Source organism: Rhipicephalus microplus, chromosome X (assembly GCF_043290135.1).
Source record: "Rhipicephalus microplus isolate Deutch F79 chromosome X, USDA_Rmic, whole genome shotgun sequence".
NCBI classification, from domain to species: domain Eukaryota; kingdom Metazoa; phylum Arthropoda; class Arachnida; order Ixodida; family Ixodidae; genus Rhipicephalus; species Rhipicephalus microplus.
Window position 1 is genome coordinate 316,049,268 of NC_134710.1, and position 144,179 is coordinate 316,193,446.

General features: G+C 45.2%; 3 protein-coding genes across 3 annotated transcripts; 1 reads left to right on the forward strand and 2 right to left on the reverse strand.

Annotated features, from left to right (window-relative positions):
* Positions 1-23,864: 23,864 nt before the first annotated feature.
* On the reverse strand, positions 23,865-24,566 carry LOC119162102 (uncharacterized). Its single transcript, XM_075876662.1, has one exon. The coding sequence runs from the start codon at positions 24,564-24,566 to the stop codon at positions 23,865-23,867; it is 702 nt and encodes a 233-aa protein (XP_075732777.1).
* A 791-nt stretch (positions 24,567-25,357) lies between these two features.
* Positions 25,358-101,682, reverse strand: LOC119161308 (cocaine esterase). The gene is made up of 10 exons (XM_037413715.2): positions 101,153-101,682; positions 64,036-64,176; positions 63,551-63,695; positions 59,681-59,866; positions 49,877-50,070; positions 48,329-48,494; positions 46,260-46,453; positions 31,079-31,235; positions 30,242-30,371; positions 25,358-28,761 (listed from the first exon to the last, which is right to left on the reverse strand). The coding sequence occupies exons 1-10, from the start codon at positions 101,516-101,518 to the stop codon at positions 28,365-28,367; spliced, it is 2,076 nt and encodes a 691-aa protein (XP_037269612.2). The 5' UTR covers positions 101,519-101,682; the 3' UTR covers positions 25,358-28,364.
* LOC142776235 (uncharacterized) lies at positions 33,158-36,160 on the forward strand. The gene is made up of 3 exons (XM_075879525.1): positions 33,158-34,895; positions 35,625-35,753; positions 36,038-36,160. Exons 1-3 carry the CDS (start codon positions 33,902-33,904, stop codon positions 36,085-36,087), a joined length of 1,173 nt encoding a protein of 390 aa, XP_075735640.1. The 5' UTR covers positions 33,158-33,901; the 3' UTR covers positions 36,088-36,160.
* Positions 101,683-144,179: the final 42,497 nt, after the last annotated feature.

Consider the following 144,179-nt stretch of genomic DNA (forward strand, 5'->3'; position numbering starts at 1 on the left):
TCCTTGGCTCGGGGACTGCGACGACTAGTTTTCCCGCTCATGAGTAGCCGAACTTGGCCTCATGGGGGACAGGGAACGACGTCGTGGAGACGGCGACCTTCGAGGAGATGGACCTGGGCGAGACGGCGGTGGCATAGACGGTGGTTCGTCGTGATAGGGACGGCTGAGGTGGCCAGCAATAGGCGAAGAAATTGGAGCCGGCTGTACACAATGGCAATAACGAGCTACGTGACCGGCGTAACCACAAGCAAAGCAGATGGGCCGGTTGTCGGGTGTGCGCCATCGGTTCGCTGGGGTAGGTCTTGTCCATGACGCAAGAGCCGATGGACGGAACGGTGGCTGAAAAGGCTGCAGGGGGTGCTGGAGCTGAGTCTGAGAGGTCACGTCAGCATACGTAGCCGAAAGCCGCTGGAAAGGATGGAGGTCGTGCGGCAGCTTCGGCGTAAGTCAGTGGGGCGGGCGGTTGAACGACTGGAGGCGGCCTGGCGACCACTTGGGCGTAACTTGGGGGCGCAGGGGCCGTAAGCTGTTGTGGTTGGTATGCAGGCATGACCTCTGCTATATCCTGCTCAATTTCTCGGCGGATGGGTGGAAGAATGGTAGTGGCTGATTGCTGAGCAGCCGGTGGGTGGGCAAAGGGCAGGAGAGAGAACTGCCGCGCGATTTCCTCACGTATGAAGGACTTGAGGTCTGCCAGCAGTGCCACCTGATCACAGCTCGCCTCCAAGCCTGCAAGCCCTGCATCTCGTGGTGTGGAGTGACGGGTCATCGAACGCTGCCGGCGGAGCTCCTCGTAGCTCTGGCACAGCGTGATGACCTCAGCTACTGTGCCTGGGTTTTTGGCAAGCAGCATCGTGAAGGCATCGTCGTCAATGCCCTTCATGACGTTCCGGATCTTGTCTGATTCGGACATGCTGTCGTTGGATTTCTTGCACAGGTCCAGGACATCTTCTATGTAACTGGTGAATGATTCACCGGCCTGCTGAGCACGTTCGCGTAAGCGCTGCTCCGCTTGCAGCTTACGAACGGCAGGGCGGCCAAAAACGTTGGTAATAGCGGTCTTGAAACTGGACCAGGTTGCGAAATTGGACGCGTGGTTGTTGTACCACAAGCTTGCAACGCCCGCAAGGTAGAACACTAAGTTTGTCAACTTGCCGTCCTCGTCCCATTTGTTGGGGACACTCACGCGCTCGTAAATAGCGAACCACTCCTCCACGTCAGTGCCATCGGCGCCCGTGAAGATGGGTGGATCTCGGATCCTGGGGACACCGGGACAAGGGGGTGGCATGGGAGGAGGCGTTTGCTGAGAGGCGTCGTGGGACATGGTAGATTGCAGGGTACGTGAACGCAGTTCCCAGGGCATCAAAGGGGATCGTAGCACTCTCCACCAATTTGTTATGGCGTTTATTAGCAGGCACACAGCGAGTATACACAATGGCGACAGTAACGGCCGAGCACGGACGCTCAGCGCGAGCGGCGTCCTTTTTTGGGTAGACCCACTAGAGAACACTTGAGAGTTTGACCCACTTCAGTGTTCGGCGGCTTCTCTACAATGTATATATATATATATATATATATATATATATATATATATATATATATATATATATATATATTCGTATAGGAAAGAAGACGCACGTACGAAGTTATTTTATTGACGTTTCGGCCGTGGGTCCGGCCTTCATCAGAATGATTCTGATGAAGGCCGGACCCACGGCCGAAACGTCAATAAAATAACTTCGTACGTGCGTCTTCTTTCCTATACGAATAATATTTCCCGGACCCAGCATCACTATTGTTTTTGGTATATATATATATATATATATATATATATATATATATATATATATATATATATATATATATATATATATATATATAGTCCCCGAAGGGAACCCTTATGGGATGCGAAGAGGTGCGCACGTCGTTGACCCGGTTGAAACGGGCGTCAACGCCGGTGCTGCAAGAACGGTTTGAAGCGAAACTCGGTGCAGCGTTTACTCGAGTAAACGTTTGTTTGAAACGCAAAGACACGGGGGAGGCGGAACTCGTTGAAGATGCTTGTGCTCGGTTTTTTTGGCTCGCGTCTCGTCGGTGTTATCAACGCGCCTTATGTATTTTCGAACGCGTTCGGTGTTCTTGACTCGCACTTCATTAGTGTCACTGGTCTTCGACTGCGGACACTTGCGTTCGGCTTTCCTGGCTAGAGCCTCGTCGGTGTTGACGTCACCATTCGCGAATGCGATCGGCTTCGCTAACCCTTGCAACGCCGGCGACAGCCAGAAAAAGTACGCGCACACAAGCGAGAAGCATGCCGTGACGGCGCGCTATTGCATGGCAAGCAGCGGTGCGCTGTACATATTGTCGGCGCCGCGAGATTCTCGAGGCGCGCACAGTGTGCGCACCCGCCAGCTTGCGGCTTTTTCTCACCGACAGATGGAGAGAAGTGATGCGGGTGAAATTATGGAGTGGGCTTGAGCGGTGCGAACGGTGGAGAGGGTGAAGCGAGAGAGAGCTGACACGCGGCGGGAGCGCGGCAGGTGAGGGAGAGACTTCACCACATCCTGCCACTAGGGCGTTAGCCACATGGCACTGCTCCAACACCTGCGGCGAGTGGAGTGGTGTGGACGGAGGGACAGTGTTACTCAGGCTAGTCACAGAGCTGCTTTGTATCTAAAACAGAAAGGACAAAAACGAATCGGACGTTACTTCATCACTGCAAGTTCAAACATCTCGGTACAGGAGCCAAAGTAACGTTCTGCCTGCCGTCACTGCCATGAGGATTGTACGCACGTCTAATTTATGGGTGAAATTCCGGTGTGTGCGTGAACTAGTCTTACAATTCAAAGAGGCGTATACGCAAAGCTAGCGTCTTTCAACTTCAACATTTCACTTGGCTCCAACTGACACCAATGGTTTCCCTTCGATCATCTACTTCGTGCACCATTGATATGTGACACATGCAACGCCATCGAGGCGCTCCGCAGCACGCTACCGCTGAAGAAAGAGAGAGAGAGAAAGAGAGGTAAAGGAAAAACAGGGAGGTTAACCAAAAAAGGTCCGGTTTGCTACTCTTTGCTTGGAGAAGGGATAAGGGGGGGCGGTGAAGATTGAAACTGAAGAATAATGGTTTGTGGCAGTAGAAGAGAAAAATTACACCATATTCACAGGTTGAATAATGAAAAGTTCGTGGCGAAGCTCGTGAAGCAAGCATGATTACAGCGTGAAGTCTTCAGTGGTTTCGCCTAGCAGTTCTCAAAGCGATAGTGTGTGGGAAATTTTATTCATATTTCAACAACTGGTTGTCTTTTCACCTTCATGATTACCGTCTTATGGTCGGCGACTGGATCGATAAGAGTTCTTTTAGGGGCGTAGCTTTAAAATTTACAAAGACAACGTTTATGCACGGTTTCCTTTCCATGGTGTGGTTCGGCCGATGAGCATGTGCCACAGCCGGCCTTCGCACCCGGCGCTACTCGTCGTCCATGGTCCACAAAGAAACACGACCCGGCAAGCACATTTGTACGGTGACATTCCGGGTCATAAAATCTCGCCAACCGGCGCAATCGCGCGCAGCCCACGCAAGAGCCGATTGGAGAGCAGCTGCACCGCTTACGCCATCTATTGACCTTCACCAAACCACGATAGTGTACGCATGTCTATGGACCAGAGCCGTCTCAGAGGCGAGATAAAAAAGGAAGACGATGACAGAGAATGCGTTCAGTGTGCTAGAGTATATCGCCACCCAACTGCAGTTTGCATGGATCTCTATGAGACAGCGCGTTCTATTGTACGTTAAGGAGATACTACGTGACACGCTGTATGGATCGACGATCGACAACCGACCAGGTCTCGCTATAAAGATATCAGCCCCTAAGAACTGTGAAGACATGCGCTGAGAGTGCAACAAATTTTTTTTAATTATATGGACACATTCGGTTGGATTTCATCGCCTGCGTCGGTGACCACCGTCATTAACCGTATGTGTATACGTCCCTAATTATATATAAACGCCACGAAAAATAATTGAAAAGAACACTCCGGCGTGCGGAATTGAACATGTGACCTTTTGCTTGTGAGCGTGTGGCATTAGCTACGGAGCCATGAAGGAGTGCCTCCGTCAACCTTGAAACGGCAAGCTACTTATATCTATCACATACCGCTGGTGATTCCAATCTCGGAGAAAATATTGTGTTTTCGACATCACCAGAGAGATGGCGCAATGAGCGCGCGTCGCCAGATTGTCATGACACGGCGACGCGCGCTCCTATGGAACCGAAGCTCAAGTTTGCGGAGCGATGACCCGCGCCGGGCCCTGGCGGTGAGCTCCGGAACACTTGGGGAGAGACGCGGGGGAGGTTGCAGGTGAGTGGATGTGTTTAGCCGAAACTGGAGCACGTGTGGCACGTGCACAACGCGTTCTGAAGTTGGTGCGGCGAACTTGGGCGCCATGCAGTCAGCTTGGCGCGCTAAAACGAGATGCTCGCTTTAAAACAGGGCACTGTGGAATTACAATAGGTATGATGTTGTGAGAGGAATATGGAAAGGGGTCATGGTTCCTGGCCTGACGTTCAACAATGCGGTCTTGGGCATAAGATCAGAAGTTCAAGCAAGATTAGAAATTAAGCAACGTGGAATAGGTAGGCTTGCCTTAGGAGCTCAAGGGAATACACCAAATCAGGGAGTACAAGGTGATATGGGATGGACATCATTTGAGGGCAGGGAAGCTGGCAGCAAGATAAAATTTGAGAAGCGATTGAGAGAAATGGGGGAGGAGCGTTGGGCTAGGAACGTACTTATCTACTTGTACATGAAGAATGTCGATACAAAATGGCGGAAGCGAACCAGAAAATTGACTGGTAAATACTTGGAAAACGGCAGGGGGCCAAACCAAAAAGAATTATCGGTTAGGAAGAAGGTGAAGGAAGCAGAAACTGATATGTGGAGAATCGGCATGATTAAGAAGTCCGAACTAGAGATCTATTGAACTTTGAGGCAGGAAATTGCCAAGAAAAGGATCTATGATAATACTCGGGGTAGTTCTCTACTGTGCGAGGCCAGGACGGGAGTATTGCGAACCAAGACATATCAGGCCAAATACGAAAGGGTAGACACGGTGTGCAGTGCGTGTGGAGAGGAAGAAGAAACTGCCGAACATTTCATAATGTTCTGTAAAGGGCTTAGCCCGACAGTTCAGGATGATGACGCAGAGTTTTTCAAAGCACGGTGGTTTAGGGACAGTGAGGACAAAATAGACTTTAAGCGGGTAGAATTAACTAGAAGGAGGTTATCTGATTGGTGGCTAAAGTCAAGGCACGAGTGAAAATTAAACCCTTCACTGCAAAGTACCAATCCTCAACCTCACTATTTAAGAGAAAAAAATAATAAGTCTAGTATTTGGTTCATTAAGTATTACGGCTTGGTGGCGCTAGCCACGGCCCGATCTAATGGGTACAGCCATATCCATCCATCCAACCATCCATCCATCACTGTGCGAAGTTGCCTTTCTGCGATGGAAGAAGCGGCCCCACGGTAGCGTCGCTGAGGTCCGAACTATTGTGTTGTGGACTGCCACAACAAGGCAGGCAACACCAAGGGACGCTCTCCACGTGTAAAACTGTATTTGTTTCCCAGCAAGTTACAGCTGGCGAACACAGCCGCGTTCGTGAAAGATAGAGCAAGCATCACACGAAAGCCGAAAAAAAGGTGAGTACTTCAACATAACTCGCTGTGATTACACTTAGTTCGCTGCTTCGCAGCGACGTCAGCGGGTCATGTGCGGCACCGAGGACATGACTATAAAACTTCTCAGACATTTTATTGCCATGACCCTATAACTTTAGTTTTTATTTATTTTTGTACACGCTGCAAACGTTTGCACATGGCAGTAAACGGATGCTACTGCTAGATACCACATCAAAAGAACAATTATGTGCTTTCCATGAACGTCAACGCAGCACATCGATAGAGTACATGGCTTCATGTCCGCAGAGTGAGGCTTACCTCGAGGCATACGTCATACATAGTTTTATCACGGAGGACCCAAAAATGCATTTTGCAGTGACTCGGGCATCCTCGTCTCCCGTCGTCTACTGCACATCATAACCTTTACTAACGAGCTTTACTACTTCGATTTGCTTCGATTTGCTTCTAGGAAGTGCTTGTCCAGCTGAGAGATCTTTGTGAAGCCGCACTGCCGGCGGTACATTGTGAGGTGACTCAAACGCAGCGCGCACTTTCTGCACGAGTACGTAAGCGAGCGGCAGCGCATTGGAGCGAAGGAAAAACGCACCATCTACTTCCCCGATATCTACTTTTCTACCAAAGGTAAAATACGTTCATCTGTCATCTATACGTTCATCATCTATCATCTATACGTTCATCTCCCACGTGTACCTTACCCTGTGAGCGGGGGAGGGGGTGCTAGACGCTCACGTGTGCTTATTTTGCGCTGTGGAGAGTCCTATGCCTTGGGCTTTCACCGGAATGAATCTGTTGTAGCTACCGGGCACACAAAGGTCGCAGCACAAGCTGTACAGCCTTCGTTTGCGAAAAAGGCGCGTTTTTATATACAGCCAAGTAACAACTAAGATACTAATTGGCGTTCATCTGTGGCCGTGAGTACGTTTCGTGCGTCATTTGTGCGTGAAAAACGCGGGGAATGTTTCGATCTGCTTGCCATTCTTCGTGTGACGTTCCAGTTTGTTGCTACCGAATTCATTGATTCCTTTTGCGGCAAAGCTGTGACTTTTTACAAGGATAGTTTTGTTTGTGCGTGTGTTTGTGGTGGTTCCTATATGGCACGACTTTCAAATTCAAATGATAAAAGCTCACATGCAATGCAGTGACAGAATGTTAGTTATTGTAGGGTGTGACTCCAGGCGAATTCTATCCCCTTTGCTACAAACAAGCGTGCTGAAGAATATGCAGAAGGGGGGATGACAAGGCGGTCAAGAATTTACTTCCACTTGGCAGTGCATGTCGTGGCCTTGAGATATTTATTTATTTTATTTCTGGGAACTTATGATCACGAGTGTATGCGCGGGTACGTGTGCGCTTCCCGCGGCTGCCCCGGCAACTATGCAGCTCATGGTGCTCAAATCAGCTAATGGCAGCAGACTTCGAGTTTATGAAATAATTTGTAAAAAAAGAGTAAGCTCGATCTAGTTGAGTTGTAAATTCATGGCGTTGTGCTTTGCTTCAGTGTTTGGCTTTTGTGTTCTGAGGAGCTGTGACTACCAATGAGTCGCGTTTTCTGACCATCTAAAAACGTGTTAGAAGGCCTCCTCAATTCAACTGCTCGAAAGTAAGGGACATCTCTGTATATACTACGACCTTAAGTCTGCAAGGTCACATCACATATATCCTATTCATATTTCGTATTCGTTGAACGGGAGTTTTTGACGCGCGAGGTACATAACTTTATAGCATAAGTCACACAAATCACATAATTGAGTGCAAAACTGCTTCGGGTAAATTGTTTTTGCAATTGTTTGTTGTGAGTCTCTTTTCGAAGCCTCGAGGGGTGGTGGGTAGAGCTCTCACACCGCCTTTTATTGGGAGAAAGATCACTGATATTTTGTGTAGTTACCACACTAGGGGACACAATTTTTGAACCAGTATTGTTCAATATTTGCAGGTAGTATTATCTTTGGCGAACTCCTTTGTCAACATTTTTGTCTGCTGTCTTTGATAAGTTGCTCAATACCGATGACTACCTCCTACCGGCGCATTTTGCCCCTCTACGCCAATATGTTGAGCACAGCGACGTGCGGAGGTTGTTGCCGTCGGCGGGTATTCGCAACGCGAGCACCGTGATAAATTGTCCGGCCCAATGAATAATTCGCTACTTTTGTGAAAGACATAATCTGACAGCAAACATAACAGCGAGTGGTCTGTGCATTTTTTATGCAGTGCATCTTAGGTGAGCTTATTTTTGTTCACAGAAATCAATAGATACGATTCAGTAAGTAAGTTCAAGAGACATGTTTTATATATCAATGTTGATCGATATCTTTCTTCTTTGTTTTGAGAATGTAGGAAAATTCGAAAGAACATGTAGCAACAATGATTTGTGGCGTGTCAGTGTGAACATTAGTCATGTCATATGTACAAACACAAGTATGCATAGGGAAACAGCGGCTGGAGCGTATGTTGGGGGTTTCCGAGCATTTTGTGTGGCTGAGTCGTATGTAGAGCGCTGTTGATGCGCACAGCGCAATACTGGTGATGCGGGCTGTAGTCAAAAGAAAGAAGCTAGTAAATACTCGTGACCCATAAATGCAGCACGCGCTGTTGGTGTTTGTTCTACAGTGCAAGTATACACTGAATTTGAGATGTCACGCATAATGAAGCTGTAGTTTTTTAATGCAACAACGTGTAAGATCATTACTTCTTTTCTACAAAAAACACTCATGTAGTGGGACACAACTTGCATGTCAGTACACCTGTATACTGCCCAGCATTGTGTCAGGTGGCAATTGACATTTATATTTATACCTATTAAAATTCACGCAAAAAATTAAAATGTAACAAAATTCTGTCGACAATGGCCTTCTCGATGAACCGGCTCGCATAAAACCAAGCACGCAAATTTCACACTCACATTTCCACTGTATTTACAACAAAAAAAAAGGCGTCTATGCAGCATGCCGTGTGATTTGGTTGTGCGAGAACGGGTTCCCTTCAACTGCAGTATCAAGTGCAATTAAAGGGAAAATGTGCGAGGAAGGACAAACGCATCGTTCCGCTCTAAAATGCTATGAAAGGCGACAAAATTCTATGAATAGTGCATGTCGTAAAATCGGTAGCTCAGTGGAAGCTGGTGGCTTGATAGATGGGCGTTTAGGAGGTGGCCTGCTGGACGTTGTGGGGAGAAATAGAATATGAGGGGCTGTCAAAATTACATGCTACTTAATCACATAAAACAAAAATCCCAGATACAGAACGCTGGCTAAATTAAACGTTAAATATAATGACTGCTGCACATGAAATTGATAAACGTATGATGCAAGTTGCTGGACCATGTCGAGAAAATCAAACCGTAAAGCTGTTTAATTATATGCACAATGAAGTGCATACGCTGCTTTTTTACTGCAGAGAATGGCCTATAAGTGGTTTAAACTTCAGTCGCCATGCAGGGGAGCACAATCGGCAAAAAAGTGAGCTACCGTATAATACCACTGAACTTATCCGGAAGTAAGGATAGCGCTATTTTCTACTTCGATAATCTAGTACTGTGGTTCGATGAACCACGCGGTTATTAGACTAAACCAGCAACAGCGCAGACTAACAAGTTCGCAGTCACTGAAATGTCTTTTGTGTTTAAGTAAACGAGGGGGCGATCACGATCATTATAACTCCAATATTAGGAACGAAGCTCCTTAGGGCATAAGCTAGTTCCTCGCCGTTGTAGTAGCCACAAATAGTATGCGGAGTGCTCACTAGATGGCACTGCGTCGCTCTCTCCACTCGTACTCGAATCGCTCATTCATTAGATACCGCTGAGGGCGCTCGCTTCACTCCGATGCGTTGGAGACGCGTGCTTGGCGCGCTTCCTCTTTCGTCGGCAGTCAAAACGCTAGTGCGCCTCGCAATGAGCGACGAAGGCAAGGTGATGGAGTGGAGGGTTCCGAAAACGTCGGCATCGCGCGCTTGCGGTCAAGACCCGGATGTAAGAGCCCGCGAAACACACGGAAGCACCTACAAGAGAATCCAGAGACGGCGAGTGCTCTCGCATTGGCTGCGAAACATGCACAAAGTCAAGCAGATCCCGAGCTGAGAGCCCGCGATGCTTCACCCCACTCATCAATCACTCTATGGATATGCTCAGAACTTTTGTTTATGCCCACAGGGGAACCACTATGTCAGCATCGACTCCAGTTCGTTATTCATCTCTGATGGTCACCATGCGGCTGTGGAGGCGAGATCGGAGGCGTCTATGACGACGCGGTTTCCTCCAGCGGGGGTTCCACGTCGATCGTCCCGGTGTTGCGAGCGGAGCAATGGTGCGTCATGACGTTGTCTGAGACGGGCATCCGTGGAACATCAAGGACATCGTCTACGCACTGGCGCTAGTAGCCGGAGTTGAAAGCACCCATTTCTCCCAGCTAGGTGGGGTAGAACGAACCAGAAGTCATGGCAGCTGGTTGGTATAGCAAATGCTTTTTGGGCGTCGATCTCCCCAAACAAGTGGAACATGATGGCAAGTCGAAGAGGTGGTCCAACCACACTTTTGCGCAGTAGAGAAGCTGTACGTCATTGCATCGCACTTCTTTCGCGCTTGGCCAAGTGCAAGCAGTGAGTGACTTGGACCAACACGAGGAAGTCACTCGCCGAAACCATGACGATTATGCTGGCTTGTGCAGAGTTGCCCGAGTGAGAGCGCGTGCAAAGCGAACGGCTTCTCCTGCTTCTTTGCTGTTTCCAGAGGTGAGAAAAAGCAAACCAATATGACCAAACAAGAATAATTTATATGTTGTGTGTTAACTTTTTTACGCACTTTTACGGTGTTTTCATATGTTTATTTATTTAAAATTTCCCACAGGCCCGCTAGGCATTGTGACAGGGGGCTCTAAAATAGCATCAATGAGCAAAAGAATTTAAACGAATTAAACACTATTAGAAAGGACAAAGAAAAACTTAACACTTGAAACATAACATGTTCATAATACATAATACATAGGTAATAAATGCATGATGCGTACATGATGGTGATATGATACACTTTATACATGTATACATATACATGGACGTGTATACAAAGATTGTGCTTTTCATTATTGGACAATGAAGGACTTCAGTGAAAATTAGCAATTAGTTGGGGGCGGGATGTGTCAAAGTTGTACAATAAAGTTATGTTCTCTGGTAGATTATTCCATATTGTAATGACGCGTGGGAGCGCTGATGAGTTGAATGATAATGTATGACCATATGTGCGCGTAGAACTCAAATTAATATGCAATTTTCGGGATTTTCGGAATGGCACATCAATATGTAGTGAACATGACCTATCAGAGCGCACATGTAGAATAATGTTAGTTTGGCTATGTCACGGTGCTATGGTGAGGACTGTAGCCAAAGAACGGTTTTAATTCGCATGACACTGCTGCAGTAACAATAGTTTCGTGATACTGCCACAGGAAATAACCATTGCTCTGCGCAACGTGGACGTTGGGAACCAGAAAAACGCTAACGGCACGATTACGAGCGACGAAGCCAGCCGCAATGCACGAGCCGGCCCTGCATGCGCCCGGTACTCCGCCGAACAGCCAACGCACATGAAGAAGAACAAAACAAGGGTGCTCGAGGCAGAGGCTCACGAGGACTACCGCCATTGGATCTTCTTGATTGCTGTGCGTCGTTCACTTTGGGCACAAGTTCGCCCTTAATAAACCGTGTAAATAGAACATCGTTGTTGTGAGGCTGCAACATTCGTTACATTTTCTGGTGAAGGTGCTGGGTAGATGATTCCAACCCCCCCGAAAGAGCGAAGTCCAAGCCCTGACCATCCGCAAGCCGTGAAGCTTATGCCGGTGCACCAACAGATCAGTCGCCGTATTCGAGGGGATTCACCAGAATTCGGACCACTTCCCCCTGTGCCAAGGGCATCAGCGACGGAAACATGAAACGCCACCACCATGACTAGCCAAGTTGCACCATCACAGCTCATTGTCAGCCAGCCCGTCATACCGAAGGTGTTCCATGGTGACCCGTTCGAGGACGCCGAAGACTGGCTGGATCATTTCGAGAGGGCGGCGAACATAAACCAAATGAACGAAGCTGGCAAGTTGCGCAACGTATACGTCTCTTTGGAAGACGCAGCGCGAGTGTGGTACGAAAACCACGACGCATCTTTGACGTCCTGGGAAGAGTTCCGGCGGCAGCTACTGTGTACGTTTGGCAACAATGATCGCCGGGAAAAGGCAGAAGCAGCTCTTCGGGCACGTAATCAACGCACAAATGAGACTGTCGCTATGTGCATAGAAGAGATGTCCCGCCTGTTCAAGCGAGCTGATCCCAACATCACTGAAGACAAGAAGGTGCGTCATCTCATGCATGGGGTAAAACAAAAGCTGTTCGCGGGACTCATTCGTAATCCGCCGCGCACTGTTGCTGAGTTTCGGTCGGAAGCAACAACAATAGAAACGACGCTGCAGCAGAGAGCCCGGCAATACAATCGTGACGTAGGCTTTACATCAGCAGGGGTCTTCTCGGTAAACGTTGCCGATAATCTTGACACTCTGCGGGAGCTCGTCCGGTCAGTTGTGAGGGAGGAACTACGCAAGCTGCAGCCACCCGCTTCACCGGAACTGTCTATTGCGGATGTTGTCCGAGAAGAAATTCGGCAGGCCATACGGGAGCCGCAAAGGGATGCCCCACCGACACGACGCGCGGTAACTTATTCTGAGGTGCTCAGGTGGCCTGCTGTCCGCTGTGCGCCTATAGAGACACCTGGTACTTACGCACCGACAACACGTAGCCCGCGCCATATCGTAGAGGCAACTCGCAGCGCACCTCTTCCTACAGAGACAAGACCTCGGAAAAGCGATGTATGGCGAGATGCGGAACGTAGGCCCCTGTGCTTTCACTGTGGAGAGGCTGACCATCTTTACCGGTTTTGCCGATATCGTCAAGCTGGTCTTCGAGGATTTGCGGTCGACGCACCGTGTCCGCGAAATGGCGAAAGGCCGTCCGACATCGAGGAATACCTGTGCTCACGTCAGAGCTTCGACCTGCATCGTCGTCCCCAACCACGGTCACCATCCCCTCTACGTCAGCGCTCGCCAAGCCCACGTTCCTTTCCAAATGCACCTAGGCATCGTTCGCCTAGTCCAAACCCGGGAAACTGAAGTGGGCGACCTGTGGAAGCGAGGCCGCTGGTGATTCGAAATACGAAGATCCTCCACTGCGACTCCAGCGTGACGACGATGACGACTGTCTCCAGGTAAAGAAGTGCAGTAATGAGAAGATAACTTCAGACTTGCCATTGGTAATTGACGGGCTAGAGCTCATGGCTTTAATCGATACCGGTGCGGATTACTCTGTGATAAGCTACAATTTAGGGAAGTGCCTCAGGAAAGTTCTGACCGAATGGAGTGGACCTCAAGTACGTACGACAGGCGGTCACCTTATTACGCCTTTCGGTAGATGCGCCGCAAGAGTTGAGATACGAGGTTTCACTTACGTTGGTGACTTTGTTGATTGATTGATTTGTGGGGTTTAACGTCCCAAAACCACCATTTGATTATGAGAGACGCCGTAGTGAAGGACTCCAGAAATTTTGACCACCTGGTGTTCTTTAACGTGCACCCAAATTTGAGTACACGGGCCTACAACATTTCCGCCTCCATCAGAAATACAGCCACCACAGCCGGGATTTTATCCCGCGACCTGCGGGTCAGCAGCCGAGTACCTTAGCCACTAGACCACAGTGGCGGGGCACTTTTTTGGTGACTTTGTTGTCCTGCCCGTATGTTCGAGAGAAGTTATACTCGGAATGGATTTTCTGCAAGCAAATGGTGCCATTATTAATTGGCAGAGGTCCAGCGTATCATTTTCGACGGAACAAGCTATAAAGGTAGTCCGAGCAGACAAGCAATACACCACTCCACTGCGCATCGTCGATGATGATGTGGCTACCGCCGCAGAGCAGTATAATGGTTCTAGTCAGAAATGATACGCTTGGTGACTATGAAGGTGTGGCAGTCAGCAACATGGATGTTTTCCTGAAAAGAGGTGTTTGTGTGGCACGAGGGATTATCCAGCTACGAGACGGGTACGCAGACGTCCTCCTGACAAATTTTGGGAACGAATTCCAGCACATCGCAAAGAGGACAGCCGTAGCCTTTCTTCATGAGGTTTGTGAAGTGACAGAAATATGTAGCCTTGAAACAACGTCAACGGATATGAAACCAACATCTGATGTCTGCAACATAATATCCGTAAATACCAATCTTTCAGTGATCCAACGTCAACAGCTATACGACCTTGTACGGGAATTTGGCAGCCGTTTCTCTAATAGTTCAAAGGTACGACGCACAACCATTGCAAAACACAGGATCGTAACGGACGAGACAACCAGGCCAGTACGCCAGCACCCGTACCGCGTTTCACCAAAAGAAAGGGAAGTCATCAAGAATCAAGTGCAGGAGATGCTTGAAGATGATGTTATTCAGCCTTCTAGCAGTCCGTGGGCATCTCCTGTAGTACTTGTCAAGAAGAAGTATAACACGCTAAGGTTTTGCGTCGACTACCAGAAATTAAATGCTGTAACTAAACGGGATGTATATCCCCTCCCGCGTATTGACGACACATTAGACAGAGTTCGGTGTGCCAAGTTCTTTTCATCACTAGATCTGAAAAGTGGATACTGGCAGATCGAAGTGGATGAACGTGATCGCGAGAAGACTGCTTTTGTTACCCCGGACGGACTCTATGAATTCAAGGCTCTCCCTTTTGGTCTCTGTTGTGCGCCGGCAACGTTCCAACGCATGATGGACACTGTACTTTCCGGATTGAAGTGGCAGTGTTGCTTATAGTGTACCTTGACGACGTGGTCATCTTCGCCGCTACATTCGAGGAGCATATCAAGCGCCTGCGAACAGTGTTACAAGCAATCCGTTCGGCATATTTAACCATCAAGCCAGAGAAGTGCCAGTTTGGTTTCGAAGAGCTTCGATTCCTTGGGCACGTTGTCAGCGCCCATGGTATGCACCCTGATTCCGAAAAGACAGCCGCCGTTGCAAGGTTCCCGGTGCCAGCAGACAAAAAGTCAGTACGGCGATTCCTAGGTCTCTGTGCTTACTACCGACGATTTGTCAGAAATTTCTCGCAGATTGCAGAACTCTTGACGAAACTTACGAGAGAAGATGTAACTTTCCAGTGGGAAACAGAGCAACAAAGCGCCTTCAACGAATTAAGAAAACGGTTGCAAGAGCCCCCAATCCTTTCTCATTTCGATGAAACAGCTGACACGGAAATACACACAGACGCCAGCAACATCGGCTAGGATGCATCCTAATACAGTGGCAGAATGGCGAAGAAAAGGTGATAGCATACGCCAGCCGGACTCTAACAAAGGCAGAGACCAATTATTTGGCCACAGAGAAAGAATGCCTTGCCGTCATCTGGGCCATCAGTAAGTTTCGGCCTTACTTGTATGGTAGACCATTCAAGACAGTCAGCGATCACCATGCCCTTTGCTGGCTCGCCAACCTCAAGGACCCGTCTGGACGACTAGGAAGGTGGAGCCTCAGACTGCAAGAATTTGACATTACTGTGGTATACCAATCTGGCAGGAAGCATACCGACGCTGACTGTTTGTCACGGGCACCTGCAGACACAGCACTATCAGATGAAGAGGACTTTCCATTCGTGGCTGTTGTCGAGACTTCTTAGATAGCTGAAATTCAACATGCGGACGAAGAATTGCTCCCGCTCATCAAACACACTAAAGGAGCTCGCGTGCAAGTACCTCGTATATTTTCTCGAAGCCTCGCATCGTTCTGCCTCCGAGGAAATGTCCTCTACAAGAGAAACTTTAAGCCCAACCGTGAAAAGTTTATTCTTGTCGTTCCCGCAACTATGCGGCAAGAAATATTACAAGCGTGCCACGATTAGCCTACGTCTGGACATTTGGGGGTCACTCGAACGCTTGCACGAATCAGTCAGCACTATTATTGGCCCAAGCTATTGTCTTCAGTACAGCGCTATGTCAGAACATGCCGCGAGTGCCAAAGACGGAAAGCGCCTTGTGATAAGCCAGCGGGCCTTCTACACCCGATAGACCCACCGAAAGCACCCTTCCAACAAGTTGAAATGGACCTCCTTGGACCATTCCCGACATCTTTACTTGGCAAGAAGTGGATCGTTGTAGCGACTGATTATTTAACGATATACGCGAAAACAGACTCCTTGCATCGAGGAACAGCAGCTGAGGTCGCCAAATTCTTTGTACAGAGCATAGTGCTACAGACTCCTTGCATCGAGGAACGGCAGCTGAGGTCGCCGGCGATGTACAGAGCATAGTGCTACGGCATGGCGCTCCAACTGTTGTAATTACCGATCGTGGACCGGCTTTCACAGCGGAACTCAAGGAATGCCTGCTGAACATGACCCACACTGTTCACAGGAAAACTACCGCATATCACCCTCAAAGCAACGGCCTGACTGAACGCCTTAACAGAACTCTAGCTGACATAATATCTATGTATGTGGACGTCGAACACAAAAAGTGGTACGAAATTTTACCATACGTCACCTTCGCCTATAACACCGCCGTACAAGAGACTACCAAGATTACCCCGTTTCAACTAGTTTACGGTCGTGTAGTTACCACAACACTGGACGCTATGTTACCTATAGATAAAGATGACTACCCTTCTGATCTCGATTACTATATAGAGAGAGTGGAGGAGGCCCGCCAATTAGCAAGGTACCGAATATGTCACCAACAACGAATCGATGCCGACCGCTACAACCGAGGAAGACGTGAAACACGGTGTGAAGTTGGTGACAAAGTGTGGATATGGACCCCAGTACGACGACGAGGCCTGTCTGAAAACTCATTTGTCGATATTTCGGTCCTTACGAGGTAGTACAGCGACTCAGCGACCTCGTTTATGAAGTCAAGCCAACAAGACATGGGCATTCTAAACGACGCGATCCCACCGAGCGTGTACACATTGTGCGCATGAAACCGTACTACGACCAGTACCAAGACTAGCCACCCCACTTGCTTGCTGTACAACCATTTCCCTCTCACAAACCTTCCGAGACGGAAACGGTGCATGCATTATCATCGAAAGCATCGGGGCGATGCATCTGGAGAGGGGGATAATGCCACAGGAAATAACCATTGCTCCGCGCAACGCGGACATTGAGAACCAGAGAAACGCTAACGGCACGACTACGAGCGACGAAGCCAGCCGCAATGCACGAGCCGGCCCTGCATGCCCGGTACTCCGCCGAACAGCCAACGCGCGTGAAGAAAAAGAGAACGAGGGTGCTTGAGGCAGAGGCTCACGAGGACTACTGCCCTTGGATCTTCTTGATTCCTGTGCGTCGTTCACTTTGGGCACGAGTTCGCCCTTAATAACCCGTGTAAATAGAACATCGTTGTTGTGAAGCTGCTACATTTGTTACAATATGAACCATGGTGCCCTATTTTTGATAGATTCTAGTGCATAGACCATGTTAATAGGATATGGAGACCAAATAAAGAATGCGAACTCAAGTATACGACGATTACCTTGCGGCTTCATATAGTTATACTTATTCAAGTCAGCCAAAGCCGACGGAATCCAAGCGGCTCCACCAGTTTGTCTCGAGACTTCAGAAGGGCAGGGGTTTGTCCTGCTCGCGGCAAGTTATCTTTTCACCCACTTTTCTTCATATTTACATTACAATTTGATCCAATATCTTCCCCTATACTTTCCTTGGCAGTATTGTCTGTTATATCTCATTATTATTGTGTAAAACACGGAAAAACAAGCCCTTAGGTATACACTTCTTTCCATATATATATATATATATATATATATATATATATTAAAACGCAAGAAAGAAAAAAATCCTATAAAAAACTACAGCTGGTGGAATCGAACGTGAGACCTCCGCGTTGTGAATGCGATGCGTTAACCACTGAGCCACTAACAGGCACCTTACCCACTATTCAAACGGCAAGCTATTGATATCTTCCACTTAAGTGCAAGACTGCCATTTTCCTTGCGATGCGGCGTGCGGCGTGACAATGCGGCAGCCGGAGTGGTGACGTTTCGTGACGTTTCATGACGTTTCATGACGTTTCATCGCATCGCACCGCCGCGTAGCCGGTGCGGCGAGCATCAAACCAGCCACATATTTTCGTCGCCGCATCGCACTGCCGCATGGCAGCAGCCGATCACAGCACGAGCCACGAGCACACGAGTGGCGTCACGCCGCTAGTGGAACCATCTCTCTATCGCCGCTCCCACCACCCGTGGTCCAGGCCAGTGCGAGCGTGGATTTGCTGACATCGCCGAGTGCGGTGGTGTGACAAACAACCAGTACATTTCCTTAATGACGTGATATTATTACGGATTGAATAAAGTGGTGTTTGAATTGTACCTTTTCTACACGACAACGCCCGTTTTAAAATCGTTAGCGAGATTGGAGACCGTGAACAGTGATGCAAGGTCATTTCACCGGTAAACACGGCTACCGGTGTCTCTGCGCTGGCTCGCTTGGCTTCTACCTTTGCTCTTCACATCGATTGACATCAAGAAAGTGGTAATGTATTCTAACTCATTACATACGAGTGCAAAGCTTAATAGTGCAGTAAAAAAGAAGCGCTCGATGACGAGCTCGCGTGTGAACGTCGTGGGCGACGGCCAGCGCCCGCCATGCTAGGCCTACTTGTCGGAGTCGTGAATAGTGAGCTGTTGCCGCTGTTGCGACTTTCTTGTCGTCCACGAAGGCATTTTATTAATTATTTTATATAGAACGAAGCGTGGCTGTGCATTGTTGTTTGTTTTAACCTTAATTACGAGGATACGAAGTCGTCCGACCGTGCATGCCGAGGCGCCGCGTGGAGGTGGAGCCTGCCGCTGATAGCTTCTTCGTCCCCGTGTGTCCCGAAACGTCGCATGCGGCACGCTGCACCATGCGATGCCACACGCCGCATCGCACGAAAAATCGCACGTCTGTCTCGCGCTTTACCGCTGTTGGCAGGAGTCTCGTGGGGGGGGGGGCTATTGTGTTTTAGCATTATCACCAAGATGGCGCAGTGAGCGCGCGGCGGCTCTCATCTTTGACGCGTACTTTGGCCCGCGTAGGAAATAGGGGAGTGTACGCTCGATCACGCGCCCCTATCTTGCAGTGGGGAGAATTTTACGTCTTGGCTAGCCTTTGAGTTTCGTCTGAGTGATTCTGTTGTAGTTACCGGGCACACAAATGTCACTGCAATCGTTGCACAGCCTCCGTTTGCGAAAAGGGCACGTTTTTCAGACACAGCGAGACGGTTGTTTACGTGAATCTGTACCTGTGACTACGTTTTTTGCACCCTTTGTGCGTGAGAAACGTGGGGCACGTTTAGATCTGCTTGCCATTTCGTGCGCGAATTTTTAATTTGTCACTATCGCGGTCATTGCTTCGCCTTTGCGGCAAAGCTGGGACTTTATTTAGATGCGAAGCAGCTCTTTGACTAGCCTGTGTAACGCTATTCCTCCATGCGTCCGTACGAACGTGCCGCAAGGCATTCCCTAACCGCACGTGTTGGAGCGGTGTGAAGTAGGTCATGCCGCATTTGCACGTTGGCATCATGCTCCCCTCGCCGTGCGCGCTGATTCCGTTCCCATAAGAATACCGGAACATTTTATCTTTCTATCTGCTGTCTTTCATGTTTGTTAGCCTCTCTTGGAAACTGATATTGAAATCACTGAAGTTGCCACCAAATTCGGTGCCACTACACGTCTGCACGTCGCAATGGTAAGTATTGTCTGAACTTTATTATTGTTACAGTTCGCTATTGTGAGACGTAAGGTAAAATCTAGGGCAATTAAAAAATGTTGTACATGTAGGGTAAAGTGATTTAGACCGCTATGCAGGGTATTTCGCAGAAAAAAAGTTGGCAACACTGGTGTGTGCACGAGGGTTTGTGTGTGTGTGTATGTGTGTGTGTGTGTGTGTGTGTGTGTGCGCGTGTGTGTGTGTGTGTGTGTGTGTGTGTGTGTTTGCGCATGCACAACCGCATGCATGACACGTCCTTGAACTTCCAATTTATTATATTCATAAGCAACGCGGTCGTTTATTGTCTTATATTTCAAAGTGACTTCGACCATTTTCTCTGTGCTTTCGTAGCAGCCAGCGCGCTGAAAGCTACGCAAACAGGGGATGACAAGAAGGCAAGAAAATACACCCATTCGTCAGAGTGCGGCAACGACAATAAACACTTCATTTTGACTTTTTCTTTTGAAAACGCGTGTTCCTTGCAGTTTCAATCACGAGCATGTACGTAGATATGTGCCGGAATCCCGCGGTGGTGCTGCGAACTAGATAGCTCGCGATGCTCAAATTAGCAAATGAGTGTCGACTTCGGGATTATGCCACATATGTGGAAAATAGAGTGTATATATCAAAAAAGGTGACAATTCCTGAGCTAGCATCCTACAATATTCTAACGGTCCCATTACCTTTGGCGAAGCCCTTTGTTATCAGTTGTATTTGCCATTTCTGCTAAGTTGCTCAATACCTACCTACCTCTTACCGATGCTTTGTCCTTCTCAATGCCAATATTGTGAGCTATGTGACCTGCTGAGGTTGTGTTTGGCGGAAATCCGCAACGTGTGCGTGCAGCGATAAATTTTCCGGCACAAGGGATGATTTGGTACGTTTCTAAATGATGATGGTCGTAAATATTGGCGAGTGCTTTGTGCATTTCATATAAGTAATGCATCTTGGATGGCTTTATATCTCCTGACAGAAATCGCTGTATACGCTACAGTATGTAGCGTACTCGCCCCACGGAGGCGCGAAAAGAAGGCACCTACACTCCTTGTAGTTTGGGACAATACTAGTTTATTTTCCAAGAAAAACAGGCTTCGTAAGCGACTACCAAGAGGGGCGTGGCTGCGTATCTTCCACGGCCCTCCGGAGATAACGTGAGGCATGTTGTTCGCTTCTGCGCCGTGCGCCTCGGCATACAAATGGTATGCGCACACAAATAAAGTGATCGCGATCACCGGCGTCATCGCCCGCTACAAGGGGTCCCCCCCTAGACAGCGGAGCCTGGGAAAAAAAACAAGCAAATGTGCGAGTTAGTCCATGATGTGAGCCGGTTTCACGCGATCGAGAGAAATGACGTCCTCTTTGTCGCGAACACGGTCACAGTTTTGTGCGACCGCGAAAGCACACGGAAGGGCCCGTCGTACGCCGAAGTCAACGGCGCTTTCACTGTGTCACGTCGCACGAACACATGGGTTGCCTCATTCGTGTCTGGGAAAGAAAACACTCTTTGGTTGCTGCTGACGCGTGGCGCGCTGGGTTGCAGGTGCTCCAACCAGGAATGTAGCCTTTCCATATGTTCTGAAGGCGTCAGCGTAGCGCTTGGTTTCTCACCGAAGAATTATCCCGGTAGTCGGATTGTAGAGCCGTACAGCATTTCTGCTGCACAGAATCCGAGGCCTTCTTTTATCGCCATACGCAGGCCCAGAAGAACGAGAGGGAGCTTCTCCACCCAGTGCTCTCTATCCAGTTTGGCCGTTAAAGATGCCTTCAGTTGGAGGCGTAGCCGCTCCACCATTCCATTGCTCGCTAGATGGTAAGCTGTGGTGTACTGGAGCCGTGTTCCCAGAAGCCTTGCCAGCGCAGAGAATAGGTTGCTCTGGAATTGTCGCCCACGATCAGTCGTTATGCGCAGTGGGCAGCCATAGCGTGAAACCCATGTGGCCACAAACGCCTGTGCGACCGTCCCGGCTGCGATGTCCAGAATTGGCGTCGCCTCGGGCCACCGTGAGTATCGGTCGACACAAGTGAGCAGGTATCTGTAACCCTGGGAAGAAGGAAGAGGTCCCACCAAGTCTCAGTGCACGTGGTCGAAACGACACTCTGGTGACCGAAATGCTTGGAGTGCTGTGCGCGTGCGACGAGTCACCTTGACTGCTTGACATGTTCGGCCCGTCTTCGACCAGCATCGAACGTCGGCGTTAATTCCGGGCCACACAAAGCGGTCAGTGACGAGCCTCTGCATCGCGCGGATTTCTGGGTGGCTGAGGTCGTGAAGGCTGTCAAATAATGCACGCCGAAACTGGACGGGGACGAAGGGTCTTGGAGATTTCTGTGATGTGTCGCATGTGACCATAGTCGTCGTGTTTCGTAGCGGGATCTCTTCGAGCACCAGTGACAGTGGATTCTGCCTCACCTCGGTTAGCTCTGGGTCTTCCCGCTGGGCGGCGGCTAATGTCTTAAAGCCGACGGACGCTGAAACGGTGTCGATACGGGAGAGTGCGTCGGCTGCTTGGTTTTCGCTCTCCGCTGTGTGGCGGATGTCCATGGACAATTCGGAAATGAAAGAAAGTTGGCGCAGTTCTCTTTCCAAATATGAGAAACTGTTCTTCTTGAACGCATACGTCAGCGGCTTGTGGTCCGTTAAAATGTGGAAAATGCGGCGTTCTAGGAAGAAACGGAGATGCTTTACGGAGGAATCAATGGCCAGCATCTCTCTTCCAAAGGTGCTGTAGCGCACTTCCGCCTGTTTCAGACGTTTAGAAAAGAAACCTATCAGTTTCCAGTCCTTGCCGTCGCATTGTTGCAACACTGCTTCCACTGCCGTCGTTGAAGCGTCAACCATGAGCCGCGTTGGCGCGACGGAAAGCAGGTGCATCAGAAGTGTTGCGGAGGCAAGCTGAGTTTTCGCGTCCTGGAAGGCTTTTTCGTGCTCCACTGACCAGTGAAACTCGGGCGTTTTCCTGCCGTCCCGGCGCAGCAAGTCAGTTAGCAGCTGTATAATGTGTGCACAGGATGAGAAGAAGCGCCTATGGAAGTTGATTAGCCCGAGAAACTCGCGAAACTTGCGGAAAGAGGAAGCGTGGGGAATTCGCTGACTGCTTGCACCCGTGATTCGAGCGGAAAGATGCCTTGCGGGCTGATTCGATGACCTAAGAAATCTAGTGCTTCAACACCAAAGATGCACTTTTGGGGCTTCAAAACCAGACCATGTTCGTCAAGACGCTTGAAGAGGAGGCGCAGGTCATTTTCATGCTCCTCCGGTGTTTTGCTGGCGACCAAATGTCGTCTAAGTAGACAAAAACAAAGAGCAGTCCACGAGTGACCTCATTCATGAAACGCTGGAAAGGTTGTGCCGCGTTCTTCAGTCCGTACGGCATACGAACAAATTCAAAGAGGCTGAAAAGCGTTGTCAAGGCCATCTTTGGGATGTCGCTTGGTTCTACTGGAATCTGGTGATAAGCGGCCATCAGATCCAGCTTAGTGAAGATGGTCGTTCCCGTGAGGCGAGCGCTGAAATCATGGATGTGGGGGAGAGGATATTGGTCTGCCGTTGTCACAGCATTGTGTGCCCGATCATCACCACAAGGCCGCCAGTCACCAGACTCTTGTTTTGGCACCATGTGCAGCGCGGAAGACCAGTTGCCGGAAGAAGGTCGAATAATGCCGAGTTGGAGCATGTGGTTGAATCACGGCGGTCGACTTCGTGTCTTTGCCCAGCGAGTCTTTTAGGTCTAGCGGTGACGGGCGGTCCGGTGGTGACAATGTGATGCGTCACCTTGTGTTTGATGGGCAGTTCGGTGTTCCGAGGTCTGGTGATTTCAGAGAATTCAGCCAGAATCTTTTGAAAGTTTGACTCTGGGTTGAAAGTGCAAATGCCGCATGAGGACAGGTCAGACTTCAGTCCGATAACAACGAGCGAAGTGACGTTATCCTTGACACGACGATCGCGAACACTGACGTCAAGATTGAAGTGGCTCAGAAAGTCTCTTCCCAGGATGGAAATTCTGACATCGGCTACAACGAAGAGCCATCGATATGTACGCCTGAGTCCGGTGTCTATCGTCATTGAGTGGACTCCATATGATGCAATAGCAGTAATATTGACTGCAATTGGGCTCAAAATGGCCTTGCCGCCCCGGCGATGTTAAGCTGCTGCTGGTAGGATAGATAGCTCCGCTCCGGTATCGCAAGGAGGCATGTGCCGGTGATGCGGTCGACAACAAAGAAGAGGAAGCTTGAACAATGGCGCGTGTCGCTTTCCGCCGTTAGCTACTGGCCGGTGCGTTTCCCGTCCACGAGCATGGATGGGTGCAGCGAGTGGCTTGCTCTCTAAAACGACGGTGGTATCAGCAGATGTTCTGCTCTGCCTCGCTTGAGTGTCAGCGGTGCTGCGGGCTTCGAGCACGGGACGGTGAGCGATGCCGTGCAGTCCGGTGTTTGTTGGACAGGGCGAGGTTTTCAACTGCTGCAGCCAGTCGGTCAACTCTGTCCTCTAAGCGACCTAACCGGTCTGCATGTTCGGGCCTTCCCGTTACAGCAATAGACATTTTTGGTGGCTCAGTGCAGTCGGCGATGCGGTCGGTGAGTTGAGCCAGACGTTCGAGAGTCACATCATCTGAGCCATCGAGTATCATCCGTGTTGACTGTGGCAGTCTCTGCAAGAACAACTCGGGAAACAATAGATGTTGACGCTCCTCTGACGCTTGTTGGCCCAGCAGCTGACGCATTCGGTGGAGTAGTTGCGAGGGACGCTGGTCACCGAGCTCTTCATGAGACAGGAGTTGTCGCAGCCTGCTCTGTTCGGCCACCTCAAGACGTTTCAGGACGGTGCTTTTTAGTTCCTCGTAGGGCTTCTCCGATGGAGTGGGGGCGAGCACATCGTCTACGGCGTCAGCGATGTCAGGTGGCAGTGCTGAAACGACGTGCAGGTATTTCGACTGCTGCGATGTTATGCGTCGAAGCTCGAAGCAGGCCTCGATTTGGCTGAACCACACCCTGGGGTTTTTGGGCCAGAAATGAGGAAGCTTTGACTCCGAGGCGTTGGTTGTGGGTGAGCTTGAAGTGCCTTCTTCGTCTGACATGGCTGCTGTTTTTCCAAACGTCCGGGTCACCACTTTGTAGCGTACTCGCCCCACGGAGGCGCGAAAAGAAGGCACCTACACTCCTTGAAGTTTGGGACAAGACTAGTTTATTGTCCAAGAAAAACAGGCTTCGAAAGCGACAACCAAGAGGGGCGTGGCTGCGTATTTTCCGCGGCCCTCTGGAGATAACGTGAGGCATGTTGGCCGCTGTTAGGAATTTGCTGTGTCGCGATGGTAGCGGTGGCGAAGAGCGGTGAGCCGTCGAGCGGACTTCGCTGAAGCCTTTGCCGGAAGGCGAAGCAGGGGGGCGATCCGTTTTGAAAACAGCAACAAGAAGGAGCGTTTACTGTAGCAGGTTGTCGTTGGTACAGAGCCGGCCAGCACGACAACGTCGGCTGGGGCCAATCCTTCTAACATGGGGCCGGCACGGCCTTAAATAGCGTTTTGGGACTCTTCTGCGAGACCAGTTCCCCGGAACGGCACAGTGGCTTGGCTGAGGAGGCGCAGCCATACCCGGAACTGCAAGGTGGTTCGGCGGAGGAAGCGACGTTATCCACGGAACTGCACGGTTCTTCTGCACGAAAGGCGGCGCTGGTAGGGGGGGGGGGAGACAGTTCGTCGGAACAGCGCTCTCCATCTCGTGAGACGTGCTCCCGAACGAGGAACATGTCTGTGGCACAACACCGCGTCTGCGCCGTGCGCCTCGGCATACGAATTGGTATGCGCACACAAATAAAATTATCGCGATCACCGGCGTCATCGCCCGCTACAAGTAAGTATAAGAGACGTGCTTGAAGTAACAATGTTGTTAAATTTATTTTCCTTTGTTTTCACAAGGCAAAAACACACAAGAACATGTGACAACAATGATTTGTGGGCGACAATATGAACCATATTCTTGGGGTATGTCCTATGTACAAACATGCGTATGCATAGAGAAACAGCGGCGGAAGCGTTCGTTGTGAGTTATCGAGCATTTTCTGCGGCTGAGTCGTATGTAGTGCGCTGCTTATGTGGGTAACACAAAACCGATGAGGCCGCTTTTAGTACACATAAAAGGACTGTGCGAAACACTCGGGACGCATGTAAGTGCAACACACGTTGTAGATGTGCTGGAGTCTGCGTATACGCTGATCATGAGATGCTACGGATAACGAAGCTGTAGGTTTCTGATGCAACTGCTTCTGAGATCGTTACTTCTTCTCTACTAAACACACACTCATGCCCTATGCAGTGCCACACAGCTCTCGTGTCAATACACGTACATAATGCTCGGGATTGCGTTAAGTGGAAGTTATTATGCCTATAGCTATATGAACTAATAACCGCGACAGCGATTAAAAATATAACAAAACTGTGTCAACAATGGCCTTCTCATAACAAATGGTCCAACATAAAACCAAGTACACAAAATACACACTCGCACTTGCGCTGTACTTTATTGTTACTTTTGTGGCATGGTGCCACAGTAGTAACAAGTATTCCTGACCAAATAACAAATGCCTGACAATATCTAGTCGCGTGTTGAGGACATGTCGCTTGTCGGAGCGCATGTACAAAAAGTTCATTACCATAGCCTAAAACACAATAAATGGCCGGCGTCGCGCAACGCTTGAGCTCTTTTTGTTTCTTATGCCACGGTTCTTTAGGCCTGGAGTTGCGTTTTCCGAGTGATAGATTCATTGGGTATCTATCCAAATTATGCGTGAACCGCGAATTATTTGGAGCGACTACTGCTCGGCAACCAAACTCCTGCTATACTGCTGTCTTTTAGACCCAAGGCTCCAGATACCAGGATGATCATATAGGGGCCTTACGTACTTACGTAAGTAGTAATGATTTAGCAATATCAATGCTGCACCGACCACATTGGTTAAGCTGAAATGCGAAGCGCTAGCGTTCAGCCAAACTCGGAACACGCTTACTCCTTACTTCCGCGCTTCTACAGTTCCCGTCGAGCTTTTAAACTTTGAACTTCATTCCGCAACAGCTATATACGCTGGATACGTAGCGCTAGTTTCACTGTAGGGCTCTACCCGAAACATTTCGAAACGTTTCTTTCAGAAGTCACTTGTATGAAGGAACGCTTCTGTGTACATCGGGTTTGTTGAAAATTTGTTTGAGAGCTGGCTGCGTGAATCCTCTTGCAGACAATTTCTAACACGCAGTGATATTCTGGCCAAACTTCACTATCCAACTACAGATATTCGACGTGGTTTTGAACGCGCTATTTGACAGACTCTGCGGGTGTGAATATCATGAGCATGGTGTGTGAACGAAATGCGTATGACACGAACTTTCTCAGCCTGAGCTCGACATAACATATTAGTACTGGTTTTTTATCGTATAGGTACTACATAATATAAATTGTTATGGAGTAGGGCACGAAATATACAACACTATACAGGATAATTACAACCTCGTCTTCACTTCCTCTTTTTTTATCTGCTTGTGACAGCGCGAGTTCTATGCAACACTGTTGCCTTACATTAAATGCACTCTCTTTATTGAAATTCCAAGCCTTGTATGTATGTACTCTGCATATGAGGCGCTTACGTCCGACACAAGTACATGTTTGTTGAAACAAATATGAACAGGCTGCGTGAAAGCGCTCGCAACATCGAGCAAAAGAGAACAGCTGAGAATAGGAGAAGCAAAACGAATGACGCCCATTCACTACTGCCTGCTTAGAGCAGATAATGGAGAGTTGAAAATAAAAGAGAGGAAGAAAAGTATCAAAGTAAACAGTAACGGCACAGAAGCACCTCTATTTCGATACGTCCGCCACCAAACGAAAGGTGGTGTTTCCTCAGAGAGGTTAAATAACACACTGCCATAAAAACAATGGTTTAGCAACAATAAAGACACCCGCCATCTTTCTCCGGGCTAGTATAGAAAGGTTGCGGAACTTTTGCAGCACTGAAAAGTAAATCGAGCTTTTTAAATATATTGTGAGCACAGTATTCACTGGGTTTGTTCTTCATCCTCTTCACTGGTACATATATAATCAGTATAGCGGTGAGCATCTTCGCCTGAAGAATTGATGTAGCGGCTCCGCTGAATAAACGGCGTCGAACCCACGATATCACTGCCTACTCGCAATATTTATGTCGCTACGAGTTAGACTGTGGCATATTTATACTGCGCGCTTGCAGTGGCCTCGTGCATCGCTTCATACCAGTGATGCGTTTTTAAATAGAGAAAGAGAAAGAGAAGGCGGTCGAATGAACACACGGCTCAACAGAGGTTATTCGAAGCACATAGGGCTTTTGAACTTATGAGCTCCCATGTGCCATTCTAGAGTTCCAACTTGTGGCTTCGCACGACGATCGCGCCCAACGCGGCAGGCCTATGCCTCTAAGCAAGACAGTTGCGCAGCGTTTTTGTTCTCCTCAGGCGACATGAACAATGTCTTGTACAGGCTCGCTCATTCAGACACCTTTGTCAGAAATACTAACACACAGTATATCTAAAGTTAGCTTCCAAAGAGTAGCAGAGTCTACAAAACTCGCACCAGACAAATGGCTCAGCCTTCTCTGCGAGCACACAGGTGTAATTCCCGTATAAGTCTATATGTGGGCACAAGCTACGCGCAGTTGTGATGTAACTTGTCGTGCACCACAAGCCGTTCATGTCTCGCGTGAGTTACAAGTGCGCGGATGCATCCCACTTGCGCTCTGGTCCAGAGAGGGTCGGAGCAAGAACAAGTGGGGACATCGCGACAGATCTCTCGCGGCCTTCGAGTCCGTTTCGGTGACCGCCGCGACATTTAAGTCGGGGCGACGTCGTGCGCCACTGTCAGTAGAGTGTGGATCCACCGCCGGACACCCGGGAATTGTCCAGGTCCGAGCTGGCGCGAAAGCTCTGGCTCTTCTTCTGATTGTAGAGCACCACGAGGAGCACGATGAGGGCAAGCGCGAGTGCGATGGCCACGGCTACCATGGTCCAGGCCAGGGTCCGGTACAGGGGCTCCACATAGCCAGGAGGGGTGACCAGGGCGCCCGAGCGCGTGTCGTCATCTTCGCCGCTCCGCTGACCCAACAGCGCCGGTGAGATGCCCGACCAGAAGCGCGTCGCCTCGACCCGGTACTCGGTACCCGGCTGCAACGAACGACCGATGCGGTACGACGACACGTTGCTGGGCGTAGCCCGCGACCACGCAGGGTACTCGAAGTTCGGGTACTGCGGCGCCATTCTGTGCGGAAAAGCAGCGTGAACATATACATATGTAACATATACATATAACGTGAGAGCTGGATGAAGTTTCAATTATCTCTAGGTTAGTTCCGAAAAGAAAAAAAATACCTCACATTGATCACATTGATCGCTATTCACCATCAATATGTTTAAAAAAGGCTGATTGCTTGTTAGAAGATTTAAGGACAACAATTTAAGGACGAGGCGTAGACGTTACGGCTATGATGCAGAGCATAATTTCTTGATAATCACCGAACAGTAGACCTCACTGAATAATATTTATGTTTTAGCACGCAGACATGACGTGTCAGATATCCAAATGGGTACAGTGGATATGTGACAGAGGTTCGTCGCTACGTCTAATAGGAGTAATTTTCAGCGCTGGCTACGAAAAGGCAAGGACATCAATACCGGGACCAACAACTTTGTGCAATGAACCATCGACCGTATATCCACCTGTAGATAAACCCCTGTTGTGTCATGCTGCCAATTTATGCCCGCGATTGATAAGTTTGCGGGTATAAACTGGCAGCAGCAAGCACAGGACCGAGTTGACTGGCGGTAGATGGGAGAGGCTTTTGTCCTACAGTGGACGTAGTCAGGTTGATGATGATGATGTCATGCTTAGCTGCGAAACACTTCACTAGTTTTCTTTCTTTTTGCTTATATGCTCGCAATTTTCTTTAATATGTCCGTGTGCAAAGGTGGTCACGGTGGCCACCGCTTTTCGAGATCGAGCGAAAATGATATCGTTCTCTGTGCCATTGACAATAGAGTGCAGGTTTTATGGGCCATATTTTGCAGCCGCACGCATGCTAGAAAGCAGTTGCCACGGCTAACACGAAGAAAATAAACGAGCCCTACACATACCAGTTTATGTTTCAAGTTTAACTTTAGCGAGTGTGCAACGTAAGCGGATGTCTGCACTGTCCGGTTCACCGTTCGCTTGGCCATGCGCCGAATGAATGCGGTACTGCGACACACAGATGCAGTGCTCATGCCGCAGAATGTTGACGTATTCTGTCTCAGTATAGAAATTTTATCGTGGGCGCCACTATGTACGGGTGACCTTGTCCATAATCTCGCAACCCACTGGATTGCGAAAAATGTCATTCGTCTTTGCATGGCCACGGGAACTTTGGGCCATTTTCATGCACCAGAAAGGCGGGAAACTCGAGGTGCCCGACCACCCCTTCATGACTTGTAAAAATGGTCTGTAGTAGCATTCTCCGCCCGCGTAGCAGTAGTAAGTAATATCATCTGCTGCGGATCAGACAGCTTCAGTGTGCATATTTCTTTGCCAGTAACACTTTCAAGCTATTACTCAGAGGTGCCCAAAAGAATCTAGGGTTAGCCTCGCCTTCAACAAGCCTTGTCGTAGACAATAAAGTAAATCGAGTAGACTACATTCCCCGACGTCCTGTATCTGTGTTTGTTCTACTTTTTCTAATTATAAATAATTTGCGTGCATTGTATACCCGCTCTTGGCAAAATCTGTCCAGAGGTTGATGATCCTGCTGCTGACGAGTGAGTCGAGGCTGGACAGTGGCCGCAGTCCATCAGCCGTCACATCGAAAAGATAGATCAGCTCATCACCATTGGAGACACCTGTGAGTATGAAAGTACACCACTTTCGTTTCCCTCTCATTAGATATGACTTCTCGAAAAGTAGTACCTATGCGCTTGAAAGTACACCCTGTAAACAATGGCAAAAGAAGCCCATGTGACACTAGCGACCATAAAGTATGTTATTTTTAAATATTTATTGTCATTATACTTGTGTAAACTAGTTTTAAGCAAGTGTACTTGTACTTACTCAGCCGTACAAATTGTGTATGACAGTGTTTCAACACACTTCCACGAGCTCACAGTCACTTCTATATCTTGAACAGAATGATTCATACTCTAATCACTACGATGTATTGTTGTCAAGCGCGTACACTTTTTTTCTTTTTTTCTTTATCAGTCTAAAGATACCTAGTGCCTCTTCATTCCACGGGCCTTCGTATGCATGCGCATGGCCGTGGTTCATCTTTAAAACATTGCTTAAAAGCGTGAAATATAGTCGTTAACATGTGTGCGTGCGGTCTGACACTGCCATATAACATTACATAAACGCATGATTTGAGGTCGTTAACGCACTGCCTAAGCCATGGCAAGACACTTATAATCCGGACATTCTCAACTAATTGTGATCGGCGAGCACGTAAACAAACACGACAAGCGATCACGGGAACACTGTTCGACTCGCTCGCGAGGGGCGCACCCGTATCGTGTGCATCATGCCTGCACAGCCAGTGGGAGCACCTACGCACCTAGGTCGTAGGACTGCCTTTGGAAACCGAGTCGGGCATCGAGCAGGCTGGTGTCCCCTCGGTACTCGAACACGTACATGTAGGTAGGCGCGTCGAAGCGTGAGTACTTGGCCAGTGTTAGCTGGTTCGGCGCCACGAACATTGCATCCGTGGACATCTGCGCAGAAAGCGTGCAAACATTGTAACTGTACATTGCTTGGAATGCGCAAAATATGGAATACAATGTCCACGAAACGCGTCATACGTGGAACGAGATATTATGCAATAATCACGTATACTAGTTTCCATTTTGGGTGGCTCAGTCGCTTTTACTTCAAAGCGAAAGAACGAGCGAGGTTGTCCCTCGATGTTGAGCCAAAATTTTGTGTACACCCAGACAACACTCGACGACCTGAGGTCGTCCTCATATGGTACAAACGTCCTCGGCAGTTTCAGGACGTCCTCATTTGGTCCTCTAGTCGACACTTGCAGGATTATCCCCAAAATGCCCCTTTGAGACCTTTTTAAGGACGAAGAATTGTCCTGATATCGTCTGCTCGAGGACGTTTTGAGGATATGCATGTTTCGTAGGTGCATGCAGCTTTCGCAATTCGTGTTTGGTTAATTTTCTGGCTGTTAACGAATAAGTCCACGGGATTTCGTATGCCTACTTTCGAGTCATAATAGTAAAGTACTTCTCGATCATTAAAATGAGATAGTTACACGAGGAAGCACTTCAAGCCAACACGAGAAAGACGTGTTCTTTTATTTATTATTTATTTATTTACTTTGTAAGTGATCGTAGGCCAAACTTTCTGCCTGCACGTTTTCGTTGGTCGTGATCTACCGCCGACGTGCATACGGAATTATATATCGCACTGACTGTGGTCTGACCCGTTTCCCCAATGAACGCACGTGCGGCAGACCAAGTTTGGTGCGAGTATAAACGGTGTCGGCTCCAAAATGAATGCAGGCGTGAAAACTGTGAATAGCGAGCACGTTATTCTCGAGTGTCCAGTGTTGCAATGCCGCACGGTCCCATCGAGCAGACGACAACTGACCATGCTGACGACTGGGCTGGCCTAGGTTATCGTGAATAGAGCTAGCAGCATTGGAACTAGAACGCTGTGGGAAAACGAATGGGCGACTGAAGTTGTGGTGGTGCTAACAAAAAAAAAGCAGTACCTTAATGCGGTCACCATGCGCAGTCAAGGTGCTTTTAAATCTGGATGTCTACGACACTGTTTACCCATTTTAAAGTGACGCAACTATCATCATCATCATTATGGGCCTGCAGTAAGTCAAGTCGAGTCATTGGTCGAGTCAACATTCCAATACAACACTTCTCGCCATAGAGGAAGCTTCTCGCAGAAGCCCTCAAAGAATCGTAAGCATGCCAGGTGAGTGTCTTCTGTTAAATTTTCATATTGAAGTTGTAAGCCGCAAAGGTAAATAAATAAAAAAAGAGAGGACAGTTGATTTTCAGCCTCGCGCTGTATATCTTTACTGCTTATTCATGTATGTATGTACAAACCAACTGACTAGCCTAACAACGTGTTCTGGTGGTGGGTGTTCTTTGGTCTAGCCACCATTCTACTGTGCTCTGTGCTGTTCAAGATGGCTGAGAGCGCGGATCGCAAATTTCGGCGTGAAATTAATCGGCGCGTCAATGCTAGTTTTCAGCTTATTGACAGTGAGGCCGATGTCATAAATGACACGCGGTACGTTGACCGAGATTCCCGCAACGCCGAAAGAGAGAGCGACTTGCCCTCCGAGGCTTGTGCGGTCGACCTCGAAGACGGCCATCGTCGCCTTTGTGTTCATGACAGAGAACGGCCTTCGGCACACTCCTCGATCGTTCCAGAAACGGATGTGCCCCAAGGACACGTTTTGATTTCTGGCGACGCGTGCTACCCCAGCGGCTGCAGTGTTTCTGTGCCTCACGATCACACAGACTTCGAACGGCGTGCCTTCCATGACAGCAGCGCTGCGGCTTCGACTTCGGCGACCTCGCAGGTGAGGCAGAGGGATTCTTTCGAATTGGCACCGACTGGGAGTAACGAAGAGCAAGTTTGTGAACGCGGCAGTGTGGACAGCTTGCTGGCCTTTCGTGAGAGACTGCAAGCGTGGGCCTTACAATCTCGCGCATCGCACACTTCAGTTACATCGCTCTTGAGAGTACTACAGTCCCACGAATGCTTCAGCGCGCTCCCTTCAACTGCAAGGGCATTGTTACAGACGCCCAAGAAGTGCCTGGAAGTGTTGCAGCTGGCCGGCGGGAAATACCATCATTTCGGCCTCAGTGCAGGCCTACAGCGAGTGCTGCAAGATTGTGCAGAACTACCAAGAATTTTGAAGCTTAGCTTCAACATTGACGGTCTGCCGGTTTCAAAAAGTTCACGGGGCCAATTTTGGTGCATACTGGGACGCATAAGTAATTTGGAGGACAAAGCACCATTTATAGTGGGTGTTTTTTTCGGAAGCAGCAAGCCCAACAACGCGAATGATTTTTTGCGACCATTTGTTTGTGACATAAATGCTGCTATCACAACAGGGATTACCATTGGAGAAACTGCAATTCCTGTTAGCTTGTATGCCCTCATATGTGATGCACCAGCAAAGGCATTTGTATTATATGTCAGAAGCCACACAGGCTATTACAGCTGCACCAAATGTGACGTAAAAGGTGTCTACTGTGAGGGCAGGGTGTGCTTCCCAAACGTCAATGCTCGCAAGCGAACAGATGACAGCTTTCGCTTAAAAGTCCAGGAGGAGCATCACACAGGCGAAAGTATTCTTGAGGAACTTCCTTTTGACCTAGTGAAAGATATACCATTAGATTACATGCACCTTGTGTGCTTGGGTGTCATGAACAAGCTCTTGACACTGTGGGTACGTGGCCCAAAAGTGACCAGACTTGGAAGCAAAGTGCGTCTTGAGATGTCGGAAAAAAATTCTCAAATTGCACGGTGTGTTCCATGTGATTTTAGCCGAAAGCCGAGGAGCATTGCTGAACTTGATCGGTGGAAAGCGACTGAGTTTCGCTTTTTTCTTTTATATGGAGGACCCGTTGTTTTGTCATCACTGATTCCTGCACACATGTACAAGAACTTCTTAGCTTTACATGTGGGGATCTCTGTTCTTTCCACACCAGCTGCACCTGCAAGTGAGATAGAGTATGCCGGAAACATGCTCAAGTTTTTTATCCGGACATTCATAAGCATTTATGGCAAAGAGCATGTTTCACACAATGTGCATGGCCTGTGTCATTTGGCAGATGATGTTACACACCTTGGCCCCTTGGACTCATGGAGTGCCTTCCCATTTGAAAACCATATGTCCTCGTTAAAGAGAATGCTGAGAAAGCCAGACCTTCCCTTGGAGCAACTTTGCAACAGGCTTGCTGAGCAGGCACACCGTCCTCTGAGGCATAAGAAAACTGAAAGCCATGTCGTATTTGCTGCAGAGCATGCTGACGGGCCACTTGTTGCTCCATGCCGAGGCCCCGAGTTTAAAAAAGTAACATTGCCTGGCAATGTCATTCTTAGAGCTGAAAAGAGAAATGGGTGCTGTAGGCTAAGTGATGGGTCAATCGTCGTTATTGACAATTTTGCTCATCTCCCGTGCGGTGAGCCATGCATAATTGGAAGGAAGTTCCTCAAGTGTGAAGATTTTTATTCTCTGCCATGCCCTTCCTCCATACTGGGAACTTTTGGGGCAGCAGCCAGGAGGATGCTGGAGCTTCTGCTAAGCCTTGAGGTTGCTGTGCAGTTCAGCTGGGCAGGCCAAAAAGGCAAAAGGAAGTTTGTGGATCTAGGTGTCACAGATGTCATTTGCAGTGAGTAATTTGTTTCACAACACCATGTGCTGCAAGAGCCGTGTTTGAGTACAGACATTTCTAAGTCTGTTATCCACATTATCTTTCATTTGAAGTCAATAGCAAAAGAACAATCTTTTCATGAAAGCATTAAATTTTTTAGGATGCTTGCTAATTAAAATTATGTGCTTAAACGTGGAAAATTTTTAGCATGAAATATCTGTTGTCAGTAAGAAACCCTGCAGCTTCTTCAAGCACACTAGTATACTTGCATGGCACACATACGCAAGCATTCACTACTTGCAGAAGTTATTATCAGGTAGCACTACTAGGCATTCTTAACTGTAGTGGAAATCTTATGTACAGATGAAAACTAACAGATGGAAGCTCATAGTGATCACTGAGGATCTCTAAACAGGAATAAGTACCTAAGACAAGCTGGTCAACATTTTCATACATGGACGTATTTTCGTCAAAGGCGCCTCATCATTCTTTGCATGCTAGGTTTCAAAAAAGTTACAATGATGTCTTCTTCGTGGTGTTCTTCTTGTAATGCAACACATAGTGTCAATGTCAGTACTCTTGAAATTAACATGGGGAAGGATGGCAAGGACCTTTAATGATGATGTGCCCACCTATCAAAATGTCGATCATGCTGACTAGAGGTACTTCTTCAAACAACCTATGTAGCATTATATTAATGTATTATGTTTGTGTAATTCCTGTTTTATGAACTTTGTACTTTTTCAGAGGCCGTGAGGCGAAATTTTCCGGAAACAAAAAAAAATGACATCGAGTGTGTGATTAAAGTGTGGCTTCGGCATGCTGGGGAAAAGCTCCAGAAGCAGCGCTTAAGAACTTCTCGCACTCACCATGAGGGTGAGTTTTATTATCTGTGCTGTTGAAGCTATCATAACATATGATACTTTTGCTGTTATAGTTTAAATAATTTTCTTGCCTTACTCGAATTTTGATGTGTATGCAAGCATGAACTATATAAATCATTTTCACCATTATATAATGGCTAGTTCGTACCTGCACATTATGGTAATATAATTTTCATTTTATGCTTTCAAATCTGGCATGCTGTTATTGTCTTAATATTCTTATTGATACTCTAAATTCACTTGTGCTTCAAGATATGCTGCTTTCTATTACTACAGAATGTCTTCAAAGTGTCGCGTTGTCAAGCCCATCGGATGAAGACCTCTGAAGGCACAGGGCAAGAAGTCTCATCTAGTGAAAACTGCCAAGTTTCATTCCTGAAAATAAACATGTTTTCTGTGCATTGCTGTTTTTATTGCTATACTTGAAGAAATTGTTACTGAAACCTCACAGGCAGTGCTTTAAAGAGTGTGCATGTTCAGGCACTTTTGATTGATCAGTTGTCATTTCAGCGCTCCAAAAGAAGAATTAGAGCAACTTTTCGTAAGGTCTGATGAGTGCCTAGGTCTTGTATGCTTCGTCCTCAAAAAGTACTAGACTCATCATAATGTGCTCTTTTCTGGATGCCCTGAGGACGATCTGAGGCCGGACAAACGGACTGGTTTAGGACCACTTGAGGTTCATTTGAGGGCTTCCTCAGGTCATACTTTCGTACGGTGTAGGTCATCCTCAGGACAACCTCAGGTTGTCGGAGCGTTGTCTGGGCAAATAAATATCTGCAATAAACGTGCGCAGATTTCGTCATGGTACATACCACTCCTTGAAGTGCGATAGTCTGCTGCGTACTATACTGAAGATAGGGTCAGTCACCGGGTAGGAAGTCACAAAATTGGAACAGGATATACAAACAGCAGTTTCCTCTATAGGTCGTGTTAAAGAAAAGGCAGAGAGAAACTTAATGGAGACAATGTCAACTCAAACATGCAAATAACCGGATTTCAAGAAATCACTTGTAAGATAGACAAGTGTGTTTTATGAAAAAAGAGGCCACATCGCATGAAAAGATACAAAACAAGATCGCTTGCTGCAACCAAAGAACTCGACTGATATCACTTTTCTTGGTTCGATTGTGCGTAACAGCAGACTAATTTTTGTGGCAACAGAGCGTTAAGTACAGACAGAAAGCAGGCGCAGTTAATATGTCTCTTATATCACCGCCCGCTTGTGCTTTCATCCGCCTAAGTGAAAGCTGGAGAAGAAAATAAATAAACACCTGATTTACTGTTTAAATATAAAAAAGTCTGAATCTTTTTTTCTCCATAATTCACTTACATGCTTTCCTGGGCTTTAATATAAGCAAAACCACGCATTCAAACTGCAAGTTAGACTCAATAAATGTCTCTTCTAAGACACCGAAAAAATTGCCGAACACTGCCTAAATGTTTGCCGCATGTAACACATAGGCTGGAGCTGCCCCCCAACCATCCCCCTTCCGAACGTTTTCGATTCATTGTCGCAGAAATCTAATGACGCCCCGCCGCGGTGGTCTAGTGGCTAAGGTACTCGGCTGCTGACCCGCAGGGCGCGGGTTCGAATCCCGGCTGCGGCGGCTGCATTTCCGATGGAGGCGGAAATGTTGTAGGCCCGTGTGCTCAGATTTGGGTGCACGTTAAAGAACCCCAGGTGGTCAAAATTTCCGGAGCCCTCCACTACGGCGTCTCTCATAATCATATAGTGGTTTTGGGACGTTAAACCCCACATATCAATCAATCAAATCTAATGACGAATACTCTGAGCAGTGTCCTGTAGTTGTAAAAAAACGAGTTATGGACTAATCTGTTCAATACGAAGTACTGGCCAATCGTGATAACGGAGATATTAGCAAAGCAATGGGACAGAGCAGTTACAAAAATATGTGAATTCAGTTCCGTGTTTCTCGAAATGGCGAGGCCGTAGCAAACTAATGCTAGTCCTATATGTGATGACACGCCAGCTGTACCATTCGTGCTTAATTGCGGGGTAAAAACCAGCAGCAGCATGGGTGTCTGTACTGCGCTCGTTCCCTGTTCCAACTTGAAAATCTTGTAAGCCGGACTGTCACTACTAATTGCGAATTTCTTTGACACATACTGTGTAAAAGATATCTCTAAGTTGTGAGCTTTGAGCCAAACAACGTATATTCACCGTGTTCGCAGCATAGCGGCTCTGCCGCAGAGAGGCTTCATTGATTAAAAAGAAAAGTTGTTTTTGCTCAGCAAGGCTTAGATAAAAAATGCACAACGTTGCATTTTATCATGGATATTACGAGTGCATAAAGGAGAGCGTATGCATCTACGGGAAGAACCCGTGAGTCAAAATTGACCCGTAGCATCTCATTTTTATAGCTTTGGGATGTGAACGAGGTTGGTACAGTCGTGTAGCGGGCATACGTACACATCGTTAGGTTAGCTCTGTGCGCTAGAGCAAACGCGAACTTACATTCCCGTAATAGGATACGGTTGATTAACCGACGAACATCCTTGTACCTTGGATGTGTGTTCCGCGTTGTTTACCAACGATTCAATACTGTTGTATCGTATATAGCTCAAAACAGCGTTCATAACTTCATACCCATTACTCTGCTCAATGCAATAGGCAGTAGCCACATATGTGGCAATTCTGGCCGTAAAGAGGCATAGGTGCGTCCACAGGGGGAGCAGTGGAGTGACCGCCTCCTTCCACGCCCCCCCCCCCATAGTGTCCTAAAAAGGAGAGGGGGGGGCAGGGGTGCAATGTCTTTCACATAAATGAACTCTATACGGATGGGGTCATGCGACGAACCTTTTCATGTTATTTTAACTGGTTTCAGTGCGCAATTATGTTTTCTTTTTTGTCTTTGTTTTTGCTCGTTGTTCATTTTGGGTACCATTAACTATTGTTTTTTCGCTCCAGAACTCATCGATTTGGAGTAGGTGAAGTAATATAGACCTCAACGTCTCCACAGCAAAACAGTTAGAACAGAACAGAGCAGATTATTTCTTAAACATCTACCAGCAGACCAGCAAATGACGTATGTGCAAAGGGGCATACACGAAAAAACACCATTTCAATGACAACGCCCCTTGAGACCTAGATGAAAAGGAAATCACTCGGGCCACACACCCACGTAAGAAAACGATACTAGGCCACCATCTAAGCTTTCAAATAATTCTCTGAACACGAGTCAAATAATGAAACAACGATAAGATAAGACAACGTATAGGGAAAGAAAAAGGCAGACACTTGAAAAACAACAAGCTTGTTTCAAAAGGCGATGCATGAACTTCAAAACTTTTGATGATCATGATGTGTGGCGCTTTATGACGCAAGGGCCAATTCATGGCCAAAGAGTGCCATTTTGATAGACTAGAGATATGAACACTGATATATATTGTAAATGATGAGTGGCTGTAAAGGAGCCTTAAAATTCCTCGTGCTAATGCGGGTAAAAACTTAAGTATTAAAATCATGACAGTGGCGTGAAATATGTGCAGTGAGATTGAATGTCAAAAGGTCATGATAATAAGACTATGGTGGATATGTAGTCACCACAGGTCCTGTTACAGATCACCTTGAAATATGCAGTGAAAACTGCCTACATCATTTAAAAACGTAAACAATGAGTGAATTTTAAAAATCGGATCCCTACCGATAAGCATCTCAAGGTGTAGTGGGAGCTGCTGTCGGTAGGGCCCTAAAAAGTGCTTTTTCCTTAGAGCGTCCAACTCATTACACTGAACGAGGATGTGGAAAACCGTAAGTGGTTCTCCACATCTCGCACACAATGGTGGATCACTGGCAGACAGAATATATGAGTGTGTAGAGTATGTATGCCCTGTTGTTAGCCTTGTGAGTGTCACTTCTGTATGCCGCGATTTAGATAGGGGCGGCCAGTGACCAAGTTGTGGCTTAATAACATGTAGTTTATTATTTGTGTGTCTATCCCACAAGTTTTGCCAATAACCTCTGTGTTGTCGTTTTAGGAAAGGTTTCATGTCAAGTGCAGGGATTGGTATTGATACATTAGCGGCATCGTTGCTGGCGGATGCAGCCAGCTGATCTGCCAAAACGTTTCCCTGTATCTCACAGTGCCCCGGCACCCAGCAGACTACAACATGCTGTTTGGATGAGTAGACTGTGCATAAGAGTGAATAAAGGGACTCAAGAACTGGGTTTTTGCGTTTTGTAAGTGTATTCAAGGCTTTTACCACACTCAGAGAATTCGTCTAAATTACCGCTTTTTGTAGTTTTATATGTGCAATGTGTTTAACAGCTGCAAGTATTGCGTAAGCTTCTCCTGTGAAAATGCTAGCATCAGGATGCAGGACGCCAGTATCTGAGAAGGATGGGCCAATGGCTGCGTATGAAACAGAAGTGTTGGAATTTGAGGCATCTGTAAAGAACTCAGGGCATGTGTACTTTTATTGTAGTTCTAGGAAGTATGTGCGGATATGTACAATGGGTGCGTGCTTTGTAATCTCTAAAAAGACACATCACAATCTAGCAATTGCCACCGCCATGGCGGCAGACATGCTGCGGGAGCCATCAAACGATATTCGAGTGACACACCGGTTTGCGCAGCAAGGCCCCTCACACGAAGTGAATAGGGCTGTTTTAAAGATGGCCGGTTTTCAAACAAAACAGAAGTAGACATGTCATCAATTGTGAAGTGTGAAAGGTGGTCGTTGTCTGCCTTTGCTTTGAGATAATATAGAAAAGACATATAACATCTCTGTAGATGAAGTAACCATTCGTTTGATTTCACGTACAGGCCTTCAACGGGGCTGGTGCGAAAGGCACCCGTAGAGAGGCGGATGTCTAGATGGTGAATAGGGTCAAGCATTTTAAGGGCGGTAGGTGTCGCAGACAGATAGGTTATTGCTCCATAATCCCCCACGTAGTGCGTGACAGCACTTTTAGAACATTCATGGTTCTGATGCACTTGTTTTTTAGATACTTAATGTGTGGTACGAAGGTTAGCTTGGTGTCCAGAATTAAGCCTATGAATTTGTATTCGGCATTAACACACAGGCGTTGACCATGCAATTGAAAGTCAGGGTCGGGGTGAGTGCCTCTCTTTCTAGAGAACAAGACACACGTGCTTTTTTGTGGGTTTAATCAGAATCCGTTTTCCTCCGCCCATTGGGAGACCTTGTTCAAGCCAAGCTGAACCTACCGCTCACTAACTGCTAGGTTACAAGACTTAAATCCAAGCTAGACGTCATCGACATATGTACAGTAAAACATAATTTGTGGGATGAAATGATGCAAAAAATACCACCTTGCGGCACTCCTGTTTCTTAGACAAATGTTCGGGAAAGAATGCTGCCGATTCTAACACGGAATGTACAATTGGACAAGTAGCTTTCGATAATAGTAAACATCCTGCCACGCACACCAAGATTGGACAGGTCTCTTAATATTCCGAATCTCCAGGTCGTATCGTAGGCTTTTTCGATGTCGAGGAACACAGAAAGAAAGTATTGTTTGTGGATTAGGGCATCTCGGATCTGTGCCTCGATAGATACGAGGTGGTCGGTGGTGGATCTACCCTCTCGAAACCCGCATTGGAATGGGTCGAGCAGATTGTTCGTTTCAAGGTAATGTACAAGTCTGCGATTTATCATTTTTTCAAAAAGTTTAGACATGCAACTTGTAATTGCGATTGGCCTGTAACTACTAACGGAAAATGGATCCTTGCTTTGCTTTAAAATCGGAATAATAATGGCTTCTTTCCACGCAGAAGGGATTTCACCGGAAAACCAGATAGAGTTATACAGGGAAAGCAGGGTTTTTTGTGTTTCAGAAAGCAGTTGTTTTAATATTTCGTGTACTATACGGTCCGAACCTCGAGCTGATTTATTGCAAACATGTAGCGATGCTTGTAACTCGGCCAGACTGAAAGGGTTGTTGTACGACTCATGTTTAGAGGATTTCCGCTGAAGTTTACCTTTTTCAATTTTTCTTTTGTGTCGCTGAAAATCTGCAGTATAATGCAAGAAACTGGACACCTCTTCGAAGTGGGCACCGAGGAAGTTCGCCTGGTCTTCCAAGGTGTCCCCTTGTGTGTCTACGAGAGGTAGTGTAGATGCGTGTCGTCCTGCTACCTTGCGAACCATGTTCCAAACTTTAGTTTCTTGTGTATATGAAGTGATTCCTGACAAAAACTTATGCCAGCTTTCCCTCCTAGACTGCTGGTATGTTCTCCTGCCTTGGGACTTGATTTTCTTAAAACTTTCAAGATTCTCTGCTGTCGGCGAGTCCCGTAGCGATTTCCACGCTTTGTTTTGCTGTTTGCGTGCATTGCAACATTCAGTATTCCACTATGGGACACGTTCGTTGCCAGGCAGTCCAGAAGTTGGCGGGAGGCATTTCTTCGCAGCGTCGGTCGGAAAAGCAGAAAAGTACTGTACAGCTGCATCTATGTTTAAACCAGATATGTCAGTCCAACTTAAGTGAGTAATCTGCGGGAACTGTTCCCAATCAGCTTTATCAGTGATCCATCTGGGGAACTGTGGGCGATATTCATTTGATATGGGTGTGCTTAGCGTTACGGGAAAGTGGTCACTTCCGTAAGGATTATTGATGACATTCCATGTCAGTAAAGGAAGGAGGGATGGTGAGACAATGCTGAGGTCTACTGACGAGTAGGTATTGCTGGCGATGCAGTAGTATGTGGGCTCTTTCCGATTTAAAAGGCACGCGCCAGAAGTAAAAAGGAACTGTTCAATCAGGCGACCTCGAGCATCGCAGCGAGAGTCACCCCATAGATTGCTCTGTGCATTAAAATCTTCAAGGAGGATATAAGGTTCTGGAAGTTTATCTATTAGGAACTGGAATCCACGTTTTTCAAGATGGTAGTGTGAAGGTATGTAGACAGAGCAGATGGTCACGAGTTTGTTCAGGAGAACTACACAAATAGCCACTGCTTCAAGAGATGTTTCGAGTAGTAGATGAGTACATGCAATCCCTTGATTGACTTTAATGGCCACACAACCAGATGACGTGATGGCTTCATTCCTGTCCTTTCAAAAAATGATATACTGGTGTAGAAAATTAGTGATCTTGGGTTTTTGGTGTGTTTCTTGTACACACAGAACTTTTGGTGACTGTTTATGTAAAAGTTCTTGAATATCGTCAAGGTTTCTCAGTAGTCCTCTGATGTTCCACTGTAAAATTTGTGTCTCCATTTTTAATGTAGTTAAGTGCTGTGTGTACAGAAACGTTGGCTTAAGTTACAGGGCCTGTTGGGGCCCTGTAATACGGGGTTTCTCTTTCTCGCTTCGCTCGAAAGAGCTGCGCCTTTCCTTCGGCGTCTGGGGCGCTGGAGGAGTATGGCTTATGTCCATCACCTCTTCTGAGGTGGTGGATGGCGCCTGCTTGGCAGGCACGTTTATGGCAGTTTCGGACCTGACTGTACTTGCAGTGGTCCGTGGTCCAGCAGTCTCTAAAGTCTGCTAGCCCTTTTGAACAGGAGGCGGAGCAGTACAGGCTGCTCCAGCCGGAGGCACTTCTGGCACAACCGCAGTCACACTTGGTGCAGAATCTCGCGGGTGCCGAAAGACGTGGCACGGCGCCTCGACGCGCCACGTCGTCGAAGGAAGGTTCAGAATTATTGTGTGTAGAAAAACGTTGATGTGCCTCTTGAAATGACAGGTTGAACTTGACCTTAAATTCTAATGTTTGTTTCTCTTGTTTCCATGCAGGGCATGATCGGGAGTAGGCAGCATGATCTCCTTCACAGTTAGCGCAACAGGCTTCTGAAGTGCACTTTTTGGATACATATTCACAAGATGCGCACTTCGCGCACCTAGCGTGCCCTCTGCACGTTTGGGATCCGTGTCCGAAGCGCTGACACTTGAAACATCGGTGAGGATTCGGTATACAAGGTCTGACACGAAGCTTGCAGTAACCAGTTTCAATGGAGTCAGGAAGGTTGCTTGTACCGAAGGTAACTATGATGTGCTTTGTTCGGATCTGTTTATTATCTCGCCTCATTATTATTCTTTGTACTTTCACTACATTTTGTTCTTGCCAGCCTTCGAGCAATTCACTTTCAGACAGCTCGAGGAGGTCATCATCAGATATAACACCACGCACTGTGTTCATCGACCTATGTGGGCCCACTGATATTGGGATGTTATCAAATGAAACGAGTTTTGTGAGCTTGTCGTACTGAGTCTTGTCGCAAACTTCTAGAAGGATATCGCCATTCCCCATCTTAGTTACTTTATAGCCAGGGCCAATTGCATCTGTGAGTGTTTTCGAGACAATAAATGGGGAAATAGATCGAACCATTTTCATTTTGGCTGTGGATTACATGGTACTTGGGGAAGGTCTGTTCAGGCTGTGCAGTAAAGAAGCTGTCATTGGTGCGCCACCTTTTCAGGCGGCAATCAGGGGGTGCGGGAAAAGGGTTTTCCATAAGAAACATTTTAAATTCGGCGGCGATGGTGGCCACCCACCACCGAGCCCAACAAGGGGACGCTACAAGGTTGAATAGTGAACACTTGGAGACGCCAGCCATGCATCGCCGCTATAACCGAATATAACTATCCAAGGTTGGGTAACTACACAGGGTTGACCCTCGCCACCAGAAAATTTGGAAGTAAACGAAAAGAAAAGATGACAGACGGATAAAAAGTGAGAGATAAAGATGAAGATGTAGGTAGAGGGAGATAGGAAAAGGCAACTGCCGATTTACCCTGGGTGGGGCAGCCCAGGGGTGCCGTTTACGTGAAGCCGGGGCCAAAGAGGTGTGTTGCCTCCGCCGGGGGCCTTAAAGGTCCAATCACACGGCGTCGGCTCAACCCCCAGGATCCCCTTTTCCCCGGACTTGGCAAAGCCACGCACGGCTAGGCGTGGGAGGGAGTCAAAACCTCCCGTTAGCTCGAGCCCCTGGTGTCGCTACCCACCAAATGCCTGCTTGCACAGACGCCCCTGCGGGGGCTTCAAAACTCTTCATAATCTATGAGGAAACTCCTTGCTTCCACTCGAGCTTCCACTATGCCATCCCGGCAAGAGCATGCATGGGGAAAAAAAGGTCTTGTTCCGTCCAGCTGAACTAAGCACATATCGATGCTCGTCCCTGCTGCGACCACGCACATTCTGCACACAATATTCTTAGAATCGTTCACAAATTTTCAAGACCTCGCACGTGCGCTGGATGGGGTAAAATGCGAATTGGGCACATCAATGCACTCAAAATGCTCAAAACCAACGTGACCGCTTTGTTGCTACCTCGCGTTCTCTAATTGCGCCGTCGTCCCGTAATTTGCGCTGCGTTTCAATTAGACGTTCGCGGCATAACAGCATTTCTCGCGGCTACCCACGGGGTGTTTCCTTCTTCAAGTGTACGACATCCGGGATGTTCGCCCTGTTGGCGTTGAACTGGAAGCCCGCTTCGCACTAACCACTATCGACAGCATTTTCACGTAGTGTATTTGTGTGGTTTACGGTCGTATTCAGAGGGCAATGTCCAGCATGCGCCGTTTTTTTTGAAGGCCTTCTGCTCATTTTGTGCCTCCCGAAGCTCTCGTGGAATATCCCTGGCCGCGACGAGCTGGATTCCCTTTTTGAAATAGTCATCACAGCTACATCTAAACTGGAAAACGAAATGACTATAGACGCAGCGTTTCGCTGTTTAGAATACTGTCAGAACACTGAACAACTCTGCTTGTATCATCGCTGCAGCCCGAGATTTTCAAAGAAATGTGCACCTCTTCGTGCACAAAGTCCTCTTCAACTTTGCTAAAAATATTTGCAGTCTACTCCGAAGCCCCAAGCGACCGCGACATTATGTTAAGTTCTAGTCACAATTGTTGCCCCACCCACACTAATAAAAGAAGGAGAGCTCTGAGAAAAAAATAAGGTAAGAGTGAGTCAACAATTAGGATAAGTTCGTTCATGCATCCGCAGTGCATGCGTGGTTAAAAAGCAAATGTCAGCAATGCAAAAAGGCTGTCTTTGCTTGCATATATAAGAATACATTTCTTTGGTTTAAGTAATATCCAAAGGGGCTATTGCTTATGAACAAACGTTCACCATCACTCGGTTCTCACACCGAATAACAGTTTGCCGATATTCTTATGGCCATACTGCCTTTATTCTGACCTCTACATTGCCTGAGGGCTGACTACTTTCAACATGGGACGCCATGTACTGTTAAACGTGTTTCTGACAATACTTTAGAAAGCACTATGTTTTCATGCGCTACCGTATAAAGCTACGACCTCTCCATAGGAGGTGGCAAATTTTGACATTTCAAAAATGTTGCCTGAAATTTGAGTAATATCTGGGTGACGTGCCACGTTTGCAGTGTACTTGGAATAAACTGCAGCAAAGGCACCGAGTGAAATTGTACTAAAGGAACCTTAGCCGGACATTTGGACAAGCATTCAAACAAGTCACATTGTTCTGTCATTTACTGAACACCCTCCCTACCCTAAAGAAAACGCTGCTGTGGAAGAAAGTTTGGCATACATTTATGAAGGCTTTGATGACAGAGTTTGTGTCGAGAGGGTTGACGTCCCGGAAGTACGTCTCATCCACGGAGTCCACAACATCCGTCGGCGGTCGGTTGTAGCGAAGCGCGCTGCTCAGGAACCTTGGCAGCAGTTGGTCGCGCACGTACGTGGCACTGCGCGCCGACCGGTCTCTCAGGTATCCCGACAATACTGGGCACAAAGATTAGAAAATAAAGCATTAAGTCATCATCAAGTCATCGGTGGACACGTCGGATACATGACGCAGTATACTCAGGTTCACGCTTCTACTCAACGGTGCTTAATAAGTAATCACATACTAGCACTAACTGCCCTTTTGTTTATTAAAAATATTTGAGGATAATTAGGTTCCTATGTATGGCGCCTGCCATTCCTTTTCTCTGGGACAATGTTTGCCATCGTAAAGTAGTGACAAGAACGAAACTATATAAGTAGACGCATGGATAAACACTCACACACTGAGACCCAGAACGTCCATGAAAACTAATTTTCACTCAGCATAAAATGTCTTCGCCATAGTGCCTCCTTACTTGCACTCATTTCCCACACTTTCACAAGTATAAAGTGTATGAAACAGCGTTTAAAAGTCAAGCTGACACGCACAGCACCGTATCTGGCTAGAATATTGTTTCAATTACGTGAAATTCTGCAGTCCACTGATTGAAACATGCATAAATGATGGCCACGCTTTTAACCGCAGTACGCAAATTCAAAAATCTGCTGTCCCACACCTTTGTGTTTGAAGTAGAGGACGGCCACGTGCCAATCACAAACAGCACTCAAGAAGGAATAGTAAACAGGAGCTCTGTAAACGTTCCAGCACCTGTATCTCAAACGGATGTTTCATAATACATAAAATACGCGACCCACTCATCGCAGTAGTTGCTGTGGCTATTTTGTTGGCCCCGCCCCGGTGGTCTAGTGGCTAAGGTACTCGGCTGCTGACCCGCAGTGCGCGGGTTCAAATCCCGGCTGCGGCGGCTGCATTTCCGATGGAGGCGGAAATGTTGTAGGCCCGTGTGCTCAGATTTGGGTGCACGTTAAAGAACCCCAGGTGGTCAAAATTTCCGGAGCCCTCCACTACGGCGTCTCTCATAATCATATGGCGGTTTTGGGACGTTAAACCCCCCATATCAATCGTGGCTATTTTGTTGTGCTTCTGAGCGCAAGGTGGCGGTAGTGCAAGAGGAGGGGGGGGGGTCGAAGTCGGCATCTTCAATGCGATTACAATTATTAGGATTCCCTAAATGAACAGAAACATCAGATGCTGGTTTTCGCACGTCAAAAAACGGAATTAAATTGGCCCATCCGCAATGCCTGGTGTTGAAGTTTGACCACTGAAAACTATGTCTTCAAACAGTTGAATCAGTTCTCGAAAAAAAAGCAAGAAAAGAAACAAACGAAAGGATAACAGGAGTGGCGCCATTATTAGTTTTTAACTGGGCTCTCAGTCCAGGAGAGTGCTTCATTACTCGGACATCCTATATTCATGATACCAGCCTTTACACATGAATGTGATGAAAAAATCACCTCGTACTAATACTGGTGCTGTACTGAAGCTGCCTGCTCTCAATCTCGCTCTTTTGTTCCGTGGAGTCTCATCCAAGCAGGTTAGTGTTAGTAACAATCGGCTTTCGTACAAACATCACGTGCTCCGTGACGCCCTCTAGCAAAAAAAAAGTGTTCCACACCTGCCGCTTAGGCTGCGAGTTGCGCTGGGTAACACGTTGAGCACACATAAATACTCTAAAAAGAAGTAGACGAGGGAGCACCCTGCATTTTAGCTCAAATGGTAAGCGTCGGATGTGCAAATCGTAGGTTGGGGGTTCGGACCCGAACGACAGAAAGGGTGATTTTCTGTCCGCTTTATTTACTTTCACTTCTAGAGAAAATCATTACGCTGCAGTTAAGAAACCACAAATAACGTCCCTTACGCTTTTCTTGTCTTAATTGCCTCTGGGAGTCGTTAGTTAAGTGCTTGATTAGTGCCACTGGGTCACACGGTCTTGACAAATCGAGTACAGTGTTAAGGTACATTGCACTTACCAGGGAAAAAGAAGGCGGTCTCGTCTTTGTTGACACCGGCGATGAGCGGCACGCGTCGGAACTCACCGCGCTCAAGTAGGACGGCTGGCTCATCCGGCAAGAAGGCACCCTGCGGGTTGAACTTCTCCACTACGGGCGCCGTCCTCACGGGAAAGTCACCAAACACCTGGAGTTGTCGCGTGAATGACGAAACAGTTGCATTGGATGGCGGAGTACGTGTGCGCAGGCCGATGACACCTTTTGCCAGGCAGTACACTATCCCCCTTTCCAACATTTCTTTTGAGGAGAAAAAAGACAGAGCTACGCACAACTGGTGAACTATTTTCTGCGCAAAGACGTTCGCAGCATAACCAAGACGACGTCGGCGATTGTAACAATGATGTGATGGAGACTACTATAATGACAACGCTTCAGATACTAACATCTGAGAAAAAGGAGGCGCTTCCATTGCGAGCACGTATTCAACATTTGTTTAGTATCATATCAATTGCTACATGACCTTCGCATTCCGCAAAATTTCACCTCTTATACGTCTATCTTCCCCCGAGTCTTTGTACTAGAAAGTGATTAAACGTAGACTATGAGCATACTGCATAATACGTAACATAATAAATGAGATGCTCAGATTGTACCAATAACGTCTTACACACTAAACAAAAAATAATGCATACAGCAGCAGGTACACAAGAATGCGCCTAATATTCGTATATGCTACTTCATGCCCAAAGAATGTCACTAATGTAACAGAAAATCGTTCTATAGTTTGTTATAATTTGCAGTTCTAGCGCATTCATTACCAAGTTCTTCGATAAGTGAACTAAGGGCTGTATTTTTAAGGGTGAAGTAGTCAGCACGTCGTCCAGAAGCAATGAAAAGTCTATAGTCATTCAACGTCATACCTTGCACAAAGCCAGGATGGCGATCGCTTTAGGGTTAACGGATGTTTCGAAGAATAGCTACGTTGAAAATCCCTTGATAATATAGCCTGCTTGTGCAAGTTTCAAATGCGATCACGTAATCCAAGTTAATAGTTTTGAATAACCACACACAGACAAAAAAAAGACTGGGAACACTCGTGAGCCATCAAGTGGCAACAGGCCACTGCATATGGGTCGCTAGAATTGCCACTAAGGGGAGAACGCGTAGCGCAAGTGCACTTGTAATAAGCATTGGTCTGCTTTCTTCTGAAATGAACACAAATGTAAACTCTTGATAGCACATTAATAGCACGCATGTTATTAACCTTTAGTCCGTTTAAAACCTTTCTGTGACCTTCTGCAGGTGTAAGTCAAAATGTTTCTCGCTCGTCTCCTGCTTCTCATTTCGATCTTGTAATCTAAATGAGCAAAAGTGGCCGACTTTGGTGATGACTGTTCGTCGTCTCGGGCGACGGCTTTTCAAAGACTCATGTTCTCCAGTGGCGCTCATAGAATGATGATATTCACAATATGCACTGACTGTCTACGACCCTTCCATCATCTTCCGGCCACTTTAGCCACGGCTTCGAGAGCTTCAGTTTTTGTGCACCTGGCCCAATCGAATACACACCTTGCTCTCCTGCTGTATGCGCAGGAGCTCACTGCTTGGCGTCTGCATGAGGCAGTCGATGAGCGCGAACGAAGGGCCATCGGTCGGGCATCCCGCGCCCTGGGCCACGATGCGCTTGAACTGCGCCGGCTCGGGCTCCACGGCCCAGTCACTCAGCGGACTGCCACTCTCGGCAATGGCACGCACGAACAGCCCTAGACAGATTTGAAAAAACAGATTATTTGCTCGTTTGGTTCACATCCGAAAAGCCTACAACGCTTATTGTTCGCAGCGCTTCTGAAGGCACTTTTGAAACATAATCAAGGCATGAAGTGACGGGAAATGAAACAATCCTAGCAACGAAACAATATAACGTCGCAGGTTGAAGAACTTTCAAGTTTCACGCAAAAAAAAACAAAAAAAAACAAAACAAGAATTAAGAAGAGGTATCAATTTACGAAATTTAGCTAAACATATGATGACCTTTTTTTATATACGAAAAAGGTGTCCAGAAGTTGCCTACGGCGCATAACATGACTTCAATACCAGCTGAAGATTTCTAGAAGAGGGCGACATTAAAGAAGTACTGGCACAGTATTGAGGCAGCCCAAAAGGGACATTTTTCGTTTCCATATTGTGCACTATCAACGTTTTCTGCACACCGGATCCAGACAACACGTATGAAATATTACACTTTAATTTTAAAGTTTCCTTCACCCAGCATCTACAACACCGCCCCACCGCAGTGGTAATTATCACAAGTTAACACAGTTCACTAGCAATGCGACATCTGTGTCCTGCATGCCACTTAATAGCAGAAATAGAAGCCAGAGTATCTGTGCGAGAATTCACTGCTCGTTGTTTAAGTCTTCCACGTGCGACTGATGGCAAACTGACAGCTGTTGATAGTTTGTCGTCACAGTGTTCCTATGACATCGGAGTTGTCTTTATACGTCACCGTGAAGCCATCTTCTCGATACTGAAACCGAAATGGCTGTTAGAAGGTAGCGATAATAAAAATATTGTAATGCAACGCATAGATAATGCTCGAGATATATTCAGTGCATTCCTAAGGATAATAACACTCTTTCTACAGTTCTCGACACCCGTGTTTCTATTTAAAGTGACAAGCCGAAAATATTTGAAATTCATGTGAGTACTCCTTTGATGGCACAACATATCCCATGTAATACTTAGTTATATTACAAAAATACTATTACTTAGATTTTTTTGTATAATTCCGCTTTAGGATGAATGTAGCAACTGACAAACTGAAGTCAGTGAGTTGGAAAAGCACATTTATTTAGTGACGAATTTTGAAACTACCACCAGCCTTGAGACAACCGCCCTTGGACTCTGGGCAGAATGTATTGCTATTCCACTTTGATATTTTTGTTCCTATTCGTCTTATTGAAATGCAATTTCTAGGCATTACAGAACAAAGCAGGATAGGTAACTGAGTTTGTCGCGCAACTTGGGTATGAGCACCTTGAAAGCAGTGCCACTCCCAGAGAGAGAGAAAGAGAGAGAGATTAGTGATAGGTAAGGGAACCAACAATAATGAGGCTCAGTTTTGCTACCCCGCACAGCCGAAGTGGGCAATAATTCTTTCTGTGCACATATACCATGCGATTTTCATAATTTGCCCCCAAGTTATAGGAGGGTGCATTAATAAAAACTGGTATGATAACTATTGGATCATACGTTCAACCTCCACCTCTTCAGGTAATACATGGAGAACAAAGAGCAAAATTAGGCTGTTTGGGGCAATAGCCGCAGGGGAAGCTCTTACAAAACAATCTGTGACGAACAATACATGCAGAAAGCTGAAACACGTCATGTCTAATCATCGCCATGAATCACTTGTTCGCTTTCCATGTGTCATGTGCCTGCCCCTTTGTCTTTGGAACAAAAAAAAATGATCGAGACCAAGCTGTCACCGACTACTGCTCCCGCACACAAACAATTATCTCTTTCAGGACACGATGTAGTCAGCGATGACTGCCCTTTTCTCGGAGGTGTTTTTTGTCTTACGTACAACTCTGCAATTTTTTTTTCATGAATGAGTGGTGCAGTTCTCTCTGAATGAAAGCGAGCCAAGTTTGTAGACCCTCTGAGGTTTGGCGCTGAGCCAACGGGTCACGCCTCTTTGCGGCGTGCGAGCATATTCTTGCCTCGTGCTATGTCAGAAAAACTGACAGAGATTACAAACAGATTACTCTTTGAAATACAGGAAGCGCGCGTTCCCAAGAAATAAATGACACTCGCAAGAGTCACATGGGCCGAGAATAAAGCAAACGGAGTGGCATGGCACATAAACACAGCACAGGCGGACCAGTTCATTGCGATGTGACTTTTTGTGTCCAGTCTGCTTTTGATGCTCGAAGTCCTGCATTACCGAAAATGATGTAATAAATAAGGACTTATTTTAAGACATATCTTCTTTTTGTACTTCGGAGTGTGGTGCTTTAAAATATTGGATGCTTCAATTATCGAAGCCTTGAAAAGGTTTGAAGCATCAGAACAACCGTAAAACAAAAAAAACAGAAACAAACAACCAAAACTAAGTTCTGGGCGTAATTCTTCGAACACATAGAACCTTGATGTGATTACCATATGCATGCATTGTCTTTGAGGTGGCCACCAGGGCATGTGCATGAGGAGCCACTATATGTGGCAACCAAAGGGAGGCAGAGTTGTGAATCTGTTTGGGCCACTTAATTACCTTTCTCCGAGCACAGTTGTGTGGAACTATAAATTGCTTCATATAAGCCGGCCCTAAGTCTCTTATGAACTACGTCATTCCTCATTTTGGTCTATCGTATTTCTTCATTCAATTAAATGCTGCACTTTGGCGCGTGCGACGGCTTTTACACGATGCATTCGGTGCGTCGTATGAGTTGCCTGACAACATCCTGTGCTATGTACCAGTACTTCGGTTACCAGTGTGACAAGGGGTGGTGCACTCTGGTGCAATAATTCCAATGAGTGCAACAATGCATTTTAATGCAGCTTCAGTTGTCCGATGACAGTTGCTGTAACATTCCCGCATGCGACATAGTAATCCAGTTCTGACATTTGCAAGGATGCACCGAAAGCAAGCTAACACCTAAAAAATGACGAATTTCTGACTGCTTTCTAGAGCGCGCATTTAGAAGTAATGGTTTTTCAAGCTTTGCGGAAAAGCATGAATAGACACAAAGTGCAATGAATGACTAGTTTTACACTTATTTTGCACTTATGACTGAATTGTTTTGGTTCAAGTTCGCAGCATCACTCCAATTTATTGTTTTTGTTGAAGTATATGCATTGTTGTGATACGTACAATGCCACTGCCACATTCGTAATCTAGCAACCATATTGTTACGGGAAAGGTCAACTTAATCTGTTACGGGTGATCTAGCTAACAACAGAGCGCACAATATAGAAGGCCAACAGAGCAGCTCAAGATGGTGACGATGATGTTACCCGGAAGTATGGCACAACCCACAACGATGGATCGCCCAAGAACCGTTGCGGCAGTAAAATTTGTGAAACAAGAATAAAGAAATAACAAAAAGGAGAAAGTGAGAAAAGAAAAAGGGGGTGAATAATACGTGAAAAAATTATCTAAAAAGAAACAAAAAATTGAGGGTGATTCAGGTGTTTTTCAATACAATGTTACTAGAGTTCAACCTGCAAGAACGATGTTGTCGTCTTCCTCCACTGCATGTCATTTAAGTGCCTGTGCCGGAGTGACAGTTTAGTACACCTGACAGTATGACGGTAGCATTTTAAACGCATATAAAAAGGCGCTTCTTTTTGCTTGTCGTGCTTCACCGTCAGGTGCAATTAAAAAAAATTCTGTCTGCCTAGTCACTGCAAGACATGAAACGCTGACAAGTTCTAGCATTCCTATATAGTCTAATATTCAGGGTGTTTCAAGAAATGTGTTCAATATTATTTAAAACTCAGAAAAAGACGCACTTTGCTCGCTGTCATGGCAGTTGCTTTTTTTGTAGCAGCAGGTATCTTAAGAGGCTTGAATGATTACTAGGAACAGCTATTAGGAAAGTTAAATTAATGAACTTTTGTAATTAGTGGAGTTAGGCAGTTACACTGTAAACAGAAATAAGCCGAGTTGGGAGTGAACGACCTGTGGATTGATATGTGGGCTTTAACGTCCCAAACGCAACATATGATTATGACAGACGCCGTAGTGGAGGGCTCCGAAAATTTGGACAACCTGGGATTCTTTAACGTGCACCCGAATCTGAGCACACGGGCCTACAACATTTCTGCCTCCATCAGAAATGTAGCCGCCACAGCCGGGATTCGATCCCGCGACCTGTGGGTCAGCAGCCGAGTACCTAAGCCACTAGACCACCGCGGCGGGGCTAAACGACTAGTCTTCTAGCGCATGCTCCGATGGGTTTTTATAAACACCGTCTGGAGGGAGTAAAAAAATTACTCCCCAACTGGAGGGGGGTTTTGGATGGATTTGGGGAGTTTTTATTTACATCCATCAGGGAACTTTTTCAGGTCAGTAAGTGAGTAAATGTTGACATTAACTGAGAAAAAAATACGTCAGCAGCCGTACCATGCGCAACCGTAACTTTAATTTCATTACCTTCGAAGCACACAATATTGACACAAACATGTACAGAGCGTTCACGTAATGTTACAACACTCAGACTCACCACAGCCTCCCACTCACACTGCACACCTACGGGTATCGCTCGCTGTACTTCGTGCCGACTGGTTGTGCCCCCGCGCTCTACGACGACATCGCAGCTCTGGCCGAGTGGCTCGCCCTACGTCATCTCCTGACGCCGACAACAGCTCTCGCTGAGTGGTGCCCCGTCCTAGAACTATTGCAACCGTGTCCATCTTTCCTATCTTCTTCTTACTTTCGTATTCGGCAGTCTCTGCCTCTCTTTCTATCTCTACACCTTCAATTCCTCCCTATCCTTTTTAATCCCTCCTTACCCCTATCCCTCGTGAGCTACTGTTGAGGTGTACTCCGCCTGAGAGACAGTTACGGGGCTCGCTTAATCTTCTTTCTTTTCATTTAGGAATCACTCCCCCCCCCCCCTGCACACCTACCGGGTATATACAGACACCATATTCTGACCTCCCAAGTAGCTCTCGAGGGACCCTTTTTTTGCTAAGAATCAAGCAATGAACACGCAAGGCGTAGGTATGAAGTTGTGGCGCCCTAATGTAAGCCTTTCAACAAACGCGTTTTACCCTAAGCCTGCCTTACATTCAATATTTTTTAACTTTAGCGAAAGAGTTGGTACTCTGTTGCACGGGCTGATTTTGCATAAGCAGTACTGTGTGTGAATCTGTAAAATTCACTTAATCGTACACAAAGCCCGAGCGACCTTGCATGAACACATCAACGATGCAAATTCAGCACCTCTAGCGATGAACCGTGGTACACCGTCGCTACCGCGTTCGACGACTAGGCCTCACTCACAAGTACGGCACGGTGATTCGATGAATGACAGCTGGCGATCACAAAATGCTTGCTGATGTGCAGTTTTCGTCTCGTGATTTTTCCCATGGACAGAAATAGGTGTCCGCTATTCACGCAGTTTAAGCTACGGAGCGATGAACATAAACGAATGAGACGGTTCGCAGCCGCCGTTCCTGTTGCTCACATGCATTATTGCATGGGCATGCATGCCGTACGCAGTTTCTGTGTGTCTCCGCCTCGTTCGGCGCTCACCTTCGAGTTGGTCATTTGACAGCTGCCGTCGCAAGGCAAAGAAGACTGTTATTCATACCAGAAGCCTTTGTTTTTTGTGAAACACGTGCTTCGCCTCGCCGGTCGTCGGTGCTAGCTCGTAGAGCTCGCCACGACGGACGGCGCGCAGTGCGAACTCGCTACGGCGCCAGCTTGATACCGACGGCATAGCGAGGCCTTCTTACCGATTAGATATTGCAGCTGGTGAAATACCGGTGACACTCCGCGAAGCCACCATCGGCGAAGACAGGGCGGGCGCGTCGCCAGCGCAACTCTCACATCGGTTGCCGGCGAGCCTTGCATGGTCGAGCGAAGCCTACTTCAGACCGCTTCGATGTTTAGACACTCAAACTCCAAGAGTGATCGCTGATGATCGTAACAGCTTACTTTTGTTACAATTAAATTATTCTTCGAATTTGTTTGTAACTCGGCTTTTTGAAGCAAGGCATTCGCGGCGTTTCGTTGAGGAATTGGATCGATGTCTAGCGTGGTTCAATGGTATGAAATGTCTGGATATTTTCACACAAAACACCAACCAGCCTTTGCAAATCTTCGCTGCACTGATAATTTCGTTGCCTGTCAACTGATACTCACACAGTCAACCACAAAAAAGTCACAGCTTCGCCGGAAAGGCGAAGCAATGAACGCGATAGCACAAATTGAAAGGTCACGCGCAGAATGGAAAGAAGATCGAAATAATCCACATGTTCTTAACGCACAAATGACTCACAAAACATACTCACAGGTACGGATACAAGCGAATAAGCGGCTCATTTGTTACTTTGCTGTGTCTGAAAAGCGCGTGTTTTTCGCAAACGGAGATTGCAATGACTGAAGTGACCTTTGTGGCCCCGGAAGCTACAGCAGAATCGTTTCAGGTAAAGCCCGAGGCCAACCAAAGCGTATACGACCTTCCCCTCCTCACTGCCACGAGATAAGGGCGCGTGAAGGAGCATCGCTCCCCTTCTCTAAGCCGGGCAAAATACGCGTAGATTAGAGCGGGCGCCGCCACGCGATGTGGCGACGCGCGCTCATTGCGCCATCTTGCTGGTAATGCTGAAAGCACAATTCCCCCTGAGATGCTCGGGAGCAGTGGTAAGTGGGAGATATAAGTAGCTTGCCGTTTGAACGGTCAAGGATGTGCTCCGGGGTGGCTCAGTGGTTAACTGAGCCACCCCGGAGCACATCAGTGGTCAGTGGTTAACTGAGCCACCCCGCCTGACTTTCACGACGCAGAGGTACCACGTTCGATTCCGCGCACCGGAGAGGTTTGTTCTAGATGTTTTTCTTTCTTTCTTACGTATTCATAAAGACATGTACGTATACATACACGGTGCATGACATCGACGTCAACGCCGACGCCGGCGGCAATATCCAGCCGAGAGTGTCCATATAATTGCTATCGCAATAAAAGCACTCGTGTTTAACACCAACGTGCAAACAGATGCCCGTACAAACAAACACACGCACTTCATGACCCAAAAGGGTTTTTAAAACTCTCATAGGGAGTTTGTGACCACGTGACCTGAAACTTCCTGAGGAGTTTAACAAGGTCATGTCGTTCATAAACTCTGTCACTAAGCAAGGGGCACATGTCCCCTGCTTAGTGACACATGTCCTCGGTACATGTCCGGCACATGTCCGACGACATGTGCACATGTCGAAACTCGGCACATGTCCGACGACATGTGCCGAGTTCACTCTATACTATGGAGTAAGTACTTGGGACAGAGGGGTTTTGGGGGCTCATATACTGGAGAAACTCCCATCTCGGCTAATTTTTGTATACAGTGTAAGTCAAATCGGAGAATTGAAGTCGTTGATGCGAATCACCGATGGCCGTTTCGATGTTTTCGAAAAGTGGCATCTTGTAATAACTGCGAGTTAATGAAATTCTCCCCAATTCTGTGGTGAAACTGAAACGCGAATGAGCGCAACTAAAAAGATCGAGCGTTGTTACATCAACCACAAACTGACTTCGTACTTAGGTGTGTGGGCTGCACTTGTAATTGCAGCATGCATGACACACATACGTTAACGAACGGTGAAAAATTGCACTCATGTAACTGCTGTTTTGAACAGTGACTTCATTGTAGTCGTCTCCTTGTTGCGCTCATTGGTCGTTCGGTTTCAGTTTTGCCGCAGAATTTACGAGAACTTCATTATTTTTTAGTTATTACTAGAGGCCGCTTTTCCGAATTCTCAAAGTGGCAATAGGTTCTTGGCATGAGAGACTTCAATTCTCTTATTTGACTTTTACTGCCTACCTCCACTAATTAAAATGTTAATTACTATAGCTTTTCTAATTACTGTTAAAAATGATTTTTCAACCTTTTCAAGATGCCAGTCACCACAATAAAACACAAGTGAAATAGCGAGCAAACAGCGTCTTCTGATTTTTAAAATATTGGACACATTTCTCAAAACACCCAGAATAGAACTCATTTTGAAAAAGGCCAGCGCAGCGACACGAAAAAAGAAAGACCGAGAGACAAAGAGCTTTCTGTCTTTCTCTTCTTATGTCGTTGCGCTGCACTTTTCAAAATGAGTACCATTAACAAGGTAGGCTGAATCAAAGTACTTCTCGAACCCTGAATAGGTTTAAACAATGAGGTCAGCGTAGCAAAAGTGTGGATAAATTACGGTAAGCATGTTATTAACGTAGCTTTTGGAGTGATCGTAATGTTTCTACTACGCAGTTTCAAATCGCGACCCTTCAAATACGCATTAGCACAACTCTGCCTCTTTCCTGGAGTCATCTACAACAACTCGAAGTTATATGAACGGCTGAGTCTTCTATTGACATGCACAGCTAACATGTTCACCGCGAAGTGTTACATTTATTGCGAGTAGGCTTTCTGCCGAAGTTTACGATGATTTCTCTAAGCAATCGCCGGAAATCATGCGCGTCACTAAAGAAGCACAACACACGACTCTTAAGTGCGTACTGTGATAATTTTGGAGTGGTTAAACATACGTTACCTTTCATGAATGTCTGAAAATAAAAAAAATTAAGGCAGCTTCGATAGCGCTAGTGGCACTAAGACTCAAAGTGCGAACCTGCTTGGCATTCTTTGTTTCTTTTTATTTCACGTCTTCCTTCGCAATCTCTTTTTCTCCTTTCTTCTCTTCTCTCTATTTCTTCTTTCCTTTTTGTCTCTGTCTGTTTCTTTCTGTCTATACATTTCTCTCTCTTTCTTGCTATTCCTATCTTTCTTTGTCATTCTTTCCTTTTTCTCTCTCTCCTCTCTCTATTCTCGTTTAATCTGTCTTTCTGTCGCTTTTCTTTCTGTCTGTATTAGCCTCTCCATTTCTTTCATTTTTTCTGTCTTTCTTTCTCTTTCTCTTTTTTACTCTTGCTTCATCATTGTTTCTGTATTTCTATGCTATGCTTTACTCTCTTCCCTTCCCTGTCCTCACCTTTATTACGTCTCTCCTCCTTACGTCCACTTTCCTTTCACCACCTCATTGCTACAGTACAATACACAAAGTTACGTGTTACTCTGCTTACGTGCCTGAACTGACGGTAGTTACGATGCTCGCCTCAGATCGTGGGCATGCGGGTTCGAATCTCTCCTCACCGAGAAATTTTCTTTTGCCAAGAACGTATTCCTTCTCTTTAGGTATATTTATTTCTACTTCTTTCTGCTTCTCTTGTTCTTCATTTATTTCTCATTTTATCTCTCTCTCCGTACTCGTAATCACACCCATCCGAGTTTTATTGCGTCCCACGCCGGTCAAGTCGACGCAGCCGGAGAGAGCGCGCCTGGAACCCATGCTCGAAGAGTGAAGCCAAAGAGGAAGACTAGGACAGAAAGAGAGCGCGCTGGCCGAGTTATTGCGTCGCACGTGCTGGCCGAGTTATTGCGCTACACGTGCTAAAAAGCTAGAAGGCATTCATGATGATCACAGTTTTATGCGAATGCGTAACGGCATGATGAAAAGCATAACAGCTCCGCCATAAATATACATCACTCTCCACCAGTGACGGCGAGTGCTACTCTATGCTAAGTTTTACGGTGTGAACCACTTATGCATATTTGCATTGTTAGAAGTGCCATGACAGGCGACGACTCCAGGCATTTGCTGCTTACCTTGGCTAAGAGGCGACAGGATGTGTAGGAAGACGCTGACGGCACCTGAGCCCTGGCCGAAGAGCGTCACCTGCGAAGGATCACCGCCGAATTGGGCCACGTTGTCACGTACCCACTTAAGGGCGAGGTTCTGGTCCAGCAGGCCCAGGTTTCCAGGACAGACGCTGTCGCCGGTGCTTAGGAACCCTAAGAACGAAAGAAGTGAGCATTAGCTAAGGGATCTTAAGTCTCACAGGACGATTCATTCTCTGTGTCACTGTGTTCCGGCACGCAGCTCACAGTTTATGAATGGACGCTGAAATAGGCCGGTATGGTTCTGCGTTACACGGGTGCATCTTACGTAAGGTACCGTCATTAACGTGATTTCACCATGGAATTAATGACACCTCTTTTCCATTTGGAGATTCCTTCAAATGTGAATGATGAATCGCGTTGACACTTGGTCGTGCTACTCAGCGTCTAGTACGAGCTAGAGTAAAAACAGGTGCCTTCCTTATTATGTATATTTGCACATTCATTGTCTTGTGATTTCAACGGAACAATGCACCCTTTTTTTTTTACACCAAAACTGTATATGACTGGCACCCCGCGATTTGTTCGTCTCTGCAGGCAGAGAACTACCACACAAAGTAAAGGCAAAAGTGTTCATCTCTGTTGGAATTTTGCATTTGAGACGCATCCCAGTATTTGTTTCTTGAACGAATAAAAAAGCAGGAAGCAAGTATGAAAACCGCGTGTAGATGATAAGGTGATTTCAAACAATACGAGACACGCAGCGTTTCTAGCATGCGTTTTTCGGCAAGTATTACAGTTGCATGAACTCTAGTTGCTAGGAAGCGGCAATTGTAGCCTACGAAGCTGGTATGCTGCTGTTGTCGATTCGTTGCTTCTTCGTTACCTCTACAATGGTTACCGTGACGTCACTACACTTTCATATGTATTATACGTGATCGCTTGCGCAGGTGAAAAAAAGCGTTTCAATGATTCCTTTACTTCGTTCTGTGCCTCGTGCGAAAGATAGAAAATGAACATTATTTCAAAAAGACTGTTGTTTTTTGATTTACAAAAAAAGTAATGCCGGTTATTACAACATACTATTTCAATGTCTCTTTAAACGGAGTTATGCAATAAAATATCTTGGGGTCACATTCACTCATGATATTATATGGTCTACTCACAATTCCTTAACATGTTCTAAAGCCTTAGAGCCACTTGAATATATTTGTGGAGCAATGCAGAATGCATGCCCATAAATATTAAACTTTAAACGTATAAATCTCTTCTTCGCCCTATCATCGATTATGCCTCCACGGTGCGGTCACCTTTCAGAGAATGCGACGTACTCAGGGCAGTTAAAAAGAAAGCTGCTCGTTTCAGTTTTCACAGGTACGACCACCACTTCTTACTGTCATTACCATTACGTGAGCTAAAGCTAGAACCTCTTTCGGTACGCCGTAATGTAGAATCGTTATTATTTTTGCGCAACATAATAAAGCAGTCATATCACATTTAAAACACAGCCTTTTTGTCGTTTTCCAAGCCTTCCTTCACCCGTAACTTCCACGAGCTCAATCTTGCTTTACCTTTTCTTGCACGCACAGATACGTTTAAGTTTAGTTTCTTTCTCCGCACAATAGAAATATGGAATTCCTTACCTCGTCACGTCCGATCACTCTTCCTGAATGATTATGTGACTATTCTTGTTAGAAAGTATTATATAACAAAAACTTAATTCCTTTATTGTTAAAATATTTCATTATTATTTTGTTATTTCTCTTTTTTGTACTTTTTTCTGTTGCGATTTTTTTTTCTGCACTGTGCAATCCCACACCTGCAATAGCCCTTTTACAGGGCTGCAGTATGTAAAATAGGCAAGTAAATAAATAAATAAAAATAATAATTAAAAAGAAGTAGCTGCCTAGCAGAAGGTTTGATTTGTGCTGCGATAGTGCTATGGGTAGGCCAGCAATTAGCCCCTAGAACTGGCGTCGCTGTGGTAGCGGCAATGTGACGTCAGGCAGAACACAAGGACTCGCCTACTCCACCGCCACTTGTCCCCTTTTTCTACAACCACCATGTATCCGCTCTTTAGCGAAACGTTGGCGCTTACTCAATTTCTCTAAGTACAAAATGGAACGATTCATAACAGTGAAACTATCCAAAGCTCTAAAAAGCTTTCATATTTTAGCTTAGGATCGGCAGACTCCCGTGCAGACAGAAGATTCATTGTGAAAATAATGACGCAGGACAACAAGACACTCGTTTTCATGACGTACACCAAGAAATGGGTTCTAAGAAAAAGCTAAGTGGTACTTACATGATTACAACTAGGCATAGACTCCGGGATTAGAACGTATGTTTGCCGAAGTATCACAAACCGAATTAGGACGCTTTCACTTCACTAAAAACATTGCGCTTTACTGAGCAAGGCATACGCTTTCATCTGCAAATATTCTAAGTGATTTGACAGAATTGCTCTGTCTCCAACAGGAGAAATTATATGAATTTTACTGTCATTATTGCACACTGAACGTATTCGGAAAATAAACAAAATAATACTGCCACGAACACGCGAACATTTCGGAAATGTTTAGATATGTCCGCTTTCTCGAATCATGTGTACAAGTTTATTCTCAACAGTCACCAGAGATTATGTAGTGGTATGCTTTGATTTGGGTCAAATGCTGCGGTGATCTACCAGCGCATCACAAAGGGTATGTTCACTTCGCGTGGGAGCACCGAATAGCAACGGTACGAAGACATACGCCACAAAGTCGCAATGAACTCTTTCGATTGCGCACTCCGTGACGCAGGCCAAGTAATAAAAAAAAACTCCGCCAAGATGAGGCGATGACAGGTCTCGCACGTCATGTCCGCGCACAGGTAATCAAGTGCAAGGAAATTTAATTTACGAGGTGGCTATCTAAACTAATCTAAACTAATAGGTACGAGCGTTACAGCAACGTTGCTACGATTCTGCACGAAGACAAAATCTTTCCGCACACAACTTCCACCACACTTACATATATCTATATATATATATATATATATATGCACCGTTGTGATTATTTTCGTGAGACATTATTGTCAATGATGGTGATCAATTGATTGCCCGCGTGATTATAGATGGCAATCCACGAACCAAGTAGTATATTGGAGCATTATACATAAAGATAACTCTGCGAATAAAGATGCTTATCTTCAAATAAATCTTAAGCAGGCAATACCACCAATCTGTCAACCTTTTAAGTATATGCAATGTCATGAAACAAATACGACAGCAATAATAGCAGCTGACGTAGTTTTAGTATGGCTCAATTATCTTCTTAATCTTTGCTGCCGCCGCAGCCACGCCCATAAAAAGTAATCGTAATGTCAACATCATCATGATGACTACATCCACTGCAGGACAAAGACCTCTCCAATGTTCCGCCAGTCAACTTGGTACTGTGCTTACTGCTGCCATTTTATAGCCACAAACTTCTTAATCTCATCTACCCACCTATCTTTCTGTCTCCGCCTAACCAGCTTGCCTTGTTTGGGAATCCAGTTAGTTGCCCTTAATGACCAGCGGTTATCCCGTCTACAAAGCTACATGCCCGGCCCACGTCTATTTCCTCTTCTTGAATTGAAATAAAAGTGAGGCCAATTAGGCATAAATGAAGCCTGATCACCTACTGACTACCATTTATTGCAATAAAAACATGAAATTATGCCAGCGGGAACCGCTGTTATAGGTTAAGGACTCACTGAGAAAAGAGCGTTATCACTTGTACTATACTGCGTCTGCTGCCTCCCCCCTCTCCCATCTTTGTTTTAACAATCGTGTTTCGCACAGTGTCATCTTGCACAACGAAGAAAACAAAGTACCAAGAATGCCGAGCCTGTAGTTTATTGTGACCACGACGACGTCCTTGTCGACGAGCTTCTGCGGACCGTACTGGCTCGCAGCTCCGGTCTCGAAGTTACCGCCGTGCACGAACACCATTACGGGATAGGAAGGGGTCTGGCCATTCTGCGCACAAGCGAAAATTTCGCTGTCCAAGAAGCTAAGAAGCATGGCATAACAAATATACTAAAATATAAAAAGAGTTGCTTTATAAAACTGACCTGTGAGTTTTGAAATGTACACATGCACATTGCCCAGGTGAACTGTCTTTAACTCCCATAAACGTCCATTTTTCTATTTCTTTCCTCCTTTACATATGTGATCAAGGTAAACTGTTGAAAATTTCCAAAACGTACATGTATAACACGTTCTTAATGTTCATTCATGAATACGTCCTTTGGTTACAGTAATAATGGTACGCTCGTATTAAATTAGGCATAGACGACGTACGTCCATTGCTGCTCACCCTGTATCCTGGCGTGTAGATGTTGAGGAAGAGGCAGTCCTCGTTGCCGACAATTCTCCCGCGGTAGTCGAACTGCGGACATGCTGACCGGAAGGCAGTAGCGTCCAGCACTGAGCTCCAGCCAGGGTGTATCACGGGAGGCTGCAAAGAGTTAACGACACGCTTGAAAGGACAAAGGATACGTCTGTAAACTGGCCGTAAAGCAAGTCTATTGTTCTATATAAAGCATACAAGTTTATGTTTATTTAAATCTTACGAAAAAAAAAGAGCACATAGTCTTGCTTCTCTAGTTGCTTTCTTATTTATTTTTAAGCTCAGAAATACACGATATGTCGAAATTGCAACTAACAGCTATCCGCGACATGATGAGATAATACACGCACACAGTGCACATATATGTATGACCCCTGAAAACTATTTCTAAGCTCCTTTTTTGCAGTTCAACAAAATTGCAAGAATGTTTGTCTCGTGTATAATCGCCCGTGCATGTATGTTGCCGTCAGGAAGTTATGTTGTGATGACTGGGAAGTGTGACTTTGTGTGTGCATGCTCACTCTCTCTTTGCCTCTTTCTCCATTTTTTGAACTCCCCGATAAAGCGTGCGCGTTTATGCACACGTGAACCGCTACGCTTCCTGAGACTGCATTGCTGAAGTTTTAACAGTGCGAGGCAAACTGAGATGCTTATTTGAGAGTTAACATTGTACACCTAAATGTAGAGTATTCTACGTAGGAGCATAGAGCCTGCACACTTGTACAACACTTGTACCGAACACTTCACAAGAATTTGCAGAGGCAGAGAACCACATATGAATTAATTTGGCATATGAGTTACGTAAGCTATCTAACTAGTAGTCATGACAGCATCAGCAGTAACGTTGACCAGGATTTTATGCGGAATATCAATTTACTGTGCCCTCAATACGCGGTAGAAAGACAATATTTGAGGCGCCTAACAGATCACCTAGATTCTGACCCTTTTCGGAAGAGAAGCTTTTTGGTGCATTGAACGTGTAGATCACGCCCATTGCAGCTTGAATGGCTTACTCGTATTTCTAAGCGAGACAGGTTTAGATTCCCGTCTTCAGAGTACCTACTAATATATCTAATGTATAGACTTTTGGGCATGCTCTACGCCGAATGGGACAGTGTTTGCAGTGACTCATTGTGCTATATCGCAATCACCCCTCATCATGCCCTTTTCTTTTTCTTTCATTCCCTTTTCCCTTACCACCGTGAGATGTAGCAGGCTAACCCTCTTTCCAAGCCAACCTCTCTTCCTTCTTCTCATTAAACACCTTCTTCGTCTTCTTTCTGTCAGGGGGTAGCGGGGAATGGGTTGACATGAAATATATTTCTTTTTATGGTGGAGGGGCGGAGGGTGACATAGATGTCTGGCTATGATCACCATACTCCGCAATGGCTCACAAAGATTGGCATTTTACTAAGAGGGGCACGGTGTGTTATTACCCCGCATGATTTCAATGTTTGTCAAACCTGCTGGCTCTATCAGGCATGCACGTGTGACTGATTCTTTAGATCCCGAGTCTTTCGCCATTGTACAGGAAAATAAGTCAGCTACAGATTTCTGAGGCCACAAATAGAAGTGGCTCTAAATGAACTGAACAAGTATGGCGTGTGCGGGCTAGCGACGTCGTATATGTTGCTTCTTCTTAAAACGTGTGGCTCGTTTATGCATGGGAAGCCAATATACGCAGCGGATCGTATGCCGCTGCCGACCGTCACGTCCGCGCTATATATGCCGAGCTACTCATTCCGCATTTCAAGTCGCGTGTTCTTGACGTATTTGCTACGAATACGATGTGTAATATGAATGAGACAGTGCAACTGAACGCCTATTCTCCGCCCATCTGCACTAACCTGGCCTTTCTCCATGAATCTTCATGTTCTGACTTTGAATTGCTCCTTAGCCGCCACAGAAAGAGAGAAAAAAAACAAGAATATGGCAGTAATTCATGGCCGTCAGCATATAAGGGTGTTCGCTGTTTGCTTCCACACTTGAACTATTCAACACCCCCGCAAAAAAAGGAGCGAGCTCAGTACCACGTCCTCCTTTGCATTAGTGAACGCTGAGGGAATTCTATGAACTCTTACATTGTCTAGTTTTGTTTATTTCAGTAACGCGAACAAAAATAAGAACGCATAATCTTAATTACGACAAAACATATCTATCTTCTTATGGCACAGCATTTAAGTGGAAACAATCTCAGTAGGATAATGTTCATCAATTGGAGAAATACTGCTAATATTATTGATGATAATAACCCTTTTTATTGACATTAAAACATTAAACTTAGGTTACACATCATCAGACACCTGTACGGGTGCGATTTCTCTGGTTTTATGCGGTAGCACTTTACGGGTGACCTTTTTTCTTTCTACAAAAGAAACGTTCTTTTTTTCTTTTTTTTAGCAACTCTTTTGGCACGCACCATGGCGCCCAGTGGCTTGATCACGTCTTGCGGCTTATATATAAATCTGATATATCCATCCGATACACATATATTCATCCGATACACAGTCTGTCAGAGAAGTTACCGGTCAAGAGATTCGGGATAGCCCCGGCTGTTACATCGTGCAGTGACAACGTGCTGTAACCCCAACTTGAGACATAAATTTGAGTTCGGGTGAAAAGACAGTGGATTTAAATGGGGACGGATAAACGGAAATCACATGCATATATTCATCACACATGGATCATTCCGGGTCTCGGATTGAAAACTGCGCACGAAGGAATCGAAAGTGTAGATCAATGCCTCAGGCCAGTAATAGGTATAATTCAGAAAGTCAACGAAAACTCGACGCAAGTCTCTGCGAGTTGCATGTGGTTTGTAGGCTTCTTAAGAGAAAGAAATAAATAAAAGGAAGAGACAGGGAGGTTAACCTAGATGAACTGGTTTGCTACCCTGTATGGGGTGGGGAAAAGGGTCAGAAAGAGGATAGAAATAGAGAGATAAAAAATAAATTAGAAAAAAAACACATGCGCACACATTCAGGGAGTTCCAATCACAGTCGTTTGGACAGGCCGGTTGAACGCAAGAAGCGCAGGAGTGCCTTCACAGCCTTCTTATGCGACATAAAGTCCTGTCGGCAGCGCAGGATTCTTTCTTCCGAAAGAGGCTGGTTGTCCAGTTCATCTAGTGCGTTGCAGAGTGACTGTCTCTGCGAGCAATATTGTGGGCATTCACACAGAATGTGCCAAGTTGTTTCATCACTGCCACAATGGTCGCATGCAGCAGTGTCAGCCATTCCTATGCGGAACGCGTACGCGTTGGTAAATGCGACGCCCAACCATAATCTTCACAGCATAGTAGCGCCTCATCGGCGTAATTCCGGAGGAATTCGAAGACTAAGAGTTGGGTCCAAAGTACCTAACCGTGCATGGATGAAATGTGACTCGTTCCATTGTGACGAGGTGCGCTTGCGAGCAAGCATACGGAGTTTCCGTGCAGCGTCAGTTCTGGAAAGCGGAATTGATATTTCATCGCTTTCATTATGGGCAGAACGGGCAGCTCGATCGGCCCGTTCATTGCCAATTATTTCACAATGACTTGGGAGCCATTGAAAGGCTATTTCATGTCCTTCCTCAATGAGTTGGTGAGTCATTTTTGCAATCTCAAATACCAGCTGTTCGTACGGGCCGTGGCGTAAAGGTGATAGAAGGGATTGCAATGCCACCTTTGAGTCACTGAAAATTGTCCATTTTTGTGGCTGTTGGTCGTCGATGCATTGACATGCGGCACGAAGAGCTGTGAGCTCTGCTCCCGTTGATGTCGTAAGGTGGGAGGTCTTGAATTTTCTTGTCGTGTCTTTTATTGGTATAACAAATGATGCCATTGAACTCTTCTGTAAAACAGAGCCGTCGGTGTATACGTGTATACAGCCTTGATACGTCTCGTAGAACAAGAGCAGAGCAAGCTATCTAATGGCAAAATGACGAACGTGGTCTGTCTGCTGGTAAAGAGGCTAGGTGGTGGCAGGGTGTCCGAGCAATATGCCTTATATGTGTCCTGAGTGCCTCAACGTCGATATGTGTCGTGATAAGGTGGTCACCGGCGATAGCTATAGTAGCCATTGTCGACGCACTACGAGGCAAGCCGAGGCAAATCCGGAGTGCTTGGTACTGAACACTCTGTAGCGTACGAAGGCTTGTTTTGCTTGCATTGGTCAATGCCGGTAAACTGTACTGTAGAAAACCGAGAAAAAGTACTCTGTACAGCTGTATCATTGCACTGGGAGACATTCCCCAAGTCTTCCCTGCAAAGAACTTCAGTATATTACAGATGTCCATTAACCGTTTCTTCATGTACGAAACGTGATCGCTCCATGAGAGATTCCTGTCAATTATGACGCCCAAAAACTTGTGCGATCGAACGTATGGTACAGTTTGACCATTGATGCTTATAGTGTACTTATCCATAGGCTTTCGTGTAAAAGCTACGAGGGCGCATTTCTCGGAAGAAATTTTCACGCCTCGATTTCGTAGGTAGCGTAATGTTTCAGTGGCAGCTTTTTGAATTCTCCCTCGTAACTGCAGGCATGTTACAGCCGATGCCCAAACGCAGATATCATCTGCGTACATTGATAGCCTGACCGTGCTTGGCAGATGCTCAGTGAGAGGAATTAACGTAAGATTGAACAGCACAGGGCTGAGTACGCCACCCTGGGGGACGCCACAGTGGCTGTAATGTGGAGAGGTTGGACCGTCTGCAGTGCTGACAAAGAGGGATCGCATAGACAAATAGCTACGTATCCAGCGATACATCCAACCACCTAATCCTATATCTTCGAGAGCGGTGAGAACAGCTTCATGCGTAACGTTGTCATACGCCCCTTTAACGTCTAGGAACAAAGATGCGCAGAGACGCTTACGGCCTTTCTCGTGTTGGCCGTAAGTGACCAGGTCGACTACGTTGTCAGTCGATGCTCGACCACGCCGAAAACCTGCCATAGCATCTGGGTAGATGTTGTTCTACTCCAAGAACCACTCCAGGCGTCCCAGGATTATCCTCTCCATAACTTTTCCTACACAACTAGCCAATGCGATCGGACGATAAGATGAGAGCTCCAACGGTGACTTGCCTGGTTTCAGAAGTGGAACTAGGCGACTTGTCTTCCAGCTTGTCGGGAGCGTTCCATCTTGCCAGGATTTGTTGTACAACTCCAAAACGAGGATTCTCGCGCGTTCACCCAGATGACACAAGGCCCTATAAGAAATTCTATCGGGCCCTGGTGCCGACGTGCGTCCACACAAAGCTAGTGCTGCTCTGAGCTCCCCGATTGAAAAAGGCATATCCATGCGGGAATCCAGTGTTTGTGGACAATTAGTCGAGGGCAATAGGCTATTGGGCACTGCGAGTGGCCCAGATACTCTGGCACACAAGTCCTCTGCCACGTCAATGCCGCGTCTCTGTTCAGAAAGTGCGAGAGCTCTGAATGGTGACCACTGAGTGGGTTTTGAGCGGAGACCTCGTACCGTCTTCCACAATTGGGATAAAGGTTTTCGTGGGTCTAGTGAGTCACAAAAAACAGTCCAACGTTGTGACTCGAGTTTAATTATCTGGCGCTGAATCTTCTTCTGTATACGTCGAGCAATCCGTAAGTCTTCTATTGCCTCCGTGCGTCGGTATCTTCGTTCAGCACGCCGTCGGATTGCTCGAAGTCGTTCTAGCTCGATGTCAAATTCCATTACTTTGGAGAGCTGGTGAGGGTACATGTAGTATCGTGTATTGTGCTTTTAATTATCTCCTCTATGTCGATGGATATGTTTGCCTCACATTGCTCTTCCATGCGAGACTGGAATTTCAACCAGTCCACTCTCTGAACACTATCGCGTACCTTAGCATGGGACAATCCTTCGATTTTGACGTAAGTGGGAATGTGGTCACTTCCATGCGTTTCTATGTCTGGAAACCACTCAGCATGCCTGACGAGGCCTCGTGAGACAAAGGCCAAGTCAAGGCAGCTGCTATACCTTGAACCACGTAGGAACGTTGGACTGCCATCATTTAGCAAGAAAAGTCGGTTGTCGGAGGCGAAGGACACCAACTTTCTCCCTTTAACATTGGTCTTCGAACTTCCCCAGATTGTATGATGGACGTTGAAGTCGCCAATTATAATGCATGGGTGAGAAGTTGCTGACAGGATACCTTGTAGTCTTGTATGGTCGAAACGGCTTGACGGGGGGAGGTAGGCACCCACAATTGTGATGGTAAGTCTCTTTTTCACTGTTACACGTATATATTGATTGTCGTCATGGGGTGACACCGGATGATGGATGTAGGTGAGGTTGCGGCGAATGAACATCAGAACTTTGCTATTGTCCGCAGTTGTTGACGACATGAATGACTCATAACCAGAAAGTCTGATTTCTTTCTTTAAATTTTGCTCGCAGATGACAATGATGGGGAACTTATTGGTGTACACAAACCGACGGAAATCAGCGATGCGTGACCTCAGTCCCCGGGCATTCCATTGAATAATCGCTGCCTTTCGGACCTCTTCTCTGAAAGACAATGGCTGGTGAGCCATTATTTACTCAAGCGCTGCGAGTAGTGGAGTCAAAGCGTCCAGTAATTGCAATGCACTTCTTGCTGACGGTGTGTGCATGTTGCTTAACAACAAGCGAATGGCGTTAATTAACGGTCGCAAAAGAGCTATCACTTGCTGATCTGTGTTTCGCAAGTCCTCCATAGCAGCAGCTTGCTCTGAAGAAGACGGCTTCTGCTGCGGCTCTTCTGAGCGTTGTGTACGCGTAAGTGGAGGCCACTCTTCTGTAGAGACTTGCCTGCCCCTTTGCTCTTTTCCATCATCTGTGTTTGCCATGCTGGAAACTGCAGCTGGCGATCTTTTCTGATGCGTCAACTTATTGCCTGAAGTTGGCGCTGTTCGACGTGAAGACCTTCGACGGCGACGTCGTCTTCGCCGGATTTTCTCAGCAGCTTCTTTGTGGGTTGAGCTGTCTCGTACCATTTGCTTCAGAATAGAAAATTCTTTCTTTATGTGTGGACATTCTTTCGAAGAAGCCTTGTGAGCACCCTGACAGTTAGGACACTTCAGTGTGGTAGCGCTACAGTTCTCTTCCGCGTGTGGTTCGGCGCACCGGGGGCACGCTGCGGAGCTCCTGCAAACACCCTTTACATGGCCGATCTTCTGACAATTGAAGCATTGCACGCGTTTAGGAATAAACGGTCGAACTTGTTGACGAAAGTGGCCAACCTTCACGTATGCGGGAAGACAGTCACCTTTGAACGTTACTCTCACACAGCGTGTGTTACCAAGTCGTCCAACGCTGACGATGACGTTGTCTTGACTCGCTGGTTTTATAAGTATTGGAAGGTCTGCGTTTGGAATTTCCGTGGGCTTCTTAATATTTCTTGAAGTGCATATATGGACGAACATTCATAAACTAAATAAAATGAATAAATAAATAAATAAATGTCACCGTCCGCACCTGAGGTCCTTAGAAAGGCACGTAATACTTGTCTTGAACAGTTAAGTCAATAAGTAAGTCGCAGACCGCCGTGGTGGAGTATAGTTATAAAAGTGCTCGGCTGCTGAACCGAAGGTCGCGGGTTCGATCCCGGCCGCAGCGGTCGCATTTTGATGGAGGTGAAAAGACAGAAGCCCTTGTGCTGGTGCGATGTCAGCACACGTTAAAGAACACCAGATCATCAAAATTTCCGGAGCCCTCCGCTACGGCGTCTCTCATGATCATATGGTGGTTTTGGGACGTAAAACAACATATATTAGTGTTATTATTAAGGAAGTGGTAGCTACATCTGTGAGCTGGCAGTCTTGATCAATGGCGGTGAAAGTCCTCTCATCTTTGCCTAAACATGGCATGGGTATTTGACGACTGTCGTCGTTGTTGTTGAGAATGAATTCAAATTTGTATACAATACAGTGTGTATGTACACAATTCTGCATCCAGATGGCTCAGCCGGTGCTTGGCTGGCATCATCATTCCGGGCTTGCGCGTACAGCAAGAAACACGGCTTCTGCTATGGTGAATGACGACCTTCCACGTTGACAGAAAAACAATTTGCGTATAGATTTCGCCCATTCCCTCTTTTCCTTCTCAAGGCAGCAGGGGTGAATCTGGAGAAGATCCACTGTGTGGGCTGAATGACGCGTAGCATGTAGCGGTCTCTTCCAGATTGCACCACGTGTGCGTAGCCAAAAGCAGAGAGATAACAAACAGCGTGTCACGCCTTGGTGGGCATGCAGCGGCGCAATTCTTCAGCTGTTTCGGTAACCGTGTAACTGTGTCACTGCAATCGCTAGTCCGAACGAAAGGAGTTGGCGTGGCGTTTGCGTAATGTGCGCCTATGTCTCACTGGCGGAACTACGCAGTAGTGCCACCCCCTGAGTTATATTCGTGTATAACTCCAACTGCCTATTTGCGCAACAGGAAGACTTCACGTTTAGACGGGAGAATAAGCGTTACGGCTGTCTTTATACTAACCATATGAATTTGTTCAGGTTTAGTGTTAGTATTCAGTCTAATAATGACTTAAGTTCTGGACAGACAGACGTACGTACACTTACACGCAGGCACGCCGATAACAAAGCTCAATATGTTCCTAGCCTATCAATATACAACACACATGCTCCTTCGCGCTTCCCAACGAACATTGCGCGTCTTTAGACAGGAATAAATTAAAACAAGAGCCGCCCAAAAAACAATCGTTCCAATGCGCTTCTAGCGACAAAAGAAGAATAAGCGAACAAACCACGCAGAGTCGCACTTGAGCTTTTGGAAACTAGTCTTGTCCTGTATTATACAATTAACATTTTCTAAAGCACTCCCTCCTCTTAGTCTATCTAACTACCTTTTTCACCATTCAATGAGCAAGGAACAAATGACTACAGCTCTACCTATATGCACGACGCGTCGCGCGCTCATGTGCTTGCCTCTCAATAAACACACTGAAATATCACTACATGAGCAAAAGATGAAAAATCTCTCAACAGGGGTGTCGTTGAAGGCAGCGACATCCCTGTTCAGGGGTTTTTCATCTCTGCAAGCCCTCATCTACTTAATTTTGCCTTGTTCACATGTGCAAGGCCTTAGACTCAAATGAAGGAAGAGCTTCCGTGTTAACTCTTAGGACACGCTTCTATTTCGTAATTCGCTTTTCAATTCGAATCAGACAGACATATTGCGATGAATCGTTGTCCGGCTGAAAGCAGTGATCCGGCCAGTGGGGAGAAAATAGGAGGAATGCGATAGACATTCCATCTGACAATTTCCGTCACTTATCATTAGGCAAGCGTATGTAAAAGCTACAAAAGTCAAAGTGTGCATGCTTTTTGTGTCACTTCCTGCTCGCAATCTAAATTAGAAGCGAAAATACTTCCGAGCTTCAGCTAGGCCAAGCTCGGTGCGTAAGTGGCGTAACGTTCAAACGAACAAATGAACGTGGGTACTTGGGTGTTCTTACAGTTATGGTCAGCATAATGTATACACTCTGCAACGATAGCCGAAGAGACACCTTGGAATTCCAGTAATAATAACCGGTAAAATACGACAACCCAAAACCATGATATCATTATCAGAGACGCCTCAGTGAAAGGCTCCAGAAATTTCGACCACCTGGGGTTCTTTAACGCGCACTTAAATCTAAGTTCACGGGCTTCGAGCATTTTTGCCTCCATCGAAAATCCGGCCGCCACGGCCGGGATTCGATACCACGACCTGCGGGTCAGCTGTCCAGCGTCATAACACTAGACCACCGTGGCGGGTTCGACTTCAAGTAAAACATCGTCGTTAGAAGAGTGCAGCAGACATATTTGGGACATCGTGCCATGTATCTATACAGAAAGCTATGGCGAGTGTCGCAATATGGACCGTGAGGCCCTTGCCGTTTTTAATGGCGTCTCGTTTTGTTCGGAAGTCTTGCTGCCAATGTCTATTACGCCAGAATAACAAAATAAGAGTGTAGTAGAGCTTCCTGGGCGGTGCAGCATGCTAAAGTAGTAAACGCTACGTTAGCACGTAGACGCTGCTAATACAAGTGCACGCCCGTGGCGTATTGGATGAAATGTTTTCATGAGAGACCATCCCCTACAGATTTCGCCATCCGGTCTGTGTGCCAATCGATCACCTTTGGTGCGATGTCTCGGGTGCATAAGTGATGTATACGATCGCAAGCATGCATGACGCTCATATCGCATGGCACGTATCAAATTTTCGTCGCCTGTGCTGGCTACAGGCGCGCCCATACGGTATCAGCGGCGTCCCCTTTTGTCGCACGCTGCCGGTCGGCCCCGCGCATCCGCCCCGTTGTATTCGCCGGGCATCCTCGACTTGGCTCGTCTTCCGGAAGCCTTTGTGGGCCCCAAAACGCGAGCTTTTGCCTCAAATGCGGCCGGCCCGTCCGTGGACGGTGGCTTTCCCCTCGCCCGAACGCTTCTCATCCATGCTGTTCATGCATCGCGGCCGTGGCGGCTCGTGTGTGCGTGCGCATTGGCTGCAGGATGGCACAGTCTACTGCTGATTGAGCAAAACATTATGAAAAAGAGGAGCAGAGACAGAAAGCGCGAAGACCTTGCGCAGGGGGCCGAAGGACAGCCGACGTCCCTTCCAACACGCGCACGTATCCTTGTGTGTGAAAACACGCTTAGATCGTGCACATGGGCGCACGGACGAATTCCAATGGCGACATCATTTATACGCCTCGGGTTCGGCATAGTGGCCGTGGGGCAGAGCTCTCATTGTTTCGAGGGGGAAACGTGCCTCCGAGTCCTGTCTGTGGTGGTCCCGTACGTCGCCCTCGACAAAGGCGCAATGAGTCGGTTTTAGGCAAAGGACAGCTTCTGCAACATAAATTACGAGTGAACGAAAAAGGGAGATTGGGTGTTTGTGAATTAAGAGCAAATGAAGATGATCGTTATGATGAAAACAAAATAGAGGCTCGCGCGCGGTAGCCGCTTCCCAGTGGTCTATTCTGCAGAATATGTATCTTCTCGCTACATCCGATGTCGCATAGAAGCGCTAGCTGCTAAACGTTCTTACAAGTTCACTTTATCGATGAACTTTTTCCATTGTAGCCATATGCGGGACCAGCACCGAATAACTGTCGCGTACATATACGGTGCCGTTTACTGCTTTCTAAAGCGCGCTATGGCGGCGCGCTGCGCCCTATGCGGGGCGAAGGCCATGGTGGAAGCTGCTGGAATCAAGAATGCATTGTGTACGGTGCTATCTCATATTCAGAGTAGGGTGGAGTGAGATCTAATATCAAGAGAATGTGCGGAGAAGAACTTCTTCTTTTAAACATTCAACTCCATACTAACATATATTTTTGGCGTTCGCTTTGTCTCGCCATGTACAGATATGAAGTATTGTGCTAAAAAAGATCCGTAGGAAACCCCGAAACGAGCAAAACAATCCAGCCATACAGGTGATGACATTATCACAACCATGTTTATTTGGAACTGTTGGAAAGTCAACATTAGTTGTGGCCGTTTCTAAGAAGTGGTAGCATTGATCTGGCACTTCCTTGCCAACTTAGTGAAACATAGAAAACCGGGATGCTGTGAAACTGACAAGACACATGCTTTGTTTGCCAGAGAGAGAGAGAGAGAAAGGTGGAGAGAAAAAAAGGTAGGTATTAATGAGGGCGGATATCCGGGTGGTTTCCCTGTCCTGGGGAGGGAGAAAGGGGATGGGAAAGAATGAAAAAGATGAAGAGTTTCTTGTCAGAAAACCCGCTTAGCCTATACACCTTCCGCTTTTTATTTCAAGCTCAACGAAACTTTAGGTAAGAAGATGGTCGATCCTTCCGTCATAAAAATATCGGTATAACACGAAAGTGAAACTTGTCTTCGCAGATGTGGTTGACTGTTTATTTCGCACTGATATGCGAGAGCTTCCACCAGTGGCGTATGGCGTATAGCATCGTTTGGCGCGCATACACCCATCCTGACGCAGGTGGCATATTTACCTCTTGAGCAATTAACATCCATAATCATCACAAAACCTTTGTAATGCAATATCTGTAGTTAACATACACCTGAAAACGGAATATGCTATGCTGCGTCCCGCGCAAATACGGCATGAACAAGCACTGGTAGTCGACATGGACTCCTTCAATGCTTCGTGACTAGAGGGAAGTAACGGCAAAGCGTGGCATGCCAAATATTTGAAGGACATGCGTTTCAAAACATTTGAAGGACATCCCGCCTCACGCTACCAACCAATATGTCGCTTATATGTAAAAAAAAAGAAAAGAAGAAAAGGAAGCTTTTGTCATTGCATATTCTACAAAGATCATCTTGATGTGCTTTGATATATATAAAAAAAGGTTCGCAAAACAAGCAGTTGGTCATGCTTCTTGTAAGCATATACGATCTATTTCAGAATGCTGATAGCTCGTGAACGGTGAAAATTTGCAGCCGAGGCTTTCTGCTATCATCGAATACATGTATTCTAGTGAAATTCGTGCAAATCAATGACAACCTACGTTATTTCTATAAGTGAGCAGGTCGATTTTTATGACCTGTTTGCTCGGAGAAACTTTACTTTTGAATTTTTATTACACATCTGTCTTGTGGAACCGTCCTCGTGATTCCCCCCCCCCCCCCCCAAATAAAAAGAAAAAAATTAGGCACTCAACAGCGATTTCTGACAATTCAAGTTTCTAGACAGAATGCTTCGGAAAGTTCCGTGCATCGTATGCTAAATTTGCATAGTGATCCTCTTTCGGGAGTCCTTTAGGTTCGAATTGTTCGTACTGGCCAACTACAATGTGCGCGTGCCATAGTGCACATTGGACCATTCGTGTAGCCTATGCTCAGCATCTCGTTTTGCTTCAGTCTGACGGCTTCAAGCGGTGCGTACATTGTGTGACAGAGCAACACAGAGAGAAAGAGAAACTTTTTTATTAAAAGAAACTGATTTTTGCTGTCGCTTATATAACCGGTCTCATGTTTTATTTATTATTTATTACAAAAAGCTACGGTACCCGTGTTTAGTGCTTATTGTGTTATCCTAGAGGGTAGGGGGTGGCGGTTAATTACACACGTAAGGCTATAATAAACTGTTATAGAAAAGCAGTATTCAAAGAGCCTAAAAACTACCATGTAGAGATATCGCAACAAAAGATGGCACCACACAACATCCACAGAAGGTAAGACATCCCATTATAAAGATGCTCGGAGTAAATTTTACGCAGATTTGTATGAACTTATGGCAGGCTAAATGTTTGGTGCCGATACAATTTCATCGAGACGCCCTTTTTCGGTATTTTCTTTTTTGATTGTTCGAGTAAAAAATGAAAAAAAAAATAAAAACTTGGGTGCACGGTAAAGAACCCCAGGTTGTAGAAATTTCTGGAGCCCTCCACTATACGGTGTCTCTTATAATCACATCGTAGTTTTGGGACGTTAAACCTCACAAATCAATCATCAAAAAATGAAAACTTAAACCACTGAATACGAGTTTTGCAGAGTCTTATAATTTTTATCTTTTTGTGTGGTTTCGTCTCTTGGACTGATAACGAGGTTGTAATAAATATATGTTCCTGTAGATTTCTTAGATAGATACTGCGTAAAAACTTTAACCTGAGTATTTTTCTGCGCGTGGAAAGTAATATCCACTCCAGTACTCCTCTTACTTGCGAACACCTAGTTTTGTAATCGTAAATCCCGGTGATGCACTTTCCGCTGTTTTTTTTAGACTCGCTCTAACTTATCTTCAAGAACAATTGTGAAGGTGCTCTGCACTGCCCCGCCACGGTGGTCTAGTGGCTAAGGTACTCGGCTGCTGACCCGCAGGTCGCGGGATCAAATCCCGGCTGTGGCGGCTGCATTTCCGATGGAGGCGGAAATGTTGTAGGCCCCTGTACTCAGATTTTGGGTGCACGTTCCCCAGGTGGTAGAAATTTCCGGAGCCCTCCACTACGGCGTCTCTCATAATCATATGGTGGTTTTGGGACGTTAAACCCCACAAATCAATCAATCAAGGTGCTCTGCACTGCGCACGCATGCGTATTCCAACATAACCTAGTAATAGTGAGGTACAACATCTCTTATAACGCCTTGTGCGCATATTTGAAGTTTCTTCGGAAATTGTATAAGCGACATGCTTTTGCACATGTTTTGTCGATGTGCGATGTCAAGTCCAATGTCACTGTTACAGTTGCGCGCATCTGTTTGATTTTATTAGCGAATGCATTGTTTAAAAAGTATGAACTAAACACCTTGTTGCTTTGTTACACACCTTGTTTCACAATACATTTTGCTATGTTCGAATCCATTTTCTATTTGGTACACCAACGACAGTTCTTTTTTTTTCAAGATCAAGTTGCGAAACATTCGCGTCATTGGCACGTGACTCCAGATAAAACACAATGCAGAATCTTTGGGCTTTAATAAAGTCCGAAAACCACAATATCGTTATGGGAGACGCCGTAGTGGAGAGCTTCGAAAACTGCGACCACCTGGGGTTCTATAACGTGCACCAAATCTAAGCACATGAATCTCTGGCATTTTCGCTGCCATCGATAATGGGTGTACAGCGCGGTCACCCGCCTATAGGATGACATTCGAAAAGAGGCCATCACGGAGATCATTGACAAGAATAAGGAACAGCAGTGGCCCAAGGACCCAACATTCAGGCACATTTTGTAAAAGGTCGGCTGTTTGTGACGCAACACCATTTAGTACAAATTTTGCTGCCGTTCGTACAAATAGTTTAAAGCCTACCGTAACGTCAATCACTCTGCTTCTCTTCTTCGCTTGTGCAACCAGTCTGATTTCAACTGAGCTATCTTTTGTCCTGTCCACCTCGTTCTACTCCTGACGTGAACTTTAGCTATTCAAAAGTGTCATCTGCTCGTGAAATAGTTTTTTTCTTACAATTGTGCTCTATTTTGCGCCAACCATATGCAGAGTGGCTGATGCCCTAGCTCGGCCGAAACCACTGAATTCTCCGCGATAGACAACAAAATTACTTTCACGACCCGATGACATGGAGTAACTCAAAACTCTTCTCACCACATTTCGTTATGAATGAACCGTTCTCTGCTACTCGCACAGCAACAGTCTTTGCTATGAACCCTACAGTGACGATGAATATTGGGTTTTCCAGACTGGGGTGTTAACAAACTGACCAAGCCATCGCGCCACTTCAATATGATCCTAAAGCGAGAACGGAGTCATATTCACGGTGCTGGCTGGATCACTTTTGAGGACAGCATGCGCGAATGTGCCACGATACGCCAAACGCAGCTCTTTAGAGTGTTTCGCAGCTCGCACAAGACATCGTGTTGTCTGCGTCAAATGCATCGTCTTCGACACAGCCGGCCCACTTGGACACTTCGTTGCGTTTTCTAATACCAGGTGGCTTCTGTCCACATCAGACAATATTTTTAGTGCGGCTAAGTATACCCCGATTTAGAGCTAGCCACCACGATGCTACAGAGATTACGATTCTCGGCTGCTGATTCGAAGGTCGGGGTTCCGATGGAGGCGAAACTCTAGAGGCCCGAGTGTTAGCGAGCCCCACGTGGTGAACCTTTCCAGAGCTACCACTACGGCGTGGCTCATAATAACGTTATGATTTTCGCACGTAAACTGCAGGAGTTACTATGATTGCATTCAATCTACGACTTGAAGTGGCCCTTACAAAGAAGCTTGACAATTCAGATTCCAAGTGGTCAACAAGGACTGCGGTCGGGTGAGGAGCGTATACTTTTTTCCTTTATATAGTCCTCAATACCAGCATACTACGATGGTAGACTAGCGTAGATAGGGTTATCTTGCGTTCATGACACTATATTAATCTCGGGACAAAGTATTTCGCAATTCAGACCTCACCAACGACCGTGGAAAAAGCACGAAAAATACATTGTTACGTTTCTTAAGGACAATGTACTTCTATAAATGGTTTTCGCAACGGTAGTGATAACTTAAACCGTCGTGTGTCATCATGCCCACGTTCACACTGTTTCTTTCTCAATATCGTTTATATCTCTCCACCTGCCCTGCCTCGTTTCCCTGTGTTGCGCAACAGACCACTTTTTATGTTCTGAGTGACCTCCGTGCCTTCCTCCGATTTTTGTCTCTCTCTATCAAGAATGCAGGTGGGTCTAGTTACGGAGAGCGGCCATATGACGATGATGACTTCTGAATAAAAAATTCATGAATACTGTCAATCTTATTTAAGTTGCAAAAATGAAAGACCAAAGTTGCCAATCTCTCTTCAGCATACCTAGCAAATGCTTCAATTTTTACGTTATAAAAAATTGCGAGTGTACGCTCGCGCACTAACGCTAGCGTTATGGTGCAACCTTGAAGCCGTTGTACCTTGTGGACGATGATTCAAAAACACACTTCTTGTTTCCTCGTGTAGAACTCATGAACCAGTCAGACTTTTTTGACATGAACACAGTAAAAAACGGAATCAGTGAACTAAAAAATAAAATACCTCACTGCATCAACGTTTTTCCGTTTTTTTTTTTTACTATTCGACCAGAAAAATTAAGCAAACCCTTCAAAAAGACTTTGGGATGGGGGTAGGGGGGGGGGGGGAGTAATGTGGTACATCGGTGACCGACGGGTATTTTATATTTGTGACTGAGTTCTGTCAAGCAAGACCGTTTACTTTTAAATAAAAGGAGGCAGCAATGCACTAGTGGTGCGATAACTGAGGAAGCGGTGGAGCTGGCGGCGTTGCCCCCTCCTTTGCCACCCTCTCACCTTCACTTGCCTATTCCGCCCATTGCTGTACTTTAGTATACAATACTATGCTATCATTTGCGCTTTCACGTCTTCACTTCCCCCTCCCTCAACCTCACTGCCTTTTCCTACCCCTTGCTATAATTACTCTACATGAATTTGCTTGATCTCTCTCCGTTTTATGTCTTTTTTGTGTTTACATCTTTCTGTGTTTTTTTCTTTTTTATGCTTCATCGCTTTTTTTTATCTGTCTTTCTCTCTCTCTCTCTCTCTGCATGTCTGTTTTCTCACACTGTGTCTTTTTCGTTTTTCCTGTTTTTTCTCTCCACCTATTTCTTTCTCTATCTCCCTCACTTTGTGCTCCTTTTCCCGCCATCACATTCATTGCATCACACGCTGGACGAATAGGCGTACGTGTTCTCAGAGCGAAGCAGAAGATGAAGACGAGGACGGAGAGAGAGCGAGTGCTGCGGTTTACGATCATGATAGTTGCCTGGTGTCGCCACACGGCATAGAGAAACACTTCACAGCTCCGCTATAAAAGCATGTCAGTTTTGACCCGTTTCAGACCAGTACTCGTGTACGCTTGTTGGCTAACGCTGGATAAATTATCGCTATTGTTTCCTATTCATCGTCATATTACCACTGCATTAATTCAATACCAATCGATTGGCCAAGTACTTGTTGGTGTAGTTATCCTCCGGGCATTACTCATACCCAATGGAGCAAATTGGCTGATTAGTGGCTGAGTTAATTCAGTAATATCTGAAGTTTATTATACGCAGAAGCTATAGTTACGACATTGATTTAAAGTAACAGTTAGTGCTCCGCCACAATGGTCTAATGGTTATGGCGTTCGACTGATCCCGCAAAGGTCGTGGGATTGAATCCCGGCTGTGGCGGCTACATTTTCATTGGGGGCGAAAGTGTTCGAGGCCCATGTACTTACATTTGGTGCACGCTAAAGAACCCCATGTTGTAAAAATTCTAGTAGTCCCTCACCAGGCGTTTCTCATAACCATATCGTCGTTTCGGGACATAAAACCCCAGGTTATATTAAATGAAGTAGCAGTTACTGATATTGAAACGTTCGTCTCATGAGGTGTCACTGGGATGTCATTTACTTTTTACAGTATCAGCGATTCATGCGGAATATTACTACAAATTATTTAAATATTTCCAATTCACATGGACACTGTCATTAGACTTACCTTGTTTTTTGTGCTATTTTGACAGGAACGTTTTAATTCCCTCGATCGTCTTTGCATCGCCAAACTTTTTCATCTGCCCAAATTATGAACAGACTATATGTAGGAGTACATGCTGAACTTTTTTTCATGAATTAAGTAAGAAATGGCCCTATAAGTCAATATAACTGTGTGATAGATAGTAGGGAAAGCCAATTTCATAACTATGAACGTCAGCACAACGCTAAATAACTCATTCAACATCACGCACTCTCGAACCTATATGGGTACACAATTGGTTGTTTGGCAGGCACTTTTAAGCACAGGTTTCCGCACTGTAAGAGTACTGGGAGCTGTACCATGTTAGAGAAGTTTCGCATGTCGCTAATGCACGACCTACCCTTTATTGTGTTTTCACAGTTGGGATTTTTATGGTCATACTCGAACCTATAACGTTGCACAGATAAAACATTTTGCTGCGTGCTTTGTCAGTGGCCATTACAACTTTAATTCCGGCATTTTCTGCATTAACAGCGACTTAGCTTGCAAACTTTTTCAGCAGCAATAAAAAATTCTGGGTATTAAAGTTTTTACATTCCACTTTTTGCGATGAAACTCGTACTTACAAAATTTTTATACAGGATTATCCTATACTACGTATCACATAGAAATGATCACTCAAAAAAAAAACTCAGTGAGATAAGCTATCACATGAGAGTTGTTGCTGATTTTGTGTTCGTGAATAGAATGAGTTGGAAGCGTGTGTTGTTGATCTTCACGCATATGTATATTGTTCTTCGTTTGAAGATATGTACTTTGGGTGAATGCTAAGGCACAGCTGCACGAATGCACTTCATTATTTCGATTGTACAACTGTTTCATATTTTTTCAACCCACCTACAATAACACCCACTTCGGCAATGTCAGCTAAATAAAAATAATAATATAAATAAATAAAAGAGTAAAGTGAGAAGGAAAAAATTGTCTGAAAAGAAAAACCATGGGAGTATTTCGCTACACAGCGAACACTTCAACCACCTCTCATGAAGGCTGCATGATGGGAATTAAGAAGGAAATGCAAATGATTGTCTTATAGAAATACTTGTGTCAAATACGTGTGATAGAGTTTAGAAGCCTGAATGATGAGAACCCTACACAACATATTTCTTTTTTGATACCATGACGCAATTATTACGCTCTGCTGTAAAACAAAAATAAACGCGAGATATGCACTGCTTGAATGCGTGACAGATAGCATGCCGTTGACTTAATCCTCCAGACACGCCTAGCACGCTGGTTCAGAGGGGTACGATGTAAGATGAAATTCTACGTCCAGTTTATGTCGTAGATAGACACAACATATACTATAAGCACAGCACAAGACGCGACAAACTAAGTTGTCCTGTGGGATTATTACCTCTCCACTAGAATGAGGGTGCGTTCATCTCACAAGAACAAGGCAGTGGGGCAGAACGAAATCACAGAGAGAGAGGACAACGCGGGATGAGCGCCCACTGCCAACTGACTACATTAATGATTACGTATAATGGCATCTGCCGCAGAGCGTGCACATGAATGACGTAATGTTATGAGTGCATAATGCGAACAAATTGTGCATTATGGTGAATTAAGTGAACAACGAGTAAAAAAAGTTTATTAAAGTTAAATGGAATGCAAATGAAGAAGTGAAGTTTTGAAAGTGACTAGAAAGAGCTTTAACAGTGAGCAAAATTCTAAAGTGTATTGAAGTAGATCAAGTGTGAAGTTACACCCCGTCGACCAAGTAGTAATGTATAGACGACCGAAAGAGAATTAGAAGTATATAAGAATGCTATCAATTGAGAATGTTAGAATAAAATGAGTGTTTTGTTGGAGCATTGTTTTTCACCTGTTCCTTCTTAGCGTTAATTAAAGCAGCAGTAAACTTTATTACTTTACTATGTACAGAAAGAAAGCTGGCTAAGTAATCTTATTCACAGCCGCTGTTCTCTGCCGTACGGCCTTATACAGTCATCCACCAGGAAGGGGGGAGGGGAGGAGGGGTAATACTCTACGTATACGTACAGTCGAACAACACCGAAAAGAGACGGTGGGTGTAGCACAGGCACGCACGACCGCAAAATGCGCGCCCATGGCTTGTGCTTTCGCACAAAAGGATGTTTGCCTTCGCTATATAGCAAAGCTGCAAGGGCGTTTTCAATGTGCGCGCCGAAAGAAATGACAACAGGCGCGAGCCAGGTCGCATATGGGCACACACAAGCACTACAAGCACGCATAAGGGTCCGTATTCGCGCGCCCATTTCGTATACATACCGAATATAAGCAAGGACGGAGTAACCGCCGTCGCAAACGGGGCCAAAGGGGCTTTCTACGCGGATGCCTTCGGGTCGTTCGGCGGAACTCCGGGAACGACAGGTGTGGTTGGGGTTGGGACTATACCTGTCTGTGTGTACACTCGGCGGTGGCCTCCGACGACATATAGGCACACTACAGAGGCAGGTGTGTTTTCAGTGTCGTTCCGAGTCATATCCAGCGCGAAAACGGTGTCAAATCGTCACCTCGCCAAGCGGAACCGATGCTGCAGTCTAAGGAGAGGATGCGCGCCGGTCGTTTGTTTTAGAGAAGCGCCAGACAAACGTGCAGTGGGCGAAAAAAAAAACGGAGAAGAAAGTAATAGTAATAATACGAGCGCGAAACGGGGTTCAGTTTCCGCGTGCGGTGGGCCGTCCCGCCATACGCGCGTGGCCCCTGTCGTGGCAGCCCCCTTTCCCCCCCGTTCTGTGTCAGCGCCCGCCGCGCGAGACTTGCGGTGGTGTACACGACTCTCTATTTTTCTGGCCGACTTTCAAAACCGCTCGCACCACGTGGCGCACGCAGTACGCGGCCTTTTCTGTTTTGTCTTCCCCTTTATTCTTTTCCTGTCTGCCAGTTTTCACGCCGTTTTTTTTTTTTTGACGACGAGCTCCCGTGCTTCGCTAGGAAGTCATTACTTTCCGCACTTGTAATCACTTTCCGACGTTCTCTTTTCGTGCCAATTTCCCACATAATTCATGTTAGGTTTAATTTTTTCTTTCGCACTGGCAGTACGTCTACCGATCGACTCGCCCCCGTGAGCGTCTTGTTTGGAGATCCGAGCGAGAAGTGTCGGAAACGAGGGACAGTCTATACTTTTATTTATTTATTTGATGGAAAATGTCTTACGGGCACGAAGGCATTGAGTAAGGTGAGTTACAATGAAATTTCAAGTAAACATGTAAGGAGAACAGGGCTTCTATCCAAGTGAATAATGACCCAGAAAAACACAGCTCAATAAAATAAACAATGGCGTACGCTAGCGAAATTTAACAGCACTTGCCACAGCAGATTGCAGCACGTCCACGAAAAGGAAACGTAACACGCCTAAATATCTTATCTTCCTGATAACATTCGATGCCGACTGAAATATATCGATTGTACCTCCTCACTCTGGAGTAGATTACAAAGGCCTTCTTAGCGTTATATTTCTTCTAGCATTTTTTTAACGTCTGCGATCCCGTTAAACGCGGGACCTACTGAGACGTCCCCCGCTACGCCACCGATTGCCAAAGAGAGGGAAGACCACTCAACCCCTTTTTATCCGGTTCTCTTTTGGCTACGTGTCTCAATCACTTTCCACATACAGGGATTCGTGCTGGGGCCGGGAAGTAAGAGACATCACGATCTTTTCTTAATCATGGACGCATTTAATTCAATAACAAGTGCAAATGGCGTACACACATATTGTCCGTGAACGACATCTCTATTACACGAAATTGTAACACATCAGCAAATACTCGCGTCACGCGAAACAGGATACATAAGCGAAGTAACGGTGACAATAGAAGGGTGCCTCAATACAGAGTAAACACACGACGACACAAATGATAAAGTGATAAATTAATAAAACCGCGTAATGTCTCAATACACCCCATCCCTTCCCGCAAAGCTCGTTTAAGTAAAGGAGGTGAAGTTCGTCTCACAGAATGTCCATGTAGTCGGGGCCTCGGAGTTGGCTGCTCGAGTCGGGGCCGAAGGTTGGTTCTTGGCGTCGAGGTCTGATCTGTCCAATTCGTCAGCGTCTTCATCGTCTTCGTCATCGTCGCCTACGTCGTGCCTCTCAGTGATTTCCATCTTAGCCCTCTTTCGTAACGCTTCATTCAATCGCCTCCTATCCCTAACTTTCATTCCTCATCGTACCGTCCTTGCCTCTCTACCATCTCGAGCTCATCGCATAGTATATCTCTGACCCCCCCCCCCCCCCATCGTATCGTCTCGTAGTCCCTTTTTGTAGGACCCGACTCCGCCCTACCGGGGCACCAAACCAATCGCCACTATCGACGCGGCATATTTTCTTGTCAGTCGGAGTGTATCATCTACGGCGGCTGCCCCCGCGGCCTACACCAGTAGAAAACCCTCTCCCAAACAAAGCCGAGCAAGTAACAATGTACAAACTCAAGCCTCACAGAGAGAGATGGGCGAGCTGTCCCAAGACACTTTAATTGCTGGCGAACGATGGTCCCGATGCTTCCGGTACTTGATGAGCCGATTTCCAGACCAAGTCTCAACGTTTCCATGCAGCTCGGTGTCTCCCGCGAAATTCTCCGTAGCCGCCGCTTCTTCGTCATTCAAAGCCGCGGGTGGCCGGCCATCCACGCAGAACGCAGTAATGAGCCCTGGAGCCACGGAGGCTGAAGAAAAATCAGGTCGGACTCGGCACAGGCGCTGCGACAGGGTCGCATTCCCCGAACCAACAAAAGGTGCTCTGCTGCTCACCCATGCCACAAATCTGAAGGGTGCGTGCGGATTACCTCCACCGTACACTGTCACACTGTCTGTAGACGACAAGGCGCCGCCCGGTCCTCGTGTTTGCGCGGGGGGGGGGGGGGGGGCGCGAGAACAGTAGAAATAATCCTTCCAGGTACTCCACTCCGGAAGGCCTATTCGTTACACCGAAGGTTTTCTTTTCCTTTTTTTTTATGCGTGGGTTTAAGAAACGAGCGAAAACATCTTGAAAGGACCGGAGTTCAGTCCGTGTTTGCGGGGACGTCACACTACCAACGCTACCACATGCAAAACAGGTACTCCATACACGATGAGCACCCCTACGTCTGCTTAAGTCCATCCACGTGGACAAGCTACCCTCAGAAAAACTGGGCAGCTATAATACTACCAGGTCTTTCAAGAACACTGAAAGACCTATCGAAAACAAAGGTGCTGAGGGCATGAGATTATTATAGGTCTTGAAACATAGCCTCTAACTAAGCATTTCAGTCTACAGTATTTCTCGCGACTTGCTCAGTTATTCAAAAAATTAGAAGCCTCCTGTATCTAAGAGCACGAATTCGCATTTGCCGTGAAAACCGCCTATGTCCTGAATAGCCTTGAACTCATAAGTAGAAGTGATCACGTGTACTTCAGTTAAATTTTTGCAAAAGTTTGATGTTGACAAATCTTGAAAAAGAAAACGTACAACAAGAAAGAACATCATTTAGGCCGCTCACACATTGTCTCTTGATACCATACATCAATTAGGCATCATGTCATGGCGAGAATATCTGTATGTAATCAGAATATATACGGCGGCAAAGGCACTGATGTTTAGCTCAATGTCAATAGTTCAGCGGGTCAGCTTCCTAAGCAGGGATGAATCCAAAAGGTACGTATTTTAGTACAACGAAGACGACAAGCCCAAAAAACTGTCGGCCGAAACATCACCACAACAGCATTTTCAGACTTGTTAGCTGCACGCTGTTAACAACACACAAGAGGTTCGACGTCCCTAACCATGCACTGCGAGCGCATTCAGCCGTGTATTTAATGTCGCTGCATAATGATTGGTTTTACTTAAAGAGATGACATCAATAAAACCGCATATCGGTCTCCCCTGTACACTAGGCCAAACATGAAGTTGGGTGAGGGTAGACGCGAGGCTTGCCCTCCTTGAAGAGAAAAAATGTATATTAGAGAAATTTGAATGTGACAAAATGGCGCTGGGTGATTTTTCAGGGGCATTCGACCTTGTTAATCATAGCATTGTGTTGAGGATGTTGAAAACTTATGGCATTACAGGCATAGCCCATTCATTATTTCATCATATTTGAACAAATACGTCAATCAGTAATTGTTGCGGGAGAAAGATCGGATGAAAAACCGGTCAGATGTTGTGTTCCCCAGGGAAGTATCCTAGGACCATTTTTGTTTTTACTTTATTATAACAAAATTCCTACGATCGATGATACAGCCAAATTCATTATAAACGCAGATGGCACCAGTAATTTTTTTTCAAAGAACTCAGAAACAGACCTAAATAATGAAAGTAATGAAGCGCTATCAAAAATAAGTTACTGGACGACTCAAAACTACAAAAAAAATTAAAATTAGCAAAACTAATGCAATATTGTTTCAACCGTGGAACAAGAATATTCAACTAGCACCATTAACGCTACATAATGCATAAGTTGAGTTCGTACCATTAGTAAAAACTTTTGGCGTCTATTTCAACAAGCACATGACATGGGATGACCACATAAATTACCTAATTAGCAAACTATCTAGTAGAATAGGTGTGATGTGCTGTGTCTCTTTTGAATGACCTATAAGCATCAACATGTCCTTATATAACACTCTGTTCGTACCAATACTTAATTATGGATTGCTAGTTTGGGGTACTACTACAAAAGAAAACATTGACAAGCTCGCAGTTTTACAAAAACGCGTGATTCGATTAGCATGAAAGGTTTCATCCCTCTCACACACTAGTGACCTCTTTAAAAGATGCAACATTGTCCCGGTAAAGTCAATCTTTAACTACAATCTATGTCGACAGTATAAATCTATCCAAATGAAAAAAAAAACTTGTACTCTACAAACACTAGCAGGATTACAGGTTACCCTTCTAAAATATAATACACGCAAACCTGAAGAATGGTAAATCAAGAAATGTCGCACTAACTATGGTCAACAAATACTTCGGTTCACGCTTCCAGCTTTATTAAATATAATCAGTGAAGAACGGCTTTTTAACATTCAGGAAACCTCATTTAAAGAGCTATGGAGAATTTTCAACACAATATCATTATCATGAATATGCCTCATAAATAACGCCGTATATTTCTTTTTCGTATTTCGCTGTTTCTGAATGGAAAAATTCGTATTTTATTATGTTTTCCATGTTATATCTATAAAAGCATGTTACTTTTTTTGCATGAAGAATAGTCATGTACAATATAATATTGTACATATTTTTTGTTTAAAGAATATTAATGTACATTATATTATGTCTTTCTGGGTAACCTCCCTGCCTTTTCCCATTTGTTGCTTCCTTCCTTCTTTAATTTTCTTGTTTTTTCTTTTTGTTTTTCGTTCGTTACCACCTTTTACGCTGTAGCACGTGTAGGGTGGCCAGGACACTCTCAAGCTGATTGTATATATCAGTTTTTTCCACCGGTCTCCCACAACATCATGTTGTAAATAATTAAATAAATTAAATAAATACGAAATGCAGCAGTTAAAGTACGCGCTTCTGAGTTGAACGTTTAAAAAAAGAACATATGATGAATATTTTGTAAACAGCTAAAAAATTCAAACTTAAACCGAAACAAAAGCTACAAGTGCAGCGGGTATATAGCTTTGCTCTTATATTCTGTTACATTGAAACACTCAGTACGAAACCAAACCACATAAATGGCAACGTATTAATGCTCTGTGTACCAGTGCGGCTAGGATATTTAAAAGTACTACAGGACTTTTGTGTCGCGAAGTCATTTTGTTTTCTGTTTGACTTGTGGGCATTCGAACGTTGCCCACCGTATACATCGGGCAACACATAACTTATTCTGTAGTCGACATATCTACTGCAAACTCCCAATAGGTTTTGGTAATGATAATAATAATAATAATAATAATAATAATATGAGGGGTTTAACGCCCCAAAACCACCATATACTTACGAGAGACGCCGTAGTGGAAGGCTCCAGAAATTTCAACCATCTGGCGTTCGTTAACTTGCACCGACATGTCGCAGAATACGCGGGCCTCTACCATTCTGTCTCCATCGAAATCAGACCGCTTCGACCGGAATCGAACCCGCGACCTTCGGGGTCAGCAGCCGAGCACCCTGGCTACTGTTTCATCGCGGCGGAACCAATTAGTTTTAGATTATGTATGTACGTAAGGCAGCACATAAATGTGAAAGTCATAAGCAGATGCCCGTAAGAAGCAAGTTATTAACATAATGACTGTATACTTCGGCCTTGAAACACTCACATTCTCGCCCATCAACGAGTAATATGTTTACTTGTTTACTTTCTAACACCCCAATCTCAACCAATTAAAAAACAATGACAAACGTCCCACGACTGACAACAAAAGTACATGGGTGTGAACACCCAAAAAAAGGGACGCCCTAGAAAATCACGGGGCATTAAACCAATTTTTCGCTTAATGACAGGTGCCTGTACACGTAATTGCGATGTTTTATACGACGCACCCGCTAATGAACGCGGAAGATCTGTGCACTCGAGAGTGGGCCATACAAGTGGCTCTGTCGAAGGTCGCAGCTTCGCCGATTTACCACGAACCCCGGGCAGATAAGGTAAAACCCGCGATACGCATCGTTCATTGTAGAAAACAAACGCCGCTCCGCTGTATCGATGTCTTCGACAATCGTCCCGCATCTCGGCAAATATACGCTTTTCCTCGTGCCTCTATTTTCTGACTTGCTTACGCGCGAACCGTGCCCGTTCATTGAGAGAAATGTGTCGGAGCGCCGCGAGCGATTTCTTCCGGCCTTGGGGGCAAATGCGCGTTTCGGTTGCGCAGTTCAGGAAGTCGTGTCGGCCATTATCAGATAACATCTCTGAATGCTCGCGTTCGCGTATTTAGACGAGGATTTCGACACGCAAGTGGGAGATATTCTCTGAGAAGTTTGATGTTGTGAGCTATATACTAACTTTTTTCTTTCTAATCCGGTCAACGTCACAGGTTTCTCCTACGGCGGTAAACAGCGCAGGTGTGGAAGTCTCTCTTTCATCACGCTTTAAATAGCGACCAAGTGTTATTCTGCGGCGCTTGTAACTCTCCAAGCGCTGAGTGTGTTTGGGTAAGTGGGGAGCTATTCAAAAGTTGTTGGGCGATTTAGAGGAAAGTATACATTGAAAACCCAGTGCGTGAGGAATTCTGGGAGTGTGGCGCACCAAGCTCCGTAATAATTTTAATACTCTTGATACCGTATAGCCACCCTAACAAATCCACCAGACAATTAAGCCGGTGACAGAATAGGGGCCATTATTTGTCGTCTTTTGAATGTTGTACAGTAGCTGTGACGTAAACTAAACAGGACGGCAAATCAACCCTTCCGTCAGTGGGATCCGAACCCAGAATCATCCGATTCTCTTCCGTTATAGTGAATCATAGGCGTAAATGGAACGTTGTACGTTCGGATCCCGCCGATGGAACGAGCGATTATTCCTTCACGTCACATCATTTCAGTTTACGTGACAGTTGACGCCCTACAGTTAAACACAACAATTACCGCTATCTATGCTTTTCCTAGCTTCGTCGTCTGTTCGATTAGTTAGGCTGTGTTTAACAAAGAAATGAGCCTCAAAAAAAGTTTACTATATTTAGTTGATGCCGTCTACGTATTTTAAAATGTGGGTCTCTGTTGCAGGTGAATACTCGAACGTGTGAACCATTTATAACAAGCCACACACCTTCATAAAAAAATTGAAGCGTACGAAACATGCCATTCAACCGGCGCACAATAAAGGACAGACAGAGCGATGTAAAGAAAAAATGCAGACTTAAACGAAGGAGACGGGAAGACAGCAGGTGCATTCAGAGACAAACCAAGGTGAAGGCAAGCGGTATAGTAATACGGACAAATTATGTAAGGCGAAGAGAGTACTATTGATTGTCTAATAAAGTTATAAAGCAGATGTCTTGAAAGAAAAGAGCAGGCTCGGAGAGCATTTAAAAATTACGTGATGCGACGTAATGGGTAACTTTTTGGGCACTGTAAGGCGGCCGCTAGTGCGAGATTGAGGAAACTTTGATGGAAGTAGCCGGCTCTGTGGCAACATTGCAGAGTGGCCACTTCAGAACTGAAGTGATTTCGGAATCAATCCACAGTTTCGCGACCACGGAATGGAATCGGAATGGAATGGGGACAACGCCCGGAGGAATAGAATAGGAATGGAATTAAGCACATTTCGCACTGAATGAAATGTGAATAGAATTACATTTTAAGTGCAAAGCATTTTTTAGCGAACTTCAGCAAGTTTGGGCGTATCTATCTATCCGCTTACGTTTCTGTGCTCTCGTGGTCACCCCGTTAACTTGGCGTGACTCAAAATTAGCATGGGGGGGGGGGGGGGGGTAAGATGGTTTGACGAAGATCACGCACTGGTGAAGACATCAATAATGTCACCATCTCATCGCGCACGTCGACAAACACTTCGCGCCGGACAGTGGCGCATACCCACGGGCGGGTATGTGCCGCTGGTGTACGGGTATGTGCCACGCGTGAATGACACTTAGCACCTACCTAGGAACGAGAAAATACACATGGACAATTTGAACGCGCGATCGTTAAGAAATACCCGACATCGGTATCGTCGACCCGACGAACGCAAAGAATAAATTTCAGGGTCCCAGCTGCAATCGATTGATTGATTGATATGTGACGTTTAACGTCTCAAAACCACCATATGATTATGTAAGACGCCGTAGTGGAGGGCTCCGGAAATTTCGACCACCTGGGTTTCTTAAACGAGCACCCAAATCTGAGCACACGGGCCTACAACATTTCCGCCTCCATCGAAAATGCAGCCGCCGCAGCCGGGATTCGATCCCGCGACCTGCGGGTCAGCAGCTGAGTACCTTAGCCACTAGACCACCGCGATGTAGCCCCAGCTGGAATGAAGCCCAAGCCTTCTGCGTGGCAATGCATTATTTTACCACAGAGCTACGTCAGGTGTCGGAACTACTTTTCAAACAGACGCTAATCTTCGTGAAACGTCAATAGTGGTTTCAATGATGCCTACCCAATTTTATAAACATTACATATAACTCCTTTGATACAACCGTCACCTCGGGTTAACGTCAATTGTGCTTAGTCGCCATGCACTGAAGCTGATTTTGTAGCATTGTCCAGGGCCAGTATCCTGGCGAGCATCAGCGCTTCATATCAGCTTCTGCTGTTGCTAATACGCATGTTCCAGTTTGCATCGTTGTGCAAGTGCAAACAAATGGTTATATAAACATCTGCAACTCTTTAACATATGTCTGTGCGTGTAATATTTCTACATATATTCAGCGTCATTTCATGACGTTTCGCTCGATAAAAAACTTGCAACACGGCCACCTTCCCTCGGCATGCTTCGCATAACGTCAGTTCCCAGGTACGTGGAATCTGCCGAATTTTTCTTTTCAAAAATGAAGCACGTTTTCGTTAACGTGTTGTTTTTTAAACTTCAAACAAACTTAGAGCAGAGGCGTAGGCAGAACTGTTTCCCGGGGGGAGGGGGGGGGGACTTTTTAAATTTAAAGTCAGGGCTGGTCATGCAAAGGTGGTGGGGTATATTTCGTGCTCAGTATGTCATGCAAAAAACACCGAGAGGAAGGGCGGGGGAAGGGGGGGGTGTATACGCCAGAGTCAGCCTCGAAATAAACATGGTTCATTTATAAGCAGCGCGATTACTACAATTCTGTCCTTATATAGAGTGTGTTGTTCCGAAGCTTGTGTTTATTCTTCGGGTACGCGCGGCTATATGCCATCGCTATTCCTCATGCAAAACTACAGCGGTGGCATACCTCCCCTTAAGCCTTGTTATTTTTTCCCACTCGACAGATCTAGCAAGTTGTGTTACCTATTAATCAAATCTTAGTTATTTTTTATATACATGAGCCATATATATCTCCGTATACGCTCCGGATCTGTGGCAAAAGTGCTTAGTCTTCTTGAACACTACTTTTGTCAGCATAAGAATACGCTATGTGATAATTTTAGCGTTAACACATTGGAAAGTAAACATTGACAAAATATCAACATTTGTTCAAACATCGTGCCTCTGCAAATACTATATGTATCGGGAGAACATCCCGTAAAGAAATTAGTAGGGAGGTGGTACTATTCCACGGACCCTAGTTGTACTGCTATGTCACCACGCTGCTATCCCTCGACCTTTGCAGCATGTTTCGCGTACCATTGCTGTTCTTAATGCATCTGATGACATCAGCTTTATGGGGTGTTCGTTCTCAACTCAATAAAACTATCAAAATTTTTTTTCTTACGTTGACGAATTACAGGAATGGAACTAAATTGGCTGGCCATCCACGGAGTGCACATTTTTGTCATTCCGAGGAAGCGAAAAGAATTGAATGGCAGCAACTTCTAATCCCTTGTGGAATGGAATGAAAGTTCCCATTCCGCAGCACTAGTGGCGACCGAATAAATAGTCAACTCTTACGTCCCACCCTTCAATCACAGCTGGCGCATAACGACGGGTGCTCACATGTTAGTGCACTTCATACATTTTCTGATTTCTTTCGGCCGGAAAGAATAAATCATCGAATAACAACTCAGCGTATTACTGGGTGGATGTATTTCCCCCTGACGTCGCTTGCGATTCTTGCCGACTCCTACAGAAATCGCGAGGAACATTATTACCAAAAACATAAAACACGCGGTGTCCTGTGCATTCACCAAGACTGACTCTAAAGCAAAATCCAATCATCTTTTCTTCTTCAGTCGATTGTACTCATCCGTGCCACCCCCAACCCCTTCCTGGAGCTTCCTGCACCTATTTGTAATTTTGCACTGCTTCCGGGGGTCAAAGAAATAATGTCACGTGATAATTCTGATGACGGCATCGTGCATATAATGTCATGTGACAAATAGTGACATCATTATGACATAAAGTATGCCGTATCTCTGGTCGCGTAAACTATACAATATTATTTGCAGGTTGTGACACGGGAACGTTTCGTGAACCTCACCGCATAACACAGTGAAATTAATGTCTCCAGCGAAATTTGCTGTGTCTAACCGTGTAGCCTCAGTAGCAATGGCTAAAAGATTAAAAAAAAACAATATTAAAAGTTACGTTGGTAGTATTTCTCAACTTTCTTTTTGTTGTTATTGCGTTTGATAATATGTAAACGAACGCACTGTACCTAAAAAAAATATTTTATTCTCATCAGTCATCGCCTGTTTAAGGCTACGGTCACAAGGAGCATGTCTTTCATTTGTATGTACGTACATTAGCGCTGTCATTTGTACAACAGCAGTTGATAAATGGCGCTAACGTGCTAGCAGTAGTTCACTTCGTTTTCGCTCACATTTGTTCCAAATTGTGTTTGCAAGTGTAGAATACACGCCATTCTTTCAAGAACGTTGTGAAATATTTGTTGTGTTTACTGAATCGTCCATCACCATCCATCGACAATTCCAATAGAAACTTGTAGCAGCGCCACCAAAGTGATACTCAGTGAGCCTATATGCACTCGCTCAGAATGACAATAAATCTGCCCCTGCAGGTGTATCAAATAAACAACATTAAGAATAGGAATGAAAATACCTTTTGTGGCAAATGTGGTGCTGCATGACAAACAACCTAGCTTGATATTTTTGACTTTGATATTTTAGCTGGACACTTTTGACGAAGATTCGAACTATTATAGGTTGTTCTTTATTTATTTATATTTGGCAGAAATTTTGAAGGTAAGCGTCGTTAGAGCAGGCTATCCGAATATCATGACAGTAATGTACAAGATAAACACACAAACAAACAAAAATTAAGAATGAATGAAGAAAAACTAATCAGATGCACTAGGTACATACTATATACATTACAGGGCTTATAAATGCATCAATGAGCACAATAGCTCTGGTCATAGTCCAGTTCGTATATCGCGATCACATTGCTGATAAAGCCCGTACAAATAGCGGTACAAATAGCCCGTACAAATAGCGGAATAAATTTTTATTCTTGCAAGTACACATGAATGGCATGCTATAGTGAAATTCTTGATACTCTTAATGGGAAAAAAAGCAAACTGAAGGCAGAAGCAAACACGACTGCTGCAGTTAAGTGCAACTACGGTGGCCGTTCCGTTCCATTATTTCATGTTGGTATACTATAATAACAATAATAATCCCAAAACCACCATATGATTACACGGGCCTACAAGGTTTCCGCCTCCATTGGAAATGCAGCCGCCGCAGCCAAGATTCGATCCCGTGACCTGCGAGTCAGCAGCCGAGTACCTTAGCCACTAGACCACCACGGTGGCGCCCCAACTAGAATCAAACCAAAGCATTCTGTGTGGCAATGAAACATTCTACCACAGAGCTACGCCAGTTCTTGGAACTACTTTTCAAATAGACGCTAATCTTCGTGAAACATCAATAGTGACTGCAGTGCAGCTTATCCAATTTTATAAATATACATATGTACACCTTTGATACAGCCGTTACGTCGGGTTGACGTCAATCTTGGTTAGGTGCCATGCGCTAAAGTTGATTTATGTAGCCGTGTCCATGACCAGCATTCTCGCGAGCATCAGCGCTTCATAACAGTTTCTGGTGTTGCTAATACGCATGTTCTAGTGGCATCGTTGTGCAAGTGCAAATAACTGGCTATATAAACATCTGCAACTCTTCAGCATATGTCTGTGCGTGCAACATTTGTACATATATTTGGCCTCATTTGCTGACGTGTTGCTTATTAAAAAAATCAAGACGGTCACCTTCCCTCCGCAAGCTTCACGCACAACGTCAATTCTCAGGTCCGTGGGATCTGCCGAGTTTTTTTTTTTTTTTTTGACGGGGGGTCGGGGGGTGGGGGGTGGATGTTCAGTCATGTTTATTGTACGTTTGTGCGTGTGTCTGTACGTGTGAACGTGTATTACAAATGCGAAAACTGAAAATTTTCAGAAAGTTCGAAACCCTCCCCTTTTTCACCACGCCAGTGGCCATGCTCTATGGTTAGGAATGACGTTTTTTTTTTTTCGAACGCATGGCATTCTTTGGCGCACACCAAAAGCTCGGCAGAGTACATAACTGCGACCGGCAGCTCCTAAACAGGCGTGCCGTGTCTGTCTGAACATCTTTCTCAATACGCCGACCGCGACGACCACGTAAATGTTATCGTGTCATCGTCATCACCAGACCCCCCTCTCTAGCACGCATGTCCATTGTCACCCTCTCACGAATACTCTCCGAGACCTCGTTGTTGACTTCAGAATAAATAATCGCGCATCCCATCGTTACTAGACAAGATTAGTAATCGAGTATCGTTGGGTGCATCCTAATCATAACTCGGGGAATCCGACTCTATTTACGTTAAGTGAATCGTAACCATACCAGGTGCGTGTACTTCGTTCAATGCGCAAAAGGAGGGAGAGAGTTAAATATGCAAAGGAGCGGCGACGAGGTCATCGAGACCCCGGCGGACATGCGAAAACCTCATGTTGTGTCCACACGTGTAATGTAGCCTCAGCATGCAGCATGCATGAGTAAGAAGGCGGTGAGTTCTGTAAGCGTCAGCGCTTATTCATAAGTGCGGGGGTGTGTCCGGCCTATCGTATACGAAGGTCTAGGTTGCGCCTTCCTTTACCAGCAGCGGCGGCGAAGACGGCCAAGGTGATTGGTGGTCGCCGCCGCAGAGCAACCTTCTTCGTTGGCTGCACTTGCGCAACGCTGTAAGCCTGATTCACAGCCACAAGTGCCGAGCGGCGCAGTCATGCGCGTTGCAACGCGTCACGCACCGGATTGCTTAGCCTCTTCAGGTTGAATGTCACTAGCTTGACCAGGCTTTTGTTGTTTCGGTTTATTTTCTATTCGCGTCTACCAAAGCCCGTGCAACAGCCTTCGAAGAAGTTCGGGTGGTGCTGGTCCCCTTTCTCGACTGGTTATATGGGTGAATCCAAAATGTTGACTATGGCGTAGCTGCTTTGTCCATGTTTCCGCTCAGTTTACTTACACATAAGAGCGCGCTTGCTCCCGCCCGCGCTTCCCGGAGTATTTTAGGCCCACGCCGCCCTATTGGGACATAACAAGTCGCCCTATGTGAGTGCCACGCTGCCCCAACGGGGCAATGTTGCGTCTCCATATATTAAAGGAATTGATCTTGGAACAACTGGGTCTGTAATTCTCACTTCACACACCACTGGCAGTTTGTATGCGTGCTGCGAGTATGGTCTTCATTTCTCAGCAAGATTTGCGAGAGCCATTATAGCTAAACTCGCGTCACGCCATGCTCGATTTCCTCGATTTCGGCTCTGAAATAGTGAATTCATTGCGTACTAAAAATTCCTGATTAATCAACGCTTTCGCCATGGTTCAGTCTTTGGTGTACGCGGCTGTATACACCAAACACTGAACCATGGTGAAAGCGTTACTTAAGCGTGTTGAACCACGGTTCAGTGTTTTGTGCACAGAACAACACACAATGTCTTTGAAGCTTCTTTCCTTCTCTTTCTCTCTCTCTCTCTCTCTCTCTCTCTCTCTTTCTTTTTCTTCATTGCTAAAGGGCAAGGGGAGGAGACAAGCTGAAAATAGAGACGCAATAACAACGATCTAACCGAGAGCACAATCTTGTGCAGCAAAGAACATTTGACTGCTGCACCAACAAATATAATTGCACAATAGACGCAAAGAAGCCATGGGTCGTATATGCAGCGCTGTATATTCCAACTCGAAAGTAACCATTTATTTTGTTTCGCCCTTGGTATCACTATTTCACAAAAATGTGATTTCACAAAAATAGCTGACTGACCATATCTAAGTTAAACAGCTCGTATTATGTGTAATGTCTTAGCTAAGGTTTGTATTGAATTATTTTTTTACTTAGCCAAGTAATTGGTACTGAAATATTCAGTTCGTAGGCGGAAGATAACACACGGCCAAGAACAGTATAAATTGCCACGCCCGGTTTCCTTTTTGCTAATTGTATTTCCCTACTATACTTAATAGAAATGGAGGAAGTGGCCTAGGTATAGTTTAGGCGGTAAAATCCAACCACAACCTTGTTTGCTTCTTGGAATACCGTTTCTCGCCTTCAATATCACCTTGAACTGAAAATGGTTACTAGCATTTCTTTTCGCACACTTGTTTTGAAAGGTAGTCACAATTCCTAACGGCATACGCTCTACCAAACCAGCCGTGTCGATAGGACACCAAGTCATTGGTGCCCCAAACGTATGAGGTCGTTAACCATTCATTTTCTGCAAAATCTTTCGCAAAATTTAAGAGACTCTGTTTCAATTTAGACGAAGGGACCTTCCTATGCCCGTAATGTTCTCGCTTTCAGCTGCATTCATTACGAAAGGTATAGCGCTATCGGCCTTTCAAAGATTTATTCAAGCCAGTAACGTGTTATGTCAGTATCTGCACTTTCCTCTTCCACATTCCAAAACCCAGTATTAGCGCGAATTTACAAATTGATTCGAATAGCACCGCATATTTTACCGCGTTTTTTTTTCTTCTCCCCATAATACTCCTCTACGCGTTCTTGCCGATAATTTACTATAAAAATGCTGCACATATATACTACGATACGTGTGATAGTGAGGCCATTTTTGTGCAGCCTAAACCCTCCTTGTCTTTAAAAGTGCAAGTTAAGTTAACCTTGCGTCTTTCTGCTTTCACCCTTCTTTGCGTGACCTCTTTTTTTCTATAAGAATTGATTAATGTACTTTTCTTTGGCATATGCATTCATTTTATCTGACTAGGGTACAGTATTCTTGTCGATCAATACCCATACTATACGCAGCATATCGTTGAAATTAATTGAACCACTATACGTGGGAAGCCATAACCATCAAATTAGAACCTCTAACATCTTCTATAATTTTTCTTATTTAAAGGGTAAAAAAACGAAATCGCTCGCCGGATTTCTTTTTGGCGAATCTTATTTATTTGACTAACGTCTTGCAGTGTAAACCCAAGATAATTTCTATATTGCAGAATAGCTGCGCGTCATCAAATTCTGTCAAGATAATAACACAATTATGCATCATATTTGACTGGACTTTAAGAACAGTCAGCATTTTAGCCTTATTTAAAATTGTGTAGTCTTCTACTACAAACGTATGAATGCTACATATGACAAATGTGTCATGATACTATAAATTCGTTCCCTCTCCCTCTCTCATTTCAATTTTTCGCTACGTAACTATTGTGCCTTTTTCAAGTCGTCTGCGAAACCTTCTACGCCTGTATTCTCAAGCAGGTCTAAATGTCTTCATTCGTTAAAGGAACTGTCCGTCTTTAGTACATACCTGTGCAAGTTCGTGCATTCTATTTTCAGTGAACTTCTAGTCTTGTGGCCAGCTCATTTATGAGTTGATACTACCTGCTATTGAATTGTTTTGGGACAATTTCACCGTTGATTTAATTTTCGCTCGCCACGTGACCTCGCATGTGACATCATAAGGGAAGAAAACATGAGCGAAACTGAAACTACCGCACGTTTTCTCACAGACTGCAGCGGTCGCTTTACATGTCAAGAGACTTTCATGCCGTGCATAAGATGGATACTTCCCCGTGATTTCAGCGGCACACTGCGCTGCCGTATGGAACACTAAATTTACTTTAGTTTTACGTGGATGCTACCCAGATCGACAATGATTTGCATTGGTCTTCTTGAAATTAATTCGACTGATGTATCAAGCTATCGACAAAGAAACGTTCCAGGCAGGCGCGCGCACTCTTTTCTTAAGTATGTATATATTTCAGTACGTAAGACGCAATCCCACAATTTACCATTACTTTGCAGGTTTAGTATTTGATGTTCCCCGCCATTGTTCTCCGCCTTTGCTAAAGATGAGTATTTAGTTCAGTTCTGATGTTTCAGCATGCTTAGCGCAAGCCTTTTAGAGTCACATTTTCTCGTGACACGAGGGAAACGCTACCACATTAGCAAGGCGAAGAGCGATTTAGATTGCCATCATCTGGACGTCGCCACACGCATAAGGACATACAATTTCGCCGCCTCCTCAGCTAAATCGCTCGCTTTCCCGATGCTGCCGCAGCATTATGCACAAAAAAAAGCTCAATGGATCGTGGAGTTCGCACCGGTCATTGGTGCAGTGCAACGTCCCCGTACATGCTTCCCGTATAGCGCGTGCATCGCGCTCCTCTACGGCTAACATGTACTACGGGCATTGGCTGGGGCTTGGTGCAGTGGTGCAAGTGCTCACCTTAAATCGCAGTGGACCGAGGGGCGCGGCGGCGTACGGCACGCCAAGGAAGGCGACTAGGCCTCGGCCCGAGGGTGTACGTAGTACGCGGCCCCTTAGAACGCCCTGCGGTATGGTCAGCTGCACCATGCGTTGTGGCCTGAAGCTCTGCTGCTGCTGCTGAGCGGGCCCCTGGGGTTGGCCATTGGGCGGCAGCTGGAGCGCCTGGTTTATGAGCTCGGGGCTCAGCTTGATGCCATTTGGCAGCGGCGGGTACCGGTGCACCGGCTGGAACCGCGTCCTGTGGAAGTGCTGCTGCTGCTGTTGCGCGTGGCCGGCCAGCGCCAGCAGCAGCAGCGGCGCCAGCAAAGCCGGCGCAAACATCATGCGGTCGTCGATCGGCGGCTGGCCCGGCAACGGCGGCCTGTCGTTCGGTCCATGCAAGCGCGTCCGCTCAGGGATGCCGCGTTTGGGGCCACTGTTGTTCGCTCTCTGGTTATGGGGCCGGATGGGAAGCCGGGAATACACCGCGGAAGGTGAAAGGGGAACCGGGCCACGTGACGCGCCCCTCGCGTCACGCTGCCCTGGCTCCACACCCTTTGCGCGTCCTCCTCCTGGTTCGCCACGCTCGCACACACGCCGCTGACGCGCCGCCGGCAAGCGTCACAGCCGGCGACCTCGCTTTGAAGCTGCGCTTTCGGAAAAGTCCAGTGGACGCGGGGCGAGGGCGTTCGATCAGCTGTACGCACATTTCTTTTCACGCGGCGGCAAATCCTTTCTTGCGTGATGCGCTCGAGTGTTTTTTCTTCTTGTCAAGGGCTTCATTGCTCGTGGTCGTGGCAGATAAAACGCTTAGTTGTCCGAACGAAAGCGTCCAGGTGTTCTTTTGAAGACCAGTCGAAGGTCAAGGCCTGCCGTAGCGGTGATTGCAGCGTTGGTTGCACTTACGTAAAGTTTGCGGCAGCTGTGCACTCCGAAGAAAGTTATTTCCGCATTCAAAGATTATCGGAACGAATATGCAAAATTCGACGCACCAGCCCACCTTAGAATCGGCTGAAGTTAAACATATTTATCTCACGGGGCGACGGTGCATATCAGTGGATAAAATGTCTGAGCGTAGTAATACAAAGACTTCACGTCAATAACGCGAGATTATAAAGCGTGACAGCTCGCGGTAAGGTGCAAATTTGTCACAAATTAGTGACAAAATCTTTGTGACAAATTTAGGTTGTTCCTATTGTTTGAGAGGGGAGAACCTCATTACGTTTAACTCGGTGAGTTTCTCAGAAGCTGTCGAGCTCGCCGAAAGTAGCGCGCAAACAACCGATGGTCATAGCAAATATCTCCGGGCTATAGTAATTGATGCTGACAGCTGCTTCTGTTTTCTCTTATTCCCTTTTTTTAAACAGTGGAGTGGTTGCTGCGAATAGTGCGAACAAAACTTATCATCCTCATCAACCGATGTGTGCTCTCTCGTTCTCTTCTTCATCTTCTGCTTAGCTCGCAGTACACGTGCACCGACTTCTCCGGCGTGGGATGCAATAACTGATGGGTGAGGGAATGAGTACAGAGAACGATTGAGAAATAGAAAAAAGAAAGGAAGAACGAAAGGAAGGAAAGAAAGAGAGAAAGAAAGAAAGAAAGAAAGAAAGAAAGAAAGAAAGAAAGAAAGAAAGAAAGAAAGAAAGAAAGAAAGAAAGAAAGAAAGAAAGAAAGAAAGAAAGAAAGGCCAGGCGGGATTCGGATCCGCGTACCACAATCCGGAGGCAAGTGTCATAACCATAGGTTGGCCAACTCACCCATGAGTCCTCTCACTCAGGCTCAGATCGAAGCGAGAGTCTTGTCTGAGTGAGTCCGAGGGAGTAAAATTACGGTGAGTTTCAGCCTGAGAAGTCCGTTCGAGGAAACATTTGGCGAGTCTCAGTCTGCGTGAGCTCTACGCGCCGACCTACGTTAGTAACCACCAGGTTATCCAGACACACTAGCGGCTAGCATAGTCTTGAATAGTGAAGTGTAACAAGTGGTTGGGAAAGGGAAGCGGTTGGGAAGGACTGATCTGAGAGTGAGGAGGAGGGGAACCAGATGAAAAAAAGAAAAAGAAATAGAAAGAAAAAACAGAAAATGCGGAGAGAAAGATAAAAATACTGCAAAAGACAAAGAAAGAAAAAAAGGCGAAATAACGAGACATACTCATAGAGTAACGAAAAAAGAAAAGACGTAAGAAAAAAACTAATTTTACAAATGTGCCCAAACAACAACAACCTGGTCTGCCTGAGTGCTCACCAGTTCCGCTGTGTCTTTGGCATTGCGCCCGCAGTGCAAACAACGCAAAATTAATTTTTTCTCTGTCATGCGATGTGATCGCCTTAATACGTCTTTCTAAGATGGTTTGCGCAATACCTCTGAGTGTGTGTGTGTGTGTGTGTGTGTGTGTGTGTGTGTGTGTGTGTGTGTGTGTGTGTGTGTGTGTGTGTGTGTGTGTGTGTGTGTGTGTGTGTGTGTGTGTTACGTAGTCCAGTTCACATACAGTGGTAGTACTGCCTCGAACAGAATACTGCTGTAAAATTTGTCTACTATAGTATTATAGTATTATAAATTATATAATATATTTTATATTATAGTAATATATGTTTTATAATATATTCTATAATATAGTATTAAATATATTTTATTACTATTACATTTAACAAAGAAACTAAGAGTCAGCTGCCAGATCGTTATAGAATCATGTGCTATACGCCCACAGGCAAGGAAAGAGTGTTACACACTCACTGTCATAACTACTGGTGCCACTGACTGACGCTCCCACGTTTAAATGCATATATACTCTATAAAGTAGAGGGGTAACTATTTGTCCCGTAGCTCAGTAGGGGGAGGACAACGGAAGTGTTATTCGAAAGCGAAGGTTCGGTCCCTGCCGGTGACAAAGTATCGTTACGTCCACGCTTCTTTCTTTACGGTGACGTTAAAATTACTTCTAATAGCATGCCCTAAACTTTCTGTGGCATCATTGTCTGTAAGTTCCCATTATATTAAGTTTAACAAAGCATACGAGTCCTTACCTTGACACTTCTTTCCTTCACATAGATAGATAGATAGATAGATAGATAGATAGATAGATAGATAGATAGATAGATAGATAGATAGATAGATAGATAGATAGATAGATAGATAGATAGATAGATAGATAGATAGATAGATAGATAGATAGATAGATAGATAGATAGATAGATAGATAGATAGATAGATAGATAGATAGATAGATAGATAGATAGATAGATAGATAGATAGATAGATAGATAGATAGATAGATAGATAGATAGATAGTGTATGACGTCTAAGTTCCTGCTAATCGCGTTTTCTTCCCTGTTTGAACCAATATTCAATAACTTAAGCTCTTAGCTCTTCGGGTAGGCCAACGTGAACGGTGTGTGTTGTTTTTTTGTGTGTGTGTTTTGGATAGATAGCAAGCACCCAGCCAGAGTGGCAATTTTTCTTAATCGTCTCGCTTTACACTTTGCATGAATCCGAGGTGGAATCCAGCTGTAGTTCAAGCTGCAGTACTTCCTCCTCTTATTACCCGCACCCAACCCGAGGTAACAGAAGAGTGCTTCGGAAATGCGCCTGCACACTCGCGCTTGTTTCGCGAATAGGCCCAGGAGTGAGCACGCATACGGTAACTTCGCTATACGGGCGTTGTCTTCGCAAGCAGGGCACATTGTATTTCTCTCTCGGTAGCCCGTCCCACGTTACGCGGCGGGCTCCAAAAGCTACTTTTGCGGAATGAACCGTAACGAGTGATCCGAACGCAAAGGCTGACGTAATTATCAGCTTTAGTTCGTAGAACTTGAATTGCGTTCTTTAAAAAAATCTTCAGAAGTCATCACCAAACGAACGGAATAGCTTGTGACGTGTGAGAGAAGAGCGTCCTTGGAGAGCTCCGAAATCCGCTTGAGAGTCACGACTGCAGCCTCTTTCCCTTTTTTATTTTTTTAGCTATCGAACAGTGGCTTTAAACAAGGCGTGGCCCCACCCTATAGCTACCTGCGAGTCCCGGAGAGCATCGTGGAAGAACAATGTTTCGTTCGGCCTAAAGACTCTAAAGGAATGTCCACCTAATGTATTTATCTGGAAACTTTCCCCTGAAGGATAATACTCTCTTTTGCTTTGGGCTCAAGTTGTTTCCACTTGATTCGAAATCATGTTGGCATCAACATAGATGACCACTGAAGGTCGTCTTTCTCCGTCAGACACTCTCGGCCGCAAGTCTAGTTTTCCTTGGCAGCCAGATGGTTTTCGAAGCTCTCTGTAACATAGAGCAAAAGGAGCTGGAAAGGGCGGATACGTCTGCGGGCGTCGGTGGGAGGAAAACCCAGGCTGTTACTTCGCTCACGTAAGCTATTTGAGTGTATTGTCAGCTCGTTCGCTACTCGGGCCGAGTTCTATTGTTGTACCAAAGGTTCCTAGTGCAAATACCCAGACATCGTGCCCCCAACGTTCGTTATACGTTGGAGCTCGACACCCGTCACCACTTGTCAGGCCGAATCAGCGTGTGTTGTGAGAGCACATATTACGTACCGTCAAAATGCAAGTATTGGGGTATCCGAAGTGCGCAAAGAAATAAAAATTATAATTAGAAAAAAGAACTGAACAACATTCGAGTTCTAGGTTGTAGGGAGGTAAAAAACGCAACGTCATGTTGTTTCTATATACACAGTAGAGGCAGCACACTTTAAACTTAGATTGGCCATTGTCCAGACCTTATTGTGGTTGTTCAGATATGGCCAGAGCTCCGCGAACTCTTGAGTCGAACTGTTCACCGTATGTGATGTTTTCTCACTCCCAGGGATGAGAACTACTAAAGTGAACCACCGGAGGAACGCGAACCGCCATATTAAGATCTCTCGCTTCATTTGTCCTCCGTACTATGTATTCTCGCCTTGATTCATACGCAAAGGTGTTTTTTTTTTCTTCGGATGTCTACAGGCTGCGTGCAATATTTGTCTCAAGGCTCCATCGACATGTTGCAGAAGACATTTCTTGTTGGGCGAGTTAGTGCTTTTATTTATTTATTTATTTATTTATTTATTTATTTATTTATTTATTTATTTATTTATTAGAATACCCTCAGGGCCCGTAGGGCATTACAGAGGGGGTGGGTACAACATTTATAACACACAAGAAAAAAAAGACAAAATAAAGAAACAAGTGTCAGATGCGCAAATCAGGAAGGCAACATAAGTCAACTAAAAATGTATAAGAATTCAAGCACATACAAGACAAAGATAGATAATGGAAACTGCGTATAGTTACAAGCATTGCTGAGAAATTGCAGTCTTGAATAACAAAGGGTCTGTTATTGTTACGTGAAACATGCTCATTTAGTACCATAAAAAAAGAAAGAAAGAAAATGGTTTTTCACCAAGAAGCACATAAGGCGTGTCCTGGTCTTCTGTGTCGTAGTTGACTTCTTGCGCCAAATTGTGTCTTTAGATCACCGACGTGTTTTACAAGCTATTTTTCAGCGCATTCATGAACGCATACGTTGCAACAATGATGACCTTCTACATCTTTGTTTTTTTTTATTTTGCATTCATGCAATCACATTTCTTTCCTTAGGCTCCTAAAAGGTTATTACTAGGGGCGTGTGAATGAGAATCTTGGAACAGAATCAAATACGAGTCACATAGTGATGGCACTGAATTGAACAAGAAAAGCGATCGAACACTGTTCGGATAGTTTTCGAATAGTAAGTACATCATTTTCAATAGAGCCTTAGAACAACGTGCACAACATTTTATTTAAAAGAAATATTCATAAAGTTTAACCAAATACCATTACAGTTACTTTTAATCGGCTCAAAATACAATCGTTACGAATACTATGGTAAGCTCGTATACAGCAGGAATTAGGACCTTTGTAGTCCACTGCGGCAGTGTAGTGGTCATGGTGCTTGGTTGCTGAACTGCAGGTCGCGGGTTCAATTCAGCTGCAGCAGTCGCGTTTTGATGCAGGTGACGTGGCATAGACCCTTATACTGTTCGATGTCAGTGCACTCTAAAGAACACTAGATGGTAAAAATTTCCGGAACCCTCCACTACGGCGTGGCTTTGAGGCGTTACATCCGAGATATTATTATTACTAGAGCCTTTGCAATCGTTTGTAACTGTAGGTTGAAATACACTACCGTTATCAATGTGAGACCTTGTCACCTGATATTAAATAAAATTGGGACGCAAAAACTAACCAATTTTCAATCAAACACCGCGGATACAGCTAAAAATGTACTAAAGCAGATAAACCTGTCATCACAACATGGCCTGCACACCGAAGGCGTGTAACAATCGGCGTTTAAATCTACATCTTCAAGAACACTTTACGCCAACGCAACACTCACATCTTTTGTTAGTCGTGAGCAGCTATTACAAGATGAAGCCTGAAGCTGATTAATGTGATACAGCATGAGCATAGCAACCGATAGCATAGCAACATCACCAATCAGCATAGTAACCTCACCTGTAATATTAGCCGGAGACTTTAATTATCTTGAAGTAGGGAGGCGGACATGCACACCTACAGGCGGTACAAAGAGGAATGAATGTATTGCATTCTTTGATGCACTCTCTCTATTTAACATGACTCAATGACTCAATTGGTTCCTCTGCCTACACGTGGAAGTTCTGTTCTTCATTTAGGACTCACAACCGAACCTGCGAACATGCGCGTCCATGTACTAGAATGTATTAGTGACCACAATGTTCTGCACTGCGGGGCCATGATAAAAGATGTAAAACCAGAAAAACAAAATAAAATGTTGTACGACTACTAACGAGCTGTTGTAGTGACCTGTCGTACGTATTTCTCTTATCGCTTTCTGACCAACCTACATTATCGTGACACTAATGAAAACTGGCGATTCGTGCTTGTATTCTAAAGCAAGACTCTCGGAAACTGATGCTGCTCGGGAAGAGTACAGAAGTTATGAAAAGTTATGCGACAAATAAATAGAAATAGCTAAAAACAAATTTTTTAGTGAGGATCTGCCTACGCTGCAAACAAACAATACTAAAGAAATTGTAATGTGGTAAATCCTGGATTTTGTTCGGGACAGCCAATCACCTAATTGAAGACGATGAGAACTGTTGTCACCTTCAGAGGCAGCAGAAAAACTGAATTTAATTTTTGGATCCGTTTTCACTAAAAATGAACCCATTTCTGCCGATTTAAAATTTGACTTCATCAACGCCACAATTAATGACACCGTGATCACTACAGAAGGTATCGAATCGACTATTGAACGTCTTGCAAACAACTTATCCCCTGTACCAAGTGGCATATGCCTGAATTTACTTAAAATTACTAAGCCAGCCATATCCGACGGCTTTGTAGCTTTATTGCAGCAATCAGTTTATACTAGAAGTGTGTCTCACACATGCAAAATCGCTCGCGTGGTTCCAATGTTTAAATCCGGTGATACATCGATGCCATAAAATTACAGGCCCATTTCCCTCACCAGCATATCCTGCAAATTACCAGAACAGTGCAGTAATGAAGTATCATCTGCCGTAACAAATTACTTATCTAGGCATAATTACTTTATTCCTAACAAACATGGTTCTCAGCACGGGCATTCATGCGAAACCCAATTATTTGAATTGTTTTCCAACCTTCATCATGCCGTTGATATGTCCATAATAATTGATGCTGTATTTATCGACTTTACCAAAACATTTGGCAAAGTTCCCCTCAGTCGTCTATTATTGAACCTTTACTGCCTTAACATAAACCGAGACGTTACCACCTGGATAAATAACTTTTTGCGTAATCGTTATCGATTTGTCACTGCAAATGATCCTTTATCTACACTGATTCAAGTTGAATACTGTGTACCACAAGGCTCTGTACTTGGACCAACACTGCTCCTCATCTATATTAACGGCATTGCTGAAAATCTGGCATCTACTACTCGATTATCTGCTGGCATATGTGTGATTTACAGACAGATTACTAGCCCGAATGAGCACACTACTTTACAAAACGACCTCGATAACATCACTACTTGGTGCTATCAATGGCAAATCAAGATTAACGCTTCTAAAACAACAGTTATAATTTTTACGAATACTACCAGCCCTCTGATGAATTTCTATTTGATTAATATTATGCCAATAAAACACGTTTCATCAATAACGTACTAAGGCGCTCAGCTTTCCGCCGACCTATCATGCAATACCCACATTGACGCAATAACAACTAAAGCATCTAAAACATTTAGATTCTTCAGACGCCACAAACATCAAGCTAACTAGAAAACTTACAGCATACCTTCCTCGTTTGGTCTAAAATAGAATATGCCTCATTCATTTGAAATCCGCGTGAGATGCGCTTAATAACAAACTTGAACCATTCAAAATAAAGCTGCCAGATTCATGACCAGATACTATTTACGTCATTCGAGCATTAATGATATCAAAGCATTACTGAACCTTCCATTACCAGAGGATATTGCTAGCACTGCAATCCCATTTTCACAATAGCTTTTTTTTTATTGATGTGATATATAAGGAGATGTTAGTGCACAACTAAGGCACTGGCTACTCCTTAGCTCTTGAGTGAATGTTGAACACATATCTTAAGCACACATATGAGGCTTTTTTTTTCTCTTAAAGAGCCAAATGCACTTGGATTGAAACTGAAAAAAACGCACCTTTTTTTCCTACTGACAATATTATCAGGCCTACTCAAAGAACTTTTTGCCAATATGTTTCACTCCCCTAAATACCACAAATCTACAATGTGGCCAAATCTACATAGCCAAATATTGACAGTATTAGGAAGTGAAGCTTGTATTTGGCGCACATAGACTGAAAAATTTCATTAAGACATAAATTAGCTTGGGAAATAAGTGTAAAACGGTTCGAATAAACAGTATAGCAATATTTCACAATATAATTGACATCATACTTGTGCTTCCGTCCCTGCCGTGCTTCAACGCATGGGTGTAATGGCGATTACTAGACTTCAAGAGCGAGCGGTCCTTCCTTGCAAAAGGGGCACTATTCTGGACTGTCATTAGTGTTGTTTTGTTCCTGGTATCAATGAAAGGCCTTGAAAAGTGTTCCAATTAATTTTTGCCATGGATGCCCTTTCTGACCACTTCTTCTAGTTTAGGGAATAGATAGATGCCCGATAGCTTTTTTTTCATTCCTATTTTATTCAAAATATACCGTGTTGAAGTGAACAGAGAACAACATACTCTTGTGCTAAATTCGAGAACAAGCACAAGATGCAAAAAGAAGTTGGCAAGTCAGCCTCTTACTCTTTACAATCGAGTTTTGTCATTAGACATCATGTCCTTCAGTAAGCGCCAACTCGCGCTGGAACACATTGTGGAACGTAAGCACAATAACAACGCTACTAAGACACAAAAGAAACATTTTGGGTGGGAACAAGTTGGTTATTTTGATCATGTTTGTTGGCGCAGAGCTGGTTTATTGAATGTGGCTCAATTTGATAGAAACAGTTGGAGTACTTGGCTCATTTTTTATTAGAAACAGCCTTTTTGACCTCATGTTACAATAAGTAACTGGCTCATTTCAATTATAAGTGTTCTACACATTGAAGATACTTAGGCATGTTTTACGTTCCAACGAAATTTAGCCTAGTTTCGGTTTCTGTATTTGTCTCTTTTAGGAAAAGAAACGCTTCATATGCAACTACACGAACACAAAATCGAGGAAATGTTCGATTGTCAATGAATAATGTCTCTGATAATGTCCCTAGTTTACATGCAATCCAACCTGCGTAAAATAGCAGTGCGCACGTCTCGTCCTTATGGAGATGTATTCGCTCATGTGTACATAACAGTCGACAATCCATGCACTTCAGCACACACATATGATAGATGTCATAAAATAAGTATGACATGTGCTATGCAAATGAATGTTTGTTATTTATTAGTACTTGCCAGCGACACCACTGTCTTCTAAAAAACGTTTTAATGCTTCTAAAGCGTGCGTCTGTAAAACACCAGTTGGCCACGGGCCCAGAAGGTTTTTGAAACTAAATGGTATGCGGTCTAATACCAACAGTCCCGATTTAAGAGGGCTCCTCAGCATGGTATGTAGTGGACAGTCTATAAGAAGGTAACATACGTCTTCATCTACAAATCCGCATTCGCATTTGGGAGTTTTAGCTCTGCCAATTTTTATTTTATTATTTACAGGTACCTTACAGGCCCTTGTTAAGGGCATTGAGTAAGGGGGGCTAACAAAGACATGTACAACAAGTAAAAGGGCGAAAGGTGCCAAAACGTAAGCTCGAGACAAGAGTAACAAATAAACAAGAAATAAGTAAGTATAAATTGACATCATACATCGTTACCAAAAAACTAGAAAGATGCAGTTCATGGCACGCAGCAGTTAGGAAGTGTACAATACGTGTAAGTTAAATTGGCACAGATTGTGGTATAATACACTGGGAAAATCATGAAAGCGCTTGCAGGAAGTGTGAACAGTTCATCCTAAGCAAACAAAAATAAAGCACAAAAAATAAGGGGGCAATAAGCGCATTAGAAAGAAACTTTTTGCACAGCATTATGAATGTCATATACATACAAGAACGAAGCTGTGAACATGAAATTATCAACCAAAATGTAAGACCAATTTGTTGCGGAAGGAAACAGGGTTAGTGTCAGATACCAAGTTATCGGGAAGATCATTCCACAACGTGATGGCGCGAGGCAAAGCGGATGCGTTAAAAGCACGGAGGAAGGAAAAGGTAAGGAGAGGCCCTGACGTCACTCGTTGTGAAGCCGCGATGAAGCCGGAAGTCGGCCATATTGAGTAGGCGAATTCTCCTCTCTTGTTTACATATGAATGCGAAGCAGAAGGCGCGACTCCCTCTCCGGCTCGGAAAGCACGTGGGCTGCGCAGCACGTGTGTCGTGACGATCCGAAACTAATGGAACTGGGCTCATCACTCAGAGCCAGCGGGACACCTTCAGCGAAATCGCTTCGTCCGAGTAATAACAAAGAGTAACAGCTCGCTGACAACGAAGCAACTACGAAAGAACGCGCGCTAGATGCACTGACAACGGCGAGTGCTTTCACGTCATTAATTCAGCAACTGTACAGACAACACGATCGGTCGTGTGCCTTCTACGGTTGCATTCCACCACGCGACTGACGCAGCGTCCTGCCACTGTGTCCGTGTTCCGCGTGAAACTCACCTGCGTCAGCATTCTGCGACCGTGGTGACTTTGAGCATGGTGCTAGTGACAGTTGAACGTGGTTGCTGTTACGTTGAGATTACATGCAATGCTGGTGGAGAGTGTACCAAGCGGAACAGAAAAGGTGTTTTAATACGCACATGCAAGTTGTTACTGTACACACACAACACGAAACTACGTATGTGCACATGGTCCTCACGGCGTCTTGCTGGGCTCAACAGCGTCGTCCGTTATCACAAGCAGGAGCACTGCTCAACCGTCACTGACCTGCAAGGTGTTCGTCGTCATTCAGCTTCGTCATGGTGCCCAACGCCATTTCGCTGAACACTAACTGCTTCATCCGCGTCATCCGCCGCACGACACATGGATATGCACTTGTTCTACGCACTGTTGAAACCCCGTGATGAACAAAGAGATTTGTAAACGTTGCTAAGAGTAATGTAACAGCCAGACGAACATTGCGTAACCAATAACGCGGCGCAGAGCACAGATATTGTCCGCCACGGCTCAGCATGAGACCTGGGGAGGCACACATTCCGCCGCCAGCCGCGGCCGCTCACTGCTAGACCAGCTTCACTGCGCAACACGTAACCATAACAACGCCGCCATTGTGCCTACTGAATATGGCCGCCATGATGTCATTTCCGCCACATTTTTTACGCCCTGCGCCGGCTGGGCATGCCCTCTCCTTACCTTTTTCCTTCCTCCGTGGTTAAAAGAGTTCGTTTTGCCGTACATGCGCGAGAAACTAAGCCGGTTGTGTAGTCTAGTTGATAAATAGGAGGGTCGTTCAATTGGAAGTCTGGTCATTTTAGTGCTATTGACGTATTTATGAAAGAGGCATAAAAGAGAAATGTTGCGGCGAGTGGATAATAATTGAAGTGCAGAAAATGTTTTGTGTATGCGGGGCCTAGCGTTAACCGGTGAATAAGTGTTTCCATATTCTATGTTATGCTAGCGTAATTTTGAATTCAATGAAGAAATCGACGTGATATAAATCACAGCTCTTTGTACTTTGATTTGACCAAGTATTTTTCTCATTCGGAGAGTTGTAGCTTTTATATTACTTCGCAATTCATTTTTCGAGATTGGTAAGGAAACGGTAACATCTTTACGATGTGCTTGTCATGCCGTTTCATCGACAGCTGTGTTTCCAGGAATGTTGCAATGGCCTAGTATCCACTGGAATTTGATTGTTAAGCTCTTTCAGCGTTTTGTGTGTCATACTATCACTAATTGCAGTCTTCTTTGTACTAGAGAGTGATGTTAATGCGGCCTGTGAATCAATCGCTGAAAAGTACAAATTTTTTCACGTCTGCTGCCTAGTTTATAAACTTGATGGCATACAGAATGGCGAAGAGCTCAGTTGTTGTAGATGACGTCGTGCGACATAACTTGAATGATTCCTGAATATTGAGCTGTGGTATAATAAATGCCGATGTTGAAGACGTTGGAATACTTGAGCCATCTGTGTCAACGTATATGTATCCTGGATAGCGCATGTGTACCTGATAAAGCGCTAGTTGTTGAGCAGCTTGGATGAACATGTCTCTCTTTCTGATGATGCCGTCTACTGACAATTCAATTCTTGGTATTGCAAGTAGTCAGGGAGGATAGCCAACCTTAGAGCTCCAAAATCCATTTCTTGGTAATATATGTAGATTATTCCGTATTTCATCATTAGCATTGCTTTTTTCTCTTCGTAAAATCTCTATTGCCAATGGATGGTTTTTGTTTTGCGTCTGTAAGTGAGAAAAATGGCAGCATATTTCCATTGTTCGCATTACTGGAAAGGGTGGTTGTCGAGTCTCTGCTATGACAGGGCTGCGGGAAGTCGCTCGTGGAACACCTAGGCAGACGCGTAGTCCCCTAGCTAATACTCTTTGAAGTCGCTCTTCTGAATTGTAAGAAGGCCGTGTAAGACTGTGATAGAATATGCAACTGCTTGTCGTATTAAAGTATTGTGAACAGCGAGCATGGATAATACAGATTCGCCCCATGATGTACCAGCGATTATGCAAAGTATATTCACTAGCACATTCACTTCGCTTTCAAGTTTCTTCATGCGAAGTGCCTATGATAGCTGCCGATCAAGTATTACTTCCAGAAATTGGTGCTGTGCCACAGTCATCAATGGTTCTCCTTCTGAAATGTAGTTGAAATGTTTGAACTTCTTACGAGTTAAGGGCAGTACAGCTTTCTTTGCGTACGACAGAACCATTCCTCGTTCTTTTAAAAAGTGGTTAATAATAATTATGTCCTCTTGCAAAGCCATCTGAATTAACTCATTGTCAGTCCCAGATGCCTGCCTAAATGCACATATCATCTGCATATAAAGAGTTTCTCAACCTAGAAGGCGGTCCTTTTGCTAAATCAGCCATAACACAGTTGAAAAGGAAAGGGCTGAGTACGCTTCCCTGTGGCACTCCCTGCCTTACGTCGTGCTCAGCACTCTTCCCTTCGCTCATCTGAATGAATCTTTTGTGACCTGACACAAATATAGAGATCCACCGCAAGGACCTGCCAGACATTCTGAGTTCCGTCATACTTCGCAAAACATGAGTAAGAATGACTGTGTCAAATGCCCTTCTGGTGTTAAGAACACCGCGATCGCCAAACTACCACAAGCGCGTTCATTCTCCACATACGCTACTATGTCCAGTATTGCATCCATTGTACTTCTCTGCTTCAAAAACCTGTTAAGTACTTGGACAATACGCCGGTTATGTTACACCACCACTGAAATCACGCACCAATATTTTTTTTCACTACCCTACGTAAACAACTTGTCAGACTAATTGGGCGGAAGGATTCAAGGCTCAAGGGCGTCTTAGCTAATTTTAAAATCGGAATGATGCGAGCGAGCTTCCCAGACACAGATACAATTTATTGTGTCCAAAGATTGTTGCAAATATCTAATAGAATGATTGTCCCTGTTGGCCCAAGGTTCTTTAGCATATTGTACGTAATGCCGTCTGGTACAAAGGCAGATTTTTGACGGCATGATGCTATAGCATATTGCAGCTCACTTAACGTAAATACATGGCCCTAGTTGAGGGTGGTGGGCCTAATAGCAAGCATTATTTTCTGGCTGGCTAACGCAGCATAATTACGAAATAAGGCACATATTGATGAAGCGGGCCTACTGATAAGTTGACAAAATTCACCTGCAGCCTCAGCTTCCCGTTTGTCCAAGGCTACAGCAAGAGCACGAAATGGGAAGCTCTGTGATACTTGGCCTATAAATGTCCGAATTGTAAGCCAAATTCTTAGAACGGGTGTGTGGGGAGTGAGCGTATCACAATATTCACGCCAATGTCGTTTACCTAAATTTTTTAGGCGTCTGTGTATTACACTGGGATTTTCTGTGCATTTTTGTATGCTTGTAAACTTCTGCACCGTCAATATGCCATTTCGGAACGTCATCTGGTGGCTCTTAGATGTTCATACTCTCCATCAACTGCAGCATAATCCTTTGGCATGGAGACATTTTTGTACATCTGTTCACATTATCCTGCAAGAATTGAGTGAAGCTATCAATAACAGTAATTTCACTATTTGATTTGTTAGTTGATACCGAAATGCTTTCCAGTTCGACAGTTTGCTGTAGCATCTGATGTCGTCACTTCGCAAGTAGGGGTGATTTTTAAGGATAGGGAAATGGTCACTCACACGTGTTTCCACATTCGTTGTCCATCCCACACTATTCACTAAATCTTGGGAACACAAAATAGCATCTATGCAACTCGAGTAATTATACCAGCGAAGAAAAGCTGGAGCGCCGTCATTTAAAATAGTCAAATTGCATTTGTCTGTGGCGCACTCAACAACGTTCCCACGTGCATCACATCGATCACTACCTCAGATTATGTTGTGCGCATTAAAGTCACCAAGTACAAATGTATATGGATGGGAAATGTTGAAGATATAGCTCTTCCACCGAAATACGGCTTGAAGGTTGTAGGTAATGATATCACTGTTATGCACTCCTAACCAAATGATACTTTACAAGCGACGAATTCCGGAACGTCCGAATCACTTGAGTGAACTTGCTAAGAAGGTAGGTCCTTTCTGACGCACATGAGCACTCTGCTAGCACCACTTCGACGATATGGCTTACATATCACGTTATTACAGAGGTGAAAATTGTCGTTCATTCCTGCCTCTTGGATGGAAAGTATTCGAAAAGTATATTAGAAAAGAAGTTTACGGAAGTCAGGACACTTCCTTCGAACATCATTGGCATTCCACAGGAGTATGGAAACATTTTTATATGTTACTTGTCACAGGTTGGACCCGGATCGTTTACATAGTAGTGCTTCCAGAGGCAGCAGGACTTTTACTTCTGGTTGTTTGTTTGCTTCCGGTAAAGCAGACAGGATTGCTTTAAGTGCTGCGAAAAGCATTAGTAGAATCAATTGCATGACTAATACAGAGGCACAGTCACCATTGACTGTTCTGTTTCTGAGGCCTGCTGAGAATGACGTGATGTTTCGATGTTGTAGCTTGGGCGAACACTGGCGCTGTCCGCTCTGTTACTTCCCAACTGAGGTCGCGTGGCCGTTCGCAGCTTTGACGCGTAGGTTGGGGCCCTTGAATGTACTTGTCTTGAGTGGTCTCTCGGGTGTGCTCTTGAGGGTTCTCTTCGTGTGTTTTTCGGCTGTTGTTGTTCCGGTGTGCGCTGAGGTAGACCACGTACAGGATGAACAACCTCAAGGTTTGGAGAGGGTTCGTTGGGGCATGGTTTCCTTCCATGAATAAGCTCATGCCAGCGCATTTTCGCAGCAGCTTTACTTTGCGGGCAGCCTGAATAGGAGGCAGCGTGATTACCTACACATTTTGCACATTTTGCCTGAAGAACTGATCTGCACTCCTTATGTTAATGTTCATCTAAGCAGACCTTGCACCGGTGTGTGTTACGGCAACTTTTAGACATGTGCCTGAATCGCTGGCAGTTAAAGCACTGAAGTGCTGGACCAAAAGATTCTTCCACTGGGTGACTGCTTAATCCTAAATAGATTCCTCCTGAAATTGGGCGGTCGTCTCGGAAAGTCAGAATAGCTGTGTGAAGTGGATGCGATGTTACTGCTCTATCTTCCTGGCGGTAATATTTCATTTGCCACCACGCCGATATAACCCCTGCATCTCTCAAGTACTCTAGGAGTTGTTCGTCTGAATACTGCAGAGTCACATGCTTTACTTTCTTAACGTTTCGCGTGTATCATTCTGGGATGAGAGGCTTAACTTCCAAGCCACCTACATTCGAAAGCGACAGAAGACGTTTTGCTGAAGCTAAGGAAGCAACGCTGACACTGAAGGTTCCATCTCTGGTCATTACGAATGACTGCACTTTTTCTATAGCAGGGGAAACTACTTCAGATGACACTGGATTGGGGTTCACTTTCCAGAAACTATAGCACCTTCAACTGTAAAACGAAAGATGACTGGGATACCCTCTGCTCAGTTTTTCTTATACGTTAACAACGTAAATGATTCATCTTCACCTATGTCTCATTCATCACTTAGGTTATAAGTTGACGCATTATCACCGAAAAGATTCTCTTCCAAGCAAAACTTCTTGCTCTCACCTTCAAAGTCATCTATTGCTCCTGAGTTAGTTGTAGCCATTTCCCGGTTGTTAATGAGCAAATGTACCAGCTTTATAATATTTTGTCATGCCTGTAAGCCCCCAGGCTCTTCATTGTGTTCTGTTACTATCGCTCATGAGAGTTGACAAACTTGAACGAGCATAAGGCTCGTGGCGATGGCTACCAACCACCGTATACTGATCGAGTACTAGCCAAGTCTTCGATAAAGTAACTTCGTACCTGTAAGGCGCTGAGCCCTTGGAGTCTTCAACCGGTGTCTTTTTGGCACACCGAGGAAGAAATGGATGTCGGTGTAATAGTCTAAGAAAAGAGACAACATCAAACCCTATTTTCACAATCTTTATCACTGTCATTCGTTCTTTGCTACCGCTTACATATTGCCTGCCAATCGCTCATTTTCCATGCCTAGATCACCCCTTCAAAGTTTTAGTTTCATATGCACGTACTAACAGAGACTCACCCCTGTTGTGCGTACTCTGTCGACGGAACGATTTGCCTCACGATGTTGTGTGTCAGTGAAAAACCACGACGCGTTTGTGTATTGTATAAAATTTTAATCTGTGTCCAAATCTTCTAAATGATCTTGTTTATGATAGTGTTCATTGTTATTTGCTCTGATGCTGGTGTTACCGACTGTATATTTGTTCCAATGTAACCTCACCCCTACCCCATTTACTTTAACCCCCCCCCCCCCCCTATATAATGCCCAACAAGGGCCTTTAGGCTACATGAATTAAAAAAAATGGTAGATCCCACGTACAGGCGAATTGATTATATGCGAAGCACGAATGAGGAAGGTTGCATTGTCAAATTAAAATCAGCCCAACATTACACGTTAGCGTAAATTATACCATACATGACTTCCATGTCATATTTATCTTGTTTGCACCTGGCATTTGTGCTCAGCCATCCATTCACATCACATAATACCAAATTTTGTATATGTGAAGCTAGTGAAACGGCCGAGAGCACGCTATGATCATAGCTTATAGTCATGTTTTACGTGACACGCATGTAATGATTGTCATGTTTAACGTGTCATTTACCTTCGTCGCCAATTCACGTCATATGATACCAAGTTTGGTATATTTGGAGCTAGCGAAGCGAACGCGAGTGCACCATAAGCTTATGGCATGTAGTCATGACTTACATAACATGCATGTCACAATTTCCACGTTACGGCCTGCCACTTATGTTCGCCATGCAGTCATGTCATGCCATACCAGTTTTGCAATATGTCATGTGAATAAAACCACCACAACAGCCGCAAGAATTGACATGTAAATCATAACATACATGATTTTCATGTTAGGACTAGTCACTTATGTTCTCCATACAGTCATGTTATACCACAAAACTTAGTATACATCGCATCGTCGAAACGGCCAGGAGAGCTGAAAGTCGTAGGTGGCGAGATAGATAGATAGATAGATAGATAGATAGATAGATAGATAGATAGATAGATAGATAGATAGATAGATAGATAGATAGATAGATAGATAGATAGATAGATAGATAGATAGATAGATAGATAGATAGATAGATAGATAGATAGATAGATAGATAGATAGATAGATAGATAGATAGATAGATAGATAGATAGATAGATAGATAGATAGATAGATAGATAGATAGATAGATACTGTAAACTCGTCAAAGTTTTCTAAGAAGTGCTTCGCATTTGAAAAAGCGAGCAAGAGTAAAGTTTTAAGAAGGGGCTGCGTGCAGATAACTTAGCGATTTATGGAGGAAGAATGACGCTTGGTTGTTACAAAGTTTTGTTGGTTTGTGGTTCTCCCATCGGCGTAGATTATTCGAAAACTGTTCGAAAATTATTGGGTCCTTCGAATATATTCGAATATGTGCTATTCGACTGAACTACCAAATTGAACACGTGGCTATTCGACTGGTCATTTGTAATTTTCGAACGTTCACACACCCCTAGTTATTACTTAAATTCTGCATTATTTCTCGTCACATTTTTTTTTCTTAAGCTCAATAGTAAGTTGTGGTCCACATAAATACCAAGCAAACCACGTCCACGATTGTCTACAAACGGTTTATCTATAAGGAAGAAAACTGCATTCTAAGTTTTTCCTCTGAGGCTAGTTTACGCAAATAACAGAGCGTCCTCTCTACTTTCAACTAACTCGAGCGAAGAAAATTGGTAAGTTGTTTAGATAGCCTTAGGGGTGGTGGCACCCATGATCACGAAGAATAGGGAGTTTTCGAATATAGCGTACTGCAAGCCTTTGTGGTGTGGTCGCTGCCACTGCGCTTGCGCCTTAATGCGAACTGCCGTTCGCGGTTCGCCCGCAAGAAATTCGAAATAGCGTGCGGCCCGCAAGGCCCGCAAGGCCTCTCTGCGGTAAGGCAAAGTCGGTGAGCGTGCGCCAGCGATTGCGGCTCCAAACGCAAATCTAAAACTCATATGGCACCTATACGGAAACTCTACGTTCACAATGCCCGCTAACTTAGCATACGCTATTCAAGAGCTCCCTAATATAGAACCGTGCCATCTGCCGTGTTTCTGCTTTGCTTTGGCATTGAAGTGCATATACCTATACTAGCTATATATCTGGCAAAACTGCACCCTGAGTCTCCAGAAAACTGCTATCGCAATAAAGCGCATGCACTAAAACACGTTGCAACTTAATGTCACTTCCATAGCATGACGCCTTAAAAAGCAAAGTGCCAGGACTCCATCCCTCTTCTGTCAAGGTGTAATCACACAATTTATATAAAACACCACCGAGAGCGCCTTTCTCACCACACTGTAACAGGGACAACAGAATGTCAAGAGTCACAAGCAACGTGTTTTCCTTGAGGTTTTGGCGGCCTGCAGTGCAGTGTAGGATCTCATGTACGATGGGTCTCGCGCTGTTGGGTTGAGTGTCGTCGAAAACTCTACTCACTGTGCATGTAGCTTTGAACATGAGGCCTTAAAAACAACCTATACTTTGGAATAAGTTCAATGTATTTCCTAATATACTCGTTTAACGAAAGGAAGCTGTGACGAGACAGCTGATAAGCTGTTTCGAATTTGTTCTTTTAGAAGGAGAGGGTATATATATTTTCACAGTGATCATTGGGAACATAATGTTAATTTTTATTACACCAATTACTCCCGGTTCCACAATCACGCATTAAGGCGGTTTAATCATATAGCTATTACCACGGACATCGTAATATTTTTTTTATGTTTAGTGGTACGGAAGCGGACACTGCACTAAAGATACCTTAGCTGGCCTTATAGTTCTTCGCATATTCGTATTGCGCACCGATGCGGGAATCTCGCTTTAAACACTTAGGACACCGCGCGCCACGACGACGTAACGCTGCAGTTCTGCAGGGGTGCGGGAACAGACTGGCGAGAACAAGAGGATCCATCTTCGCGACAACTGTCTCCGGGCGCATTAAAAATTTCGAAACAGGAGCCACCCCTCGAGTGAATTATGGGCGTGAATACTAACGAAGTCACGGCACTGGCAACGCCGCGGTTCCATACAACACAAGCGCGGGGCGACAATCACTCGGCGGCGCTTTCGTCCAACCTCAAAACGTCGCGGGCGTTAAGTAAGCCTGCGCCGCTCAGTCGACAGCGTCCTCGAGCCTGTTGTCACTCTTAACGCGCGCGGCCCTCACAGACAGCGGGAGGTCTGGCCGCTCCTGTAGATGAGTCCACGCGGCCGCCCTTGGCCGTTCCGCATGCGTTGGCCCGATCGCACAGGCCGCGTCGCTGCCGAGGTACGACCGGGCTGGTCTCGGCAAACGTCGCCTGGCGCATGTGGGAGAGACATATCCATCAGCGCGGCGACTGCGCGCCTCGCGTACCTTACTCGGAATCCGCTCGCGACGCGAACTGCAATCTCATCCGGCAGGAGCCAGCTGAAGGATCGCAGAAAAATGGAAATTTTTGGTATCGTTGGTTGAGACATGTCGAATCAAACGCATTTCGCCCGAAGGCATGGGAGAGTGATGAAGAGCCACAAGCTTAGAAGCCACATGAGCGTGCAAAACAGAAAGTTTGGTAATGGCACCGTCATCTTAGCGGTGATGCCAACACACCGAGTGGGAGAGATAGCGAAAAATATTTTAATGAAGAGCTGGTGATGTTTGTCTGGCTTTTCGCCTGACAGGTGCTGGGTGATAAGTGACTCTGAAGCTGCTGGGTGGCGACTATACACCGACAAAAACAAAATGTATACAGCCACACGCGTAGACTACACCATTTACAAAACTTCATTGAAACTTGTGGTCCGTAAGAAAATCAGCAGCGGTTTGGTTTCACTCAAAAGCTAACAGGTTACTCTGCTGATCTCGAGAGTGCAGGTTGGGTGCCGACTGCGGCGGCTGCATTTGCATGGTGGGAAACGCGAAAACACTCCGTGTACCTATAGGCTTAGGGACTCATCTGAGTTTTTAGTTCCGCTCATAATAAGCATATTTTCCCCCCGGATTCGCTAGTAGGATTTTCGCTCGTCGTCTTTTTTTCATTGCCTTATTTGCATTTTTTCAACAAATATAGCTATATTAGGGACCATCACGCTCGCTAATAGCGCGCTGGTCGATGGAATTGAATAGCTGAGTGTTGAAGTCAAATATACATTGTGGTAGTCAATGGGAACGTTGATCATGCACTGGGAGACGCAAATTGAGCCAAATTCAAGCAATGCTAAAAGTAAGTACAAGTTTCTGTTGATTGTTGCGCATATTTTCGTTCTACAATATAATTAAGATGATTTCTAACTCCTCTTTTTACTTGAGCGACATTTTTAATGTAGTTAAATTATATCCAGAAATATGGACATTTATTCAGTTCTCGCTTCTTGTGGGCTTATTCGTGGAAGTCGCGTCGCTTTTTCATGTGTGTGGGTGGGGGGGGGGGGCTGTTTTTTTTAAGGACAATACGTGTTTGTTAACTCGGTAGCATCCGGCAACTCGGGTACACGCTAAAGAAACCCAGGGGCTCGACCTTAATGCGAAGCCGAAGTCTCGTCGGACTGCAGCTCAGGTTACCACAATAGCATGAGGTCACGTTATACGCGTACGAAGTACCTCTGCACCGTGCTACTGCTTCGTGCATTCCGTCGCTCTTCATGACACCGCTCTTGGGCATCCACCCGCGATACATCATGCAGAAAATATCGATGGCCACCCGCTTCTTGAATTGACATTTGTGTTTGTATTTTTCACACCATCAAAAAATATGTTTTAGGAGAGGCTTTTGAAAAAAAATGCGTCAAGCACCAAACATCGGAAGAAGTTCTGTTGGGACCTCCCTTCATCAGTTCAATGAAGTTCTCAACAACTTTTTATGCGAAGCAGAAACAGACAACATACTGTAACTTTTTTTGAACGTTCAAGGTTTCGCTTCGTCACCACGTTTATACCCATTATCAACACTTTCTTCCTTCCCTGTTTTCACTCTTTCCCCTGTCTTAACGCTAAGTAGCATGTCAGAAAGTTCATTCAGGGCGAGATATTAGCTTTTCTCTCACAATAAAAAGATTGATATCTCTGTCTTGTGCGTTAGAATATTTGATTTTTTTCATTCACCTTAAATTTCCGGCCACTTCGAAATCACACAAAAGAAATAGCTTCCAAAAGCCCTTATCAGCCAGCTCATTTGTTGCGCAAATGTAAGGGACAGAAAGTGGCATGCTTAGACCACTCTTTGAGGTGATTTCTCCGTCTTTAATAATCATATGTGGTCTAGGCTCTTGGGGTGCGAGTAGCAGAAGGTTGGCATATAAATATGCATATCTGGAGTTCGTTTACGTGCACTGAAAAGCACGATAGATGGAGAATTTTGCACGACGTTTCATCGAATAGCGGCCGGTTGAGCGCGCGCTCTCTCACACAGCAGCTAAATGTCCCTGCAGTGAGTCAGTGCAGGTGGGTGCTCGAAATGACGATAGGGTGAGACTTTTTTTTTCTATTTTGTGTGGCTTCGGCTGCCCTACCCATCCTCTTCTACACCCACCATTTATTCTGCACGAAAAGGAAATATGACAAAGCTTTCAGTTGCTAATGAGCCTCGAGGTAATTCTTGCTGCCTTATACTGCCCGAATGTTGTGTAAAGCGCTCCTTTTATTAGTTTACTTTCCTTTTATTTGACCAATACTTCTGATTCTGAGCCCGCCACAGTACTATGTCACTGCTGACGCACAGGTCACGGTATTTAATCCCGATGGCAGCAGCCGTGTTTGGATGGCGGCGAAATGTTAGGGCCGTGTGATTAGATATAGGTACACCTAAAACAACGTCAGACGGTCCAAACTTTTTTAACAATTCAACCCCGCGTCGATTTGATTGATTTGATTGATATGTGGGGTTTAACGAACCAAAACCACCATATGATTATGTGAGACGCCGTAGTGGAGGGCTCCGGAAATTTCGACCACCTGAGATTCTTTAACGTCCACCCAAATCTGAGCACACGCGCCTACAGCATTTTCGCCTCCATCGGAAATGCAGAAGCTGCAGCCGGGATTCGAACCTGTGACCTGCGGGTCAGTAGCCGATTACCTTAGCCACTAGACCACCGCGGCGGGGCTTCAATCCCGCGTCTCTCACGACGATATCGTAGTTTCGAAACCTGAAATTCTAACAATTATTAAGTATCGATTTTCCACAATGTTTATATTTTGCCTGCTTTACTGTTTATTTTTTATTTTTTTTAATTACAGAGTCCGCACTGTTCATAGCAGTGCACCCAAACAATTTGTACAGAGTCACCAAGTGAGAAAGTTGGCGCGATAAGAGCCTATAGCTCATACTATTGTGCAGTCAGGCTTCGGAAGGCTAAACTCACGAAGAGTGGATGCGAGACGATGCCTCAACTTGGTCTCCTTTTCGTTCTGCAGCCCAGCTGAATACGCACCGGTCTCTGGTAGAAACACTATAACGTGGTTTTTTGAAAGTACTAAAACAGTTATTACAGCTTTTCACAAAGAGATCAACAGAAAGTAGTGAACATATTAGTGGATAGATTAGCATAATTATTTACCCAGGAGAGTGGAGAAGCATCGGTGGAAAGTGTGAAAAAGTCTTGACGGGCTCCCACGCTGCATGACAGCATGATAGTTATAGAGAAGGAAACGCACTAAACTGAATGAACTAGGGGAAAAGATTTGCAGCCAGTTCAACGCCATGAAAATCTTTGGGCAGCCAAGCTGTAAGCGCGCAAGTGAACGTGATCGAGCACTGACTATTTGACCCTCCATCAACATCATCATTTCGAGCATCACCATCGTCGTTTCGTTTTTTATTTATTTTCTTGTTCACTGCCCCCTCTGGCCACGTGACCTTCATGATGGCGACGACAACAACACTACTACTATTACCGCTACCGCTACTACTTTTACTACTACCGCTACCGTTACTATTACTACTATTACCGCTACCGCTACTACTTATACTACTACAGCTACCGCTACTACTACTACTAATAATACTACCAACCACTACCACTGCCACTACTACTATACACTAATACTAATGCTACCGCTACTACTACTACTACTACTACTACTCATCCTCTCATTCTCATTTTTGCAGTTTCCTGCAAAAATGAAAATGGGATGGACCGTATTGTAAGTAACGATCAGAGCTCAGACATGGTTGCTCACTCTCGCACGTAATGTAACGACTGGCAATACAAACCGCTGAGAGTCCCACATCAAGTTTTGCCCCTCCCAGGTTGATCGTGCGAGCGTAGTTGCGTGGCATAAGTCATGCAACAGAAGCGTTTCTTGTCGAAGCCACAATGAGTGTGCGGGGCCGACCGGTCTCCCTTCCGCCCACGCGGAGAAGCGCCGCCGTGTAGTCGGCCAACATAAACACACGCCTACGCAATGCCAACTCAGCGGTTCCGAAAGGTGAACGCCGATGCCGTTATCCGTTTGCGGCTGCACAAATAAACCTTAGCTGCACCAGCACATATGCTATCACCACCTGAGCGCCCAGTGTTCGTTCAGGCGCCGACCCGGTCTGCGTCGCGAGCCTCACTTAATACGTGAGCCCTCGAGTCCTCCCTCAAACTGGAGCTCAACTGTTCCAGAAACAAGCGGATGTTCCATTTCCACGTTAGCATCTTAATCATCTGTGTAACAAAGCCATATGTAAGCTCCGCGTGCGCAGACAGAAGATCACGGGAAAGATGTTTGTGAGCGTATGGGGCTCTGCTCATTCATAAAAAATGTTGGGGTTTAACTTCCCAAAATGACGATGAAGGACATTGTGTAGTGGGGGCTACGGAAATTGCGACCACTCGGGGTTCTTTTACGTGCACCTGAAAGTACATGGGCTTCGAACATTTGAGTCTCTACAGAAAATGTGGCCTCCTCGACTGGGGCCACATTTTGCAGATGCTGCGATCTGCAGGTCAGCAGTCGAGCGAGCACCTTAACCACTGAACCGTCATGGCGGGTAGCTAAGACCATTGCCTCGCTTAAACCGAAACTCGCTTTGCTCATGTACTCTTTGATGTTGTATGTAAGGCGCTTCGGCAAGACAATAAGTTGGCGGGAAAGCAACTGTCGGCGCCTCTCTAGAAGTTTTACAACACAACTAGCCCACTATACCGCATGATTTCGGAGTGCATTTTAGAGAGTGAAACGTCAAAATCCTAAAACTGACACCTGCCCCGCTGCGTTCGTGTAATGGCTAAGGTAGCCGGCTGCTTCCCTGCAGGTCACGAAATCGAATTCCGCCTGCGGCGGCTACATTTCCGATGGAGGCGAAAATGCTGTAGGCTCGTGTGCTCAGATTTGGATGCACGTTAAAGAACCCCAGGTGGTCGAAATTTTCGGGGCCCTCCACTATGGTCTCTCATTATCATATGGTGGTTTTGGGACGTTAAACCCCACATATCAATCATCAAATCCTTCCGTGTCACGTAATACCAAATTTGGTATATGTGAAACTAGCGAAACGGCCGTGCGCGCATCATGAGCATGTTTTCTAGTCATGTTCTTACATGACACGCATGTCTTGATTATCATGTTTGCACCAGTCATATACCTTTGTCATCCATTCACGTCCCGTGATACCAAATTTGGTACATTTGAAGCGAGCGAAACGACCGTGAGTGCACTGTGAGCGTGGCGTGTAGTCAAGCATGTCATGACTTCCACGTTGGGGTCTGTCACTTATGTTCGCCATGCAGTCATATCATGCCATACCTTGTTTTGCAATATGTAGGTGAACGAAACCACCGCAAGAGCAGCAAGACCATGAAATGCAAATCATGACATACATGTCATAATTTTTATGTTATGACTAGTAAATTATGCTCGCCATACAGTCATGTTATGTCATACCAGTTTGAGTATCGATACCATTATCGAGACGGCCAGGAGAGCAAAAAGTCGTAGGCGGATAGATAGATAGATAGATAGATAGATAGATAGATAGATAGATAGATAGATAGATAGATAGATAGATAGATAGATAGATAGATAGATAGATAGATAGATAGATAGATAGATAGATAGATAGATAGATAGATAGATAGATAGATAGATAGATAGATAGATAGATAGATGCGCTAAGTCACCGAAGTTTGCTAAGAAATGCTTCGCAATTAAAATATAAGTTCTGCATCGGTCGCTTACCCTGCTTTGTCATGCAGCTGCATACCCAATCTGCCTTGTCTCGCGTGGCTATCGGGCGCGATGAACTGATTCACCTCGTCTTATGCGTTTGCGACTTCGTAAGGGAATATAGCAGCATGCATATCGAAAAGCGTGAAATCCTTATTGGATCAAAACTTAGTGCAGACATTCCACGTGTTTTCAGAGTAAATAGGTGGCGAGGAGGAGATATCGCTTGTGCGAAGGGTAGCGAAGACTAGAAAGAAACTACTGTCTCGCCTTTGAACTCGGGGTGGTTCAGATAACATGAAACTATAGCCTCTCACGTTACGATAACAGAACGAGATATGTCTGCGCCATATAAGCTACCTGGTATGATCAAACCTCAGTACATCCGCGTCAATTATCCCAACGTCATGGTGCGATTTGGCGCGGCTTTCGAACTTTATTCTACGACAGCAGCGCCAGAGCGCAAAGCAATATATGATATGTGGGGTTTAATGTCCCAAAACCACCATATGATTATGTGAGACGCCGTAGTGGAGGGCTCCAGAAATTTCGACCTCGTGGGGTTTTTTAACGTGCACCCAAATCTGAGCACGCGGGCCTACAACAATTCCGCCTCCATCAGGAATGCAGCCGCCTCAGCCGGGATTCGAATCCGCGACCTGTGGGTCAGCAGAGCGCATAGCAAAGTGAAGGAAAGTAGCAATAGCGGGCATGCGGGATCACATTATTCGTGGCGCTGTATTAACAGCGAAGCTGTTTACCAAAGCGTTCCGACTGACTCGATCCAGGAAAGTATCATCATAAGCGGGTATGTGCCACAGAAATCGGGCAAATCTCTCTACCCACCACTGGCCCACTAAAAAATAATTGAGGCGGCTACAGTCAGCCCAACAAATGCCCCCCAGCCACGGCGGCGAGCCGAAGAGCCCGAGCATATAAGTACAACGAGAAAATAGTAGGGAAAGGCAACGGCAGGCGCGAGCAGGCCCCCAAGTGGTGGAAGGGCTACGCCAATTACGACGTGCCTGTAGATCGATGAGAGGTTAAAGCGCTTGGTTTTAGCACGAGTTTAATTCCTTCTCTGAAGTTTGGACAACTATGTCGTGCCTGTGGTTGTCTGCGGTTTGACACGAACCACTCGGCGCTGAGAATCAAGGTCAAAAGAATCACCTAGAATCACCAGGTGAAAGCATATAGCAACAACCTAGAAGCAACGTAAAAGCAACCAGATTAGCATTCAGAATCGTACATTTTCGCTGTTTCAAACCTTCCACGGCTTATACTGCGAGCTTCACAATTTTCTATCCTTTTTTTTTCTTTTATGAAAGCCAGAGTATCTGTTATTTAGAAGTTTTCGAGTGCGAATGCGCTTCGTGCAATAAGCGATTAACCACAAAGCGCGCTTGCATAGATTTCTTATGTTGTCACACCTTTTCTTGCAACTCTATCGTCCGATGTTGGCTAAACTGAGCTGATAACTGAAAGCTAGATAGGACCCTCTTGCCAGTGCACGGCGCCCATATCTAAACCGATATTGACGCTGGGCATGCGGACCCATTGCGGAGGTTAGGGAAGAGTCAGAAAGCGAGGCGTCGAAAAGCATAATTCATAGCGCGAACCAACCTACTTCTCTCGAGTGAACGCGGAGGCAAAGGTATATAGGCTGGGAGGAAAAGAGAAAAAGAAAGAGAGGCGCCCACGCAGCATGTGTAATAAACTCCCCTCGCGCAGACATCTCCGCCCGGGGCCAAAAAGCGATCTTCACCTCCCGGCTTCTGTGTGCGCGCCTTCCGAAGGTGAGAAGCGGTGAATTCCGCTGTTGGTCTTCGGGGCGGCCGTCGCGTAAAGCAGGAAAAGTGGCTTCGCCCGCGGTTTCTAGGTCCATCTCGCTCTGCGTCACCGGGTGGCAAACGCTGAGTGTGCCGCCCCGACGTGGCCTTGCGGCCACAGGGCGTGGACGAGAGCGCCCTACGCCGCGCGACTGACGTTTGTTTAAGCTTGTTCGCTGCATGCGGCTGCGTTCGGAGCCCGACGTGCTAGTGGCTTTATTTCGCACTCTCCCCTTCTATCCCGAGTAATCACTCTTCGCCAGCGAAGCGCCGGGTTGCTATAATAGGTGCGAATGAAGCGTGAAGCGTGAAGTGACAGCTTTAGATTGGAAAGCCGCCGATGACGCTTTTCGCTCAGTCGCTCCGCTCTGGCAACCTTCCTCTAAAGCTAACTGTTCGTTGAAAATGAACGCTTCTCGTATCCCAACACTGTGCGCGTATATGCGGCATTATACTTTATTGGAAGAAAAGTGCGGACAAAACGTCAACCTATGTGTTAAAATACAAAAAAAACTGGGTCAACAATGTATTTTATTGCCTACTTTGTAACTGAATCTCTCAAAAAACTGGGATTATCCTGAGAATTCGTTTACGGTAGACGCGCCTCACCAACTCACAAACTACGCGCCAAGAATTGACATACGGGACGTAAAAAAATGGCAAGGTTATCTAGTTAATAAAATTCATATTATGCGTTTAGATTTGTCTCGCAGGTAAGGTCCGCGTCATTCCACCGAGAGCCTAAATTGAGCGGCCTACAACAGGTGATTTGAACAAATGAAATATTCCTCAAAATTCAATGTGGCAGTTCTGTTCAATGTGGCAGGCATGGGGGCATGTTATGAAGCTTCGGCATAGTCGTTTAAATAGACGTGTTAAACAAAAACGTCACAGGTGTACGCGTTAGATAGATGGCTATCATTTTTCTGAATCTTCTTGCTATGGTTTGTATCTTCTTCCGATAAATATGAACATCAATTAAAGATAAAGATAGAAACTGATCAGATGGATATATACACCTACATGCGTATATATATACTCTTCGACACTTGATATTTGTGGTAATTAAGGCCAAGGACCTTCTGTCGCCGTCGATTGTGGCTGCCGATATGTATCGGCTAATTGGAGGGGAAAAAACGTCTTGAAGATTGCTTCAGGCGGTGGACGTAAAAGTCACGTACGCAGTCAAGACGCGTTTATGCTCGCTGTAAGAAAGGCCTTGTATTAGTGCTCATTCATAGAAAGGTTTTGTGAATGAAAGAGGAAACTCAACTAATTGAGCCAGGCCGTTTCCAGCAACTCACAAAGATAACTACGTATTGTAACGTCGTTTTCGAGGATTTCCGTCGACGCTATATGATTAAAAAGAAGCTGGTGGGCTTGGGACATGCATTATTCCTACCTGCAGGGGAAAAAAAGAAAAAGCATGTACCAGATACCTTTGGCTAGATCTATTGATTGCGCTTGTGGACCGCGCCTACTAACCATCAAATGTTGCTCGATCCGTTGTATGTAAAAACAAACAAAACAAGTAAAATATTACGCTGTGTAACGAGTCCTCTACTACGCTGTGTATTGCGTCCTCTATCTTGTACTTCCGCGTAATAACAAAAGCTGTACGCCGTAAATAACATCTACTCAAAACTCAAGTAGCAGTGGGAGCTACACTTGTCGGCCCACATTTATTTATGCAAAAAAAGTTTAGAAGAGTCAATTTTTCAGTGGGATATGGATAATGAAATACCGACCTTATGACTGTGCATTCGATATAACCAGAGCCACTATATCACGCCATGGAATACCTACTTCATTAGACACGAAGGATATGTTGATAAACGTGCAAAAAAAATGCAGGCATCGGAAGAAAAAATAGTTTAACACCCGTACACATACCAAATAGCTTCGCGCAAGAAAGTATTTCGTCCCACAGTTATTTCCTAAACTATAGGAAATTGCGTATGTATCTATACAGAGCTGAAACACTGTACTATTCCGGGACATCACGAAGGGGAGGCTGAAAAAGAACTGGTCGGTAACATCTCGCTTAACTCGATTCCTTCCCGCGGAAAATTAGAAAGGAGCAACGCTATGGTGATCACGCAACTGCGAGAATCGCAAAGCTTGTGGCGAACGCATATGACTGTAGGACACACCTACATAATTGCGTGGTCTTCATGGATCAACATTACGTGATGTGTCTGCTGTCCTAAAGAAGTTTATAGTGGCCTCTCTGAAAAGCCAGTCGGGTTCGGTATTGTTGAGCGAACTTGGTGTTCATTTAGCTCAAACGCATTCAAAATAACGCACAGGCAACATAGTGCTATGTATGCATACTGATAGAGTCTTGAACTGGGCTGGTTGGTACATGCCAACATTTAAAGAAGAAACAGCGTTGTAACAGAACGTAGACGAGGAGACACAAACACGGCGCTGACTAACGACCATGATAGATTGCGTTTGCACGTCAACGTGGACGAGGACGAAGCTTTCACGCTTCGGCTGGTATTCCAGCTGTTAGTGCTCAAGTTTCATGTTTTTGTGCTTATCTGTGCATCAGCAACAGCCAGCGCCGTCTCTACTAGCGCTCAAGACTTCTGCTTTGCTGGGATGCCTTTCCAGTGAATATTGCTACGGAAGACGTGTTAGTGGAAGCGTCTTGTAGCAGCCACCAACTTACCACCACAAGAAAGCGCCTCAGCTCTTCAGTGGCATCGGGAGCTCCCGATTGCGAGCCTGATGCTACATCGGATGACTCAGAAGCTTTCATGCCTGCTAAGCATCGTCATATACGACAACATCGAGATCACGACTGTGGCCTACGTGCCTCCTGACGTGACGGTAAGTCTCAATGCTATCTCCAAGCAGAAGCTACATGACTTTTTCTTCAACTTGGCCCCGGGTCTTGTTCAAGAGGTTCGTGTGAACCCGCGGAAGAATATCACAGCTGTTTACACAACAGATCAGAAGACGGTGCAAACCCTGCTTGGTCTACGTATCCCTGTGGTGTCGACACGTGGGCTTTTTTACCCCACGAATGTAACAGCTTGTGTTATTTCTGACGTCGACATAGAACTTCAAGATGACGTTTTGAAGAGCCTTATCGTTTTGCACGCCTCCATGCAAAATCATCAGCGTCCGCAGACTAGGCTCGTCAAAGTGTGTAACGACTTTTTTTCAAATATGAAAAGCTTCCTAATCACATAAAGGCTGGTTGAGTGCGATAACCAGTTCGACCTTTCGTACCAAGGTCCTTACAGTGACTTGAATTCTGGAAGCTTGGACATGTGCAGAGTTTCTGCACAAGTGTTTTGGTTTGCCAGTGCCAAATGCGGTGGAAAGCACAATGTAAAGTTTTGTCACTGCTCGACATCACAGCGCCCTAACTGCAACGGCGAGCACTCGGCAACAGACAAAGAATGTCTCACCCTGAATAAGAAATTGAAGGTTCTGAAAAAAAAAGCCATAGATAAAGCATCGATCGGGAGAGAAGACTCTCAACCACAGTACGCGTCTACCCGCTGTAGAAGGCAAAACTGGTGTACTACACTTTTTAAGTATAGCATACTAAAAGTGTGCCTCAGAGGAAAGAGCACAAGTGAAACTTCTCCCTCTCGGCAACATCGTGGCCGGTGCTTCCACAGAAAATGTCCGAGGCCGTCTCTGGAAAGATCGCTTCTCGCAAAGCGTCGGAAGCAGCTTCTACTAAGGCCCCGCCTACAGTGGAAAAGGTTACAAACAAAACGGGCTCTGTCGAAGACGATGCCCAGCTCATCAACCTACTTAAGATGCTGATCAATCTCATTAGATCACTGATTGCCGGTCGCCAGACACCAGCAGCACAAGCCGCAGAACAGCTTTTGGAGGCGCTCGTCCCTGTTCTCGACGTCCTTCACTAAAAACAGTAAGAACAGTCAAAATCCCTGCCCCTTCGTGCAGCAGTGAAATGTCCGATCATTACCTTTATAGACGTTTTTTATGTGACTATTTAAATTTTTTTGCATGTGCGTGTCCCCCTTCCCCTTTTTTTTAACTTTAGTCTTCGCTCTCCTTCTTTCTTCCCTTATTTCCTCTATGCCTCCCCTTCCTGAAGGAGCAGGCAGGCTTTCACCCCTATAGGTGGCAGTTTTCAGCCTGTTTCTTCACTATTTCCTCTGTCTTCGTGTTCTTTATGTACTCAAACGAAATAAATAAATAAATGATATACAATAAAATACAATCATTGAACGTATTAATGAACAAGTTATCGCTAAAACATGCCGATTCACACTTTCAGGAGATACTTCATTTCATTTTTTTAAAGCGACAGTGGAACTACGTTGACACAATCATCTTTGTTTTCCTGAACGCAAAAAGCCTCATAATTTCCCGTTGGCGTTGCTCCGCGTAAGTGCCTTGAATATCGCTATCTTTATTGGTTGGCTCAAAGTCACATTTTTCGCAATGGTCTGCAAAGTGGCTACTCAATCACCCTTTTAGCGAGTATGAATGTTCTCGTAACCTTTCATTTACGCATCGGCCTCTGTTTGGCTGGTGTAACGTCTTCCGCAAGTGAGGGGAATCTTATAAATAACGTTCCCTGGGCTAGAGACAGGATATTGCTACCGTGTTCAAATCTTAAAGGCAAATTTTAATGGTCTCCGAATTTCCTTAAAGAGTTTCAAAGCGCGAGGCGAGGCAGGAACCTCCCTGCCGCAAGGGGCTTGCGTAGAATAAGGCTTACAGAATGCTTCGCATTAAAGAAAGCCACGATCTTCCCACTGTCCCTCATCGATGAAGCAAACTGAGATTCCGGTGTTGCAAACTTCATGTTACACACACATCAGCCGAGCATATAGCATTGAAATAACCCTTTGTAGGTTTTCTTTTCACCACCATGCTACCATTTCATGCGCACGTACCATCATTGGCTTTAGAGAGCTAGCCTCTTGCGCAGCGCTGTATATACCGGGTGACAGTTTTTTGCAAATTTTTTCACGTTCGTCGCAAAGCTATTGGTAATTTATTTGGCCACGCTGAAATTAGAGTCGCCTGCGCTCCCTCCAGGAATACCGCCATTGTGGGCGGGAGCCTCCTCGAGAAAACGGAACAGTGACCTCAACAAAGCTGTTGGTTAGTGACAATTCTGACGATAGTTTCACCCCAGTTGACAGTGGTAAACCAAAAAAAAAAGATCTACTGAGAAGCAGGTGACGTCGACGAACTGCACCGTCATATTTGTGCCAGTCAGACCATCGGGCAACCTGAGGCACCTGAGTCGGCTTCATATTCAAATAACTATTGCGCCTATAGACTTAATAAGTAGATTCATCCACTTACTTTTGTGCGTAGTTTGTGCACACGTTCATGTTCATGGCTGAATTCGCTCCTAACGAAAAAGTTAAAAACAACCTGCATCAGAAAGACGCCGCATCTATATTGTACCAATATTTCAATCCAAGCGTATGAAGTGGCACGGCAAGACGGAAGTCACGAATTAGCGTGTAAGATTCGGCTGTGACCACGAACTTTAACTTTCCGCATAATCTCTCACCGTGACATAATGATGCTTCCGAGTGCCCCCTAGTATCTTATTGTAATTGTTGCTCTATAAGTGAGAATTACAGATCATTGAAAGTGAATCAAAGTGAACCTGAAAATCGCAATAATTCTCTGGTTCAAAATTACCTATAACATCAATTGATCGAAACTTTTGAATTGACATTTCCAGTTTTTTTATTTCATCCTTCATCTTTAAAAAACAAGTGCCATGACAGGAGCGAAAAGCCGCTGTTATAGCGGCTTGAAGAAGGGCACTGCCCTGCCCTGCAGAATTTGGCAACAGACACTCCACTATTTTCACACACGAAAAAACTGCAGGCCATAGATACACAAATCATGTTCTAAAAACACTACAAGTAACACTGGCATGTGTTTTACACGTATACAGCACTACGAACATGTATTGTTTTTAACACACAGACAAAGAAACATCTCATATTTTGTGCGAACAGTACGAAACTTTCGAGAACAGAATCGCAAACATACATGGTGAAACCATACAGACTTCCAAGTACATCAGAATGTGTAAAACAGCTTTCATGCACAACCAAAATTGAAGCTTTATTATACCTAACAAGCAAAAGAAAACCAGCACAAATTCCGCAAATGACTTACTCATGCCGACGTAAAGTATTTTAATGCATGGTTTCTGATCAATTCGGGAGGACATGTGTACTCTTCTTTTTTTCAAGCCGAACACTTTCTGACACTGTACCACAGAGGCAAATCATCGATATTTTTGTAAGATAACTTTTGTGCTGTTGGAAGACTTCAACAGGGTGAGGTGGAGACATATCAGTGCACATGCACTGTTTCGTTAAATTTTTACAAATTGACGATACAACATTAACCATGACTGCATGTAAGTACTGGAGGTCAGGGGCCTCAAACCCGTTGCCGGCGGCCCGCTACCGACTGTCTTCGTTCGTTCTTTTTTAATGTTTTATATTTATGACTATGAGCAAACTACACCTAACTAATTTTAGACATTTTGTTTTCTAAATCACCCCCTGCAGTTGTCATGTGTTGATACAAACCGTGTAACAAAAGTCCGAATCTCTGTCCAGAGTGCATAGTAATTTTGCAGATCGACATTGCTGGGGCCGATATGTTCGTATCCTGGCGCCAAATTTTCAGAAACGATCCATAAATGGCAATGTTAGCTGAAACATTTACAAACTACACCAACCGCTCCTCGCCGTTCTTCTTCCTTATCGTGGCCTTTAGAGGAGTAAATTTTCGTCAGTGTGGCCCGCTAGTTGAGGCGAGTTTGAGAGCTACGCTACTATAAATATTTTTTGTATATATGGTATATGGTATAATATATGGTGTTATACATGTTATATGTCCCATTTTGCAATACTGCAGCATTCTACTATAATAGCTTGCAAGGTGTTTTTCTTTTCTGTTTTTTATGCAGATCCAAAAGCTGCATGCTTATACAATGTTTCTTCATTTTTCACAAAATATTTCATAGTGCTTTAAAAGAATACAGTGCTCTCTTAAAGGCACTTCAGTGTTGGCATGTATATGTCCCTTTAAAACATGACTTCGAAAGACCTCGAGAATCACTGATTCAGATCACTAAGGAGTGCCACTCATACCGCCGAATCACAAAAGCAGCGCCGAAGAACCGCTCGCTACGTGATTCATCTTCGTTTAATCATCCCTGGCTTGTCTTCCACTGAATCAGAGATTCGGGTTCAAGTGTGGGTGCATCTTAAAGAACAAGCGTTCATAGCCTTACAGTCGAGTCATCCGACCGCTAAAACATGTACAAAGCGCCGTGCGAGGTATACCTTTATGATCAATTGTCTCTCATGTATTTAGTTAGTTCGTTCGTTAGTTAGTTATTAAGTTAGTAAGTAAATAAGTTAGTTCGTTCGTTGGTTAGTTAGTTATTTAGATATTAGTTAGTTAGTTTATTAGTTTATTAGTTCGTTAGTTAGTTAGTTAGTTTTTAGTTAATTAGTTTATTAGTTAGTTAGTTAGTTAGTTAGTTAGTTTATTAGTTAATTAGTTAATTAGTTTAATAGTTCGTTTGTTAGTTAGTTAGTTAGTTAGTTAGTTAGTTAGTTAGTTAGTTAGTTAGTTAGTTAGTTAGTTAGTTAGTTAGTTAGTTAGTTAGTTAGTTAGTTAGTTAGTTAGTTAGTTAGTTAGTTAGTCAGTCAGTCAGTCAGTCAGTCAGTCAGTCAGTCAGTCAGTCAGTCAGTCAGTAAGTAAGTAAGTAAGTAAGTAAGTAAGTAAGTAAGTAAGTCAGTCAGTCAGTCAGTCAGTCAGTCTCTCGTGCTACATGGCGAGGAGAAATCCTCTCACAGATTGCTCGAGGAAACTTCAACATCTAGAGTACGCTGTAAACTTTCTCAGGGTGCCTCCTGCAAGTACCGGGAATGCACAGTGACACTTAAATATGCGCATACTCATCGAAACGCTATAAGGCGTGCTTTGTAATCCTAATGGTATGATGTGAAGTACCCACTATACGCTTCCGTATGGCGCAAAGAGTCCCAGCTGTCGTACACCTTGTTGGTGCTGTAGCTAATGATGAATTGCTGCTGAGTTATTTGTGATGCCTTGCCAGATTAAATCCACTCACTCACTACTCAGTTTAAACGAAGATATGGCTGGTGGTGTATCTTAAGCTTCCGCTACGAAATATTTTGCATAGCTGCTAACTCGACTCCTTGCCCGACATGAGGCCTTTACAAGGTTTTTTTTTTTATGAACTAGTTTCAAGCACTGGCATAGCCCTGTGGAAAGATAGTTGACTCCCGCGGAGAGCAACCAGGTTTGATTCCCGCCAGGACTACTGACCTTTGTTTCTCACTAGAAGCGACAGCTGCTGCAGATGACATCGTCACAAAAAGCAGCTGTTGTAACGGACCCATAATAGCAATACGCCACAATACTTGCGACAGAAAGGCACTGATGACCGGAAATGGAAGTAATAAACAAGTGAAAGGGTTCGTAAATAAGCGAGTACATCAACGACATAAAACCATTCACGAGAGGAACACACCAGTCAGGAGTGGTAATGAGTGCTTGCTCTTACATAACATCATGTGCTGTACATAGCCATAAGGCGAAACAGGCAACAGCCATAAAAAGATTACATCATGAACATTCTTTTGTCTTTCAGCTTCCGGTCGCTTTCCAAGCTCCTTATGCCGTAGCACGTGGCAAAGGAACAACCAGAAACAAAAGTTTATAAAAAGAAAGAGCTTGACGGCTTAAATGCGCGGGATTGTTCCGACGGGCGCACAACTCTATTTATCGGCGAAGCAATGCGCACGTACTACACCACCTGTACCACAGTAAGCGTTAGGTCTGTCGTCCTCATCTATATTCATGATGAGTTTCGAAAGGGAAAGCTCTGAGTGGCACGAAAACAAGCCTCGCGGCAAGAAAGCTAAGACGAAAGGAAATGCGAAAGGCGGCAGTCCACGCTCGCCTGAAATAAATTCCGTCACAGCGGGAAGGAAACGGTGAAATGGCGGTTTGTGCTCGACAGGTCCGTCATTGTGATCGCACGCTGAAAGGCGGCTGCATTATGCGCGGGTCGTGATGCTAATGACGCTATAGCGCGTGCGCCCGAGGTGACTGTTTCGCCGCGTGGGACTCTGTGTGTGAACAGAGGAGGAACAAAATCGCGCTCGGCGTCTGGCATCGTGTGTACACTCACTATAATATTCCGGCTGGCATCACTCTCTGGGCTAGGTGGCGTTCCCTTATGGTCGCGTTGGCGTGTCACGGCCCCGCCCAGCGCGTGCCGCCCTGCAGCAAACGCGAGAGGAAGCCGCTCGCGTGACTCGAGTCCCAGCAGTGTCCCTGGAATTTCCACGGTCTGCCCCGCCGCGGGCCCGCTATTCCCCTCCACACACACACACACGTGCGCCGCTTCTTTGTCACTCAGCCGAGTGACTTGCAGTTTAGCGGTTCCTGTTTGTTCCCGGCAAAGGAAGGAGGCACCCGCCACATAGATTACCGCGGTTGTGGCGCGCGGCCGTACTTTGTTCCGCCTGCTCGACGCTTTTGCCGCCAGAGGCGGCAGTCGCGTCACGATGTCGCGCTTATGTGTTTGGTGACAGGCGACGACGTGACCGACCTGCCGCTGTGGAGCGTGTGGGCGGAGGTGAAGGGCGAACGCTTTTCGGCAGACAAGAGATCGAAGCGGTTAGGCTCATAGGAGCAAGAAAACCTTCATTGAAGGCGCGTCTCAAAAGCGGGTTAAACGAGAGGGACGTCACCGCGAGAAGCCCTTGAGTGCCAGCCGCCCTCTCCGAACAGCCCATGATCCATGCTTGGGCTTTGCAGGTTCAGGACTGAGCAGCCCAACCTTCCACTCCCGTTAGCTATGAAAGACGACGCGGGGGCGCCCGCTCAGCACAGGCCCATATGCGTTCTTTGAGAGCAAAGCGGCTACAGATCTTAGCGCAATATGTGTTTCAAAAACATTGGATTGGCGTGTATGTTTGGAGTAATCGTCAAGTTAACTTGTTACTTTTTGTAAGAGATATGGGAGCCAGGAGTTAGTCAGGCAGGAGAGCCTTAAAGTGTGTAGTGTCTTCGTGGCGTGTAAACGGTTCATCAATGTAGTGAAGTTTTGCACCAACATAGCATCTCAGTTTCGTCGTATATCGAACTTCCTAAAAGTAAAACAAGATCTATTGGTGTGGCTCAGAAATCAGGGGCCCAGGGTTGGAAACCCTTCTTTTTCCGAGACGGTTTCCGGGCTGCAAGCGAGAGGATATTCATGTCGCTAATCTGAGGGAGCTCCTTGATATCCAAGAGCTTTCGTCACCCTTGATCTTCCGTATAAGATGTACTCAATGTACAGGTAGTACAGGTCTTAGTCCTAAAGTATGTCTGAAGTATGTAAGCGTAAATATTTTGCAGAGAAAAAAATCTGACTCCTCTTATATTTCATAAGTGTGAACATTGGTTTCTTTTGTGTATCTTTTAATATTTTCGTCGTATTACTACTACTATTATTATTAACACCGTAGTGTTAAAGCTAGTCTTCCCCAGTTCATGTCAGCATCTTGTCTGTGACCAGAAAAACGAAGATAACGCGAATAAAATTTTCGGTGCGAAGTGAGAATCGAAGCCGGGCTTTCTGCGGTGCAAGCATGTGTTCTACCACAGGGCCACGTCATCGCCTTTTTTTTCATTTATTTATTATAATGCGTATTTGAAAGTATAACACGTGCTGTGACGTAGTTATGCATGAATTCGGCGACTATAATCGTTGCTTGAAACTGGTTTTAGCAAAATAGAGAGCACTGTATGAACACCAAGTACCGGAAGGAGTCTTCTTAACGCATGTTATACTGTGTTGCAGAACCCTAGAGTTGCACTAGACGTCAAAACACGTAAACTGTCGAATGAGCGGGTGAATTACCACGACCAAGTGGGAAGGTACGCAAGGGAGTGTGCAGTGGGTACTTCGCCAACAGTAAAAGGGAGAATCGGGGAGTAGTGGACACTTAGCAACTGTACTATCCGCGTCAAATCAAACTCGAACATCGGCAAGCCTTTTCAACTTTCGAAATGCCGAACAAACGATGTCTGTGTTTGGAAAACCCTCATTATAAGGGCCTTTAGTTTTTTAAAGAAAAAACAGAACACAGTTTTACATTGCAGCTGAAACTTTGTAGCTATCTTGTGACGATTTCAATGAGCAGCATAATGCCGTTGCCTGGAGCCTAGAGGCAGCTCAGGCAAGAGGGTGGGTTGCAGCAAAGTGAGTAGGCTACTCCAACTAATCTTTAATTCTCCGTATTGATACAGAATGCCGTTTGAAAGAATTGAAAAGTTGATCTCTGTCTATTTTGCATGTGTATACAGACCCGACGGTTACGTATACTTCTTACTTTGGTTACGCAATCCCGGTATCTCCTCGAAACTTAATTATTCGTTGGTTAGCTAGTTTCATACGACTTAACGTCTCAAAGCGACTCAGCATATGAGATACGCTGCTGAGGAGGACTCAACGTAATCTAAATCACCTAGAACGCTTTAGCGTGAATGGAGATTGCAAAGTAAACGTGTCTCCAGCAGTTCGACTCCATCGAAATGCTACCGCCGGCATCGAAACCGTTTCCGGTCAACAGCCAAGCAACGTCACCACCGAGCCACCACGGCAGCTTTGTATTGAGGGCCCAATCCAACGAATATCTTCGTTACATTGAATAACATTCTTCCCTTTGAAGCTTGTTGTCGGCTACTTCCATGCGTTACCTGGAGAAACTCATTCAGTGTTTTGAAAAATAAGTGTGCTAATTGGACGAAGACAAGAAAAAAATGAACACGGACACAACTCGAACTATGAAATGATGTTTTGCCGAGGAAACAATAAAACAAAACGTTTGTTTACAGGGCAGTACCAACTCGCCCAGCAAACCATCCTTGTTAAGTTCTATTAGTGCATGTGAAGTCTTGTTGAAATTGCATTGCCCAGAAAGCATAGCTGCCGTATACTACCGAGCTAAAAAGCCAATAGTCACCATAATAGAAGCGCAGAAAAAAAGTGGTGTGACTTTCGCGAAAAAGCTCAAACGAAGTGGAAATTTATATAATATTCCCTTTCTGAAAAATTGCTAATTACAGCATAAAATGTCGCTCCGATTTAAAGAGAGCCTAAATAAGTATATTTAATTAGTTTATACCGTAAAATATTCGCAACTATGAACGAAAGCGGATATTTACTTTTTACATTGTCTTTAAAGTTGAATGCACGCTTGCCTGTGCATGATTAAGGTTACTTGCTGACTCTCCAAATAATCTTTGACTTCAGCACTAAACTACTCAAATTCATCAACAAATATGGTATTAGTAAACCACAAATGCGCTATCGGTGCGCGTGGTGGTCACTAAACTAACTATACGCTTGCTGTAATTATAAAAAGAAGCCTTAAAAACGCGGCAAGTGGCTTGAAGAATATACAACCGACTCAGAGAAAGAAGAAGCCCAAATCCGCTTTTTGTAAGCGGAGCTGGACACTGCCACAAATTTTTATTTCTATGTAGAGAAGCCCGTGCAACAATCATTTACTTTCAAAGGAACACTCTAAATCACGGCGAATAGCTTGGTTCTACGTTTCTTGTTGTATTTACATTCACATATACCCCATCACATCTTCGGAACAAACTATCAACAGACCTAACAAAACTCTAGTCGTTTACCTGGTATAAAGTTTACTTACATTGGTTCATGCTCTCTTCACTTGTTTGAATTCTACCCCCATTCTATATATAGTTTATTGCGCACTCTAGTGCTTGTATAGGATACGACATAAGGACCCGCCTCGCCACGGTGGTCTAGTGGCTAAGGTACTTGGCTGCTGACCTGCAGGTCGCGGGATCGAATCCCGGCTGCAGCGGCTGCATTTCCGATGGAGGCGAAAATGTTGTAGGCCCGTGTGCTCAGATATGGGTGCACTTTAAAGAACCCCAGGTGGTCGAAATTTCCGGAGCCCTCCACTACGGCGTCTCTCATAATCATATGGTGGTATTGGGACGTTAAAGCCCACATATCTATCTACATAAGGGCCCCCTTTACAACTCCTCTGCGAGCTATGGTGCCCTGCCTTTATAACAGAACTGATGTACATATCTCCTTGTGAATAATAAATGAATTGAATTGAATTGTGTTTGCTTGACTTGAAAAAGCGCTGCAACCACTTCTATGCCTATGTAAGTGCCGTAAAAGACTTTTAATACGGTGCCCTTGCAGCTAACCTGTAACTTCAAGCACTGTTTACGACGTAAAAGTTACGTGGATGCTAAAACATAGGGATGTTTTTGTCGGTTGCATCATGTGTTTGTACCGTCAAGGTATGCCGACCACTCTTTACCCGGTGGCGCGACATGCGTGATGGGTATACACCAGGCCCGTAACCATGGGGAGAGCCCTTGGACTCCCCCCCCCACCTTTTCTTCCAAAATTCAGATGAAGAAAGTGTTCTTTCTTTTATTCGTCATTTTAATTGGTAGATCTCACGTAACAAAGAGATCAGTGTAACACGTAGACATGGTTCGCCCGCAGGGTAAGCCACAAGGAGGATCCAAACCTCCTGACCAGGCCCTACCGCACTGGGGCGGCAGAAGCAACGGATTTGAAAACAAGTCAACTTGGGAAATCCTGAATCAACAAGGACATAATCATTATTATAATAAGGTTTTAATCACCAATTATAGTAATAACGTAGCGACAGTAATGAACATAAAATATTAATGCAATCACAGTAACAACACAAGCATTAATGCAATAAAAAACCAAACATCGATAATGTGGTAATTAGCTATAGTAATAACAATAACTTTTGTTAACATTACATTGCACTCGCCGAATATCATCATTTTTTGTGTAGTGAAAGTTACATTAAATATTGTACAACACATCCGCATCTGACTCAAGAAACATGTCCATTATTAAATGTATAAATTCTTGAATCGTTTTACCATTTCTGGCTATTTCAACAACAGTAGGATACACATTGCATAAACAGATAATTTCATACTCGATGAATTTCATGCCATAGTTTGTCCTGGGTTTCTTAGTTACCATTGATTTCTACTGAAAAAAAAAGTAAAAAAACATGAGTTTTTCTATAAAATAGTCCCGGTCGTCAGCAAGTGGGCTCTCCCCGAAAAAAGTAATTCCCAACAATTCACCGCCAGTGTTCCTACCGTAACAAGAACCAGGAGTACACATATTTATAAGAGAGTAAGCAATGACTTATGGACCACTCTTGAAGGTAATACTGATGGGCAATTATGGAGTGCAGGTACGAAAGGCCCATTTCCAGTTCTACCGCATACAAACTACTCTTTCGGGATTGTTATGAAAACGGAATGATTTATATGTGAGTAATCACCACGATGAACTATAACATGTGGTAGTCAACAGCACCATGGCGTCGGTATATGCGTGTTGTGCACCGTAATCTCGCGTCCATTAATATTTTGAAATAATTGTGACGTCACCACAGATCGCTTTTCGATTTTTTGCGCTCATTTCCCGTTTTTTCTTCCTTTAGTTGTCACCTTAGTATAGTGTTGCCCTGCTAGTTTTTTTTCCTTCGTTTATTCTCCTAAATTATCGTATCTGTGTGTGTATCTTAATTGTACATTACTATCATGATGTTGGCATAGCTGGCTCTGACATGGCTTGCTTTCACATATTTTTTTTATATGTAAATCAAAAAAGTTACTGCCGCAAAAAAAACACAA

What these genes read in the sequence shown, in the direction of transcription:
- LOC119162102 (XM_075876662.1), bottom strand. Translation starts at nt 24,566, where the DNA reads ATGTCAGACGAAGAAGGCACTTCAAGCTCACCCACAACCAACGCCTCG.
- LOC142776235 (XM_075879525.1), top strand. Translation starts at nt 33,902, where the DNA reads ATGCACCTTGTGTGCTTGGGTGTCATGAACAAGCTCTTGACACTGTGG. An exon ending in TGTCACAGATGTCATTTGCA is followed by an intron (nt 34,896 to 35,624) that starts GTGAGTAATTTG and finishes GTACTTTTTCAG; the next exon opens with AGGCCGTGAGGCGAAATTTT. An exon ending in TTCTCGCACTCACCATGAGG is followed by an intron (nt 35,754 to 36,037) that starts GTGAGTTTTATT and finishes CTATTACTACAG; the next exon opens with AATGTCTTCAAAGTGTCGCG.
- LOC119161308 (XM_037413715.2), bottom strand. Translation starts at nt 101,518, where the DNA reads ATGATGTTTGCGCCGGCTTTGCTGGCGCCGCTGCTGCTGCTGGCGCTG. An exon ending in GACCGCCTTCTTTTTCCCTG is followed by an intron (nt 46,454 to 48,328) that starts GTAAGTGCAATG and finishes CTTTGTGCCCAG; the next exon opens with TATTGTCGGGATACCTGAGA. An exon ending in ACAGATTTTGCCAAGAGCGG is followed by an intron (nt 28,762 to 30,241) that starts GTATACAATGCA and finishes TTTTCCGCACAG; the next exon opens with AATGGCGCCGCAGTACCCGA.